At 46.9% G+C, this 144,179-nt stretch overlaps 2 protein-coding genes across 2 annotated transcripts in view; both read right to left on the bottom strand.

The window, feature by feature from the left end:
* MMP23B (matrix metallopeptidase 23B) overlaps positions 1 to 8,069 on the bottom strand; it is an 18,919-nt gene extending 10,850 nt beyond the window's left edge. Inside the window, exons 1-3 of the mRNA XM_065421425.1 lie at positions 7,890 to 8,069; positions 5,101 to 5,231; positions 2,140 to 2,279 (exon numbers count right to left, since the gene is read on the bottom strand). Coding sequence (XP_065277497.1) covers positions 2,140 to 2,279; positions 5,101 to 5,231; positions 7,890 to 8,069 — 451 coding nt within the window. The remainder of the gene's footprint in view (positions 1 to 2,139; positions 2,280 to 5,100; positions 5,232 to 7,889) is intronic.
* A 15,835-nt stretch (positions 8,070 to 23,904) lies between these two features.
* On the bottom strand, positions 23,905 to 136,533 carry MIB2 (MIB E3 ubiquitin protein ligase 2). The gene is made up of 19 exons (XM_065421211.1): positions 136,508 to 136,533; positions 99,181 to 99,499; positions 94,445 to 94,616; positions 67,474 to 67,580; positions 58,149 to 58,343; positions 56,744 to 56,886; positions 53,718 to 53,825; positions 50,360 to 50,464; positions 49,412 to 49,574; positions 48,114 to 48,247; positions 43,183 to 43,331; positions 42,417 to 42,573; positions 40,584 to 40,738; positions 35,960 to 36,086; positions 34,618 to 34,848; positions 30,329 to 30,507; positions 27,195 to 27,379; positions 26,360 to 26,425; positions 23,905 to 24,260 (listed from the first exon to the last, which is right to left on the bottom strand). Exons 2-19 carry the CDS (start codon positions 99,425 to 99,427, stop codon positions 24,019 to 24,021), a joined length of 2,865 nt encoding a protein of 954 aa, XP_065277283.1. The 5' UTR covers positions 99,428 to 99,499; positions 136,508 to 136,533; the 3' UTR covers positions 23,905 to 24,018.
* Between the last annotated feature and the right edge of the window lie 7,646 nt (positions 136,534 to 144,179).

The following is a 144,179-nucleotide window of genomic DNA, read 5'->3' as shown; positions in this document are numbered from 1 at the left end:
TCAGAATCTCTCCATGTTTTCCCTGGAGTGAGCCCTCCCATGTCTACAATGGGCTCGCTAGCTACCTCCTAGAGGTCTGGGAGGAGACTATCAATTCTGCTACTACTGACAGGTAGTGGAGACTCTGCTATAAGGGTGGCCTAGTGTTTAGGGCACTGGACTGAGACTCAGGAAATCTGGGTTCTACTCCCGGCTCGCTGGGTGGAACATCAACTCGCCTCACTGCACCTCAGTTTCCCCATCTGTAAACTGGGGAACTTTGTGAAGTATAGATGAAATACGCAATAGAAGGGCGAGGTATTATCGTCTAAAGTGATACAAAGATCCTCAGGCTGGGACCAAGTTTTTACAGTAGTGCCCAGGCCATAAAAACTCCTTTGCTGAGCTGCTACTTCTTATAAAAGTTTATTTAGTTATAACCACTTGCCTGCAACAAATGTCCATCCAAAGCTCTTTACAAATGCCTCTGGGAGGCAGATAAGTGTTATCCCCTTTTAAATCTGGATTTAACAGAGACAGAGAGAGGTTAAGTGACTTGCTTCAGGCCACCATGCAGAACCTGGCTCTCAGGCCTGCGCTCTAGTTACATGTCATGCAGTCCTTAATAGGTGCCTGCTGGAATGGGGCTCTGTGGAGCTCCTACATGGCAGCATTTCACTCTCTGTTAGGCAAGGCCCCCAGGGAGGTGGATCATCTCCTTTCAGGTGGTGTCACGCAATAGCAGAGCAAGAAATATGTTGCGAAACAATGGAAACTTTGCTGGAAATCCTGAAGACACCGCAGTCTGCACAGGAAAGAATGATCATGTCTTTCATAGGCCATAAATCCTGAAAGGAATTTACATCTAGAATGTGAAACTAACCAGATGATCCAGGATTGAAAACTGCATTATGATTGCCCAGGGCTGAGAGCTTCAGAAAGGCACCCAGTGAACCTGCATAGCAGCTGAGAAGGGACAAAGGGAAATGGCTCAGTAAGATCTGTGGAGATAAACAAGGAAGGGGGAGCTGAAGCAACCCACCAATGTGCAGCCGAATCCTTGAGCTTGAAGCTGAGGCCTGGTCTTGCAAGGGATTATAACATGGATGGTGAGAAAGGAACCAGAATTAAGGAATAACTAATAGGATTTAAAGAATGGTCTGGAGTACATGGAGAGCTAGCAGGGTGGGGAGAGAGAATAAGAATATTAATAGTTAGCTCGTGTACATTACTTTTCATCTGGAGATCTCAAGGCACTTTACAAAGGAGGCATCATTATCCCCGTTTTACAGATGGCAAATTTGAGGCACAGAGAAGTGAAGTGACTTGCCCCAGGGCACCAGCAGGCCAATGGGAAAGCTGGGAATAGAGTCCAGGTCACCTGAGTCCCAGTCTGGTGTTCTATCCACTAGGCACCACTGCTAGCCCAGACAAGGAGAAACTGTATTGAACTTCCTCTTCAGTTAGTGTGTTTGTACCTGTAAGAGCAGCTCAGATACTATAGGGACAAGGGTGATCTAAATATACAGGTAGACCTTGCTCTGCAGGAGGAAGAGGAAGCAGGCTGAACTGTAGGGAGAGTACTGCTGAGGTGTTCTTCCTTCTGGGGCATGTGGAGTGCCACTAGGATTTCTCTATATATAAAATACCAGGAGGCATCATGGCTACCAGTCAGCGCACCAGACTAGGATCCAGGAGAACTATGCTCTATTCTGGGCTCCACCACAGACTCACTGTGACTTTGGGTGAGTAACTTTACTTCTCTGCACTTCAGTTTCCCCATCTGTGAAATGGGGATAATCCTGCTTCACAGGGGTGTGGGGAGATTTCACTCTCTGAGCTCCCTGGATAGCAGGCACTAGGGTAGTGATAAATACTATAGCCCCTTCCCTTGCTGAATATGCTGAATTAGATTCCTCCCAGAGGGAAGGCAGGTGCATCAAAGGTCTGGGGCTGCATCACCAAGACCAGCCAGAGGGTGTGGCCCAGCCTGTGCTGTGGGGAGGAGCATTCCAGTTGCAGGACTCCTGGGTCTCACCCAAAAAGTTCTGCAACCAAATGCTCCGAGGAACACAGACCCCGTTTTGGAGACGGAACATCCCTTAGGGCCAGAGCCCACTCTCTCTTTAGCGCAGGACCCCAGGGTCTTTGCAGACCTACCTATTTTCAGGTCACTAGCTGAGTTGGGTGGCACCTCCTTGAAGTTGAATGGTGAAACGTTGCTCCACATTCGGAAAGCAGCTGCCAACCCCTTCCGTGTGACACTCTCATTAATGAGATTTCTCGGGAAGGACACGATTCTGCAGGGAGACACAGATTGGCTTTAGACAGATCCCAGACTATCCTCCTGCATCAACTGAAGGTTCCAGTACTGCTCACCTGGAAAGGTTCCCATCTTAAAGAGTTTCACTGAACTAGACTATGGGTCTAGTCCAAAGCCCATTGCAATCAGTGAGAACCTTTCCATTGACTTTATGGGTTCAGAGCAGGCCCTATTTGCAGAATAGCAGATAGTTTAATTAGGGTGATAAACTCTTTAATCTGGGCAATGAGGAGATACCACAATGCTTGGTGGGCAACGTGGAGGCAACAAGTTAATGGCTCTTAATGCTTGCCTATGCTATAGCAGACTCTGGTCAGGGGCTGAAGGGAGCCGGAGCGTTTGTGCTGTTCTGCAGCATCCCTGGTTATTTGTCTGGGCTAGTAGGCAGGCACTGACCTCTGCTGTCCATTTGGAAGGACTGTTCCACTGGCCAGCAGCTCACCACCACTGACTGGACAAGGTGACAATGACAATGTGCACCTAGGACAGTCTACGGCCCCAAGAGCCAGGCTGTGAGGAAAAGGACCCCACAATGGCTGCTGGGGGGATTTGACCTAGTGCTGACCGGGATGGTTCAGTGGCTGCTGGGGAGAAGGGGAACACGGGACAAGTTGCAATGAGACATCTATGTGGCTGAAGGAGTGTGAGATGGAACTGCTACCCAGGGAATCCAGGCAGTGGCACTGCTAGACTGAGCAGGGAGTGCCAGTCTGTGCCTGCTGCTCACACTGAAATGCCCACTCGATCCCTTTCTAAGTGCCTCAGGAACTCTCATTCCTGTGTAGGTGAAAGGGGCTGGTTGAGAGCCACAGGCAGCTAGAACCCTCCTCAATGCAAATATAACTGGATCCTCCTTCCTTTCTGGTTTGTTGGTTTAGAGACTTTCCCATCCATTTCAGTCCTTGTCTGGGAAGCCTCCCAGCTGGAGCAAGACCCTCCCTGCCCCCAAACAACCCTCTTCCTAATGCAGAGCGGAGGCTGCAACAGGCATTCCCTGCTGCCAGAGGCCACTTTCAGGTCTCTGAGACTAATCTGGTTAGACTTGGGTCTGCTTAGCAGCTGCTGCCTTGGAAAATCACTTCAGAGAGGGCTTGCTGTAAAGGACTGGCCAGATGGGGGGTGTATTATAAAGGGGTGGTTGTCGCCACATATTACACTGAATACACTTTTAACTGCCTCAGGAGTTCCCAGAAGGGTGCCTTCCCCTCTCAGGAAGGATTTTAACAAGGGGCCTTTCTTCAGCAAGACCTGAGGACTCCTGCCAAGGCTGAGGTACAAACCACATCCGGACCCCTGGCCTGCTGCCTGAGGTTCACCAGAACGGCGTGGTCACACCTGCCAGGCCTCAGCTGGCTCCAGAGGGATTCCCCAGGCACACTCGCTGCACTGCGCTTGCTGTGTCTACATGCCTGTTAACGCACGTGAGAAACATTCAACAGGCCCCCGCCATCCAGCACGACTTTTTACTGCTCCTCAGCGTCCCAAAGAGGCAAAGCATCTGTCAGGACATGGAGGCTATCGTCCATCATGCTTGGCCTGCCTCAGTGATGGGCACAGCATTGGCAGGCCAGAAGCTATTCATCCATCGGTGATTTCAGGGGGCGTTTTGCTTAAGGGCTGAACTCTTCACCATTACAGTTATTGCAGTGTGGCCAGAAAGTAACAAGAAAGGGCTAGATCCTCGGGTGGTGTCATTCTGCACGACTTTGGAGCTATGCCAGCTCACACCGGCAGGAGCTGGCCTATAGATTTAGGATTGTGTCATTCCAGAGACCATTGTTTTGACTCAAGTTTGGGGTGTGCTCTCCTGTTGGAGATATCTGACACATATTGTGCAGCACGCACAAGGCCATTTTCTCCGCTGCAACATCACCAAGTCCAAGGACTTGCATTGGCTTATACCAGTGGTGAATTAGGTCCCTTATTATCTTTTGGTTCTGCAGATACTTGGTCTTTGAGCTATTGGCAGAGGCAGCCTGCTTATTTCACCATCATTGTACATGTATGTCGCTCCATCCCCTCCAAAACAGATCTTCACTCCCTTTACAGCTACAAAGTACCACCACTTCTGAAGCGGAGTGGAGCGGTGCAGCCAGCTGGCATGCAACATTCTGGGCGGTCATGTTTGTGGGTAGGAAATTTGGCCATAGATATTGAGGTGAACCTCCATTCTTATGAGAAGTGCCAGGTAATTCTCCCATCCTATGAAACCTTGGTTTTTAGGATCTAATCCAAAAGATAAAAGTTCCACTTCTGCCACAAGCACAGAGGATTTTCGTGCTGGACTAACTCTGCTCCCATTGAAGTCAATGAGAATTTTACGAACAACTTCACGGAGAGCAGTTCAGCCAGTGCTGAGCCCACCCAGAGTGAACTGGGACCAAATGTATTTACCTTGGAGGGGTGAATGGACGACAGGATTGAGTCAAAGGGAATTGTAGGTGTGTCAACCTGGAATTCATCTCAGATCAGCACCAAATCCAGTAGAAACCTGTAGGTTTCTGCAGGCGTTAGCAAGCATCATACCGTGAATGGCATACCATGCATTAGTTCCTTATATAATGAGTTCTGCTCGGCGCATGATCTGTACAACCTGTGGGAGAGACCTAGCAATATTTGTATGAATAGAGCCTATTCTAATGTGTGTCCGGACGACTAATTGTTCCCAGCTGTCCACTGCTCACAAGCAGTTCAATTAGCACAAGGATCCACAGCAGGAAAACATGAGTGTCAAAGGCAGGAAGGCACAAAGCAAACATTGCAGACCCAGCACGCGCAGAGTTAACACGTGTTCATACCTGTACGTCAGGTTGAAGTGGTCCCATTTCAGCTGCCCTGGTGTAAGTGTGTATCGTTTTCTCCGTGTATGGGGTAGGTGTGGGAGAGCTGGGGCAATCACTCCCCGAAGGCCAGGCGATATGGCGTCTTCCTTAAAAGACAAACAGGAGGTTAAAGGAATTGGAGCAGCTCAAGCAGCATGCCTAAACCTGCCCATTTAGGGGCACTTGCATATGTTGGTACCTACTTGTGGGCCCCTAGGTGTCCCTTCCAAAGCAGTAATGCTGCTGGTACTCCTGGCAGGAGATGAACTAGATGGGAGCTCATAAGCCATTTCTGTCTCCGACATCTACTGTTTGGATTCTCTAGTCTGCTAAGGCCACTATGAAGTAGAAAGTCAGTGGAGAATTTCTTCTTAACCAGGAAACTCCACTGGGAAAGGTGGCTCCCCCAACTATACCCCCAGTCCCTGGTGTAAGGGTGTGTGTTGGGGGGAGTTCTTGTGACAGGGGACAGGCAGGAAGCAGAGTTCCACTGCTCCGGATTCTGAGGGACCTTACATCAGTGGTATAAGTTACAGACCTGCCTCTGTACAGCCCTAACTTGTGCTGGGTGGCCCAGAGTGAGTCAAAGCCTGAGTCTATGGCCACAGGGATCGCAGCAGTTCCTGGAAAGTTCTCACTTCATTTTATTTTGCCAAATTTCTCTAGCATCATCCTACTGAGAGATGAAACACTGGGTGAATGAGTCAAACAGGCTCGCGTTTGGGCTGGGGGAGCTCTTTATGAAGTTGGATTGTGGACCTGAAACTCCCTTAAAGTAAACTGGGAGCACTGGAGACTTTAAAGACCTTTCGTTTGCTGCTGTCCCCGCCTTTATTGGATTAGGCAAAGGGCCCGCCTGGCTCTTTGAGTTCTGCCAACAGAGGGGGAAAGGATGCGGTGTGACAGGTCCCTGAAAGCTCCCTTCTACTAGCTCTGCCTCCTACGCTCAGGATTAATATACTGTGTATTTACTGCATCCAAGGATGTCAAAACAACAACAATACAATATATTAGCAATACGACTAATCATTCTCAGACATGGCTTAATTAATTAATGCCTGTGTAGAAGGCAAGAATTATCTTCACTTTACACATGAAGGAGCCGAGTCCCAGAGACGTGAAACAACAGCCCCAAGGTCACACAAGAAGTTAGTGGCAGTGGCAAGCTAGAACCCAAGCATGCTGACTACCAGCCCGTGCTCTAATTACCAGACAGCGCTGCCTCCCGCGTAGCTAACATTGCTTCTCAAAAGGCCAAGAGACTCCATCGTAGCTAGGAACCAGAGTCTCTTCTGTGTCCACCAGCCGGGTCCACCAACTATAGGTTATCTGGCTTCTCCCCTTGTCCCAACCTTAGGTTGAACCTAACCTGGAAGCACCTCTTGTCTTCACTGGGGAGTCAGGCCTCATGCCAGCTCAGCTGTGGGTCTGACCCAGCTTTGTGACATGGATTCCTGTTCTCAGGGGAGCAACTGTGTATATTAAAGCAACCCTGAAGCTGCTCTGACTTACGTCAGGGGCTGGGCACTGACCCAGGATAAAAGGAGTTTTAAAAGGTGGTTGAAAGCCATCTTGTCCTCCCCAGCTCTGACCTTGTAACAGAGTAAGGGAGAATCCGGCCCAGTAGAGGTAACTAAAACCTGTTGGGAATGTTCTGACCTGGGCTGCAGTTCAGCCCATTGTACAGATGGGGCCCATTCCCAGCTGGGTTAAGCCTTCAAATAACACTCTCAAAACCTATGGGTCAGATCCAGGCATTTGCTTCAGGACTATCTTGACTCATTATAATGGAGTCCCAGAGACACAAAGATAGCACAGAGGTGTATTGGCCTATACACTTATTTCATACTACCCACCCACCCTCTTACAATTATCAGAGACTATTTGTCCATATTTGTCTAAACTAATTTACTTCGAGTTGCACAGACTTTACTTCTTTCCAATTTATCTCTGTCCTAGTCATAGATTCCCATTAGTGACGCTCTAGTGCAGCTAGATAGCTTAGAACCAGTTTCACAGAGGCGAAGCACTGAGCATGTGCAGCAGCATCGGAGCACTACTGCCAGCTGATGATGCATACAAACAGGAGAGGAAGCAAGAGAGGCTTTTCATGATGTGACAAGCAGCAAAATGAAATCAGCGCCTGGGAGCCCCTCATCTTTGCCTTAGTTCCCCATGAATCCCAGTTTGCTTCGGAAGACCTTGCTAAATGGATGCCCCTAGAATCAGAATAATCTATCATGACAGCAGCTAATGGGTTCTGTGGGTCCAGCACGAACTCCTACTTTGGGGACTTTCTGATCTCACAATAGCCCTGTCTGCGGAGTTCCCGGTGAAGAGAGTTCTGCTGATTCAGCTGCTACAAGGCTGGGATATGCATGAGCCACATCACACTGGGCTGTGAGAGCTGGGTTCTCAGGGTACTTACTCTCTGACCCAAATTGAAGAGTTTTTCCACATGCCAGGTTGTGGGACTGAAACACCAAGTTTTAGACAATTTACTGGTTGGATATAGCAAAGAAAACATTTGTCATATCCTCAGAAGTCTGGAATCAGCCTCTGACCCTAATCTTTGGGTTGGTCATTTCCCTTTCAGATCCTTTTGCAAAAAGGGACTCACTAGATACAAACAGATACTGGAGTTGACAAGCCAGCTATAAAGGAGTTTCTAGCTGACTTAGGTCACCCCTTGAGTTTACACACACACACACACACCATATTCTGTATCCCATCCCAAGCATTTGAGAATTTGATCCCATCCCTACCTGAGGTTTCTGAGCTGCAGCTCCCACTGGATCTTTCAGAGTAGCCAGCAAAGCCACCAGAGGGAAAATGTACAAAATGCATAAAAATCCCACAATGGATTTATATCTCCCACACTTCTCCTCTTCAGATGAGAGAAAACCCTTGTTGCTGTCTGCAGAAAGTCCTTCCATTTGATCCATGTCTGCCTTTAATTAAAAAAAGGGGGAGGGGGAAAATAATCAATTTCTGGACTGTATTTGTAACCCTCCTGCTCGCAGTTGCATCTGGAGCATTTGCGAGGAGCCCTGCAGTCAAAATTTGTGAGGAACCACCACCAGCCTTTGAAAAAGCTTAAAAAAAAAAAAAAGCAGACTTTACATTAAGCCGCTTTCCAATGGGCCAGGGATTCTATCAGCCCCTGCCAAGCAGTATCATGTTACTTGAGCTGAAAGTTAGGGCTGGAGGAGGAACCAGCAAAGTGAAGCAAGCTGGGATGAACATGAACTCCTTCATTTGACTGGCTGAGTGTCAGCATAGGACAAATCTGCAGTTGTCAGCTTTATGTAATAAAAACGGGGAGGGGAAGAAAAAGGAATCCAGAAGCCAGCATCATGCCTTTGGAACGGTTCATGAGGGATGCTTAACGCTAGAAGAGCTGTCATTTGCCAGAGGCCATCGACAGGAGCAGAATGAAAAATGTGACTGTGGGCTGAAGGCAGCAAGAACCTTTTTGCTTTGAAGATTTTGGTCAGTTTACAAAAGCTCAGATGAAGTTAAACATCAACTCACTCCTTATTGGAAATTGGCAAGCGAGTCCTAAAGGACCATTGTGTTTTGGTTTGGGGAGTAAAAGTGCTCAGTGATCTGGGACTGAGACAGAGATCAAGTTTTCCAGAAGTGAGTGGCAGTTTTGGGTGCCCTAATTTATTTGAAGAGTCTCGACTGGGGACTCCAAAGGGCCTGGTTTTAAGAGGGAGGGTTCTTGGCATGCCCTGAACAATCAGGCCCCTTTAGAGCACCAAATCAAAATCACTAGTTGCTACTGAAATTCTTAGCTAGAAATTCTCTCATCTTGTGCTTGTGATTTGTTGGCCTTTCCGGCCAGCGCTTTTCAGGATTAGGTGTTTGATAACAAGTGGCTATGAACTGACATCACTTTGCTATCTGGTTACAGCCAGGCATATGAGATGCAGGACTTTGTGTAATTCTCCTGCTTTCCCAACAGGGTAAGCGCTCACTGCCAGCTAGTGTAAAAAAAAAAAAAAAAAAAAAAAAAAAAAAAATCCTAAGTGACATTTGAAAGCCTCAGAAAGTGGATGATTTCTGCACTTTGATGTGAGTGTCTTTAAAAATTATCTCATTTGAGACCAAAAAAATCCCTTCGTTCACAACCAAAACTACTACCGGCTGGAATTTCATGTGCTTCCAGTGCGGAATTGGTCATTTCCTGGGATTTAGTGAAAAATGAAGTTTCTGGGGTTTTGAAATGTCCTGGAACAAAAGTGACAAAAATGGTTGTGTGAAATTTTACAAACATTTTCCCCTCACTGTTATGCAAGGGTCTCTGAAGCAGCAGCACGTTTCACAAAGGGACTAGAACAGGAACCAGTGTGTGTGTGTGTGTGGGGGGGGGTGTCGTCGAATTGCATGGCACATAGGGAGGGTGTAGCCAGAGCAGGGAGCAGCATGGGAGAAGGTACAAAGAATAGGATAAGAAAGGGTGGTTAGAATTGGAAGGAGGAGGAAGAATAGCAGGAAGTGAGAGCAGAGACATAGCCGGGGCAAAGCCTTGACGGTAAGGAAAAGCTCGAACTGCAAACTTGCACTGGCACTTGGACTCTGGGCACGGACTAGTGGTTCTTGTCCAATGAGGGTATTTCTACATAGCAAATTCCCAGTGTGGGTCGTTGTACCTGCAGTAGTTCTGCTCGAGCGAGCAATGCTAACAATAGCAGTGTGGCTGCCTGAATACATACCTAGGGCGGGGGGCTAGCCCAAGCCCACCACCTGTGATGCAACGGCCACTCACACTATAGCTTGGACGGAGCTAGTTCAGGTACATCCACCCTTGCTGGGAATTGCACCTCTCAGCTGTAGCATAGACATGACCAGAGAAGTATTGACGCAAATGGAAAACACCGCTAGCAAACACTGCCAGAAGAACATTAACGTCACTAGCATGTGTGTAACAACAACACGGCCCAGTGTGTCAGCCCTTTGTCAGGCCACTAAGCACCAATAATGCATGAAGTGTCTCAACTTGATATTCATCTATCTAGGTACTTCTGTGGCTCCCACCAGAGTATTGAGTGCCTCACACTCTATTGTATTTATCCTCAACACCTCAGTGAGCGCGGGCATCCCCATTTTACTGATGGGAAACTGAGGCACACAGAGACTAACCTCTCTGACATGCCAAAGGTCACAGTCTGTGGCAGATCAGGGACATGAACCCAGGTCTTCTGAGTCCCAGGCTAGTCCCCTAACCACTGGGCCATCCATCCAAGGAAAAAGACCATATAGGTATAAAGTTTGCAAAAGGTGAATCCAGAACCCAAACACCCACATCTGGAAGAGTTGGAGGCTTGCTGCTTTGGCCCACTCTAGAAAATTACAGGGTTATCTGCAAAATATGGATTGGGCTCAGCTTCCAAACAGTAGCAAAGTTTGGATGGAGGGTTCTGATTCTGGACCTACTTCTCTTCTGAACAGACTATGAATTGGCTGATAAAGGAGCATGCAGGAGGCTTGAATTGCTGCAGTATATCGGTTATTCAAGAGGCTATTGCAGTTTAATACAGTGAAGGCCTTTGACCTGAGTTGACAGAGATCATCTGACACATTCTGGATATGAGCAGAAATCTTGTTACCTTTTAGCCCTGCCCAGTCTGACCCCAAGTGGGTCACTGTGGCTGCTGAGAAGATACAGGAGCTCAGGGCTGTTTAGTGTCACACGCTTCTGCCTGAAGGGGACAGGGAAGGGTATGGTTCTCCTGGATGGGAAGTGGGCGACCAACTCATCAAACCAGAGAGTGGTTCTTGGAAAGCAGACGTCTCTCCTTTCTCACTCTGTGGAGTAGGCACTGCAACAGTCAGCACGGACTCGCCTCCCTGCGTGCAGCTCCGACCAGCTGCTGGCTGCAGGATCCTTTAGAACTTTTTCTATTTAAGCCAAATACTTGCTCAGAAAATCAGCTCAACAACGTGGCCAAGACAAACCTCAGCTACTTTGGCAGTGAGCGCTGGGCCTAAAGGGTCAGCTGAGGAAAGTTCTTATGCTGGGCTATTCACAGGTTTTATTTGGATGCTCACAGAACTGTAAAGGATACATAATCTTAACCCAGTGAGCACCTAGTATCCCTGAGAAAGTCACAGTCACTTCTGTGTCCTTCAGTGGACCTCTCAAAGTTGCAGCTCTTAGTAAAGGTGTAGGTGTCTCAATGTCTTCTTACACGCAGCCCTCAAGGGACTCAGACCTTCCCCACAGCCTGCCACTGGCTCTTTGCTCTCACATCCTGCTGCCCAGCTCTCAAGATTCCCTTCTGGGAGGCAGTGAGACTTCAAGACTCCTGAGTTTTATCCCTGGCTCTTCCAAAGGCTCCCTGCAACACCTCGGATAAGACACTTAGCCCCTCTGATTTTGCACCCCCACTTGCAGAGCAGGGATGAAAATACTTTCCTAGCTTTTTCAGGTGCTTTGAAATCCTGAGATGAAAGAGGTTAGACAAGGGTAGAGTGCTGCTATTAATCCACCACTCTGTCCAATATAGATTTTAAATTTTCCTGTCTGGATACTTGGTTTGGATTATATGCCGGAATCGACAGTCCAGCTACATTTGGACAGAAAATATTCCTAGCAACACTGACTTGCGTCTCAGCACACAGTTGTAACTGAAGTGGAACATGTTACAGTTGTGGGAAGCCATATGGGATGATGGGGGGATATAACCAACTTAAATGTATCTGCTAACTATGCAGTGTTCTCCTCCCGGCAGTTAGGAGTGCTGACTGGGAACCGGATCTCATTTAAGGAGGCTGGTTCTCCCCAACAAACAATCAGGGAGGCATTTCATAAGACACTTTGTGTGATAAATATCACATGGGGAAAGCTGCCTCCAAGTGGCTTTGACATGCCCTTAGAGACTGACCTGTTCCAAAGAACTAAAATTATCACTTAGAGACCTCAAAATGTCAGGAACTGGTTACTTTTGCATTTCCTTTGTTAAAGGAGCAAGGTTTCTATATTTGCTCTATTTTTTTCATCCCCAGCTGCTGGTGTATTTGGCTTGGAGCATTGCATGGTTGTTCCATGTATAATGCACAGTACGTGGCCGCATTCCCAAGTCCAGCTTTTAGCTCATAAAATAAACACTTGCATTCACATGGATTATTGTTTGCATTTCCCTCTTCCCCTTCATTTAGAATTGTTACATCACCATATCATGGCCTCCTTCTGGAGTGTTCCCAAACAGATCTGGCTTTGCTACACGGGTCAAACTTTTAAGGGTAAAATTCACCCCAGTACAACAGGCTAGCACAAGGGTTATGCACCACTCCTGTTCCATCAACTGAGGGCTTAGGAATGATCTCGTGTACATACAGCACCTCGCACAGTGGCAACCTGATCACGGTGGGGGCCTATAAGCGCTACTGGCCCTCTGCACAGGAGTGAATTTCACCCTAAATTGAACAGTGCCATGTGACAGACCAGGAGCCTGGAACTCCTTTTATGTATCTACAGAACAAGTAGAGCATGTGCAGTTGCAGGGCACGCTTCCTCCATGTCACCCCACCGCTGGTCCTCAGCTCTGTTCTGGAAGGCCCACCTTAGAAGTCAGAGGATAGGTCCGTCTCCATCCATGTCATCTTCGATGTCTCAGGGGATCAGCAGTGACCTTTCGCCTCCAGGACACCAGTCCAAATCCAGCTCAGGGTGGTGGCAGCTGAATGGTATTTTCCATGCTTTGGCTGCTTGGTGGCCCATCTGAAAAGAGTTCGTGGCTCTCAATGCAGCTCTTGGTCCACAGAGCAAAAGCCACCCTTGCATTTGGGTAGCCCTGGAGGCATTCCTGCCTGGCTACTTCACTGCTGCCTATGGCAAAGGCAGGAAAAGCTTCTGCCTTGTAAAAGGACTATGCAGTATAAAGGGTTATTAATCTGCTGCAGCACTGGGGAACATTCCAGTCCAACATGAGACAAAGAATATCTGCCACCCCAGAGCTCCATCTCTCTCAACAGCACACATTACTCCTTGACATCAGCTTCTGCTGAAGCCTTGCAGTTATTCCTAGAGAGAGAGAGATCTGCTGTTTAGAAAATGAGCTGAAAACAAGGTCTTCCTCTAGCTGGCAAAGGAGATGGAATATTTTGCTAAAGGGTTGATTTGGAGTGGCAGCTCAGAAGCGTCCACCATAGCCTGGCCCTACAAGGGCTTCACCCACACCAGAAGCTCAGTCGTCGGTCAGCGACCGGCGCTATGGGACTGAGAGGTGGCAGCAACATTCACCAATGCATGAGGGAACTGAGTGTTGAAAAGGGGGCAGAAAACTTCTCACCAGACACCCTGTAGCAGATATTATTGCTGCTGCACTTTAGTATGCTACATTAGTACTTGACCTGTAATTCTACATGTGTACCAATCCAGGGTTACATTCACATTGAGGGAAGCAGCATGGTCCAGTGAGCACAGAACTGGTAATAAAGGAGACCTGGGTTTTGTTCTGAGCTCTGCCTCTCGTGATTTGGGGCAAGTCATTTCACCGCACTGGGCCTCAGCTTTGCTCATCTGTAAAATAGGGAGAATGGGCCAGATTTCCAAGGGGGAATTGCTGGCTATTGAGCACTTTGGAAATGCTGGCCCAATGACACACTGCCACATTTGGGATAGGAACAGGACATGAGTGGAAGGGAGGGAAGGGAGAAAGGAAAATGCCCAACACCTCTAGAACCGCCAGGGAATCTTTGATGCTGGGAGGAAATGCCGTTGAAAGCCCAAAGATCTCAATGGGAAAGTAAACTACAGACAACAGGCATGAAAATCACAGTCAGCAACAAATTCTTAGGATTTTCTTGGGTTGTTTCTTTTTGAGGGGGGCAGAAGGGGAGGGAGGGAAGAGTAGTGTAGGACAATTTGTACCAGAATAAAAACAAACAACATTCTTTCCCAGATAGTGGACGATTCTGAAAAGGCAGAAGAACAAACATTGCTAATTAGCGCTGAGAAGTCGGAAATTCAGATGGAGAAGAAAAAACGTAATGAAGCAGCTGCCCTCGAAAGAGCTACTCAATGATTTCATCCTTTTGTTCAGAGCATAAAAGCAATGGACAGCTAAGCCATCTGGCTAAGGGGATATATAATAGGATAGGTAGTGACTTTCAACTTCTGGTCACTGGAGAGGGTCATCATAATAGCTGTGTATCATATTTACTTGTTGTATATTATTCAGTCACTAAGCATCTCTGTGTGCCATACAGACTTCTAGATAGGGTGCTGTCCCTGGTAAACAAGAGAGACAAAATTGGAACTCAAGCTCTGTGGTGGACCTGTTTGTGCGTTGAAGCCATTTTCTTTAACAAATGCTCCCTGTTTAAGGATGACTGATATTCCATACATCATGCTAGCCACCAAGAATCATTTGCCCTCTTATGCCTGGCTTATAGCCTGGAATGAGTTTGATGTTTCTTAATTTCAGTTTTTACTGGACAAGTGTCCTCGTTGTATCGGGGAAGTGGGATCCAGTGGTTACAGCATGAGACTAGCTTGCAAGCCTTTCCCCAACTGAGAAGTGAAATGTACCTGCTTCATTCACACTGGTGTTCTGGGTCTGATTTTTAAGGCACAAAGTGTTTTGAGATCAGGGCTACCGTACCTCTCTGATGGATGAAGGGGCGGAGCAAATCAGTGAAGCCAACGGAAAGCCTCCCATTAACCGATTTCCATGAGCTTTGGATCTGGCCCTTGAGAGGCCGCCAGTTTCCAGAGCTGCTTCCCCCCCCCCTCCCACCAGCACTACCATTCACGTATTAAAAGCAAAGGCAGGGCTGAGCGTGGTGGGGAAATTCCAAGAAGGGCACTCTCGGAGGAAAGCTTAAAGAACGCCTGCCTGTCACGATATCAGCATCTTCTGATGAGGCTGAGAAATAAAGCAGGCTTTGTACTCCACTGGAAATAATGAAAGCCGTTTACAGAGCTCTTCCAGACATTTGTAAACCAGCTGTTAGCCCAGGAGCTAGCTCAATGCAAAGGCACCGGTGGCTGTTCTCATTTAGAGAGTCCATCCAGTCCTGCTTTATACTGGTGCTTGGGGTCTATGTCAGGGAATCGCACCGATGTAATTGTAGTCATGCTGGTGTGAGTTCTCTTAGTCTACTCTAGACAAGCCCCAAGGATCAGGTATTCTAAGCATCAATATAATAAAGCCAACCCTATTCAACACATGCTCCTGCAGGTTTTAATGGTGTTTCCAGGGCAGGAATCTCTTGACCATGCAGCGAATTTTTCCATTCTATAAACCTGGAATTTCTTACAGTCATTTGACAATGCCATGACCACTGCGAGGCACCTCCACTGCCTTTAAATTAACATTATTGCTTGTCTGCATTAGGGATTTGCAGCAACACTGAAATGGGGGCAAATCCTCGGAGTGGACAAGGCCTAAGCAGAGGCAGGAGGCATCGGAATGAGATTGTGTCCTCTTGCTGCCCAGCATGGAGGCAGGTTTGCAGAAATGACTTTCCGTGCAAGACCAGCTGCACAAAAACTGCTAACAAAATCAGTTGCCAATTCAAATACCAGGCTCCCAGCTGGATGAGAATAGGATTTGCCAAGAAAAATAGAAGAGCACGCACAAAAAATACTAACTCAGCCACTTTCCTCCTGCAGAGTTTCTTGAGGCACTTACCCTCAAAGCGAGAGTTGGGGATGCTAGAGAAATGATGGGTTGTTCTGAGGACTCTTCTGTGGTTTTGTCACTGGGTGCTCTACTCACCGCACAGTGGTGCCCCCTTCTGGCAATTAGCTCCACCTGGTTCAGCGCCCCCTTTCTTCTCTTCCACCATTGCAGCTCTCCCTCTAGCTCACAGAGTTGCAGTACTACTGCTTCGTGACTTGGGTCCACCAGCCAGGTCACAGTGTGATTTCCCCTTCGAACTGGTGGGGAGCAGAGGAGGGCAGGACTTACTGGTGGTGCAGAGGACTTTGAGTCAGGCAATCCTCGGCCCGCTGCCCTGATTACATCACTCAAGAAGTGAGTCAGGCAGTTGCCCCATTCACTGCCCCAAGCAATGCCTCTCTGCAGGAGATGGCAGGGGAATCCAGGCCCGCCGTCTACTCTGGATTCCAGTCCAGGGCCCCATTGGGACTTCACCACCCTTACTGCTCTCTTCCCTGGGGACTGCTTCCTACCGTGCTTTTCCCAGCCTTCCTAGTCAGCCCTTTCTCCCTCAGGCCTACGAGATAAACCCATCCTCATGGGTTCCTTCCTATCCCTTTTCTCAGGGGTTCCTACCTCCCCTTCCTCAGGTACGGAGACTGCAGGCTTCCTCCCTGCCATGCCCCTCACACTGTCTCCAGCCTCCTGGCTTTACAGAATCACTTCCTGTCCCCTCACAGGTGAGCTTCCTTCTAATTAGTGCCTTCCACACAGCCTAAATCTCCCCTGTTTGCAGCTTAATTGACTGATTGGGCCCACCTGGCTTAATTCAACTCTTTCAGTACACCCCATCAGTACAACCCTCCTGATTTCGCCAGGAGTCTCCCAGAGTCACGCCCTGTCTCCCGGAGGCTACTGAAGCCAAACCAGGAGATTTTAGGTGCTGAACGTCCGGCAGCACAGCGGACTCCCTACCTGGCCTGGCCCCACACTGCTCCCGGAAGCGGCTGGCATGTCCCTGGGGCAGGGTGTCCCAGGGGTTACCCATGCCCTGACTCCACAGCTCCCATTGGCCGGGAACTGTGGCCAATGGGAGCTGCAGGGGTGGTGCTTGCGGGTACGGGCAGCATGTGGAGCCTCCTATGCCAGCTGCTTGGAGCAGTGCGGGGCCAGGGCAGGCAGCCTGCACCCCCTCCTGCACCCCAACCCTCTACCCCAGCCCAGAGCCCCCTCCTGCACCCAAACTCCCTCCCAGAGCCTGCACCCCTTGCCCCCTCCCACACCCCAACCCACTGCCCCAATCCCAAGCCCCCTCCTGCACCCAAACTCCCTCCCAGAGCCCGCACCCCATCCCCACCCCCCCTGCCCCAGCCCTGAGCCCCCCCAAACTCCCTCCCAGAGCTTACACCCTGCACCCCCTCCTGCACCCCAACCCCCTGCCCCAGGCTCAGCACGGAGCCCCCTCCCACACTCCGAACCCTTGGGCCCCACACCCCCCTCCCGCACCCCAGCCCCCTTCCCCAGCCCAGTGAAAGTGAATGAGAATGGGGGAGAGCAAGCAATGGAGGGAGGGGGGAATGGAGTGAGCGGGGGGGGGGGCACGGAGAAGAGGGGGAGGGCAAGGGTGTTTGGGTTTGTGTGATTAGACAGTTGGCAACTTTACCATCACAAGCCTTAACAAAGATTCCTAAAAACCAAGGAGAGAAAACGGACCAGCTCTTCTTCCCGCTAAGCCAAACTGACAACAAAGAGAGGCCTGCGCCTCGTTCAGCGATTAGTTGGAAGAATCAACAGGCAAAACCAGTGTCAACTTATAAATTGTGGCCAAGATTTTCAAGTGACTAGCCGTATTTGGGTGTCCAACTTGGGACACCTTAAGAGGGCCCAGCTCTCAGAGGCAGAGCGCTCTGCACTGTCTGAAAAAGATGTCTCAGACTGAGCATCTGGCAACTGAGGCATCCAAAACCACTAGTCTTGTCTGAATCTTGGCCTGGATTTTGTAAGCCAACATGCCCCTTTAGCTGTGGTAGAGAAAAACACCTTAAGAGCATTACAATGGTCTATTTTAAAAATTCCGTTATTTACGCTGTTAGTCTACAGTGTGTATTTGTCTCAGCTGGGCAAATGAAACTAAAAAATATCCAAGAAGTTAGTTTCATTCTTGTTTATAATCGTTTTCATGCCCACAATTTCAGAGCCATCCTATTTGGGTGGCAATTACTGCAGAGGAACGCGTATTCCTTTAGGCTGTGATCCTACCAACAGTTAAGAAGGATGGCACTCAGGAGCTCTTGGTTCAGTTCCGTGTTCTGCCACAAACCCTCTGAGACACCTTGGGCATGTTGTTTAGTCTCTCTGTGCCTTAGTTCCCAGTCTTTAAAAAGGGGATACTAGCATTTCCCCACTGAAGACGAAAAGATTAAAAATCATGAGATGCTCAGATACTACCATGATGGGGGCCATGTAAGTACCTAAGTCAAGCATGTTCGTAACTTTATGCATGTGAGAAGAACCACTGATTTCACTGCATAACTGCTACAGGATCAAAGGCTTCTACAGCATAATTTAAATTCCAGTAAAGAGAGAACAGCCATGGGAGCATTTTTACTGGGTTTAGCTTTGATAGGAGCTTGCTTTCGCAAACTCTAAATGTGGCAATAAATTTGAATCAGGAGGGCCGCTGTGACGCAACAAAAACATTTGTTTTCTGGAAGAGACTGGAACCCTGACCTGAACTGTTGGTTAAAAGGGATTATATATAAAGCTCATTGATCTGTCTCACCTGCTGTCTCGTATTTAAAGTCTTACACCTTAAAGATCCCAGTCTGGGATCTAATCTTTGCTGCCATTGCTGGAAGATACAAAAGAGCATTTCCAGGGAAGACCGGCACTTGCAGAAGCCTCAGAGAACAAGCAGGCAACCCCTTAACCGGTTCATCAGAGTGCCTGCAGGGCTTGTCTTGAGGCAGATAGATGGTAACAAACCACGTCTAGCAAAGAGTTCATCAGGATCTGGACCCTTTGACTGAATAAAAGGCCACCGTGTGTTTTTTGTGTTTAAATGAGTGCAGGCCCACTGGCTAAAGCGATCTAATTGGCCCTTCTCAGCCGGTTACCAGCAGCAAAGTGGAATATACTCCTCTGGGCCTGAACTGGCTCCTCCCATCAAACCCACCTGAATTTCGTGGGTGCGTGCACGTGTGTGTTGTGGGTGTGTGTGAGTGTTGAATTCCAATTCCCATCCCCAGTCAAACCAGCCAGGCCTTTCCAGTTTGGGTGGAACAACTTCTTCAGACATGGCTCAAGTTGTCAGAAGGCTCGTGTGATTGATTTCGGTACTCTTGAGCCCCTGACCACACCCTGGGTTTCAGCCTTGGACCTGCACCCTGGTGATCTCTAGCTAAACTGAATGCAGATCCCAATCTCAGCATCACTTCTTGGCCCATCTCTGCCTAGCGGGAGGAGTCCTCTTGTCATACGTTAGAGCCCGATTCAGCCCCCACTGTCTCTATCCCGAGCTGTCTTGGGCCCCTAGAAAGGGAATAGCCTGGCAGGCAGGCACATAACTACAGCTGCCAGGCAGCAGGTGTACATGGCAGCCCTTGCTCCAGCCCAGCAGGTACTGGGGCTCATCAAACCAACACTGTCTCTGCATCATGCAGGCCGGCCAGCCAGCCAGCCTGGCCTACCCAGCAACAAGACAGAATAAGTCAACCCATGGCCCAGTCTCCCTGACTCCGCAGGGTCACCAGCGGAGGCAAATCAGCGCTGGATTCCCCCTCCCCCCCTGGAATCTGGGGCCTCAGAAACCCTCAGGGCAGCCCTGGCAAGGGGGCAGAGAGACCATAGCCCTTACCTAGTCCATCTCGGTCTTTCTTCTCCCAGAAACACCTCAATCCTCCAGCTCCAATGGTCACTTCCTCTCCCTGCTGTGAAGGAGCCTCACGTGCAGAACGTCCCCTGTCCCTGCTTCTCATCAGGATGACAACTTGCATTGCTGCAGGGCAGGGATTCAACAGCTGCACTGTTCCACAGACAGAGCCCACCGTGGATGTGGCTGGCCGATGCCACGGTGCAGAGGTCGAAGGAGCCATCCCCACTTTAGCAGGGACCGTTTGATGCTCTTTTATGCTGGGCAGTATCTGCCTCAGTGCACTATAGTCCTGGCTCTTCCATACACTTCTGCACGTGCTCGTCAACCATCTCACCACTGCAACCTCCAAGCTATGGCAAGGAGCTCTGCAGACATGCATGATGGCCTTTAAAATGGGTCCTGTGCTCAGGAAATTGATTCTGGGGATGGACAGCTCAGACTTAGAGCTGATAAAAAAAACAGGACAGCAATTCCAGAAAGCAAACCTGCATTTCACAAGCAGCCTGGAACAGTATTTGTGAGGCGAAGTTTGCACTGGGGAATTAACCCCCTGCTTGCCAGCGCAGCTGAATATGAAAAGTATCATCTACCAACCCTGTGCAGGTGAACCTGCGGGGGTCTGGTATTAATGGGCCAATGCAATGATGTTCGTGCTACAGAGGGAGGACAGAGGTTCTATGAGTTAGAGTCAGGAATCGAGAACACTCACCTTTTATGTAGCGCTTCAAAGCTTCTGGAGTGCTTTATAAACCTTAATCAATTCTCACAACCCCATCATGCATTTTAGAGATGGAGAAATGGAGGCAGAGAGATTAAGGGACTTGCCCAAGGTCCTGGAAGGAATCAGCATCAGAGTTAGGAATAGAAGACTCAAGGATTCCTCGGTTCCGGTCCTGTGCTGAGGTTACTAGGCCCAAACCCTCTTGTCTATCTGAATCCTTCCTGTGCCATCAAACGTAGGGAATCTGCCTTTTCTGGCCTTTGATAATCAGTCTTAGTTCTTCCTAATGGAAAAACAATCTTGATTTCTGGCAAACTGTAAATAACTTGATTATTTTTCCTAAATGGCAGGAAAGGCTGGATAAACTGATTTCCTCAAACCACTCTAAAAGCCACTTAGAAGATCTTATCTTAAAGCACCACCAAAAGAGGGGAAGGAGTGAAAATTGTACTGACTGCAGTCTGGTTCAAACTTACAGTATAAGCCTACCAAATATAATAGACTGGAAAGTGGTAAAGATCTCTGCTCAAATTTCTTATTGAAGACTGAACCCAATGGCAGGAAATTAATTTTATTGCTCCCTGGAATCCACCTATAAAAAGATATCCATAGTTCTAAAGCGGGGAACATACCAAATTCCACCTCCAGTCTGGCAACACAAAGGGTTTCAGAGCTATGCACAAGATCTCAAGAGCTTGGAAGGAAATTTTCATTAAGAAACAATTAAGGTTGAAGAAAAATAAAAAAATTAAAAAAAGAGGAAAACAGAAAGAAATTTTTTACTTGCTGCAAAGTGGAAAGACATTTTCTGCACCAGCTGTGCACCTTGAAGGTTGAAGACTGTGTATTCTCACTACAAACAGTTCCCCATTTTCACAGGCCTAGAAGTGATCCAAGATACCTTCATCTAGCGCACAAAAAACTATTTTTTAAAAAACCAAGAAGTCAGAGATCCGCTGTATCCTTCTCTGTGTACACTGACAAAGTCCAGTGTCAAAGTCTTCGAGATGAGCGTGACAGAAGTTGCAGGATATGCAGTCCCCAAAAGAGCACAAACATACGTCTGAGATACAGAACAGTGCATTGGTTTGTTTTTCCTTTTATCAAATGCATTTGTTGCTGCAGCAGAGGCATACTTCTGAAAATGTCCTTTTAATGCTTAGTACGATATTGGATTTAAGTACAGCCTGTAAAATCATTAATTTACAGCAGAAAGCAGTAAGTGCAGCGGTCACAGATTGGAAAGACACCGACAGTATTGTACTTTGGGGACTGTAAAGCTTATTTTAATTACAAAGGAGATGCCCAGCACTCTTGATGTTATATTTCCAGTAGCTCTTCAGACCGATTTGGGACCAGCATTTTGATTTAGGGCCTGATTCAAAGTCCATTAAAATTAATGGAAAGATTCCTCTTGGCGTTAATTGGCTTTGGATCAGGCCCCGATAGGGACAGCGTTCAGTTCAAAGAAACCAGATTATTATTTTTTTTTAAAGAAAAGTTTTCTGGCCCATCTTAATCACACCTTAGATTATTAAAGAATTTTGGAAAGTCCATCGTGGCGTTTTCAGATGATCTTAGCACTGGGCTAACCATTCCCACTGAACTCCATAGCAGATCTTCTACTGCATTCAGTGGGAGCAGAGTCAGGCCAACAGGACGCCCTTCTGAAAATCCAACTGTAAATGTACTTTATGCTGTTACATGTGAATTGTTTGCTTTCGGCATTTGTCCAAGCCTGGACAATAAAAATAAGGCTCGTCAATGTCACTTCTCTTTACAGAGGAGTCCCATTTGGCCATATTCTGCCACTCTTACGGTGAGTGGCAACTTACTTCATAAGCAGCCCCATTGCACTGAATGGGATTATTTGAGGCATCAAGTACCACTCAGAGGCAACGCGTGGGGGTGGGCCATGTGCCCTGCCCATATTTCCTGCTTGACTTGTTCTGAGCATGCTCACATGGACTGAGCAATTCCATGCTCAGTTACACTGCTGAAGCCAGCTGCCCTCACATTATCGGCAGGCACTGGTGGTCTCTGGTACCACTTCCTATGAGAAAGGGTAGTAGAAGATGGCCATTCATCGTCATTTTCACTTAGAACGATACAGCGAACAGGAAGGGGGAGTGTTTGTTTATTAGAAAATCTGTTTTCCTGGGAATAAAATATAATTCTTGAAACCGAGTCTTAGTTTTGTCAAAACTTATTTCAACAAATAATCTACATTTGGGGGTTAAATGTGACCCAAGATTGTACCTTTGCCTGGAAAAAAATCACAGACATTGTAATAAACTCAACTGAGAAAGCATTCTGAGATATTATCCGTAGCAAGTGGGGACTGTGAATTTCCTGGGACACTACGGAGTTACTACTAGACAATACATATTCCTGTAACCACTACACACACACAAGGATTCAAAACTAATTTGAATCCTTTGCCACCTCTTTGCTAATGAACAAATTTAAGAAAGAAACCCTGTGTTTCGGTTGATTTTATACACGGCTTTCTAGGTGCAAGAAAAGATTATACTGGTCTGCAGCATAACTGCGTAGAACAAAGCTACATACAACCCACCCAGGGGAGCTCCTCAGGGTGCCACCACTAGAACCGTCACAGGTACGGGTGAATTCACTGCATGGTGCTTTTTCCCAAATCAACTGTTTGGGAAACATGAGCCAGTTGGAATCAAGTTGAACCCAGGATTTACACTATTCCTATTCACGTTCAATGGAATATAAATGTCCTATTTTAATCAATTTTTCTGCCAAACAAAGAGAAAAACGAATTTCCTCTCCTCCGCCTTATTAGTCGTATTTTATTTTATTTTTTTACATTTCGGTTGGAATATTTGACACCTGCCTTTGGCATTATGGGTAAAAAGCTCAAGAGTCTCTGGAATTATGGCTGCAAAAAAAAGGTAGATTGCTGGCAGAAGAGTGTCACTTAGAGGTCAAAAATACGTGCTGCAACAGTATTTTCTTCAGTAAATGTTCACTACTTTATCTCTAAGGCACACGCTCTGTCTCTCTCTGGGAACACGTCAGTTCCAGACTCCTCCCCGCTGCCCAAATCCAAGTACCTCATCACGCCCAAAAGGCTTGGTTCTGAGAGCACATTGTCTAACGAGAGTCCCCCACAACTGACAAGCCTGCAGGAGAGCCAAGGGCAGTGCCCGATCCCACTGGATACCTCCTTGTGTAAAGTGCGAGAGTATTGCTTTGCCACAGCCTGCCGGGGAACGAGAAGGACTGTGCCGCAGCCTGTCCTGCCAGAGCTGTGTAAGGCTGCGAATCAGACGCTGCAGGGAACTAGACAGGAGCGGGATGTCTTTTGAAATGTCTGCACATGAAAGCACTCTGTCCCGGCGCTGGTTTCGTAGCCCCTCCCGTCGTCAGCACAAAGAACGGGGACGTCCTGTCAGCATTCCGCCTGGCGCCATCCATGCTGGGAAAGGAGCACAGGGCGGGAGGGCCGTTTCCCCACAAGCTTGGCGGCTCGCTGTCATTATGGGGAGAGCGTTTCCCCCACGAGTGACTCTTGTGATTCACTTTTCCCCTTTCAGGATGGCTTCAGAGTCAGACAAACACAGGGGATGGGTCATGAGTCTCAACTAAATGAACACACAAAGGGAGGGAGGAAGGTAGGAGGGGGAGCGAAGGGGAGGGGAGAGCGCACATCCTCAGACGAAGATCTGAATCCTGTCCCGGATAGCCTGCCTGCAGATGGGGCATACAGTCAGGGCCTCGCTGCACTCAAGGCAGGAGCCATGTCCGCACTGGAAGACCAGTTTGATTTGGTTGTCGATGCAGATAGGGCAGGTGATGCGCTCCTCCATCTGGCGGTAGCGGCTCTGCAGCTCCTCCATCAGCTTCCTCTGGTCCGTGGGCTCGGTGCTGGGGCTGCATTCCACCTCTGTGCTGTCTGTGGGGAACAGGAAGCAAGTTAGTGGCTGGGGACTCTACCTATTTCCTCTGCACGCACCTTCCAATGCACTCCCTCTCCCTGGGAGCACTAATTAGCTCTGTCTAGACAGTTGGAGCAGTAAGAGATAAGTATTTTGTGAAAGGGTGGCCAGTGCTGCTCTCTCCTTTGGTTTGTTGCTGAGCTGTTAAGGGGCAGCGGCCTCAAGGGGCGTATAACTCGTATTCTCTGAGATGTGCATCCTCCCTCATCATTCCAGAAGCTGCCGCCACTGCCTGGAAGTAGAGAAAAGTGCAGTGCTAGCAAAGAACTGCGCACTGCTCCTCAGTAACTGGTCTGCGATGTGTTATAGCGCTGCATGCCCGCGCCTCACTGAGTTTAAATTCCTGTCTGCAGTACTGCTTCAGCTCTCCGCTCTAGCTTTTCAGGCTACAGATTCAGAGCTGTGAAAGTTGGTAGAGAGCATTATGATCTCCTGCATAACACAAGCCATAGAATTCAAGAGGGTAATTTAATCCTCCTCTGTTGAACTTTGCAAGTAAGGAGAACTTGTAGAGACACTTGGTTCTAATTCAGATGAGATGAAAGAGCTCCATATACTGGGCAAATTCCAGCTAGGATAAATAAATTCCACCTGGTTTCAGCTAGACAATACTATTCACATTCTGTTCCTAAACAACTAGGTCATGTTGCTGTGTGCTTTTAAACAGATGCCCTGATTCACCCCAGAGGTGGCTGCATTCCAGTGGTAGGTGAAGTGACCACATCAATTAAGTTTACATAAGAACGGCCATACTGGGTCAGACCAAAGGTCCATCCAGTCCAGTATCCTGTCTACCGACAGTGGCCAATGCCAGGTGTCCCAGAGGGAGTGAACCTAACAGGTAATGATCAAGTGATCTCTCTCCTGCCATCCATCTCTACCCTCTGACAAACAGAGGCTAGGGACACCATTCCTTTTAAGTTTGTAAGGAATTTTGAGATGAAGTTAGGGATAAATGGTGAGGATGGTGTGGCCCAAGCCAGCTGACTTCCTGCTGATATGCTCAAAAGCCTGACTGCTTCCATCAATCTCTTTGCTGCAATGGACTGGAATCTTCGCAGAGATTCCAACTCGGGGGGCGGAGCCATTATATTTTCCTGCATTCTAGATGGCTGAAGAATGCTGCAATAACAGGGCACTCCTGCCTACGGATGCTCCTAGGGAGGATTTCTGCCCTGGCCAGCAGCGTACGTCTAGATCATGTGACAAATTCTTGGCTCCTCTATACTTCTGTCAAGGCAGCCAGTTGGCATTAGGCCCATTTGCAAGATCACAGCCTAGTGCCACCCAAGTCAGCAGCAGCGTGTTTGTCCTCAGTGACCTCTGCCAGAGGGGTGCAGATACACCCACTCCCACGTGTCCTGTTTGCCAGCGCTGCAGCAGGCGACATGGGTGAACTCCATGGCTAGCAGGAGCCTGCTGCCCCATGGCATGGCACCAGCATGCGGCCTTCATTACAGTATTCCCTGTGCGGGAGATTGAACTATGGGAATGGAAGGCACTCCCTGTATAAAACTGCAGAGATCCAGGCTAAGGTAGGAGAGGAATTCCATCAAAACAGTCAAACCTAACTGCCCTGGGACTAACCCCAACCCCACTTACTTGGCTCCCATAAGGTGACTTAGGTTAAAATGCCTTTAAAGCACAAGGGCAAAGCTAGGCTCTTGCATGTTACAAGCTTTCCTTGATCACAAATTTTCACTGTGAAGTCACTGCTGGTGCAAGGGGCTGGACGGACGGACCTGGAGACAGACGTCTGCTATCGATTCACAGCACAGGCAGTGGCAAGGCAAACACACACTGCCCTGCCAGCGAGGGCACACACACTGCCGGGCCTGTAACAGCTGCCTCTAAAGAGGAAAGACAATTCACCAGTGGCGTCTCCGCTGAGACTAGCTGTGGGGTGATTGCTGTGAGAGCACTGCAAGACAGGCTGAGAATGCCCTCCTTAAGCTAATTTCACCGAGATCAAGCAGCCATCTGTCTGCTGTAGCCTAAACAAACATTCAGAGGGGCCTTTTCTATTCAAAGCCGTGGACAACATGAGCAAACCTACCTTGTTTGAGTTTTTTGGTTATTGTCACTTGACATTTGATGCACTTCTTCATCCTCCTGGAGCATTCTACCGGGGGCGGGAGAAGAAGAGAGATTTCAGCTAAACCCAGTGGTGCTTGAATGAGCCCAAAAGCAAAGAGGACACACGAGGGCATCACATTTTTAAACGATCCAAGAATCACCTGGACTGTAAGAGACGGGCTTTGTCTGCATGGAGCGGAGAATGCTGGCTTCTCCCTGAACTACATGCTGGTCCTGTCGCTTCAGCTGCCCCTTCCCTAGAGCTTCAATGCAACAGCCCAACTCTTTAGCAACTGCATTACCACAATGGCCATTATAAACCCCGCCCCCCCGGACTCAAATCCCCCCATAACAGCTGCAAAACGGTCCTGTATTCTGACAGGAAAGGATGGGGCTCTCACACTTGTTCCTAACCAAACTCTGCAGCCAGACGGAGGGACCCAGCTGAGATCACACACTTGCTGATCTGTTGTTAATATAATTCAAAGGGAAACAGAAGACAAAAGCCAGAGGGGGTGAGGGTGGGGGAATCCCTTGGAAGTGGTTTTGTTGGAGAAAACATTGCTGGCTGGAACTGGACCGTCTGCCACTTCCTTCTAAACCATCCAGTGCAGCTGCCTCGGGTCCCAATCCAGCAGGACAGCGGGAGCTTCCATGACCAGGCCCTAGGGTGTCACATCTAAAAGGCCATTGCAGGAATAGCCCTGGGGTTGCTCTGGTGAGAACCCAACAGTCCCGTCCCAAGATGCTCCCCAGACAAGCGGAATGGGGAGGTGGAGTGAGCAGCGGCAAAGGAACCAACGGGAGCGACCTACCTTCACACACGATGCTGTGCTGACACGGGATGAAGTGAATGAGCAAAGCCAGCTCAGAACAGACCAGGCACTCGGAAGGGGCTGCCATGCTGGCCACGCTGAGGTTGGTCATTGTGTTGGGGGTGGTGTGCACTCTGCGCAGGCTGCAGGTCACCACAGAGCTGTCTGAAGAAATCTGCTCATCCCTGCAACCACCACATAGAATTAGTGTCCTCGCTGGCTGGAGCAACATCCCGCACACAGAAGGCCGCTCAGCAGCTCTCCCCAATGGCCTTATCATGGCAGGGACGGGTACGGGCAAATGCTTCAGAGCCAGACAACGGGCCAAATCCACAGCCAGCACAAGTCTATGAAGCTCCATTGACTTTGACAGAGCTCCCTTTGTTTACGCCAGCTGAGGATCTAGCCCAAATGCATGAGGGTGAGGGGAGAGAGAGCAAGTGGAAGGTATCTGTGCAGGGCGTAACACTTCTTATGGATGAGAACAGTGGGCTCCTGCCAGTACAGCCATCAGCAGTGCAAAGTCAGCGAGCTGGGATATTTAGAAAAGGCAGCCCTTTGATTACACTGCTCTCGTATGCACACGGGACAGGCCTGACCTCAGTGCCTACATCTGAACCCCAGAGAGTCTGGATTCTGAACCAGATCCTGACCTCAATGGCGTGACTCCTGAATCCACAACATTCCCTGTAACTTTGGGGAAGTTTGGATTCAACTCCACAGTCAAACTGCCCAGACCCCCCTATAGCTTTGGATTCTTGTCCGGCGTCTCATCGCAACTTTGTGGAGCCTAGATCAAGACACCCTTGAGCTTTGGGGAAGATCTTGAGGCAAGTATCACCAATACAGCCCACCTCCGCTCTGTGTCGGCAGAGAAAAAAAAACAGACAGGCTGGTTTTGGTATAGATGAAGCCTGCCCTTAATTAAATCTGCCCCTCCATCATTCTGGAGCAGCTGCCTGAGTACAAAAGACAATGTAAATCAGAGGATTTACTGAACTGGTAAACACCATCTATCTTTTTGGCATGGCATTATTTAAACTTGACAGGTCTAAGATGGCATCTGTCACATGACAAGCCACTGCCAAGCTAAATCCTATTCAAGTCCCCATGCAGAGGACGCAGAATGATTCTGTTAACCCTTGGGCGTCTGATTCTTTCTGTGCTTTTCCAATAGCCAGCTACCATTCTAGCAGACACTAATGGCATGGGTGCTCTTTCCTAGTTACCCTGTAGATATCAGCGGTGTGCGAATGGAAGGGGCCAGGGGAGGAACAATCACGTTGTTGATGGAATCTACCTGTCTTGGGCTACTCCTAAGTCATCCCCTCTAAAGAGGATTCTCCTCCTCCCCAATTTTGAATGCACCAAATTCAAAACATTTTCATGGGGTGAAATGTTCCCTAACTGTTTACTGGGTTTTATTACACACAAACATGCCTCCCCTGTTCTCCACTGAGCCAAGCTAATCCAGCAGAGGGAAGAAAGTGGATACATGCTAAAATCAAAAAACCAAGGAACTTCACAGATTATACTAAGATGATCCCAAACATTTACTCAACCCTTGCTCCTCTCCAGAGGTTCGGGATGCAAATAAGTAGGGCCCTACTAAATTCACGGCCATGAAAAACGTGTCATGGACCCTGAAATCGGGTCTCCCCCCATGAAATCTGGTCTTTTGTGTGCTTTTACCCTATACTATACAGATTTCACAGGGGAGACCAGTGTTTCTCAAATTGGGGGTCCTGACCCAAAAAGGAGTTGCAGAGGAGTCAAAGTTATTTTAGGGGGAGGTCGCAGTATTGTCACCCTTACTTCTGCACTGACTTTACAGCTGGGCGGCGAGAGAGCGGTGGCTGTTGGCCGGGTGCCCAGGTCTGAAGGCAGCACCCCGCCAGCAGCAGCGCAGAAGTAAGGGTAGCAGTATCGCAACCCCCTACAATAACCGTGCGACTCTCCCACAACTCCTTTTTGGGTCAGGACAACACAACACCACCAAGTTTCAGATTTAAATAGCTGAAATCATGAAATTTACGATTTTTAAAATCCTATGACCGTGAAACTGACCAAAATGGACCGTGAATTTGGTAGGGCCCTACAAATAAGAAAGAATTCTGATGACAACCACCAGTAGTTTCAGGTCTGATGCGCCAAAACCCAAACGATGAGGTTTTGCAGAACTGGAACCAAAGGCCAAGCCATTTTTGATGCTGTTCTCCCTATGGGGTTATCAGACAGATTTGCTCATCTGTTTCATGTATCAATTTAAAGATGGACATTGTCCAGCTACAGGGGCTTCCAGGACCCACCCTTTACATGGCATTTAGGGTTCATTGCCTTCTGTATTTCGCTTGGATCCTGCAATGAGTAGATTAAGAGTGAAACAAAACCCAGAACTGCACTGCAAGATAGAGGTCAGCTCCAATGATTCAATGTTCAGAGACCAACAGGGTGAAATTCACCCCTGTGCAGAGAGCCCATGTACGCGGTGCACAGGCCCTGTTACAGGGCCAAATGACACCCCATCCTGCAGTAAGAGGCTGGGTGGCTAAAATGCAGTTGTCTCTTTATTCAAAGTCAGGCTGCTGAGTTTATCCAAGTATCACTAGTCTGCTACATCCTCCTCCTCTGCGAGCTGCAGAGGACATCCTGGAACCCAACAAGAAGCCAGAAACACATTGCCAGCAGTGTCCAAACAGGAGAGTCTCAGACCTCGTATACATGGTACCAGAGTTCTTTTGCTGGTCCTAAGCTTATACCAGTTCCCCAAATGAAACAAACTCCACCAACAAAAGGTTTTTTTTGCCAGCATAAATGTGTCTACACTAGGGCTTTTGGCAGCATAGCTACATGGGTTAGGGAAGTGACATAGCTATACCAGCAAAACTTTTAAGCATAGGCCAGGCCCCAGACTGGCATCCGGGAGATATCAAAGGCTGACAGGTCCTGAGGGAGACCACCAGCCAGCTCTTCCAGAAGACACCGATTCTGCAAGGCAGTCACATAAGATCAGTTCCCACTGAAGTCAATGGCAGCTGAAGGTGCCCCACACCCTGCAGAGCAGACTAAGAGGGTCTGGCATGGCTAGCACCTACAGGTTTGGGGTTAGGAAGTGGTCCCACTGTGTAGCCTACCTGAATTTCTGGGAGAAGTTCTTGATGATCTGGACTATCCTTCCATCTGCAATGAGATCCAGGGGAGACTTTCCCCTGTGGTTGGCATAATTAATATCTGCTCCTTCCTGTGCTAGGAAACACGCAATCGCAGCACCAACATTCAGCTCTACATTTCCAAGGAAGCCTGAAGCCTGGAGCTAAGAGAGGGGGAGAAAGTCTCTGTTAAGGCACTCAGAAACCTGGCTATGGGTCAGACCCCAGAAAACCAGCCTCAGTTCTCGTGCTTACAATTTGCAGGTGCAAAGAGCTGCAGGTGTAATTTTGCACCCCTTATTTGTGAACACAATCAGATACTTAGACATCTAAGTTGCATACTTATTTTTACTACAGTAGTGCCTAGAGGCATCAGCCAAGATCGGGCCCCATTGTGCCAGGTGCTGCACATTCTCGTAGTAAGAGAGAGTCCCTGATCCAGAGAGAGTGATCTAAATAGATGAGACAGACAGAAGGTGCAAGAAGGGAAGGATTATCGATCCTCACGTTACAGGTGGGGTCCTGAGGCACAGAGAGATTAAGTGACTCAACCAAGGTCACACAAGGAGTCTGGGAACTGAACCCTGATCTCCTTAGTCCCAGTCCAGTGTGTTAACCACAAGGCCTTCCATTCCTCTCATACTTACCCTGCCAACAACTTACATGTACAATTTTTCAGACATAAAACTAGTGACTCATTTAGTGCCAGGCTGAAGAGCAGGGTCTAACTGTTGGTATTTGCAATTTCCATCACAGTAAAGGAGGAGGAGGAGGTGGAGAGTATGCGCGTTACAGGGAGAAAACCACAACAGATGGCTCATTAGTTTGGCAATAGCTTATAAAAACTGACACACAGCAAGGCACCTAAACTCTGCACTACTCTAATGAGACATGAGGGTAAGGGGAGGAAGCAGCCTGGTCAAATCCATCCATGTCAAAATGAGGGTAAAGTATAGGGAGGACAGTGTTGTGGTTAAGGCATGGGTTGAGACTCAGGACACCGGGATTGTATTCCCGACTCTGCTACCAGGTCACTTTTCATCTTGGGAAAACCCCTTCCCCCACTAGGCCTCAGTTTCCCCACCTGTGAAATGGGGATAATAGCGGATGCAGAGAAGGCTCCGTTTGTTAGATTTGTGAAGATGCTGGCTGTTTTTTTAAGAAATGAAACATGAAGTGCCAATTTCACACACACTCCCGACAGCCACTCTATTTTACAACTCTGCCAACACGACCCAACTTTGCTTTGCCTTTCTACGTTGCGCTGAAGTCGGAGTGCTAAATTCAGAGCATGTCTGAGTGGCACCAGATTAGGCTGGCAGGCTATCTATTAGCTTGTTGAGCTTGAAGGTTTGCTGCAGACAAGTCCAATGATGCAAGTCTGATCTGCTACACCGAGAGGCTTAAAACCTGGAAATGTAATTCAGCTCTGGGGATTCCCTGGGGGCTTGGCCTGGAGACTTCTCAGAGCAGCCTGCTAACAGAGAAAGTGTGTGCTGTATCCCATCTCTCCGACTCTTGTTCTGTCACCAATTCCCTTTGTGTTTTGGGTTGAAAGCTCTTGGCAGAGCTAGTCACAGCGCAGGCAAGCAGGATTTCCCCCTCCCACCTGCTGCTCCGATGGCCAAGCTCTCAGTCGCAGGCCTCCTGAGATTAGACTCCTGGGCCTCCTGGGATCCGAGACAGGCGATGAAGCTACATTGCACAGAGGCACCGCAAACACATTTCCATTACAAGGTACGTTAAGGACACTACATTAAAGCTTCAGGGATGACTAGTTAGTGGATGGAGTCCCAAGTGGCAGCTATTTAGGGGGAGGGGGACAGGGAAGGTCCCAGCCTTCTTAGATTATTGGATGCAACATTGCATCCCAGGGGAATATCCACTGGCTGGCCTATTAGGTCATGTGCATGCTGCAGAACAGAATGGACTATCTGAATCTCAGCACGCTCCCGCCTCCAGTTAGCAGCTGGTAACGCCATCCGCTGGCCCACCTGAAATGAGTGCAGGGGTCTCAGCCCAGGCCTCAGCAGAAAGGCGTCCACACCACAGAAACCACCACTGCTATTTGCACCCTACTTGCCAGTCACAGCACAGAGGCCAGGACTGACCGGGTCACGGAGACTAAACTGCCCCCCATGCCTGGGCGATGGTGCCCCCTCCATGCTGAGCACGTTAATAGCTGTGGGGCGGTGCATATGGGAGGCTGGTCTGGGCTTCTGGGAGTGTACCTGTTCTGCAAATGAAGAGGATGTTATTTGACAAGGCTGTATAGTGGCAGTTCCCTGCAGAACGGAGGGGCGGGGGGGGAAAAGTAATAGCCGGCTTTAAAAAGGAGTGTTTATAGGCCTAATCCAGAGCCTGGAAAAGTCAATGGAAAAACTCCCATTTCCTTTCCAGGGCTTTACATCAGGCCCTATAAAATTCGAGTGGAAGGAGTTGTACATTTAGGCTGAGACTGTCAAAGCCCCCGGAGGAATCTGAGGACACAATCCGATCATCCAAAACCAGCTTTGAAAAATCTCTGCCGGCAGTATTAGCTACTAGGGCCTGCCGCGTGGCAGTCCCAAAAGCTAGTCAGCCCCTGTAAAAAGAGCTCAGTGAGTTACTAGAAACCTGCCCCCTTCGCTCATGTTCCCAGACTGGTAGAATAAAGAGTGAAGAATGACTGACAGACTGTCTGCGTCTAGCGAACAGCGGGGAAGCTGGCACGGGGCTCTGATTACCACATCAGCAATCAGCCTCTGCCCTGCTGGGGGGACATATTTGTGCATTCTGTACCACCCACTGGAGTCATCAGTTCTTGCAATCAAAGCTGGTGCCATGGGATACAGCAAGCAAACGAACGGAAGAGGTGGAATTTTCAGAGCAGATCTGGGTAGGATCGGGGGAGGGGAGAAACAGGCAGTCTGGCGCAGTGTGCAGAACTGCATTATGCTGATTTGTTGGTTTTCTAATCATTTTAAATTACATTTGAACTTGAGGTCAGATTTTTAATTTGTCAAATTACCTTTGCACTGGAATAATTCTCATCTCACCCAGATTGCGCACACAGCTTCTGCTGTAAATTGGCACACAAGTGCAGATGTACGTAAACAGGTGATGGAGCAGTTTGAAGGGCTAATTTTACGCCAAAACCTTTGCAGGAGAGCTGGGCTAAGCTTCCAATGGCTGACATGCCCCGTCCTCTCTATTTGAGGCCTAAGGATCGAGTTTTCCCGAGTTCAGATCACGCATTAAATTCAGCCCTGGAGCAATTACAACTGAAGTCAGCCATGTGACACCAGGGACAAGTTTGGCCCAGAGAGACAGCAGGCATGCTGAAAGCAGCTTTTCCGCTGCACTTGTCGCCTTGCAGGACAACAGTTCCTGAGGTCTGGTTGGTGGTGCCCCGCGACGTTCCCCCCTCGTAGCGTGTGTTGGTTTTGCAAGCGGGAACTGTAAGAGGGAAGCCTCCAGGCCTTCAGAGCATGCGCCTACAAGATCTATAGCAAGAGGTGGAATGCTGGGAAGCAATTACTTCAGTCTCCAGCTCCTCCTCACCGAGGGGAAGGGGAGATGAGGGAAAGATGCGAAACAGCCACACTCCTCTGCTCAAATTCCACTGCCTCTCACACCTTTTGCCCCAAACGGAGTGAAATCAATGATTGGAGGAGACGGGGGGCGATTCTGGCTCCATTGACAGTAATGAGTGTGTTGCCATTGACTTCAACGGGGCCAGGATTTTCAACATGGAGTGTGAGATACCCTCTCTCATGCCCCTGGATGGAGCTAAGGTGACAGAGATGAAAACTACCCCTTTGGCTTGGATACGATGTAGGCCACATGCACACGGTGTCTTGTTCCCTACCCAGCTACTGTCACACCATGTGGGTGTTATATTCTTAGTACCATCCAACAGGAAAAGTGAGTCAGTGCGGCACGGTCTATGAACTAAGGCCAGGACTCCTGGCTCTGTTACTGGGGCCGAGCCACTTCCCCTCTCTCTGCCCCATCTGTAAAATGGAGAGTGTGATACGGATGCAGTTCTATGAGAGCCAAGTATCATAGGACTCAGAGATGGAAAAAGAACCCTTCGGTCCCATCCAGCCCTTCTCCCCTTGATCAAGGCTGGGTCATTTCCTACAAACACATTCCCAAGTGCTTAGTAGTCTAGTTTTAAAGGACTCCACCATTTCCCTCGGGAGACTGCCACCCACCCTAACTGACTGTCCATGACCTTCCGACGCCGGAAGGCACTCCCCTGGAGCAGCGCTATTCTCTCTCTCTCTCACCTTGGAAAAGAGGGACAGTCCCTCGCCCCCTTCCTGTTCCTCCGCCATGATTGACATCAGCTGCTGCCGTTCCAAGACAATGTGCATGGCCGTGTCTCCATCCTCGTCCTCTGTGTTGACATCGCTGCCTTCGCGTACCAGCAGCTGCACCAAGTCCATGTGCCCCTGGGTGACTGCCAGGTGCAGGGGAGTCTGGTTCCGGCTGTTCCTGAGGTTGACATCACAGCGACCCTTAAAGGGGAGAAAAACACTCAGCGGAGAAATAGCGGCAGAGTCCCAGGAACGCCCCTGTTGAACACTAGTTGCATGGCACAGGGAGAAGACCAGGATTATCAATTCCATCCCCATGCAAGTGCAGCGTAGGGGGGACCCCAAAGGGGGCAGCAAATGGATCCTACTCTTCATCCTGGCCATAAGGTGCAGAAAGCCTCGACAGTCAGGTGATGCAGTGGTTATTGCAAGGGAACAAGTGCATGGGACTCTCCTCCTGGCTGGTAATGATCTGGAGGTGACAGCTAGTAAATTACTTGACACATGCAAACTGAAGGCCTGGAACAAGTCCAGACAGTCACGGACCAGCTCCTAAACTCTATAAATCAAGACTGATTCCTTTTGTCTTTTGCTTCAGTTTCCCTCAACCACCCAGACCGCTGAGGGAGTAATAGGAAAATCTCTCTAATGCCAGGAGACAGGATGCAGCAAACACTCAGCTAGCCTCTCCTGTTAGAAGGCTCAACAGTGCTGGTGAGGAATCAGAATGCACTTTAAATTGAAACTGGGTTAGCAGTGGGGACTACACCAGACATAATAAAATCACCCTAATACTTTGCATTACACAGTGCCCCCTAGGGATCTCTGTGGCAACAAATATTGATTCATAAAGTCACTGAATCCCTATGAGGCAGAGGTACCCACCCTTGTAGAGGTGGGGGAATGGAGGCACAAGCACAACAAATCAGAGTCTGAAACAAAACCCAGGAGTCCTGAACTCCCGCCACCACTTTCTCCAAAGCTAGAACTAGATCCCAGGGTTGAATCCCTGGCCCCACCAAAGTCAACGGCAAAACTCCAATTGACTTCCCAACTTCCGGTCCCCTACTTTCACCACGGGAGAATACTGTCCCGAGGGGGAGGAATAGCACTTTGGAGTCAGGGCTCCTAGTCCCCTTTGATCCAAGCTGCAATACTTCACTCCTAGCCAGAACCTGCAGCAGTTGCCTTAGTGATTCCTAGTCCCTCTGCTCTATGCCCTGGACACTGCTCCCTTCCTTTTAGACTCACACCCAGAGAACTGGCGAGGACCCGAAACATGAACTTGCCACGTCTCATGCAAGTTATTTACCTCTCTGATTAAAATTTCTGCTACTTCCATGTGGTTATTGAGGGCAGCAAGATGCAGGGCGGTGAAGCCATCTTCCTTTTTAGCATCAACCAACTGCCGGGCTCTTGCCAGAATCTTCTTTATGGCTCTGGGAGGTTAAAGAGATTAAAGGAGAGACCAGAGAGTTACTTGTCAGCAGGAGACTGATGCACAAGAGACAGGCCTGCCTCCTCTGTTGAGCAGCGATTAATGTTCCTAATGTTATAACGGGCAGCGTCACGAGCCGGGACAGCGATCCAGAGAGCTCCATCCATCTTGCAGATTGAATTAGGAAAGTCAAACAAAAGCCCCCAGTTTTCTTTTAATAAAGCAGGATAAACTCACAATGCCAATAATGAGCTGGATGTATCCCCAGACCAGTCTGACGGAGGACGCACACAGGGCGGATTTGACCCAGTTTTTTTCAGTTGTTGTCTGCAATGTCCCACCCCAACAGCGGAATGGTCCAGGCACAGGATTGGGGCAGACAGTCAAAGGAGATCAGTGATCGGAAGCCATGGGAGAAGGGGGGAAGGCCTGAGACATGGAAAGAAGGAAGCTGCTCCAAGTGAAGGCATAATGAGAGGAGAGGGACAAAGGAAGCATCGGGGGCTGCTTGACAATTTTCCATCAAGACTCTCCCCCTCCAAAAGGAAAACTGGGTTTTTGACAAGAGGAATTTTCTCGGGAAGTGTGCGCGTCCCTCCACAATTGTTAATGGCTCCTCAGAAAACCCAAAACTCAGAAAATTTTATCTGAACAAACAAACAAAAAGTCTCAATTTTCCAATGAAAAGTAAAAAAAATTCCACTGAAAAATTTCTTCATGTTTGTCAAAACTGTCCATGGGGGACACCCCCCCCCCCATTTTCTGATTGGTTCTAGGAGCTTCACTGAAAGAGAGCGAATATGGCAAAGCTCTCGAGATATTAGGAAGCAACAGGGGCAGAGATGCAGGCAGGGTAGAGGGGAGCAGGATCACAGACAAGGGAGCCGGAGGCGGTGGGCAATCAGGTTGGAGTGAAGGATGATTTTCAGCTGTGGATTTTTGGATGGGCTGGAGAGGGAAGGGGCAGGGGGCTCTAGTCAGGCTGGGCAGGAGCTTCTCGAACTCAGCTGGAAACACATTTGCATCTAAATCTGATGGCTTGTCTACATGGGAAACTGACCCCAAGAACTCAGTGGAATAAACTCCCCACTGGGACACTATTCTGGAATAAAAATCAATTTTATCCAGAGTAACTAGTGCGCTTCCAAAGTGGAATCATTATTCTGGAATAAACTGATTTTTATTCCAGATTAGTGTCTCCACACCGGGCGCTATTCCAGTCAGTGTCCCCATGCAGACCGGCCCTTAGCAAGCTCAGTGCTTCAACCATTCAGCCCCCTTCCTTTATTGTGGGGTTTGTCTAAACAAGATTTAAGGGCGGGTGGGCGGGCAGCTAACATTGTTTGGCTACATTAAAAAAGTAAAATGGAGTTAAAAAAAAAAAATGGTACCCCTTTCCTGACAAAGCTCTCAAATGACCTGGATTGGAAACCTGATGCATCCCAGGCACATAGCCTGGAGCTGCAGAGCATTTAATAGAAGTGGTTTCTGTGCACTGGCACACACTGTTTGCTTACAAGGGGACTGGGTGTTATGAAACGCAGGTTTTCTGTGCAAACTCCTACTGACTCTCTGTGGCTGTTGGGCTGTTGGGACGCATGTGCAAAATTGCACAACAAGCTTCTGAAGTGAAACGAGCCTGAGGGGCTCAAGCGGCTCACGAAGAGAAGATGGTCTGTTCAGAGACGCTGGTGTTTCCAGATCAGGGGAGCGCTACATACAAATGGGGCTGTGGGGCTGGGACAGAGGAATTGCCTGTCACTGCAACATTGGAACTTCTCTTACAGTCAGGGCAGAAGTCTCCAAGCAGACACGGTGTCTCTGTATTTTGTATAGAAAGCTCCTAGAGTGCCTTGCCCAACAGCTCCTGCATCCATAGCATTCAGTGCAAGCCAGTTCATCTCAGTCCAGTGGTGGTAGCAGTTGGGCTATGTGCTCTTTATCAGATGCACGCTGGACATCTCAACGTCAGGAAGCAGTGTAGTAACCAACACTCCCCAGCCAGATGATAAAAGGCACAGGGGAAGAATGCACCAGCAATCCAAACCCTCATGGTCTGACCCAATAGACAAGATGAATAACGGACGTTTTCCTTGGTGGCTTGGTTGGAAGCAAACCTGCTGCCTTTCGGAGCAAGGGGACGAGAGGCAGAGAGTGGAAGAGAAGATTAGCTTCTGTTAATCGAAATGGTGGAAATTCACACAGCACCAATGTGCCCAGTGGTTTGGGCAGGTGTTGCAGATCCTGGCCATTTGGGTGACCTCCACCACCCCTTCCACTGAAGAGGACACCAAGAGCCAAATTTTTTGCTGATGTACATTCAGCCCAGCTCCATGGACCGTAACAGAGCTGCTGCTATTGACACCAGCAGAGAATTTAGCCCCAAGTTTTTACCCACTTTTGGATACTTAAAATCAGTGCAGAATAATCCACCTGACAAATAGGTTGGGAGCCAGGGGCATCTGAGGAGTTGTTTGCATCAGAGAGCCTTATAGTGACAAATAAGTTGGCTCACGTAATAAACCTTCCCACAATGAAATTCAGAGCAATGCAAATATTTCATCCATCTTATTTTTAAGGGGTTGTGTGCACAGGCGCCGGCTTCCAATTTTCCCAGGTTGCTCAACCCCCACTCAGCCCCAGGCCCTGCCTCACTCCACGCCTTCCACCCCGCCCCTTCCCACTCCCTCCCCCGAGCACATCCCATCCCCGCTCCTCCCTCTCCCTCCGCGGAAGGCGCTGGGAGGGTGGGGAGAGCTTGGCTTCCGGTGGTTGCTAAGCACCCGCTAATTTTTTCCGTGGGTGCTCCAACCCTGGAGTATCCACGGAGTCGGTGCCTATGGTTGTGTGTTCTATATTTATTTTTGGTGTCAGCAATTGTACACATTTCCCTCTGGTTCTTTTGCCTCCTGGCTATCTGGCTATCTCCAATAGCAACTGATCTTTGAGTGCTAGCCATTTGACTTGAGGCTTCAAAAAATTATTCCCCTCTTCTCTAACCAATGCAGCAAGGTTCATCGGAATCTCTCAGTCCTTTGAGAAGTCAGAAAACGTGTAGCCTTGTCTACACTAGAGAAGGTTTGCTAGGATAACTCCCCTAGTGGAGATGAGGGTTATATCAGTTCCCCCAATGAAATAAGCTGCAACAGGACTTTTTTTGCATCTATACTAGGGCTTTTTCCTGGTATAAAAATGTTGTAAAGAATCCCACCCCTCACACTGACACTATTACACACTGGCAAAAGTTTCTAGTGTAGACATGGCCTTAGTTTTTATAGATACCCAGAACCATGAGTTATAATGGATCCATGGTGGCAGCTTTACCTAGGCAATCACAACCACACACACACACACACACACACACACCATAGACTTCTCCAACGGCTTTAAATTCAGGTCTCAGACATGTAGCTGGGAAGTTTGCGTGGGGTACAGCCTGTCTGCAGGTATAGGTCAGGAAACCAAGCTATTCGTACTTTCACAGATCTCATAATCCTTGAAGAGGCTTCAGACCTCTGCCAGAAATCGCATTTGTATGTGGGTCGCCTTCCAGGGCTCAGAAACAGAGGCTGTTCAGCGCTCACAAGGCAGCAAGAGAAGAAATGAACAAATGAATGAAGCGTTTCGCTGCCACTTCTCCTGAAAGGAGATTAGATTTTAGGAATGTTCATTGCTCTCTGGGAGCAGAGGGACGGGGCTATTCTCAGCTAATGCTTAGGAAATTGCTTTTTGGAACATTAAGCACCTATTTCTGGTTCCACCTGAAAAGACAACTCTGCGGTGCTCCGCAAGGCTAAATGCACGGGCGTATTGTAGGAGAGAAGGTGGGGAGGAACAGAAAGGCGACTGCTTAAGACACTGCTCTGTGCTTGCACTGCTGATAATCACTGATCCTTGGTGTAATGATTGTGGTGATCACAACCTCGTCCTCCATGACTGAGGAGCCATTTCTGCAGAGAATTAACACATTGATACAGGACAGTGGGGGTTAGAGATGGGAAAAGGATCTGAGAGGCCAAGTCCACCACCAAGATCTGTCCCCTAACAAGACAATATCAGATACTACAAACTGGTTATGGAGAAGCACCTAGTTCACCTGCAAGGAGAGGGGATTTCCTCTGGGAATTGGCAGAGGGGTGACGCAAGCAAAGGCAGCCAGGGAATCAAGTTCTGCTGGGAGGGGCATTTCTGCTCTGTACATTACCATGTCCTCAGCCTCTCCCCTTTCCTCAAAAGGCTTTTCATCCCCTTTCCTCTGCCTCGTAGAGAGGCTGCTGCTCTCCCTTGCCCCTTTCACCAACCGCGGTCACTGTGTCCGATTCATCGCCAACAGAGCAGGGAATTCACAGCTCAGATCCAGGCTCCGCTCCCTGTCAGGATTACATAGTATCTCCTCAGCCCATCCCAGGGGGCCTCCCATCCCCTGTGGGTTTCCCAGCAATGCACACCACAGCCTGATCAACAGAGTGACATGCCAAGAGCTCCCCCTTTCACTTACAGCTTGTTGCCCTTCAGTGCAGCATGGTGCAGCAGGTTGAAGCCTTGGCGATTCTGGACCGTGAAATCGATGTTCGGTACCTCGGTGAGGATCTCGATGATGCTTTTCAAATCAGCAGTGATGGCATAGTGCAGGGGGGTGTCATCAAACGAATCCTGCAGGGAGCCACAGCAGAGCACAGGTGACATCAGAGAGACTCCCTCCAACAAACCATCCCCGAGGGGCTGGCTGAGACAAGCATACAGGGCCTCTGGTTTGAATCCAGCGCAGGCCAAACAACCATGAATCACCACCACCTGATGGCGGTTCGATGGCCTACATGAAATGAATTTGCTGGGCCTCAGCCCAGCTCCTAGTAGACAAGCATCCACATTACCGAAAGAGCCACCCCTGGCACTGGCCAGCCTTGAGGCTGGCAACCTTGATGATAGCCTCAGCAGGAAAGCCAAGGTCTGAATGGGCCTGCTGGAGAGTGGGGGGTCTCTCCTTTCACTCCTCGGAGGACTCCTTATGAGTCAAGGCTGAGGCACACTGACGGGAGAGATGGGCACGCTTGTGTAGCCAGAGCCTAGACCATGGGGGACAGACAGAGGCCTTTGGTTTCCTGGGCTACCAATCTCCTAATTTCACACACCACAGAAGAAAAACTACTTCATCGGTCTCTAAAGGCTAGTTACAGACCAGTCCAGTAGCCCTAGAAATGGGACAGGCCCAGTGACTTCACTGCTGCTCTCCCAAGTTCCTTTATACCAGATTGAAAAATAAAATCTCACCAGCCCCTGATACCGGGAACAGGAAGAGGCATCGGTGGAGCCTTTGAATATAATGCAGTTACCGGGTCACCCCTTGCTGGAATAGCAGAAGGTGCTACTGGACTGGGTTAAAGGCAGTGATACAAGTACGTTGGTCCGGTCCGATCCGCCGTACCAGTCAGGTATTTATAGCCGGTATGCCACACCGGAAAAACACAGGAGGAGCAGAACATGGGGCCGCCCTCCTCCAGCGTGGCTGTACCGCCCCCAGCCCTTCCATGCAGCTGCGTCTCCTGTCTGGGGTCTGTAGGCAGCCCCGCCGGAGGACAGGGCTGGGGGCGGTACTGGTACAGCCGTGCCGGAAGAGCTGCTGGTGTGGAGCCGCCCGGCAGCCCCTCGTTCTGCTTCTTTCGCTGCTGCGGTTCCCAGGAGAGCGCCGCGGTTCAGGGCTCTCCTGGGAACAGCAGCAAAAGGAGCAGAACCCCACACCAGCAGCTCCTCCAGCACGACTGTACCTCTGCAGCCCCACCCACCCCCAGCCCTGTCCTCTGACGGGGCTGCTGTACAGAACCCGGACAGGACTCCGGAGACGCTACTGCATGCAGGGGCTGGGGGCGGTATAGCTGCGCTCGAAGAGCTGCATGCTCTGCTCCTTTCGCCACTGCAGTTCCTGGGAGAGCCCTGCAGCTCAGAAGTCTCCGGCACAGCGGGAGGAGGACAGAGCCCCCTGCCCCCAAGGATGGATCAGGGGGAGGGGAAGGGGGGAGCACAGGGCCCCGGGCGGAGGTCACATGTCCCCCTCCTCCCCCCCGCCCTTTAGCTAGTGTAGTGTACTGTTAAGAAATGAATTCTACTTGCACCACTAGTTAAAGGGGCATGGGGGGTGGGGGAAGGAGAGAGTGAGTGTGTGTGTGGGGGTCTGTGTGTGGACCCAGAACTAGAATATCAGGGTGGCTGTGAGTTCTAGGCAGAAGCCAGCTCAGCACCAGAGGACACTGCCAAGCTTTCAGGATCGACTTTCACCCCAAACAGTTAAGCAGCAAAAATATCTTCAGTGATACGAGGCGTGAAAATAACCTACCGGGAGGTTGACATCACAGTTGTGCTCACAAAGGATCCGCACGATCTCCGTGAATCCTTTGTTGACTGCGACATACAAGGCTGTGCACTTGGCATTGTTCAACAGGTCTGCATTGGCTCCGTGACTGACAAGCACACGGACAACCTCAGCTTGATTTCTGGTTTAAAAAAAAAAAAAAAAAAAAAAGATTGGATGCCATGATCAAAAGATGTAGATTCTCTCTCCGTCTACAACTATTAGACATGCAACATCATGAGCATCTTGATTCCTGCATCCTTTTCTCGTCACATAAAAATAAACCCTAACTGAAGCACCAGGTTTTGCTCTCTGTTGGCGTAATGTAAATCTGGAATAACCCCTGTTGACTTTGATGGAGTTCCTCTGGATTTACACCAGGGTAATAGTGAACAGAATTCAGCCTCCTGTCTCTCTAGACTATACACAGCCATTCAAAAAAGGGACTCAAAATTCAGTCACCTTCTCTTCCTTGCACATACCCAAACCCCGGTAACCCCCCTTTTCTCCCAAGGTGTTCGTACCATCGAGAATTCACCTTCCCGTGGAGATTGGGGCTGCGTGAAAACCAACCCCTGGAGTTTGAGGGCCACATCCTCAGCTAGCGTACATCAGTGCAGCTCCATGGTTGGAGGCCTTTCCCCTCTCTGCGGGGCTGGTGCAAATCAGCAGAGCTAGATTTGCACCATCTGGCCCTTGGCACAGAGCATCAGTGAGGTTACACTTGTACGCAGGGAGAAAGAGTTCCTACCCGAAAGCTGCATAATGGAGAGCGGCGTCCCCCTCTTCATCCTTCAGGTCGATGTTGGCATTAGCCTGCAGTAAGATCTTCACAACCTCCACCCGGCCCAGGTGGGCAGCTACTTGCAGTGCGGTTCTGCCCTGATTCTTTATATCAACCTGCAATAATGGAAGGATCCAGGCAGATAATTGTTTAGGAAAGGTCTCAATGTGCACTCAGGCACTGTCCCTGCTCCGAGACTCTGTATAACTTGATGGGAAAGAGAAATGATTACTTGTATTCCACAGCACCCAGAAGCTCCAAGCAGGATCTGGGCCCCATTGTGCTGGGCATAGGCCATGGAGCTGAAGGGGTGCGGGGAGGCACCTGGCCCATAGCCTGACCACTTTTAAGCACCCCTTGGGCTGCTTAACTATAGGCAAGCTAGGCAGCTGTCTAAGACGGCAGGGCCAAATATATGCGAGTGGCACTGCGACCTGGTGCTTGGCCCTAGCACTTCTTTTATAACGACCGAACTATCATATATAATAATAATAATATAACAAATGGAAGAAAGGGGAAGTTCATAGTAATGAATATAAATCAGAAATTAGGAATTGCAGAAAATTGATAAAGGAAGCAAAGGGACACAAGGAGAAGACTTTTTATTTTTTTAAATATATTAGGAACAAAAAGTATCCTGACAATGGTATTGAATCATTACTAAATGGAAATGGTAGAATCATCAATAATAATGCACAAAAGACAGAAGTGTTCAATAAAGATCTCTGTTCTGTATCTGTGGGGGGAAAAACAGATGATAGAGTCTCATCATATGATAACACTCTTTCCATTCCACTAGTATATCTGGAGGATGTTAAACTGAAGCTACTAAAGTTAGACATGTTTAAATCAGCAGGTCCAGATAGCTTGCATTCAAGAGTTTTAAAAGAGCTGCCTGAGGAGCTTACTGGATCATTAATGTTGATTTTCAATACGTTTTAGAGCACTGGGTAAGTTCCAGAAGATTGGAAGAAAGCTAATGTGCCAATTTTTAAAACGGGTAAACGGGATGACCTGGGTAATTATAGGCCTGACAGCTTGACATTGATTCTGGGCTGATATGGGACTTAATTAATGTGAATTAAATAAGGATAATGTAATTAAAGCAAATCAACATGGATTTATGGAAAACTGACCCTGTCAAACAAACTTGATATTTTTTTTATGAGAGTCTGAGTTTGGTTGATAAAGTTAATAGTGTTGACGTAATATACTTGGACTTCTGTAAAGCATTTGACTTGGTACTGCATGACATTTTGATGAAAAAATTAGAACAATATAAAATTAACATGGCACACATTAAATGGATTAAAACCTGGCTAACGGATAGGTCTCAAATGTAACTGTAAACAGGAAATTGTCATCAAGTGGGTGCGTTTCCAATGGGGTCCCACAGGGAACGGTTCTTGGCCCTATGCTATTTAACATTTTTATCAATGACCAGGAAGAAAACATAAATCATTAAAAGTTTTCAGATGACAAAAATTGGGAGTGTGGTAAATAACGAAGAAGGTAGGTTGCTGTTCCAGAGTGATTTGGAATGGTTACACTGCAAGCAAGCAAACAATACACATTTTAATATGGCTAAATGTAAACGAATACATCTACGAACAAAGAATGTGGGACATACTTACAGGATGAGGGACTCTACCCTGGGAAGCAGGGACTCTGAAAAAGATTTGGGGGTCATGGTGGATAATCAGTGGAACATGAGCTCCCAATGTGATGCTAAAGTCAAAAGAGCAAATGTGATCCCGGGATGCATAAATGAGGGAATCCCAAGTAGAAGCAGAGCGGTTATTTCACCTCTGTAGTTGGCACTGGAGCAAATGCTACTGGAATCCTGGGACCAGTTCTGATGCCCACAATTCAAGACGGATATTGAAAAATTGGAGAGAGTTCAGAGAAGAGCCACAAGAATGATTAAAGGATTAGAAAACAGGCCTTATAGTGAGTGTCAAAGAGCTCAATCTATTTATTTTAACAAAGAGAAGATTAAGGGGGTGATTGGATTACAGTCTAAGTATCTACATGGGTAACAAATACTTAATAATGGGCTCTTCGATCTAGCAGAGAAAGGTCTAACACGCGCCAAGGGCTGGAAGTTGAATCGAGACAAATTTAGACGGAAAATAAAGACAATTTTTTGACAGTGAGGGTAATTAACCATTGGAACAATTTCCCATGGGTTGTGTGGATTCTCCATCACTGACCGTTTTTAAATCGAGATGGGTGATTTTCTAAAAGTTCTGCTCCAGGAATTATTTTAGGAAGTTCTATGGCTTGTGTGATACAGGAGATCAGACTAGATAAATCACAATGATCCCTTCTATCCTTGGAATTATGAATCAGAACCCTTGCTGTGTCCCCCAAAAGTCTGATGCCCCCCCCATTGAGAACCTCTGTTCTAGGATTTAGAAGAGGGGTGGCACACTGAACTTTACTGTATGCAGCAAATCTATGCCTCCCAACACCACTTTAAATGGCACTGCACAGCCCCGGGTATTGTACCAAGCTAAAATAAAAGGCAGTTCCTACCCCAAGTAACATATTAACTTCCTGCCAAAAAGGGAGTGGTGCGAGCACAGACCTGGATGCTATGTCAGGAACTCCTGGGTGTCTAATCCCACATCTCGAGCCAAATCCCACAGGCACCAGGGGTGATTCTTAACTTCTCTGCCAAAAGCTACAGTAGCCAGCAATGCCTCCCTGCCTGACAGGGGGGGCGGGAGATAAGTTGATGTTCGCACTGGGCTTTGAAGGAGGCGAACATGATATAAGCACCAAGTATTCTCAGTCAATCAAACTTACATACTGGGCAGGCTAAATCGCATTGCTGACCTGCTGCTGTGAGATTTAAGGATCAAGGAGTTGAAGACCAAAGATCCTGTAGAAGGCCAAGACAGGAGGGCAGGGACGCAAATGAAATCAATGAATGGCTAAGGGGAAAGAGCGAGGGATCTGGCAAAGACTTCATGGCTTGGCAAGTAACACAGAGTTTTTCTGCAGCTGACCCTATGCAAAGCAGCAGTTTGTGCAGGTTTCCTTCTTGGGCTTAGACAGGACCGTGATACTGGTAATGACACACTGGATCCCAATGCATCCCCCTTACGTAAAGGGCGTAACATTGGTATCTGCCCCATTGGTAGTCCCTTGGCAGGCAATTCATCTCACCCTGCCGAGCGAGCCCTTGGATCCGCCTGCCTCTCGCTATTTATAACTGTCTAGTAGAAAGAACAAATTCCTCTCTGAGGTCAGGATGCAGCGGGACTATTCCTGACACTTGGCACTTTCCCATTTCAGATTAGACCCAGGCACCAGTGCCTGGCTATTTCTTTTACACCGGTGCCTGGCTATATTCCTTCCCTCCCCACATCTACTAACTTTGCATGTAATTAACTGGAACCATTATCTGGCAGCAAACCATTAAGTCAGACCTTAGTTCTCAGCTTCGTTATAGTCCTCTCAGAACGGATCCCGGTGTTTGCTAACGTCCCATCAATCTGCTCCCACTTGCCACATGGTCATGGCCTCCACCGGATTTATGTTCCTTTTCCAGCTGCTTCCAAGGACACCGTGCGAAGGCATTCTGCTCTCTAGTTCTCTGGCTTGTGACAGATGCATTTACTCATGCACAAACCTGCAGCTTTTAAGGCGATAGCTAGGATCTTGGGCAATCTGCCAGTGTTTGAATAGGTGGCTACCTACACCAACCAGACCCCAAACTCTACTGGGGAGGCATCTGTATACAAACTCTCTTCTTTATCGGCAATGCATTAGGATGAGGGCCACATCATCACACGTGCCTAGTACGTGTGCACTGAGAATGCAAACAACTGGTACATAGTAATATGGGTTAGCTCTTGTATAGCACCCTTCATCAACAGATCTCACTATCCCCATTCTACAGAGATGGGGGTACTGAGAAGCTAAATGACTTGCCCAAGGTCACAGAGGAAGGTGATGGTGGAGGTGGGAATAGAACCCAAGGATGATGAGTCCCAGTCCAGTGCCCTGACCACTAGACCATGCACCCTCAGTAGAATGGTTTCTGTGTTCACGTAATTTATTCTGCGATTGGCTCCACTGGTCTGATCCTACCAGACGTCCCTACTCAGTCCCGATGCAGCAGAACATAGCAGGTAGCCAGGGGCTGCACCTCCAGCCATGCTGCCTGGCTCCTGGGAAGATTCAAGCAAAGCAGGCCTGTCACTGAAATACACGGTTTTTGAGTTGGTTACCGTTAGAAACCGGGCATGTCAGGCTGCCCATGTGAATTCTAAAGAGTGGATATAGGAAAGGAGAGGGCAGTGTTCAAGCTGGTGGGTCTGTTAGGATAGATAGAGCCTGCATGTACTTCAGTGCGTAAGGGAGACTTCCCAAGCTAGATCAGTGGGATTTCCTGCCCATTCCTAACCCAGGCAAAAAGTGCCCTGCTATGACATGGCTAATTCCTAGGATAATGCCTCAATGCCCTCCACTGGATCTCAAAGCAACTTACACACACCAGGGAATTCAGCCTCCCACCCCCTGCTGAGAAGCAGAGAGCTTTGGGATCTCCTGTTTGGCAGGGGAGGAAATTTAGGCACACAAAAGGTGTCTAAGACACCACAGCAACTCAGCTCTCGACGTCTAATCCCCTGCTCTAAACACTGGACAACACTTTCTCTAAAGCAATAATGGCACAGGGAAATTCTGCATGCTGGAGTCCCACAGCCCTGCCAGGGGGAGCAGAGGACCTCTTGAAGCAGAGGCAAGCTCTAGGACTATCAGTTAAAGCAAAAAAAAACAGTCACCAGCTGTTAATTCCTTACAGTAGGTGTAAGCAGCCCCCTCATTCGCTTTCCACATTGACGACAAAAGACACATCGACCTTGGAGGGTTTCTTGGAGACTTGCCTTGTCTGGGTACTTTTGAACCAGGTCCTGGACTTTAACAGCATTGTCATGCGCTGCCTCAATGACCAAGCGCCCTGGATGATCCGACTCCATCTTCTGGCACAGCAGCTTCTCTAGGATGGAGATCAAAGTGCCTGTGTGGGGATGAGAAACAGCCCAGGTTACATGGTGGTAACGAGCACCTGTGTGTGTAACCACATGGACCCAGTATGGACCTTTGTCCCTCTATAGTGACCAGTCCATATAAAGAGCTTTATGAACTTGTTACTTTACTCCCTCCAGCTAACAGGCATAGTCCTTTAGCTCAAGCAACAGAGGCTGATACTTCTAAATCCACAGATCCCATGTTCAGTGCCTGCAGAAGACCTCTCCCTAAGGGTCATTACATATGGGCAAGCAATAACGAATTCCCAGCTGTAGGGAAGGAGGGAGCTGGAGGACAATAAAAGGCTCATATCCTGCAGGAGAAAGGAAAATCCTGACCACGGGATTTCAGATTTGGTTTCCACTCACTGCACTTCCCTGGTGTCTGATGGGAGTTCCACTTGTTATTTTCCATCAGAGAAAGTGCTAAGTGACAGAGTTTGGCTCTAGATCTGAAGTTCCTCCAAAGTTCAACAGGATTTAAACCACATTCCTTAATGGAGCCACAAACTTTGTTCCCCAGCAATTTCTCAAAGGTCTTTTTTTATGCTAACTTTTCTTGGGTAAGTGATGTAGGGTCAATCTATACTGCAAGACAAATCAACAAGCCTTCCCCTTTCTCAAACATATGGCCAGGCTACAGAACTTTTATGAACAGATTTGCAAAACAGAAACCACTACCAAACCCCCGTTTCGCTGCCAGCGCAGACTGGGCATAGTAATTCTCTGTACCCCCACAGCACCTTGCATGGAAGGATCTGATGGCACATACAAACATTAATGAATTCAATCTCCCCCCCCCCCCCCCCGCAAAGTAGGGAAGCATCATTATACTCATGCTATGGACTGGGAAACTGAGGCACAAGGTTATGCCATTTACCCACTGCCAAAATAGCGAGCCTAAGAAACAGTCAGGAAAAGAACCCAGGAGTCCTAAATCCTAGTCCTGTGGCTTAACCTTGCGGCCATGGGTGTTCCCCTGATTTGGTTAAAATGGATTTTTGGGACTCTGCTTGGAGAAGGGTGATGTAGTCATTAGTCAGTTAACATCTGACACGTTCTGAAGAGAAATACTATTGTTACCCTAGGAAGAGACAGTGGTTATTTTTCAGCCCTGGCCAGAACTGGACCACATCTCCCCCCCCCGCTCTCACTTTTGGATTCCTTGGTGTTCTCCATTGTCATGAGGTTTGCATCCTCGTCTCTCTGGTAGGCCGTGAGACAAGCTGGGTTAAAGGTCCAGGATTGCCCTCCGACAGACACTCTCAAGTCTCCATCCCCAAACACCTTGATCACCTTGCCAATGTGCCCTAGCGTCTGCAATGGGAAGAGATTTTTTTTGTTTTTCAAAAGGAAAGCAATGTATTTCCTGCTTTTCAAAACCAAGATAACGCTTCTAAGGGTGGATTCCCAGGCAGCATTCCTAGCGTGTGAAGAGAAGCATTCAATGAGACACAACAGATGACAACTCCCACTTGAAGAATACACAAGTGTTCTCAACAGCTTCTTATTTGGTTGTATACAAAACGGATGTCTTTTCACATACAAGGGGAAGAGGGTCTCCAAGATACAATACAAACGTCTGGAGAGGAAGCCAGTGAAACAACAAAGCATGGTTTACAGAACCCTAAGAGTCAGACACAGTCTCTGCTGTGCATTTTGCTACTTATGGAGCACCCTGTATTCTGCTCTTTAGCCCCATGAGTCTGAGCAGAGGAGAGTTTTCCATTTGCAATGGTTTGTCCCTCACCCTTGAGAATTAGAGAAGAAATAGAGGGAGACATTAAATTTGTTTGCTTAAAATTTCAGCAGAATTTCATTTTAAACTCACTGGTAGCCCTCTCCTTTGGCAGGTGTCTCTCCCTCCCCTCCCCCCCTTTGCCCTCATTTTCTGAATGCTGCTGCGGGGCCACATTGCTGAGGACCAGACACATTAAGCAACATTCTTTCCGAAAGCCATTAGCATGCCCACGTGTCTCCATGCACTGACCAATAGGGGGTGCTAAAGAGCAAGGAGGCTAGCATATCCAGCCGCTAACGTTTTTCTTAATGGATTAGAAATTGCAAGTTACTGGACTGTCTTGGAACTGGAGCACACTCACAGGTGCCATTTCATCTGTCCACTCCCCATGACCAGCTTGGAATCGCTTCACTGTTTCCATATCATCTATCACACGGACAACATCATCAACCCAAAAGGTGTTGAGCTAAAAGAAAAAGAAAGTCATATGCTTTTAGGGGATGAAACAAACAAAAAACAAGGCATTAAAAAAAGAAAGGGAAAAAAAAGATAACCCATAACAAAACAATTCCATAAAGCACTAACCTTTGCAAAAACATCAGTCATGTTATTTAAAAAAAGCCATGTGCAGGATTAGGCAGGGCAAATGGTTTGAGGGCAGCACAATTTTCTTTTGCACCCACTCACATGATTTTATGCGCATGAATATCAGCTGGGATTGCACAGGGATTTCCCCAGGTCTGCCCCCTTTCCATGCCAGATGCAGCACTCAGAGTTCAATGATATAGTTAACTCTGTTACTGGTATTAACTGTGTTTGCTATTTCCACCAGAAATGGGAAGTCGGAGATCATCCATTTACTTCCTTTGCCAGATGCTCCTGCTCTATGGAGAGGGAGCAATTTGTTCATCTATGCCCATCACCCACATAACCAATTGTATGTTTAAACCCATCCACGTTCCAAGACCCAGATCACGTTAGGGAAGGCTGGCAACCTCAACTTTATAAAGCAGGGTCCCAAGATGGGAGGAGTTGGACAAAAAAAGACTTGTATCTGTCAGAGCATTCAGGCAGAGATGGGAAGGGAAGCCAGAAGTGACCGAAGAATGCAGCAAGAAAGCGTGTGAAGCCAAGAGAGCAAGAGGAAAGAAAAGGTTAGTTCCAGTTTGTCAGGTGCTTTGGCGATGACAGGTGCTTGCTAAGGGTTAGGTGTTATTGCCGGAAGCCAGGAAGAGCTAAAGATCAGCAGCCTAGACAAGACACACAGGCACAGCAAACGTGTGGGGAAAAGAGAAGCACCTGAAGGAGACAACCAGAAGGAATTGCCAAAGATGAGCGAGAGGTTAACATGCCTGCGTGGCATTCAGACAGGTGCAAGGAAGCAGGAGCCCCCCATTGTGGCTGCACTGTTCATACAGGTCCTCCCTTGGAGGGTGAGGCTCATCAGCTTCTCCTGGGCTGTGTGTGTCCAGCAGGGGATTCATTTTAATTAAAAAGAAAACCCCCAGTAGCTTCCCTAACGGTGATCACTGGGACTTGTCCGCTTAGAGCCACCTCTCCACTTCTCAGGCCCACAAAGGGCCCTCGGATTCCTGACAAGCAGAGTGCTGCATGGGACGAACACAGAGTTAAATAACTGCCCCCAGGCAGCACCCCTGGGAATGGAGATGCAATTTAGACGGCTACTGCCCCTTTCCTATGAGTAAAGCTGCTGTGTCCTGACTCATTCACACCAGGGGAAAAATTGTGAACAAGGAGAGGCCAGGCATGCCACAACAGCAGCGTAGGCAATGGTATGGCCCAGGAAGGTTGACAAGGGGGTACTATCCCTAGAAACCAGGGGACACGCAAGCATTTCATACCAGATAGAGTCACTGATTAGGTGCAACTGGTCAGATAAACCACATGGTGTTGCTCTTGTTCCCTGATTGGACGAGCAGCACTAGCGCAAGCACGCATGCAAATATAAAATGTGATTAGTGCGAATTCTCAGGCACATGACTCAAACTCGCTTCTGGCAGACATCATCTATGCCAGTAAAACACAGAGCCTCAGAGAAAGCGACGCAGAAAGCGGCATCACTGCTGCAGAAGCAAGTCAGTTTTAAATCCAGAACTAACGTCAGCAGGGAATTTTTTTTGCACTGCTCACTCAGACCTTGATTCAGGAAAGCATTTCAGCATGTGATTAATTACCTTCCTGAATCAGGGCCTCCGATCTCATTATTAGAAATCAATAATAAACACAGATAGTCCCATATGTCTACACTTTACATATGTTGATAAAGAATATCTGCTGGTCCCAAAATCGACAGCCTAATGAGCAGATTCCGATTACCCTGACGAGCACTGGCTAGACCCTTTCTTGACCAACAGCCCCACTGAAGTCAATGGGGCCACTCGAAGAGTAGGGAGTTATCCAACAGGATTAAATCCATCAGCCACTGGCCCCAAACAACAGACACGCACAAAAACCCAAGGCAGAGGTTAACAGGGGAGGGGGAAATTACTGATGAGAAAATGGATGGATCATGGGAAGAGGTGGGATTTAAAGGTGAGCTACAAAGGATTTCTTAAAAATTGGGCTAATTTCTTTCCTGCTTGATTTTTTTAACCTGACAAGTATCAGGCATGTCACATCTGGTCTTCCCTGGTGTCTCAGGGAAGGTGTATTCACAATAAACCATAAACTGAAAGGGTCAGGAGGAGAGACATCCTCTCTCTAAAACGTTAACTGGGCACTGGAGTTAAATATTAACTAACTACAAACCAACAACTGCACCCCACACCCAGGGCTTGAAATAGTCTAGCTACAAATTCCCTTCCTCCCCCCACTTGCTCAGCTTTCACTCTTCCACATTATTTCACTAATTGTCCAGTTCCAGAGTCATCCAAGGGCAAACAAGGCTTGAAATGCTCATGCTGACACAAGCAAGAACAAAACCAGACCTTCTAGGCCTTTAAAAAAAAGAAAACAAAACCGAACAAAAAACACTCCACCATGCTCAGACCCAATTCCCCACCCAGTTTTTGCAGATCAGCTTTAAGGACAAATCTGAAGGAGAAAGAGAAGGTGCTCGCTAGATGTGACAGGGAGACCATTTCACCTCCATGTTGCACTCCAACTTTTAATCCATTAAAGACCTGATCACGACCACTGACATCAAAAGAAGTTTGGCTCCCATTAGCTCTTATAGGAGCAGGCTCAAGCCCTAGTTGTTACGAGATTTTGTCTGTCAACAACTTTCAGCTTAGTTATTGACAGAGTCCAAATTATTTAGGTAAATACAAACCCTACGTTATTTTTGCCTTTTACCCACAACCTTTTTGTTGGAGAAATCTGTGCAAGTGGTTCGAAGAGCCGCACTGTAAAAGAAGGGAAACCAACCCCACACTACCTATGCCTCTCTCATCCACGTTAGCATCCTTCTGTAGGAGATGGGCATTAAAAATCACATCCTTCCGATTACCAGTTTTCCCTCCTTTTGAACTCCAACTTCTTTTTCGCAGACTCTCTCAAGAGCTTATAGAGCTAGAAATCAAGGATTTTCTTAGCTTTGATGGCTGGAAAGAAATTAAGCCTGTCCCCTCTCTCTCTAGTCTAGCAGCGTTTTCTTTGGCACTTGTCCAAGACTAATTATGTCACATCCTAGGGGGCCACAGTCATTGTCATTCTGCGCACAGCTGTTGTTCTGCCCAGTTTCCCACATCAGCACTTACCTTAGTCAGAGCTCCTGGGTGGAAAGTCCAGCGGGTTTCGCTGTTGAACTGGACTCTGACATCCCCTCTGTCCGTGATTCTGTGCACGGTCCCGGTCTGGCCAATGAACTTTAAATATGGAAAGAGGAGAAAGAAATATTGATGAGTTAGGATAATTTACACCAGCCAAGGATCTGCCGCTCACTGGTTAGCCTAACTATTAATAATGATTTGTATTACCACAGCACCCAGGAGCTCTAGTCAGGGACCAGGACCCCAATGGGCAGGCGCTGAACCAGCCAAGATACTGTTTGCTAAACAGACCTTGTCGAGCTGCATAGCACTGGCTGATGCAGAGGCATGATTTGAGTTGCCATCGGATGGTATTCATTGGGGAAAAATTGTTCGCCCGGACTTCTGATTTCAAGGTTGCTACTTTTATTTATGTCCTCTTTTTAAGCAAACAAGCAAAGTATTGTTTCAGACTCAAACTGGAATGGAATTGTATCTGTTCTCACCAGGCTTGCATTGAATGCATCTCACGGACTCAGACTGAGCAGATCTTAGCGCTGTGAGTGTGTACGCATGCATCCTCTTTCATGCTGATTCTCGCCCCTCCCCTATGGAGTCATCTTTAGGTGCCTGGATGCAGTGTCCCCACAGTCAGGGCTCCAAGTGCTTTTCATTTATGCAGTAGAGGTCACCAAAAGGTGTTATGGCCCCACAGCAAATGTCCGATGGGACAGTGACATTGCTCAGACACCTGCATTATCTTCTCTGTGGTCTGATGGTAAATTTACTGAAGGATGACTACCTATTTTTGGCGACCTCAGCAACGTATTAAATCCCAAATGAATAGATTTGTGGGGGCAGGGAAAAGATGGATCTCTCCATTAATCAATCAATTAATTTAGCATTCAGCATTAAAATGTCCATCTTCGGAGTTTTTTAAGAGCAGGTTAGACAGACACCTGTCAGGGATGGTCTAGCAACCTTTCTGAAGTGGTGTGCCGAGACTTCATTTATTCACTCTGATTTAAAGCTTCACGTGCCAGTAATGCATTTTAACGTTTTTAGAAGGACTCTCTCTTTAACTCTATATTATATAACTAAACTATTGTCGTATGTAAAGTAAACAAGATTTTTAAAATGTTTAAGAAGCTTCATTTAAAATTAAATTAAAATGCAGATCTTATCAGTTTAGTGCAGTGGTTCTTAACCTGGGGTGCACGCACCTCCTGGGGGTGCGAGATGCCCTTTCTAGGGGTGCGAGACATGCGAGATTTTTTTTTAGAAGCTGGGGGCAGCTGCAGAGTGCTGGGCCCCGGCCAGGAGCAGAGCCCTGGGCTGGTTGCCGGTACCCCAGGCCGGCAGTGGACTGAGCAGGACCGGAGGCCCGGACCCCGGCTGCCAGAACCCCAGACCAGCAGCGAGGTGAGTGGGGCCAGCGGCTGGTATCCCAGGCCGGCAGCAGGCTGAGCAGGGCCGATGGCTGGGACCCCGGCTGGCAAGGGGCCGGCGGCCGGAACCCCAGACCGTCAGCGGGCTGAGCGGGGTGGCAGACAGAACCCCAGACCAGCAGCTGCCAGTCTGGGGTTCCGTCTGCCGGCTCCTGCCAGCCGGGGTCCCGGCAACCAGCCCCGCTCAGCCTGCTGCTGGCCTAGGGTTCCGTTCACCCAGGCCGGCAGTGGGCTGAGCGGGGCCGGTGGACAGAACCCCGGTTGGCAGCATCGTGCCAGTAAAAATCTGCTCGCGTGCCACAGGTTGCCGACCCCTGGTCTAGGTAATACTTAGTCCTGCCATGAATGCAGGGGACTGGACTAGATGACCTCTCGAGGTCCCTCCCAGTCCTACAATTCTATGATTTGTGTTAGGGCCTTAGAGTTGAATATTAAAGCTTATAGCTGAATGATCTTTCAGCTCTGTGACTTGCGAATCAGGGGACCTTATATTGGGCTCCCAAACCCACATTTAGACTCTGAACGGCTCTATCCAACCTTCACTGAACTCAGCAAAAAGACTGTCATTGACTTTAACGTCTGCAGTGTTGTAGCCATGTTGGTCCCAGGTTATGAGTCCCCCAGAACTTTTTCAGAAGTGCTCACCAACTCCGGAGCCCGTTAAAGTCAATGGGAAATACAGGTACTCCGCACCTTTCAAGAACATGACAGTTCAATTCAGGTAGGTAGCTTTAAGCATGCGGGTTTTAAAATTTTGGCCAGTGATCCAGTCCTGTAAACCCTTTACACAGTTAATCCCAGTGACTTTGAGTCTACTCAGGTGTGAAAGGAATTACTAATAAGAGTTAAGGGTTTGCAAGATCAGGCATCTACATTTTATTTATTTATTTATTTATTTATTATTAAATGACTGCCCCATTCTCCTGCAATTACAACATTTCCCACAGCATTTGCTATTTTCTGCAGCTTTCTTGTTCCTTCCACTATGGAGAAATGGTCCCTTGAATTACTCTAATTATTCCACTAACAGGCCTTATTTATATTTACTTTTCATCTACAGCAATGGATCTACTGTCTGAACTTCTTTAGAACACAACTGATGACAGCACATGGGTTGCTGCTTCAAAACAAAGATTTAAAGAACCAGCTAAGCGCCAACAGGAACATACGGACAGGGAAATCTTAGCCACAAATAGGGATAATTCTTCCAGTGGGGGACCTCGTGTAACTGCCATTAGCATTAACACACATTACAGCAGAGCTGAGAAGGGAATGGAACCCAACCCTCAAGGACCTGACCCAATGCTCACTGAAAATCAACAGGAGTTTTTGCATGGACTTCCAGGCTTTGGATCAAGCTCTTAGAATCTGCAAGACTAGGTATGGCAAATATCTTGCAATACAGATTTATATGCACCTAGAAATAATCATCTCACTCCAGTGTTCTAGCACTAAAGAATACAACTGCGCTATACTATATATTTAGAACAGAAGGTAATAGGTTATACACACGCAGTTTCTGGTCATTTCTTAGCCTAAGCAACCAGTAATTTCTCTAAGGGCAGCAGTGAGCGGAAATAACTGTACCTCAGCCATTTTAGGGTTCCAGCCACCATGCCCCTCTTGCATCTCTCGTAAGATGTCAATGTCCAGCAGGCATTTCACTTTGTCCCCATGCTGGAAGGGGTGCCTCTCTGTGCTTGCTTTCCTCTGCAGCTCAGCAGGCTTTCCTGAACAGAAGAATGACCCCACACATACACAAAGTAAAGCATCTGTATTTGTAGCTCCTTTCTAACATCCCAATGAATGGGAAATAGGACAGCATTAAGGCCAAAAATCCTTCTCGCTTTCCTCAAGCAGGCGTGGACATGCACACTGTGGGACAGCAAAGTAGTCTATGGGATTACTTTTGTGAGCAGGATTTGGCCCTAACTGGATAATACTAGAAGTCAAGAAGGGGGCATTTCTTGCCAAGGCATTTTGGTCCCTTATGGAAAGGAATCTATTTGAAAAGCTGCCCCCCTGGTGACACCAAACTCCCACATCTGCTTCCACCAATTAACATCTCCCCAACATTGCTGAGGACTAGCTCCCTCCATAGGCAAGTACAGATCTTGCTTTATGGAGGGTCTCACTCGTGTTCTCTGCCCAGATGTACTCCCTGCCCAACCCTTCCATTCCCTGATGCTTGGACCACAGCCTGTGTGGGCCTGATCCTACCCCCAGCAAAGCCAGTGGCTATCCTTCCACTGACGTCAAGGGGAGCAGGATTGGGCCCTGAACGCCTGGATTATATATACCTCAGTGGGCTTTAAGGGGAAACCTTAAGGCTTCAGAACCAATTCTGTGTTGATTCCTTCATTCATTTCCCTAGAGCCTTGGAAGCGGAGATAGGCTGAGGCACAGTGTTGAACTAGACATCACCGTTACCACGGCTACATTCCTATCTTCCCAGTTAGGGGAGGTATTTGGGTGCTGGATTCTCAAAACCTCCCTCAAGCCACAGTCCCCCCAGCATGCCAGTGCAGCAGGACTACACAGCTCAGGCTCTCCAAACACAGGAGCACTGGCTGCCTCATTACAGCTTGAAAGGACGAGAAGCCTTGGATTAGCAAGGTTTCCATTACACTGAACTCTCTGCTCAGGTAACTGACACGCCCCAGAGAGTTTCCTACATTTACACAAGCAACTAATTGGCCTCTACGTACCTTTCCTGCCAATGGGACTTGGTATCCAAACCAAATGTCCACAGACAAGTACTCTCATATCACTGGAGGACCAGGCTACCCGACTAACCCATTTTTCGACTCCCGTTATTGTTTAAATGGCATGTGTTACATGTTTCAGAGTAGTTACATGGAAACTTTATGCATCTAGCTGTTCAATCTTCTCTGCCAAATCAGGATGGGCTTTAGTGAGAGATGCTCAGGCATGTTTGACAATGACCAAGTGTTACGACAGTCCCATATTCTAAAGTCAACATGCCGCATACCTAGTCTCGGGAGATGCTCTTTGTAGTAAAAGCCGCCAGATGCTTCCACAATGCATTTCAGGTCCACCTTTCCCTTGTGCCCGACTCTGTAAACGTTTGTGGTGCCGTCAGACCACGTGACGCTGGCCACGCTGCGGCCAGTCTCCACGTCCCAGCCACGAATATCCACCACTCTCCCGGTTTTACCTTCACCACCTGATTTAAAAAGAGAAATAAGAACCAGCTAACTTACACTCCCACAGAGCCTTAATACACAGATATTCGCCTGCCACTCAGGTGTTCACTGTCTGACATAACACCAGAGCCTTACTGACTAATAATGCTTAGCGTACCTACGGTCCTCCAGAGATGTTAATTAACTGATTCCCTGTGAAGGGAAATAGCTAGTATCATCTCTATTTTATGGATAAGGAAACAGGCAAAAAAGAGCTTCTATGATCTGCTCAAGGCTACAAAGGAAGTCAATTTCAAAGCAATAATTTGACATTTCTAGCTCCCAGTCCCATATTCAGACCACATCTTTCCCTATTCAGTAGTTTAGGTCAGGAAGGGACGATAAAATATCATCTAAATCTCCATCACCATGGTATGTGAGCACCTTCCTTGAGGAGTAATCACAAGAATCACTTGTTCTAGCCCAGCAAGAATGGACTGGAAGTTAGTGTTGGGTTGTTTTTTAAATTTCTATAAAGTGATGAGACTGAGATGGCTATTGTATGAATGCTCATCTTAAGAGTGAGTTTTGTATTTAGTTCTGAATCCGTGGAGAGATTTATATCAGCAGAATGTAATTAGCTAGACTAGAACTTAGCCTGGACATGGGGATCAAGACCTCTACATTATGCAAAAAGTGCACCAGGGGATGTTTTTCAATGATTCCAAATGACTAGGGCTTTGGTTTTTATCCTCATCTAAAAAAAAAAGTATGTTTTCTGTGGCATTTTAATTTTAAATAAATAAAATGAGAGAGAGAGAAAGAAAGAAAGTGGGGCCAAAACAAATGAATGCACTGGTCAGTTCTCCAATAAAATAATACCACAGAACAGTGGGCACAAAGCCACCAGCTAGGCATGGGGAAGGAGGGAGAGATTGTGGTAGTGAGATTTCTGCATGTGAGGGTTTGGGTAGGATTTCTGCAGGGCCCTTTCTGGGAGCCCACAGGCTGACTCCACAACACCAACGCAAACGCACGCTTTGCTAGCAGGCAGCATGCTGGTTGAATACAGCACAGAGCCCCACAACCATCTATCCCTTCTTTCGGGGGAGAGGAAGAGGGGAAAAAAATCAAGAGACTTTGCAATTATCCTGGCACCTTTATGTTTTTCCATCTTGAGCTTTGCAATTTCATTTCATGCTGCAAAGGGCATTGTGTGAGTGCACGGTTATTTTTAACTGGGGAAACTCCGCTATTACAGACCCCAATCTCTGCTGGTTCAGAGAGAGAATCATTACATAAGACTCTATGAATGCTGGACAACCTTTCCGCTTGCAAGCATGGATGGGCAAAAGCCACACTCTACAAGAGGATTCTTCAAAAAGCCACTTTCCCTGACCCGTAGAAATACTGTCTAGACAGACAACGCATGGTGCGAAGGCGACACACTGTGGCCAGGTAGAAACATGGCAGTTCTTTCAACTCCTACCCAGTTCTCTTGCTCTCTCCTATCATTCGTGAGTCAAGCAAACAAGGACAAGCTTTGTTTCACGGTCCTCTTCCCTACAGGTGTGGAGACTGTGAAGGGTATGAACAAGCTTCCCCAGATTAGGCGAGTATTTATGGCTCTGCTTACAGGAAAAACTCTCTCAAGAGGCAGTGTGGGCTATCAAGGGATAGGTAGTCGACTCAGGGGTTCTGTTCCCAGATCTGCCACTGCCTCACTGTGTGACCTTGAGCAAATCTCCTACCTCAGTTTACCACTTCCTAAAATGGGCGCAGTAGCACTTTCCTAACTCACTGGGTCGATTCTGAGGCTATGATTGTTTACGAGGCTCTTGGAAATCCTCAGATGAGCAGTGCTGCCCTCTGCGTTTATGACACACCCGTAACAAGAGCCAACTGTGCAATGTAAAAGAGGACCAGCTGGCCCAGGGGACGTTCCCAGTCCATTCCATCACTGATTAAGAGGGAGATTTTCAAGACAGAATTAAGAATTTGACTCCCAGCTCCTACCAACTTACAATGGGAATGGAGTGCCCAACTCCCCTGCATGGCCTCTGAAAAATCTTCCCCCAGGAATAGCAGACACAAGCAGCTCAGCATGTGATTCACACCTACAACCCCATTCTTAGGCAGTGAGCTGAACAACTGAACTGACAGCCAGGCAGTCCATATTCAGTAGTTGCAATTCATATCAGTTGCCGACAGTGTCTGCAGGATGCAACCTTCACAGTTAAGCCCAAAAGAGCCTTTAAGATTAGGAGGCGGCCCCTAGCCACAATCTTCATCTGCCAAAAGACTTTTCCAGTCGGTGCAAAAAGTCAGCCCAGAAGGGACAAGGCATCCAATCCACATTCCCCTCCACTGAGCAGGGCCAGCGTCTTGCAGAGCAAGCAGTCTGCACTAACCCAGTGGAGAGATGCCGCAGCACATCGGTGACAGCATTCTGAGCTGCCAATGAAGCACACGAGAGGCAATTAAACACACTAGTGGCAGGTTGAGGATAAAGGCCTCACTGAACAAGTGGATGCAGCACTTGATTAAACCTCAGGGGTTAATTCCCAGCTCTGCCACAGACTCCCTGGGTGAACTTGGGCAAGTCCGCTCACGTCTCTGTGCCTCAGCTCCTGCGCTGTACAATAGGGAAGGCAATTGTCCTGGGCTCGCCGGATTCGGCTCTCTGAGGAGCAAGGGCAGAAGAAAAGGAGGAGGGGAAGTCGAGAGCTCTCCAAGGGGCAGTGAAGGAGAATTCTGTCCAGGCAGTGGGATCCTTCCTGCTTTAAAGGTTTAAATAAAAAGCCAGCTGTTGGCTGGGCAAGTGAAACAGGAGCATTTGCTTCGCCATTGGAGTGGCTTAGAGCTTGTTACTGAGCAAACAAGAGAGAGAGAGACTTACCCTCCCCACACAACTTCTATTGTGCCCAGAGGGGAAAAGATATGGGCCGAAGAGGATGGTGGGGCATGAAGCCTGGTTAAAATAGTTGGGGGAGAGGTGAAGGCAGGGACACCGGGAGGAAAAATATGCAAGTTCCGCAGCTGGACCAAGACAACTATCAACAGGCGACCGAAAGGCTGGTAAAGGTAAATAACCTCCCCCTCCAACACCCCTCTGGTGGGGTGAGGGCTCCCCAGTGGTACTGTTTTTTGTTCATGAATACAGCGCCACAGGTGCGCTTGGCACTTACAGACACACAAAACCCAGCAGGTGCTCTGGACCCTGACCAATGTGAACGCAGCGACAAGTGACAAATAGCATTCAGCATTTCTTAAGGTCAGCCGGGATCTAGATAAACGTCACCCATCCTTCCTTCCCCCTAGTCCATCGGTTTTCAGATCCTTCACTATAAAGCAGGGAGATTGCCGTTATCCAGATTTCATTTCAGGGGCATTTAGGCTCAGATTGAGGTAGAAAGAAAAACAATCAATAAAAGGGTCAGAGGGTCAAACAGCCAACACAGCTGCCAAAGCCCATATCAGGTTGGAGGAGCTCAGTCCAGCATGAGGGGAGCATTTGGTTAACCAGCAAATTCTGCGGCAGTCAATGCTAATGTCCTTTAGAGGGTTTCAGGCAGCAGGGGATGGGATGGAAGCCACGAAGCAAAATTAAAAGTGAGATCATTACAGTAGAAAACTTCACACTTGGCTGCTAATGCCCTAATAAGACACATGGGGCTGTGAGATTAATTAACTCAGCTCACTAGTGTCCTCTGACAGGGTTTACAGGATTTATTACCTTTATTTACACTTTTAACCTGCCCCAAACAGCAAAATATGTAATTGTGGTGGTTCTAGGAAACTAAAACCCGAGGGCCAGAAGCTCATCTGATATAAATGTATGCAACTCCATTCAAGTCATATGGGGTGATGCGGAGTTACACCAGCTGAGAATCTGGCCCCCACCAAAAAAAGTTATTCTCAACCGGAAAGTTTTACAGCTAATTCATGCAGGGGAAACAAGCTGTAAATACTGCCACAGACAGGGCTTTGGAACATGCATGTACAGGAAAGATTCTTTAACTACTGCACATATGACATCAGTGGAAGGACTGACATCGGACTTCATTTCAGGCCCATAATAGATGATGATTATATTTAGGGCAGGACCAGAGACAGTCACAAATATGTTCTCTCACCTCACTCCTGCATTTTCAATTCTGCAGTTACAATTCATATAGAAGGCAGAGGCCATTCACCACTGACCATTGTTAACAGCGGTCTCCACTGATCTAGATGAAGGACCGTAGCACCATAAAGAAGAGAAAAGGATTAACAGAGAACCTGACGATCATCAGGGAGAAACGGTCACTTCCACTGAGACGGTAAGCTCCTTGGGGCAGAGTGTCGCTCTACATTCTGTGAAGTGTTGCGTAAATTTGCAGCCTGATATAAATGTGCAAGGGTACCACAGCATTCCTCTTCTGTAAAATAGGCACAGTATTATTGCCCTACCTCCCAGCGGGTTAACAGTATATATTCATAGAACCATAGGGATAGAAGGGACCATAAAGGTCAAGTCTAACCCCTTGCCAAGATGCAGGATTTGTGTCTAAACCATCCAAGACAGATGGCTCCAGCCTCCTTTAGAAAAGCTCCAGCGAAGGAGCTTCCACAACCTCGCTAGGCAGTCTGTTCCATTGTCATACTGTTCTTATGGTTAGAAAGTTTTTCCTGAGATTTAATCTAAATCTGCTATGCTGTAGTTTCAACCCATTGCCTCTTGTCCTGCCCTCAGTGGCAAAAGAGAATGAGTACCTGAGTGTCACTTAGGACATGTCTACACTACAAAGTTACGCTGAGTTTATGTAAGTCAACATAGAGCCTTCGACTTAAGCAAGTCAATCTTGCGTGTCCACACTATGCTCATCTGTCGGCAGAGTGCGTCCAAACTAGCAGGGCTTGCATCAACCCATGGAGCACTGCACTGCACGTAGCTATCCCACAATGCACGTAGCCGAGTGGAATTTCGGGTTGGGCTTACAATGCCTTATGGGACCAAAACATTGGCGCGGGTGGTTATGGGAACATGGCGTTAGCCTCCCATGGTGCACTTACCTCCCTCCCTGAAATCAACGGCAAACAAACCAAGCATTTTTCGCAAGCCTGGGTTACCCGCGCGGATGCCATAGCATGACAAGCATGGAACCTGCTCAGTTGTACACTGTTGTTGTGAGCATTACAAACACCTCGCACCTTATCCTGCAGTATTTACACAGCCGGTACAGGAGCCGCCGTGTGGAACAAAGTGATGCCACGCAAACAGCCTTGCTGGAAGACAGAGCGGAGCAATTCGCAGTCGCTGGTGACAGTCATGCATCATCTTGACATGGTTGAGCGCCGTTTCTGGGCCCGGGAAACAAGCACTGACCGGTGAGACCACACTGATATGCAGCTATGGGATGATGAGCAGTGGCTGCACAACTTGCTAACACATAAGGCCACTTTCCAGGAAATGTGCCAAGAGTTTTTCCCCAGCTCTGAAGCGCAGCAATACTAAATGAGAGCAGCTCTGACAGTGAAGAAGCGAGTGGTGATAGCTCTGTGGAAGCTTGCAACGCCAGACTGCTACCAGTCAGTGGGGCATCAATTTGGAGTGGGTAAGCCTACCATGGGATCTGTTGTGATTCAAGTTTGCAGGGCCATTAACAGACTTCTGCTCAGAAGGGTAGTGACTCTGGGCAGGACATAGTGGATGGTTTTGCCGCGATGGGATTCCATAACTGCAGTGGGGCAATAGATGGAATGCATAGCCCTATCTTGGCACCAGACCACCTAGCCAAAGAGTACATAAACCGAAAAGGGTACTTCTCAATGGTGTTGCAAGTGCTGGTGGATCACAAGGGCTGTTTCACCGACACAACATGGGATGGTCAGGAAAGGTGCATGATGCGTGCATCTTTAGGTCTGTTCAGAAAGTTGCAAGCAGGGACTTTCTTTCCAGATTGCAAAATAACTGTTGGTGATGTTGAAAGGTCAATCGTGATCCTGGGAGACCCAGCCTACTCCTTGCTCCCATGGCTCATGAAGCTGTACACCAGCAGCCTGGACAGCACTAAGGACCGGTTCAACCATAGGCTGAGCAAGTGCAGAATGGTGGTGGAATGTGCCTTTGGTCGTTTAAAAGGTTGCTGGCGTTGTTGGTTTACTAGATTAGACTTCAGTGAAAGCAATATCCCCATTGTTATTGCTGCCTTCTGTGTGCTCCATAATATCTGTGAAACAAAAGGGAGAAAAGTTTCTGCCGGAGTAGAGGGTTGAGGCAGATTGCCTGGCAGCCAATTTTGATCAGCCAGACACCAGGGCAATAAGAAGAGCAAATCGAAGGGCTCTATGTCTCCGTGAGGCTTTGAAAGCCAGTTTCAGCAATGAGCCAGAATAATGCGACTTATCTGTATTGTTCCTTAGCAAGCTGTCCCCTCCATTGCATTTTCTCCCCTGTAAATTCCAGCCCCATCAACCACCATGTGTTGAATGAATAAAGAGCCTTTTCTTCTCAATACGTTAAGTTTTATTATGCACACAAACACACAGAGACAGCAAAGAAAAGTAAGATAAAATAAGCAATGGGGCAAAAGGGCTGATGACCCTGTGCGGGGGAGAAACAAGGAAAGCTTGCTTACAGATGAACTGCAACAACAATCAAAGGTGTGGGAACGGGCGCCTTCTGGTCCTTGTACCCTCCCCTGGTGTTGAGTGCAAGAGATACTGAACTTCTCCCCTCCCCGCCTCATAGGCCATTTGGGGAAGGAGGATGTAGAACTCAGCAATGATGGCAGCAGGTTCAGCATTGGCTGCAGAGGGACTGTAGTATCCAGCTGCCTTTCTTGAACCTCAGACGCCTCAACATGTCTGACTGCTCCTTCATAATCTGCAGCATCTCTTCCTGCATGGCACGCTCTTGTTCCCTCCATGCTCTAAGTTCCGTCTTGTCACTCTCGGAGACGCGCATTAACTCATTGAACATGTCCTCCCGAGTCGTCTTTTTCCGCCTTCTACTCTGGGAAAGTCTCTGTCCCGGTGTGGAGGATGCGCCGATGGACAAGATTTCAGCTGCAAGGAATGCAAAGCACAAGGGTAGCATGGACCGTGCACACATGGTTTGTGGTGCAAGGTTAATTTTAAAAATTAAAAAAAACCCACCCCTTAATATACTTCCCTGCAAGCCACAACATAATCACAACCGCTGGCTATTGCAAGAGTCTGTTTGCTGCTCCAGCCACGAGGCATGGGCGAGAGGCCTTGTGCTGCTGCTTTTGTGAAGACATCCTTGGGATCCCAGGTTGGAACGTGAGGAAAAAAACCCTTTCCCCTAGCAACCTGGATGGTACTTGAGGACAGTCACCAGTGTAAAGCCCCCCAAATAGTTAGTATTTTTTACAAAAGCGGCACTGGGTTGGGGGGGAAGGGAGACAAACAGGAAGCCGCCCCCCTTTTTTTTTTCAAATGCTGCTTGCAATACCCGGTGATCCCGTCCAATCACAACTATGGCACATTTGGGGAAAATGTGGTTGTGACAGCCAGATTTCACCAAACGGGAGGCAGATTACTTGTTGAATTGTTTGCAGCTTAAGGGCTAGCATTGAAAACTTCCCGTTTCCCCTAGGTGACCCTATGCGATATCACTCGCCTGAGCGTAACAGAGGTGGCAAGGGAGCTGATGCTGCAAGCGTCTGGGTACAGACCTGGTCCTTATGCTGCAATGCTGCGTGCTACAACGATGCCAGAAGAGTTAATACTGGAGTGGCATGGGAAAGTGTCCTACCATGGTGGATGAAATAAGGCAGCCCTTCCCAGAAACTTTCTGCGAGGGATTGCAGAATACCTCCATGAAAGCTTCTTAGAGATCTCCATGGAGGATTCCCAGGCCATCCCTGTGCACATAAAACAGTCTTTTTCGGAGAGCACCCTCTGCGTAGCTGGAGTGGCCACCGATACCCAGTACATCTGCTTTTTTGTTCAGATTAAACATAAATAATAGCATGTAACCCCTACAGTTTGACTGGAAATGTGCACTCACCAGAGGTGCCTTCCCCAGCATCATGCTCTGCCACCAACTGGTCCTGTGAAGGGATGGGCTCCAGGGTTAAAAACAGTTCTTGGCTGTCGGGGGAAATGGATCCTCCACTTGCCTGCCTCACACTCGCCTCCTCCTCCTCCTCAACAATGTCCTCCTTGTTGTTGCCAGAGGTCACCCGAGGCTCCTGGGAGGTATCCACAGAGCGCGGTGAGGTCGCAGCAGAGAATCGCATGCAGTTCCTCATAAAAGCGGCATGTCTATGGGCCAGAACCAGAAAGACTGTTCGCCTCCCTTGTCTTCTGGTACGCTTGCTGAAGCTCATTTATTGTCATGTGGCACTCCTGCACGTGCCTGGTGTAGCCCTTGTCCCCCATGCCCTGTGCAATCTTGGCATAGATGTCAGCGTTTCTTCTGCTGGATCGGAGCTCTGCCTGCACAGACTCTTCTCCCCTCACAGCAGTAAGATCCAACACCTCCTGTGTACTCCATGCTGGAGAGCGTTTGCGGCCTTGAGTCTCCATGATCAGCTGTGCTGGCGAGCTCTCCAGTCTCCACACTGATCAAACAGGAAATGAACATTCAAAAGTTCCCGGACCTTTAACAGGGGAGCAGCTGTTTCCTGTACACCTGGCTGACATTCAGTAGAGTTGAAAGTGCTCTCCAGAGCGGTCACAGCGGAGCACTGTGGGACACTTCCTGGAGGCCAATTCATTCGAATTATACAACGCAGCGTCTACACTATCCCCAGGTCGACCCGTGGGTGTCGCATCAAGCGCTACGCCTCTTGCAGAGGTGGAGTACAGAAGTCAACTTTACAGGCCACTTAGGTTAGTGAAAGGGACTTGGTAGTGTAGACACATACATTATTAGATCGACTTAACATGGCTTATGTCGACCTAAGTTTGTAGTGTAGACCAGGCCTCAGATAGGAGAGAGATGCCACAGAAATGAATAAATACAAGCAAACACATACTAAATTAGAGCTATTAATAAAAAAAAAAATCAGTAGCATCTGAATAGCTTCAACACATTCCCTGCTGTAGTGTGCATTTGCAGTTAGCAGCTTGGTATCAAACTGTTTTTATAGTAGATTTTGTAAGGAGGGGGGTTGTGTGTGTAGGGGAGGGGAAGGGGAGTGGAACTACGATCCTTACCATCCTGATTACCCCACTCCCAGTCTGGGCCACGGACAACTTTGGCCCCCTGGAAAGTGCCTTTTAACGTGATACGAGGCAAGTTCTGTCGTGGACCCACTGCGACTCTGAAAGACAAAAGCCAGAGAAGATAGACCCATTTAATATTATTGGCATTGGGGTAGGACTCAGTTAAGATTAGGGCCCCAATGCTCTGGGTTTTGTACAACTACACAACCCCTGCTCTGGAGAGCTTACAATCTAAATAGGCAAAATGGACAAAGGGCTACGGGAAAGGATACAACATACAAGCAAAGGCCCCGGTCCTGCAGGTTGATCTCCATGGGAAGACCCTTACACTTGTGCAATGCTCAAATTACTGCAGAAGGATGGGTTTGATGCCACACACTGCCATAGACTGTGATCTTGGGTATGTCACTTAGCCTCTCTGTGCCTCAGTTTCCCATCTGTTAAATGGGGATAACAGGAGTGTTGTGAAGATAAACACATGAAGATTCCGAGGTGCATACTGTGGTAATGTGGACAATAGAAGTACGACTGATAGGCAGACATAGTCTTAGTGAGGTTCTATACTAGTGCACAGGTCTACCCACACTGATCAGACTGCAGGATCAGGGCCAAGAGCACACAGAACAAGGTGGGGATGAGTTAACAGAAGAGGAGTAAGACAAGGAAGGAAGGGGTTGTGGAGATGGACATTGAGGGAAAGGACAGGGAGGCTGGCAGCAGCAGGCACTCAAGATGGTCTATTTCACATAGCTCTGGACTTTAGAGCACCCTTTGATGACTGAGAAAGAGGAATTCATGTTGATCTAAAGTTTTAATGCAGTTTCACACACACCACTCAGCACATCCAGGACCAAGGACTAAAAACGGAGCGTCCCCCTTTTTGCAATACACTCAGTATTCTTGAGGTTGCTGTGTGGGGAAACCAGAGTTTTTAGAAAGTTTGGGTAAAAATGATTTCATGAGATTTGCAAACCAGAGATCACAGCAGGAAAACAAGCTTATTAAGGGGTCAGACTTGGATACTTTTAACTCATGTCTAGTAATACCTTACTCTAGGAGGACTCTACAAACTACCTATAAAATACGGTTCTATTCATGGTAAGACAGACTGGAACAATCAGGCCCTAAGTAACCTCATTGATCTAACTGTTCACACAGTGCTATGGAAGATCTAATGCTCAGAGCATTATTAAATGGTCTTACACCATATTATGAGGATATATTAGTCTCAGTACAACATATGTGAGGTTATTCATGTTTCAGAAGTGGAACACCAGAACTCAGCAATCCAAACTACCGTGCTCAGACACTGAGCAGAATCCTTCAAAACAGATCAATGAAGGAGAAAGGGGGGGGGGGGGGGAAATGATGTAATTGCTCCTCCCACAAACCTGACACCACCACTCAATCACACAAGGGCACAGAACTTCTGCGTAGCCCCACAGGCACCCCCTGCTCCCAAAGCCTTCTATACATGGCACAACTCTAGAAAGTACCTAGTAACAAAAATGCAACTCAGTTGCTCACTACACTGAGAAATTAAATGGCTAAAAACACAGCTTTCCAAGAAATCCAGCAACTCCAACACAGAAAGCCCACGTTTAAAAGCGATACCTACATGATGGTAAATATGGGTTCTGATGTCCTGTTAAAACAGCTTCCAATTCCCATAACGTTTAGGCAGTTTCTCCGCCCTTCCAGAGTTTGCTGCTTCTGTCTCTGCTTCCCCTACAGAAGGCTTCTATTCCACAAAAATCCTCAGCAGCCCAAGTTTTTAAGAATCTGTTTGTTCTACTCAGTCTAGGGACAGCTGACTTTTTTCCTTGGTTAGTACAAAAGTAGTGCAATCCATATCTGCACAGTGACTGAGTGTAGCTCTAAGGTTAGGAAAACAATAGTGAAACTGCACTGAACTCTGAATGCTTTATTTAATCCCCCTCTAATACCTAGAGACAGAAGGCTGGGACGCAGGAAGATAAACTCCTTACGCTGGTACTTGGAAATGGTGTTTATCAACTCACCAAAATCCTAAATCTTGTGCCTTCTTTAGCTTGCTAATGGATCTTCCATCATGTGCTGAACACCCTAATGTGTTTATAAAAAGGAGATATTTGCGCACACATCCTGCTAATTGTGGGCTTTTCATTATCTAGAGTGTAACCTGATGGAGGGAAGATACAAACATTTTTTTATACCATCAAGGACATGGCATACCGGACAGCTATCAGCTTCATAATCAGGAAGCAGTGTTGCACAGCTCAGGTAATTAGAAACACCAAGCAATGATCATTTTATTGCATCATATTATACCCGTGCCTTAAAAGATACACCTAATATTTGCCCTCAAAGCTAGTGTTTATCTGTGCACTACGTGGCTAAAACGCAAGGTAGCATTGTGCTGCTGTTCTACTGTATTATGTTGAATGCTTTTCTACTGTCATTGAAGCACCTTATAGTCAATCATGCACACAGAGCATTTGATAAAAGTTGTGTTTATTACACAACATCTCTAGCTTTAAAACAAGAATGAGGGAGGACAGAGTGGGTTACGGTTCAGACACTCAGCTGCAACGTGGGAGACCTGAGCTCTGCTACAGACTCCATAAGTCACTTCACCCCCGTGTCACTCTCCCCATTTGTGAAATTGGGATGATGATGATGATATTGAGATTTCCTTCTCCCACCCTTTGTCTGTCTTGTTTATTTAGACTGTAAACGTTTCACTGGAGGGATGGGTCTGTCTGTACAGCACTTTGCACAATAGGGTTCTGAATTCCGATTCTAGCGGTTACTGAAATACAGAAATGAACAGTAAATTGTCCTTTCTTGTTGAAAGCTAGATGCAGGCAAGATGATGCTTTTGTTCAAACAGCAAGATAGCTCAGCCCATGCATGGAGTTTCTCATTATGATTTTTCCCTTTAAGTTTGATCACATAACAACAGGCATTTTGCATCTGTAAGTACTGGAGGTGCTACTGTCATTTCCAATGGGATTTGTAGGCTGTTCACCAACAAAGAGGAAAAGACGAGCTGACAAACTCAGCAGGTTTGGTTTTTAAGACCCCCAGACTGTCTTCAGTTAGTCTTATTTATAAATACAAATCCCGTCACATTTTGCCTGCTCAAGTTTATTTTTAAATTCACCGCAAATACGGTCTCAGACACATCCTAAACTATCACTGTGCTGATCTCAGTGCTAGCAATTAAAGATTCATTTGACTCCAAAGTGCAATTTTCAAGGAGACAGAGACACTCTGCTCAAACCATTTGGAGACACAATGAGCAAGTGGAGAACAACCATAAGGAACGAAAGATGTATCATGCTGTCTCTCTTTATGGGTTTTTTTAATTTCTCCCTCTGCTCTATTTATGCAACCTAGAGTTACTTCTCTTAAGCAACCATTCAAGGGTCCAGCAAAAACAAAACCAAAACCTCCTTTCCTGATAGGAGGTGGCTCTTCAAAAGAAGGTAACAGAATTGTATGGGGAGCCATGGAGAAACTTTAAAATGATCATTTAAGACAAACAGTTGGACTATGGGAGGTAGGATCCTCAGCTGCTTCAGTCTTGAAACAAACGTTTAACCCTCCTCTTCCCTTGATGAATTGCTCTCACTGTCTCCAGTTAACTAATCAGTCACAAGGCCACTGTTTACTTGACCAAATTCGGACCTCAACAGAGCAGATTTTTTTCTTCAACTTTATGATGTAGGAGCTAAAGCTGGGCCGGGAGGGGGGGGGGGGCAAAGAGGAGGAGAGAGAATAGATTGTCTTTTTGTTTAGAAAAAAGTGGTCTCTTAACCCTTGCATCCTACAAACCCTATGGCTCAGATCTAGACAAGAACAATAGCCCTGGAGCTTGTAAACGGAATGGGTTTTGAAGGAAGCATCTTTCAGAGCAGGATTACAAGCTTGCTGTATCACAGGCACACACAAAACTCAGCTCAACTCCTAAATCCAGCTATTTAATGAAGTAACTTGAAAACCATTTTAATTTTTTGTCATTTGAGCAAGAACTAAAATAGGACAGAGGAAATAAGGAGACATATAAAGTGGTTCTTCAGTAGATGGGGCTGGATCCTCAGGCGATTTAAGTTGTCAAAGCTCCCCTGATAGAGCTATGACCATTTAGGCCAGCTGAGGATCTGGATTTATAACTTTTGAGGCTTGACGATCAACACTAGCAGGGAAATCAAAGATCCTAAATTAAGCTTTCATGGCACTCATAACTTTTCTGCAATTCTAGCATGGCAAACTGCATGTAGGGAACTATTATTCAGATCCTTTCCTTCCATTCACTACTTTTTTTTTTTTTTTTTTTTTTTTAAACTGAAGGTCAAAGTTCAGGTTACAAAAGATTATGGGGCAATATTTTCAAAGCTGGGTTTCCCAACGTTAAGCTCCTAAATCCAGATTTAGACACCTAAATAAAAGTGGCCTGATTTTCCAAAGGTGCTGAACACCTGTAGCTCCTTGAAGTCAGTGAGAGAGACATTTGCTCAGCACCTTTGATCTTTCACTGACTTCAAGGAGCTACAGTGTTCAGCACCTTTGAAAATCAGGCCACTTTTATTTAGGTGCCTAAATCCGGATTTAGGAGTTAAACGTTGGGTAACCTAAGCTTTGAAAATGTGTGTCCATAATCTATACATATATCATAATGCTATGATAAGGAAGCCTCATCTAGAATACTGTACACAGTTCTGGTCACCCCATCTCAAAAAGGGTATTGCAGAATTAGAATGGGTTCTGAGACGGAAAACGAGAATTATTAAGGACCTGGAAAACCTCTCACGAATAGAGATTGAGACTGTTTATCTTAGAAAGGAAATAAATAGGAGAGGACATGATAAAAGGGATATAAAGTAATGCATGGTTTAGACAGGGTAGACCAGGAACTTCTTTCTCTAAAACAAAAACAATAGGACATTCAACAAAATTAAAAAGGTGGTAAATTGAAAACTGATGTAAACGGGAATACTTTTTCACACAAAACATGAGACTGTGGAACTCCTTGCCACAGGATATCATTAAGACCAAGAACTTAGCAACATTCAGAAAAGGTTTTGACATTTATATGGATAACAAGATACTCAGAATTTTGGAAAGGATACAAAATCCCATGCTTCAGGGTTTAACACAATCTAACTACTAAAGATTAAAAGGACTACCTGGGGGGCAGATTATTTTATATCTGTCCACTGCAGGGTTTCTTGCACCTTCCTCTGAAGCCTCTGCAGTTGGCCACTGTCAGAGATAGGACACTGGACTAGCTGGCCTGGATCTGAAGCCATCTGGCAATGTGCATGTTCATAAGTTCCCAAAGTGATTGAAAACAATGTGAAAGGAAAGGACATTAATATTTATTCATGAAGAACAGACAGCAGAATGTTCATTTTATAACAAACACTCCCGACATGAGCAAACGGAAAAGCACCAAATGTTAGATTTTAAGTGACCTATTTGAGAAAAGATAAGAAGATTGACTGAAGTGGCATTGCACATAACAAATTACACAACTACTGCTTCTCTGTTGAAATGAACTAGTTTAGACAGTGTGTGAATTTCCTGCTTCAACTTTTATCTTCAGGTCGGTCACCAAGATGCGCTAAGGAAAAGCGGACTGCGAATTCCATCAGAACATTAACAGGTCAGGGCAGCCCAGAGCTTGCCAACACAGCTGCTGGAGACATTATGCCCCAACCAAAGATCCAACGTATGGTTCAGTTTCACCCTCTGCCGCCCTTTCTGTAGGCCAGAGTCAGTTCCTCTCCCTGCGATTGACAACACTATGCTCAGCATGTTGCCCATGAGTCTAAGTGATGATTTATGGGCAGCCCAAAAGACCTCACCCTCCCAGCAAACAGCAGAGAACATTGAAAGGAAAGTGACCCTGTCTCTCAGGAGGGATGGAGGAGAACAGCTTTTTGCTTTTTCACTTACGTTTAGGACTCAAATGGGCTTGTTTGAAGCCCAAAGGAGGTGAGATGAGAGTGGGGCCGATAGGCAGCATGAGGAAAACGGCTGCACAGCTAATTCCCATACAGGAGACACTGACCTTGTCTTTACTGCCAAAAAAGGTGCATTTTTTACCTCAGGGTAACTAATATCCCTGACCTATCCTGAGGTAAAAATAACTGTGAAAACCAGGCATTTTAGTTTTCCTGTGATGTGAACTTGCCAAGGTCACTCCATGGAGGGGGTATAGTGCTGCTTACCTCATGCTAAAAACTAACATGTCTTGCCTTCAGCGGCTTTTGAACCTCAGGATAAGCTTATGCAAGTTAGCTACCCTGAGGTAAAAATGCACATTTTTAGCAGTGAAGAGAAGGCCATTGGGAGGGAGGCACAGGCATCAAGAAGCGACGTACAAAGCGACAGACACTCCATTCATTGCATCCCTTTGGAGGAATGGGTCACTCTTACAAATCAATATTTGAGATATGGACATTAAAAGTTCGATGTGTCACGGTTTCCTCCAGTGCCCATCCCCCCGAGAGGGGTTAGTCTGGTAAGGTGCTGAGTGCCCTCAACTCCCACTGAAGTCCAAGTACTCAGCACACTGAAAAGTCACTCAGACCCTGAATCTTGGCCCCAAAGATCTAGAGGTTTGGTTCCCCCTTAGATTCTGGAATCAATATTTTGCACGGTCGCTTATCTCCTTACCCACGCCCACGTAGGGCAGAGACTGAGAGGGGATGGATGATTTTAGTGAGAAGGCACTGGACTGGGACTCAATTCCCAGCTCTGCCACAGACTTCCTTGGTGACCTTGGGCAACTCACTTCATCCCTGTGTGCCTCAGTGCCTCATCTCAGGAGTAATACGCCTTCCTTTTTCTCCACCCTCTAAGTAGGCTGTGAGGTCTTTGGGGCAGGGCCTGTTTTTTACTGTATAATTGCACAGGGCCTAACACAGCAGGGCCCCAATCTCAGGTAGGATCTTTAAGTGCTACCATAATACAAATAATACGGACGTTTCCCTTTTGGGGAAGAGGATGAAGATTTAGTTCTGTTCAGAATGGGTGACCTCCAAAAGTTTGAACGCTCCCTTCTCCTGGCCTCACACAAGTGGTGACCTTGCCTGGAACCCTGCTGCCTTCAGAGCAGGCTGCTGACCAGCCATACAGAACAACAATGCAAGGCCCAGCTGTCCTGAACCAATACAGCTTGGTTTGTAATCTAATTTGAGGTGTTCTGCTCCAAATACTGGATAGCAACCAAGGTTAGGAGTGTGTTGCAAAAATACCCTGGGGATAAATTTAATCATTTCAATATTGCCTTTAATAACTATTTTAATTAAGACAGCCATTTGCAGCTGGGCCCATTTCTGCCCTAGAAATTCCAGCAGTATTACATTTCTATAAGGTCCCCTTGGACAGCATTAGGAGCATATCACTGTACATAAACGAAGCTTTTCTTCTGCAACTAATACGCTGGGAACCAAAGTGCTGAGGGTATTCAGACTAAGCTTCTTCTATCTAGGTATTTATATGGCTCTCCCCATCCGTGCGCCACACTGACATTAATGGATTTACCCTGAACGCCCCTGAAAGAGAGGGAAGTAACACTGTGCACTTTACAGATGGGGAACTGAGGCACAAGACTATTATGATTCACCCAGGCTCAGACAGGTGCTGTTGTATTACAGTAGCAACCAGAGACCTCAACTGAGGGTCCATTGCTCCAGCATTGTACATACGCCTAGTGACAGATGGACCTGCCACAAACAGCTTGTAATTCTAAACTAAAAAACAACCACCAGAGGCCCAGAGAAGGGGAAGTGCCACAGCTGAGGTCACGCAGCAGATCGGGACAGAACCAAGCACCCGGGCTCCCAGTAGCATCCCACCCACTAGACCATGCTGCCTCTGCTGCAGAGTCGGGAACTGTACCCAGATCTCAAGTCACAACAACGCCTTAAGGGCCTTCCTCGAAGGATACTTACTGATCTAAAAGGTGATAAAATTTGCTTCTGACATACGAAGCCAGTGTGGAAAAAAAGACCCCGAAGAACAAGAATCCTGTAGGTAAAGCTCTGAGTGATCTGGACGTCAGAACACAACTACACAAGTTCTGGATTAAACTTTACTCTCACAGGAAAGCATTAAATGGGGCCACTCCCAGCTGGGGATAAAGGAAATTCTAACAGGTGTCAGCAGCTCAGACAGCAGCTCTCCAGCCAAATACAAGGCTTAGATGGACGACACTGGTGACCAAGGGATCAGGACTCACGTAAACCTATTTTGGGGACGATCCTACCAAGAATTTCAGTGAGTTAATCCGCCACTTCCTTACTGAGATGCAGCACGCATGCTTCCTCCCCATACCCAGACAAGGGCGGATGCTTTGGTTTTAGAGGTTACAAAAAATTCACGAAGCCACCCTGGGGCAAGTTTTCTAACTCAGGCCCCTAAATTGCAATCACAAAATCTACGTGCAGATGTGCCAATGCTGTACCAAATGTGCGCTAAGGAAAAACCTACAGAGAATTTCTAAAAATGTGCATTAAACTTCGGACCTGCCAATCTCACCTAGTCTCTTCTTTCAATGTCTGCATTGGTCTGAACCGTGGAATTTATAAATACCACTCTTCCTCTACCTGCAGATGACAAAGGCATTTTAATGAACCAAAGGGGAATTTGCTGGAAGGAGTGAGTTTAATACATGCACATATAAATGCAACTGGCATCACCAAAGACAGCAAATGGGTAAAAACTTGTCCACACAAATGTCATTTCTTTGGCTGTATTTAGATTTACAAGGGACTGTATTTTTTTAACAGCAATGGAGGAAGCCCAATGAATGAGGTGAGAAATATTTGGTTAGGAGCATGTGGCCTCTCCTTGGGGGCTGGAGAAAGTAAAAATCATGGCATGTTTACTCAAGAAGCCTTTGATAGATTTCTTCCAATGTTGGGTCCAGGGGGTTGTTTTGTTGCCTTTTCAATAGCCATATCCCAATACAAACACTAAACACAGAGGGTGAAATCCTGATCCCATTGCAGTCAATGCTAGTTTTCTCTTCTGTTCAGGCTACCAACAGGAGAGTAATTATATGGTTATATACAAGGTGGTGGGCTCTGTGATATGGACGTGAGTTTATTGGGAACTGAACTGGGAGCAACTCATTTCACGCAAGCCACCAAGACACCCTTCACTACCCAACTGACTGGGATGCAAACCAGCGACCTAGAAGCAACAGGATCTATATCCAATTACCGATCTCCTGAGCCATCCAAATCCCACACTTTAGTTATTAAATGTAGCCCTTTTGCATGACTCTTGCTAGTACTCGATAGTTCTGAATCATCTGTGCTCGGAAACATAATTAGTGATGGAAATCGCTGTGCATCAGAATCTGAGCAGGATTGCGGAGACAATGTCACCCAAAAAGGGTCACATGATTTGAAATCTGTTCCAACAGATTGTTGTCAGATGATACAAATGTTTCTGGGAGCTGCAGTCACAGATGGAAGAAAAGGCAAGCTGAGTGGTGGGGCCTGAGTGTACATATGCAAACCTGAGGTGTCAAAGATGCTGCCCTGTCTGTCAAGGATGCTCTATAATATTTTCAGCATCATAAATGAAAATAAAAAAGTGTTCCTGAAGAGTTGGATTGTTTTGGGCCAAAATGGAATTACCTTGAGCTCAGAAACTGCCTGAGCATTAGACTCTCAAACAACAGCCTGGCTGACACACAAACCCATTAAAGGAACACAAAGATTTTAGATACAGAGTATGAAAGACAAGGGAATGCTGAGAAAGAGGCTGCCACAGTACCATGGCCCTGGGCACTGCAGCACAAGGGAGGGGACAAAAGAGAATGTGAAACAAAAGATACAAGAAAATATATGGGATGGTATGCAAAGCCCTACAATTAGGTTGTAGAAGGAGCCTGACAGTCCCTCTTTCACTGAGGGCCACACGACAGCTCTGAGCAGATGCAGCTTTTACACTTAATTGCTCACATAGGAAACAATCACATTATAGTGCCTTAGGTCATTTAGTCTAGCCTGGTGCTAGGGTGACCAGATGTCCCGATTTTATAGGGACAGTCCCGATTTTGGGATCTTTTTCTTATATAGGCTCCTATTACCCCCCACCCCGTCCTGATTTTTCACACTTGTTGTCTGGTCACCCTACCTGGTGCATGCCAGTGAAAGACTGCTCCCTACGTGATGGCTTCCTAGTGCTTTGGCCATCATCTCCCTTGGCAAAGAAATTCCTCTGCCTAACAGCTCTCACTGTCAAGAGCTTATTGCTGACATTTAGCCTCAGTTTTCCATAGCTTATTTTCATGCGGTTATTCCTAGGAAAGAGAAATTCACACACCTGCTAATGGCTTCTCCAGTGCCTTGGATGCTGCCTTAGTGCAGAATCTATGGAACAGGTGTCTCAGAAAATGTCACAACATACAACGAAACTAAGTTCTATCAGAGGATTTGCACTGACAGGCGTTATTGGGGCTGAAAGCACTGAACTCCTGAGTTTTTCTGATGCAAGCCTTAGCAAAGAAGTCAGACTTTCAGCAGGGGGAATTTTGGTTTTTAATTTCCGTTACCCTTTGCTTAGGCTCCTCCTTTCTAGAATTGAGGATTTTTGAAAGTGACTGTCACATGAAATCAGGAAGCAGGAAGAAATCTCTTGGCTTATTTTAGAAAAAAAGGAAACAATTCAGGAGATGAGAAACGGAGACACCAAATGCAATCACACATGTATTAAAACCCAAAATACATTTTATTTTTTCCTCTCTCTCTCAAGGCAGATCACAATGTCAAAAGGTAAAATTAGGTCACAAGAGAAAAGGAGGATGAGGATTTTGCCCCACGTTAGCAACTGAGATATAGCCATATAAAAACTCACAGGTTCAACCGAATTCCAGTGGTATAAACCAAGATGAATGGAATGGAGCAGGAAGGAGGCAGGGGTACTGTAGTCAAAATGAAGATGTGATAGGGCTAAATGAAAGAAGGTTGCAAAGGATATGGCTCCAGGTACAGCTCTTGACCACTCGTCTCCTGGAATACCTAGTTCATGCTAAAAATAAACCAGACAACATTCCCTTGAAAAAAGTAATGATACTCTCAAGATAACTCCCAGGCATACGTTGATAGCACTCTCCATACAGTAAGGAAACAACATGGAAATAAAAGCAAGAATGGCATCAGACTTCTGGATTTTTTAGTACATCTCTATGTACATAATATTACTCTCAACCACACGCAGCCTTGTTTAAGGCTACAGAGACCTAGATGGCTTCCATTTATCTTTTTCTAAATGAGGGCTGCATAACATCCATTAACCTCAATAATTTAATCATGAAATCATGCAGCAAGAGACTAGATGGCGATTGCGATGAATCAGCCATAGGAAAAGCTATGACTTTGATAAACACATTTCATTCAGAGCTGCCAAGTTTCAGCCAGAGGGAGACTTGGAAGATTATCAACACGGTCAATTTTATAGCATGAAACAGCAATACAATAGCCATACACCACTGGTTTGCTAACAATCCCTAATGCTCCTTCCCTTCAACATGGCTGCAGTGTGTGAAAAGTGGCTTATCTGTTGGACTTTAGCTTCTTCATCAGGCACTTAACATCTCAGGAGATTCCCTTTCCCTTGCTACCGGGAATCTCCGGTAGCATGTAGGGTTGGGGATGGGATCCCCATTCCTGACTCATTCATAGAGCCCTGCACGGATCTGAATTTACCCAGAGTTCAGGGATTTTATCACCTCATAATAAATATGTTTATATATGCAAACTAAAGGAAACGTGTCTGTGGACTGCCCTGGCTAAATAAAGATCAGCTCTTGTAAAATGTTGCAGCAGTTGGCAAACACCTTTAAGAGTGTAATTTATGCCTTTTAGCTTCCATCAAATTAAATGTCTCTCTCAGACAGGAAACAGTTATTGATTGCTAGTGGAAAAATCATTTTACATTCACCAGTGACATGGAAAAAGCCTCTCAAAAACCACGCTGTCCACTGAATGAAAATTAAGTTCCATTTCTAGAAGGCCCAGGGACATTACCGAGTGCCAATATCAGATCTCTGTGTGATGTCTCTACCAGGGTATTTACAGCTTTAGATGCAATAAGTCAGACAGGCAAGCAAGGAAAGAGGAGACATATTGGAATATTTCAAAACTGTAAAAATGGTGGACTCATATAGTTTAGTTCTGAAAACAGGCAACTAGTCGGAGGATTATTTTATCGGAACTGGTTTTCTGAGCTAGAAAACACACCTCCCATTGTGTCTCCAAAAAAAAAAAAAATTTTTTTTTTTTTTTTTTAATAAATTAAAAATCCTAGACTGGAAGTGTTCTTGAATGTTCTACAGGCTCCCCCAATGATGTTCATAAGAAGCCTTTTTTTAAATGGCAGATTACTGTGCTGGGAATGAGGCAAAGGCCCTGGGGAGAATGCCAAGTGACATATTTTGTTACTCATCCTTCAACATAATTAGCTCAAAACAGGGGCTAAGAAGTGCTTTGAGTTCTTACTGGCAGTTTGCTCACACAGCACCAGAAAGACAAAGAAAGATCAATTACACAAATGAAAGAAAAACTCTATTATTTTCCTTAACAATTAAGAAACTTTCGGACAGACAATAGGAAACACAACAAAACCCAAATCCCAATTAATCTGATGGTGTAGGCGTCAAAGAATCAAGTATCTTAACAACTGAAAGATCTGATCAGAATTATTTGGAAAGTTAAAAAAAGCATAGCACAAACAATAGCCCATACACCTTCTTACTGGTCCCAGGCACTCATCGTTCCACTCCTGCATCACATTTCATCCTCTCTTCTTAGCCAACAAAAACTTGTCAGCTCAATGTAAAACCAAGAGATGGCAATAACTGAAAATAGAGGTATTTTGTTCAGACATACCCTATTGCTTCGCAATTTACATAGTTCTTAAACGGGCAGCACTGTTTGACAATTTAGGCCCCAAGTCCAAGGTGGTTTCATTTTATTATTTTTTACAAAGACAAAAAACATTCTGGCAGTAATTTTAGGGTATTTTTTGCAATACAAATATAGTTGTGTTGTGCTAATGCAAGAGAATCAGAAAAGCCTTAGCTACATTTGGATTTTTTTGGACAAGTAATTCTCAACAGGTCCTGCTGTATTACTGGTAACTCTGCTGGGAGCCGTAGCAAAGAGGGGCCTTGAGAGGGCCCAGGTATTTCACCTCCATGCTGTCTAATGCAAGACTAGACAACATGGAGATAAATAATATTCAAACCTTGTTTACACTGTAGCTTTCCATCACAGAGAATTTCACCTGTCGGCAATTACAGATCAGATATCTTATTGCAGCCAAGACCACAGTGTCACTGTCCGGTCTATTTTCACTTTCCAAGCTGAGAGGAAAGCAAAAAGGGCCCAAATCCTGCACCACCTTAAGTCAATGGGAGTTTTTCCATTGAGTTCAATGGGAGCAGAGCCAGACCCATGTGAACAAAAAAATCATGGTGAAAAGTACATTAGATTAAAAAAGCCTTTCCCTTTTATAAATCAGAAATGTTATTTGTGAAACAGGGAAGGAATGCATTTTTAAAACATATGGATCCAAGTTGAGCTCTAATGTAACCATGTACAATTCCATTAACTCCAGTGGGACAGGCCCAGAGTTGACTCTGCCCTGCTTTTTTTAAATTTATTTTTAATTTGACAGTGTTTTTAAAATATGTATTCGTTGTGCAATTCAGGGCTGAGTTCTCCATCAGTTTGCACAATCCCTTGCAGAAAGTCAGTAGAGAGCTAGTGAAAGCTGTGTGTTCCTAATGACAACATTGAAAAGGTTGAAAACAAAGATGTAAAGATGAGGAAGGGGAAAAAAAAGTCAGGATGTGAAACTGGGGAAATTCATGCAGTTCATCTAAACACATTACGCAGGGTCTGAGGTCAGCCTGAAATGCCACTTGCTGTTGTTTTTAGGCCACCGGCTCATACACTAGACTAGTGTAAGACGTGGAACAGAAGTTGCTATGGTAAATAAGTATGCCTCCCTCTTATTGAATAGCAAGTAATCAGATGTGCAAGCAGTCACTCAGCTTCTGTATTGAAGTTGGCCTATACTGTAACCACTCAGACTCTGGGCCTGATTATGAAAGTGGCCTCGAGTTGGCCTGTTACGTGCCAGCAAGAAATTATATGAGCAAATTCCATTATTCAGATGTCCAAGTACCTGGTTTGGAGACCCAATCAGCTACCTAGATGACTACGTGATGAGAGTTGTGCTTGCAGTTAACTACAGGCTAAAACTGCAGCCACAAAATTTGTTCCCAGTTAAAAGAGGGGCAGTAGCTAAATATATAAAGCAAATCTAGCATCAGAAATAATGTAATATAAGACATTTCTCAAGCACTCTGCTGTTACCTTTCCTCTATCATTCGCCAGTTGAGGCTATAAAATCTGTTGCTAAAAGTACGTAAATTGTAGGCAAATGAAGAATAGGAAATAGCCTGGATCAAATCCCACTTCATGTACTTGGGCTGTCTGTACTAGTTTCTATTGGTTACTGAAAGGCTGGCAGATACAGAACGTTGGCATTGCTTTGCCATTCAGTGATAACGTCTTCCTTCTTTCAATGAAAATTTCAGGATTATTCTAGACTAGGGTTGCCAACCTCCTAATCTCACAAAACCAAACATCCTTGCCCTGCCCCTTTTCTTGAGGCCCTGCCCCCACTCACTCCATCCCCTCCCCCCGACCCTCACTCACTCATTTTTACTGGGCAGGGGACTGGGGTACAGGAGGGGGTGAGGGCTCCAGCTGGGGGCGTGGGCTCTGGGGTGGGGCCAGAAATGAGGGATTCAGGGTCTGGGAGGTGGCTCTGGGTCGGGGAGCAGGCTCTGGGGCAGGCTTGGGGATGAGGGCCCCGGGGTGCAGGAGAGGACTCCAGGCTGGGGTTAAGCGGTTTGGGGTGCAGGAGAGGGCTCTGAACTGAGGCATGGGGTTGGGGTATGGGAGGGGCTATGGGCTCTGGGTTGGGGGTGCGGGTTCCGGGGTGGGACCAGAAATGAGGGGTTCAGGGTGCGGGAGCGGGCTTAGGGATGGTGTGTGGGAGGAGGTGTGGGGTGCAGGCTCCAGGAGGGAGTTTAGGTGTGAGAGGGGCTTCAGGGTGCGGGGTCCCAGCAGCACTTACCTCAGGGGGCTCCCCGGAAGTGGCGACACGTCCCTCGGCTCCTAGGCATAGGAGGGGCTAGGCACCTCTGCGCAGTGCATGCTGCCTCCGCCCATAGTGCCGCCCCTGCAGCTCTCACTGGCTGCGGTTCCAGCCAATTGGAGCTGCGTAGCTGGCACATAGGGTGGGGGCAGCACAGGGAACCCCCCGGCCACCCTTGTGCCTCGGAGCCAGAGGGACATGTCACCACTTCCCGGGAGCCACAGAGCCAGGTAGGGAGCCTGCCAGGCCCGCCAACCATGCTGACGGGAGCCGCCAGGGTCCCTTTTCAACTGGGCATTCTGGTCAAAAACCAGACACCAGGCAACCCTATAATCTAGACCTGACTATTTGAGAAAGTCATCAGGAAGTGCCACTTCCTTTCCAGCTGTAACCCACAGGGGAATTCGTTCCTGTTGCAAAGTCGAGAAGTACTTTGCCACTGGGAGGAAAGGAGGAGCTTGTGGTTAACCCACTAGACTGACTCAGGTTCAGTTCCCAGCTCAGCCACAGATTCACTGTGTGACTGAGAAAGTTGTTTCACCTCGTCGTCTCGTTTTCCCATATGTAACGGACTGTCTTTTCCCCCCACTTATTTAGGCTCTTTGGGGCATGGACTGTTTGCTATTTAGGTACGGTGCTTAGCATTATGAGGCACTTACCTCAGTGGGGGTCTCTAATCTACTGTAATACAAACAGATAATGTTATGCAAGTGTCACCACAGTTACAGGTGCTTTGGAAAATAGGATTAAAATTCAAAAAGATCTGGACAAACTGGAGAAATGTTCTGAAGTAAATAGGAAGAAATTCAATAAGGACAAATGCAAAGTACTCCACTTAGGAAGGAACAATCAGTTGCACTCATACAAAATGGGAAATGACTGCCTAGGAAGGAGTATCACGAAAAGGGATCTTGGGGTCATAATGGATCACAAGCTAAATGAGAGTCAACAGTGTAACACTGTTGCAAAAAAAGCAAACATTCTGGGATGTATTAGCAGGAGCGTTGCAAGCAAGACACGAGAAGTAATTCTTCCGCTCTACTCCGTGCTGATTAGGCCTCAGTTCTGGGGGGCACATTTCAGGAAAGATGTGGACAAATTGGAGAAAGTCCAGAGAAGAGCAACAAAAATGATTAAAGGTCTAGAAAAAAAAACCCATGAGGGAAGATTGAAAAAAATGGGTCTGTTTAGTCTGGAGAAGAGAAGACTGAGGGGGACATAACAGTTTTCAAGTATATAAAAGATGGTTCCAAGGAGGAGGGGAAAAAATTGTTCTCTTTAGCCTCTGAGGCTAGGACAAGAAGCAATGGGCTTAAATTGCAGCAAGGGGATTAGAAGCAAGAGGAAGACCAAAGACAGGGTAGGCCCACTGCTCAGTGAAGAGGGAGAAACAGTAAACAGGAAACTTGGAAATGGCAGAGATGCTTAATGACTTCTTTGTTTCGGTCTTCACCAAGAAGTCTGAAGGAATGCCTAACATAGTGAATGCTAATGGAAAGGGGGTGGGTTTAGCAGATAAAATAAAAAAAGAACAAGTTAAAAATCACTTAGAAAAGTTAGATGCCTGCAAGTCACCAGGGCCTGATGAAATGCATCCTAGAATACTCAAGGAGCTAATAGAGGAGTTAACTGAGCCTCTAGCTATTATCTTTGGAAAATCATGGGAGATGGGAGATTCCAGAAGACTGGAAAAGGGCAAATATAGTGCCCATCTATAAAAAGGGAAATAAAAACAACCCAAGAAACTACAGACCAGTTAGTTTAACTTCTGTGCCAGGGAAGATAATGGAGCAAGTAATTAAGGAAATCATCTGCAAACACTTGGAAGGTGGTAAGGTGATAGGGAATAGCCAGCATGGATTTGTAAAGAACAAATCGTGTCAAACCAATCTGATAGCTTTCTTTGATAGGATAACGAGTCTTGTGGATATGGGAGAGGCTGTGGATGTGGTATACCTAGACTTTAGTAAGGCATTTGATACGGTCTCGCATGATATTCTTATCGATAAACTAGGCAAATACAATTTAGATGGGGCTACTATAAGGTGGGTGCATAACTGGCTGGATAACCGTACTCAGAGAGTTGTTATTAATGGTTCCCAATCCTGCTGGAAAGGCATAACTAGTGGGGTTCCGCAGGGGTCTGTTTTGGGACCGGCTCTGTTCAATATCTTCATTAACGACTTAGATATTGGTATAGAAAGTACGCTTATTAAGTTTGCAGATGATACCAAACTGGGAGGGATTGCAACGGCTTTGGAGGACAGGGTCATAATTCAAAATGATCTGGACAAATTGGAGAAATGGTCTGAGGTAAACAGGATGAAGTTTAACAAAGACAAATGCAAAGTGCTCCACTTAGGAAGGAACAATCAGTTTCACACATACAGAATGGGAAGAGACTGTCTAGGAAGGAGTACGGCAGAAAGGGATCTAGGAATTATAGTGGACCACAAGCTAAATGAGTCAACAGTGTGATGCTGTTGCAAAAAAAGCAAACGTGATTCTGGGATGTATTAACAGGTATGTTGTGAGCAAGACACGAGAAGTCATTCTTCCGCTCTACTCTGCGCTGGTTAGGCCTCAACTGGAGTATTGTGTCCAGTTCTGGGCACCACATTTCAAGAAAGATGTGGAGAAATTAGAGAGGGTCCAGAGAAGAGCAACAAGAATGATTAAAGGTCTTGAGAACATGACCTATGAAGGAAGGCTGAAAGAATTGGGTTTGTTTAGTTTGGAAAAGAGAAGACCGAGAGGGGACATGATAGCAGTTTTCAGGTATCTAGAAGGGTGTCATAAGGAGGAGGGAGAAAACTTGTTCACCTTAGCCTCTAAGGATAGAGCAAGAAGCAATGGGCTTAAACTGCAGCAAGGGAGGTTTAGGGTGGATATTAGGAAAAAGTTCCTAACTGTCAGGGTGGTTAAACACTGGAATAAATTGCCTAGGGAGGTTGTGGAATCTCCATCTCTGGAGATATTTAAGAGTAGGTTAGATAAATGTCTATCAGGGATGGTCTAGACAGTATTTAGTCCTGCCATGCGGGCAGGGGACTGGACTTGATGACCTCTCGAGGTCCCTTCCAGTCCTAGAATCTATGAATAAGGGTTGGGCATTAGGAAAAACTTCCTGTCAGGATAGTTAAACACTGGAATAAATTGCCTAGGGAGGTTGTGGAATCTGAGTCATTGGGGATTTTTAAGAGCAGGTTAGACAAACACCTGTCAGGCTTAGATAATACTTAGTCCTGCCTTGAGTGCAGAGGACTGGACTAGATGACCTCTCGAGGTCCCTACCAATTCTACGATTCTATGATTCTATTTACAAACCTTAAAAAAAAGTTTTAGCCACTGTCTTCAGACAGGTTTCAGAGTGGTAGCCATGTTAGTCTGTATCAGCAAAAAGAACGAGGAGTACTTGTAGCACCTTAGAGACTAACAAATTTATTTGGGCATAAGCTTTCGTGGGCTAAAACCCACTTCATCGGATGCATGCAGTGGAAAATACAGTAGGAAGATATAGATATATAGATAGATAGATAAATAGATATACACACACACACACACACACACACACACACACACAGAGAACATGAAAAAAAATGGGTGTTGCCATACCAGCTATAACAAGACTTATCAATTAAGGTGGGCTATTATCAGCAGGAGAAAAAAAATTTGTAGTGATAATCAGGATGGCCCATTTCCAACAGTTGACAAGAAGGTGTGAGGAACAGTCTGTCTTCAGACAGGAAACATCAAGCGGACAAGGGTTCCTCAGGACAATGCTGACTGTTATCAATTCCGCACTGCTTATGAAAGATAAGGAAGATGTTACCATCTCACAAAACCACCAATTTTCTTATCGATAAACCATATTAGGGTAGCTGAAGGTTTTTAGCGCTACAATTCAACTCCCAGATAAGCCGTGAACAGAAAGCGCTGATGGTTACACTGCTATTATTGACAGCCTGTAGGCTAGACTTTACCCCCAGTTAGTTTTGAATTCAGCAAAATCTCCAGAGTTCGCTCAGTCAAACCCAGGAGGAAGAGATTTCAGTGGATTTTTGAACAGAAGCATATCTGCAGAAATATGCAGCTCGCTGTGCACATGCCTCTAATGTGAGGATCACTAAGGTCAGGAGCACCGCCAGCTTTTTTGCCCCCCTAGGCGGCGGAAGGTCCCGCCCCTGAATTGCCGCCCTCAACAGAGGCGGCGGAAGATCCCGCCCCCGAAATGCCACCCCCCGACAGAGGCGGCGGAAGGTCCCGCCCCCGAAATGACGACGACGACAGGGGCGGCCGAAGCCTGGCTGGAAGCACAGGAGCCAGCAAACTCTAGCTTCATTTTTAAATGGACCTGTTGTGCCTCCCTGGAGCAGCTAGGAACTTGCTGATCAGTCCCAGCACATACAATATCCAGGCAATACCAGAGCCAGATTACAAGAGTAACAATCAGAATTGCCCGCAGCCAGTGAGTTGAACTAAGATCCGCTGGGGGCTTTAAAGGACCTTCAGGTGAATATGTATTTTTGGGGCTATTTCCAAAGCTGATTTGGGACTCCCCGGTGTGCTCGCCAGTGCTTAGGGCCTCTTAAATCCTGGGATTACCGAGCCATCGCACACACTCACGTGCCTGTCTCGTCTCGGCTTAGCCACGGAGTTCATCCACGTGGGCTCCAGCAAGGGAGGGAAAGCGGATGGCCATTCGTTGCACAAGCACATCCCACTGGCTATTTATGGAGCATTCTGTCTGCCAAGTCACAGGGGAGAAGTAACGATGGCGACATACTGGGGCAAAACAGCTCATAGGACACAGCCATGTCTCTGGGCCAAGCATACAGAGCTAACGGAGTCAGGATGGGAAGAGACATGGACAACTGACTACTGGTCCGTGGGAAGAGGGGATGTCCCATGTCAAATTAACCACCTCCTCCCCTAGAAGGCCAATGCAGTTCCATAAAGACGACTGTGTTCTGTTGTCATGAAAAACGCCAACATTCAAATCCACCCCATGGGGCCACGAATACTGTGGAAGGGAGGTGGAAGTGGTGGAGATGCTGTAACAGAGCTAGCGGTTTCTGGAAACAATTCCACTGAACCAAGATCATGGGATGCTGCAAACTCTGGTGGGCTCTCCCCCGAGCAGCTTCCTTGCTCTAAGCGTTCATGCTAATTAATACCCAAGTGGGCTCAGCGCAATACGTTGCCCGAGGCTTGAAAACAAAGCGCTGCTACGCTAGGGGCTGTTCATTTCCTAATCCTAAATAATCAAAAGATCCCCACATCCAGAAGGAGAAAGGAGATCAGAGCCTCTAAATATTAAGTCTATCGTAGCCTATTTAAAAAAAAAAAAACCCACAAAGCAGTTACAATCTCCTTTTAACATGCAGGCTTGGCAGGTCTCTGGAGAGCTGCCAAGGGTTCCCTCTTCTACTTTACAGGGGGAAAAAAAAAAATGAATGATACAAGCAGCATTCTCTTTGCAGCTTTCCCATCGGCACTGCTCAGGGTTCACGGATTCATAAGTAGGAAAGGCTGCCCCCTCGCCTAGGGCACATGCTTTTGCAGCCCAAATATCAGATGTTCAAGAGAGGCACTTAAAAAAAAACAACACACCAAACCACCACTACCAGGAAGCATCTATGTGGGATCTCTTCATTCCATTTTTAAAATTTTTTTACATCAGGGCTTTTGCTCCATTCTTAACCTGGAACAAGACTACAGCAGTTAAGACATAAAAGTCATGGAATTCTCTTTGCACAAAACAAAGCTATACCCAGTCTCTCCTACTCCCAAACTGCAAAGCATCTCTTTGTAAAATTGCTTCATGTAGTTCAGCAATTCCCTGCGTGAAGGTTGTTGCATAAAAATGTGTACCTCGCAGTTATATTACAATATCCTGCAGGGTAACGCAATCAAAATAAATAAAGCAACAAACAAAAAAGGACTCTGATAGTCTGCCTCCCTTTTGAGCCCAGTGGTTTGAAGAGGCACTGTGTGTATTTCTGATTCATTTTTAAAATTGCAGCCTTCCACAGCGGGAAGCTCCCACCCTGTGTTTTTGGAGCTATAATTTCTCTGACCCACGCAGACCTCACATAGTAAATTACAGAGACACCGAACGTAGCAAACAGCATGAAAAACCAAGTGTGCAACCTAGTTACAACCACTGTGCTACCTTTCTCCGCTCTCCCCCCTCCCCCGTTTAGACTCAAGAAAGCTTTCTCACATCGCTGACAGCTTCGTGCTGGTCCCTTTTTGTCATCCATTCCATACCTGGAGGGACATGGCTCATGCTAACGTGTGCTCAATTTATTTGGGATTACTGTGGGTTTAAACACAATGTGAGGCACAGCTCATGAGCCATGCCCACACACCTCCCACTACCGTTAAAAATCCATCGTTCGATCTGTGCCGTGATCCCCACCCCACAGCTGAACAATCCACCGTGGAAAGGAAATGGATGGAAATACGAGCCCTTTCCTACTGGACTGAGCAAAAACTCATGAACTCAAAACAAGCAAGATGAACAGCAGGTACCACAAACCCTTACGCTCTGCCTGGCGGTGGCTACTGGATTCTCTTCCCTGCATCTTCAGACAACAGGACCATGGTGAGGGGCCCAATGGGGACTTTTCCTCCAACAAAAACCCACTACACCAAGCTGTATGTGGGACCCAAGTGGTGCACAGGCCTTGTGCAAACCCAATGCCCAGGGTGAACGTCACCCACATTGAGCCAATAAGGGCTGCATGAATGTGCCATTCATCTGATTATGCCGAGCCTCCATCCTTCCTAGTGCCCATCTCCATCTTTCCTCGTGCCCAACCTCCATCCTTCCTCGTGCTGGCCACACTCATCTGTTGAGTCATGTTCAATTCGGTCTAGACCCTGCAGTAAGGCCTGCCCACATGGAGTTCATTGCAGGATTGGTGCAGCCAACTGTAGGCTCTTTGAGGCAGGGACTGGGCTGTCGTATGTGTTCGTACAGCTCCTAGCATGATGGAGGTCTCCGTCCAGGTTGGGTTTTTGGGAGTGACCAGAATAGAAATAAAATAAAATGAAATAACAGGCCCAGAGCTGCAGCCTAGGATTTCAGGGGCTTTCCTCCCCTCTATCACTTGTGAAGCTAGAGACTGGAATTTCTGCCCTTGCAACAGCACATAGGGCTGGCGTGAGAGGATGGTGCCAATTTTAAAAAGCAAAAACAAAAACAAAAAAATTGAAGAATTTTTGTTGCAAAAAAGTGAAAAACCAACAGCCCAACCATAGGACTCTGGGGTCTTTGCAAACTAACACGTGCAAAAAGAACCATGTCCAAATTCGGGGCTAACCCACCTTGGCTGCATCCCTTAGATGCTTGCAAATGGCACCAACCCACTGAAATCAATGGGAGTTTTGTCTTTGGTTTCAATAGGAGCAGGATTAACACCCTTGTCCCCTGAGATATCAATGTAAAAAGTGCCTCATAATCCTGATATCCCACCGAACACGCATCCTAACCCCGATACCATAACAAATATCCCCCTGAATGCATTTGCCTCCTGCAAAAGCATTGCAAGCGCCTGACAGACTATTGGGAGGGGGCAGATAGGATTAATTGAGTGCATTACGGAAAGCTGGACTGCAGAGCGAACAGGTTTTATGGAGGTGGCAATCAAAACAGATAGTGCCCTGCAATTCACGTACAAGTCCCAAGCAGACTGAGTTCAGAGGACAAGGCAAGTCCTTAATGCTGTAGTTAGGGCTTGTCTACACATGGAGTTGTTCCTGATTAACTCCGTGTGGATACTCCGGTTCTGGAAGAAGAGTGACTTGTTCCTGTTCAGTTTAATGCACTTTCAAAGTGAGTTAAGATGAACAGGAAGGAATCAGTCTGGGTGTGTCTACGCTGCACAGTATACCCAGGGTCTGACATATGTTTATGCCCAAACACAAAGCTCTTTAACATGCACCTACCCCTCTCCCCCGTCCAAATCTGGGCTCGATGGCTCACTTAAGGGGAATAGGTACAAGCCAGCGTTCTGGTATAGTGTTTGACCAAGCCTGGTTCCCTTTGCATTGAGGACACAGCTGAAGCTCATGTTGCCAGTTCATGTTTGGATAGTCCATCAATACTATCCCACAATCCCCTGGGTCTATCTGTTCTGGCCGTTCTATCTCCCAGCTTCCCACTCGCCTCCCATGTACCGGAAGCAATCCCCTACTTTACATTCACTCAGTGTTTAACCCTCCATTTCCACACGAGCTGCTGGATTTTCAAGACAGCTAAGCCAGCTTGCTGAAGAACTGAGAAGGTGGCCACAACCCAGCGTGCCAGAGGAACGCACCAGGAGTTTGGTTAACATGTGGTGTGAGGGCTGCAAGAGTCATGAATTTATTAGGACTACAAGCAACATGCATTTATATTAAGTCTGGGAACTCCCCGGCTGGCTGCCTGAAATGCCCCCTGCATTGGCTGGCTGTGAGCGTTTCCGACCAACAGTCAGGGGATGGACAGGCAAGTTGGGAGAAAAAAAACTGAATTCTGGGGACTGTTTGCTGGTGAACATCATCTCATGGTAATCTTACATGTTCATGAGTTAGCGGAAGCTGCTGGCAGAATTAAAATGCAATGGGCCTCTCTCATTCCATGGCAGGACTCCTGTGAAAAAACAGGAAATTACACTAACTCCATTCCCTGCTGCAAAGCTGGGGGCGGGGGAGTGAACAAACTGTACGTATGAAAGACAATTGCAGGAAAAGGGTAAAAAACAAAAAAAAAAACCCTCTCGTCTGAAGTCGGAGAAAGTTCTAAGACTTCTTGGGGAGGGAGATTGTCTCAGTACAGTACAAAAAAGGATCCATGTGCCCAGTCCAAAGTGATGGTTAGAGTTGGCTCAGGCAATTCTCTATGCACTAGACTGTAAAACTGACCCCCCTCCCTGTGCTGTCTTGGTAAATCCAAGCAGACCAGGCAGGAACAGGTCCAACAGCTTTATTGGCACAGCTCCCAGCAGTTTGCTTCATTTTGACACCATGTGCCCCACTGCCCAATTCCAGCAGCTCAGGAGTTCACGTTGTATGGTGGCCTTAAGAGGACAAGTTGATCCATCTGGCTCCTTCCCCATATAGCATCCTCAGAAAAGGCCACACGTTCTGTATACTGGAGAGACAGGGAGAAAGCTGCCCAGCAGACACCTTGATTAAAAAAAAAATACGTTATTCTTGGGTGTTCCCAATCAGGGTCAGAAAGGATGGCAGAGCAGGCATTGCAAGGTATGCACGGTATATACAGCAGTGTCCTATGCAATCATTGCAAGTGCATGGGAATTGGAGCACTGAAGTTGACATGTGTCAGCACAGCCATTTACAATAATTGTTTTTGGACTTGGGATCATGCAACTTAACGGCTAAGCTCTAAACCGCTCTGCTGAATGGGATGAATGATTACTTCACTGTAGTGTTGCAAGAGACTAATTATTATAATGTTGAGAGAGAAAGCATTGCAGGAACCCCAAAGCTCATTTCACAACGTTATCTGGTTGGATTGTCATATTAATGCAACCGCGAGAAATGTTCTAATCTTAATGGGTAACACAAGCCTCCAGGCTCAGAGACAGTCTCCTTCGACAGAATACCAAATGGATTTGGAACATTTTGCTAGAGCTCTGAACAGTGCCCTTGCTGATTCAATCCCACAAACAGAACTTCCATTAACTCCAGTGGGAGTCACTCTCACGCAAGGGATGGGGGTACAGTAAGTCATCTATGTATCGATTGCGTAACATACCAGGAGGCCTTAATCTTTAAGAAACACCCAATATAATAATACAAACATTTGCACTGACGTGAAGGAGGAAAGATTTTGTAAATGTGTCTTTCAAGGGTGGAGGAGAGGGTAACTGGCTCACCAGAGCAAATCTCATCCAAAAAGGATTATGGAATTCAACTACAGGTCAGACTGCTAGCACCCCATCCGCTATGCTACTGCCAGCCTCAGGGTCTTGTGCCCCTCAAAGCTTTGCAGTCAGAGAGGAAGGATGGCCTAATGGTTGGGGCACTAGCTGATGGTCTGGGTTCACGTCCTTGCTCCACCTCAGGCTTTCCTTGACACCACGGGTAAGTCGCGTCATCGCTCAGCTCCCCATCTGTACAACGGGGACACCAACCCCGCCCCACAGGACTGTTGCGAGAATAACTATGTTGACGTTTGTGAGGAACTCGGATACTAGTGTAAATGAAGGCCATGGAAACGCCTTCGGCGGCACTGATGCACTAGGGATGGGATGAGGAGGATTTACTATTTGTATTATCTTAACGGCTACAGAAGGACATGCCCTGCACTCTTCCTCTCTGCAGCGCACCCATGATCAGGCCCTCTGCATTCCTTCGACATTACTTCCCTCACTAAACAAACACGATTCACACACCAGAGGCCAGATTCTCCATTGCCCTGCAAACTGTGTAACCATTTACACCACTGCAAAGTCTGGGTAAAAGCCTATCAACTCAGGACAGTAATGGCTTACTCCAATTTAGCACTGGTGTAGACAGACCTACCAGGTAGTGTCTGCGACAAACTGGCAGGATCCATGTACATACACTCAGAGTTATGCCTCAAACTCCATGCTTAGCTACTGCAAGCTCAGCAGACCTATCCCAAGTGCTGGGTGGCTCATGGACCACAAGACAGGAAGGAGGAGAGGTTGAAGTTTGGAGAGAAAGCTACTGGGTGGTGGGGGGTGAAGGACTGTTGGGAACGACTGCTTTTCCTCCTACCCCAGAATCCCTAAAGGAACAGTTTTTATAAACACTGCGTGCCGTGTTATAGACAATAAGGACCTGCATTACACTACATAAGTGAAGACGAATTGCATAGGCAATGAGATCTAGTGGTTAGAAAGAAGGGATGCTGGGGAGAGAGGGGGAAGGAGAGAGAGAGCCAGGACTCTAGGTTCTTCTCCCTAATCTGGCACTGGGTACCCATACATCCATGGGCAAGTCATCCAAGGCTCTGCAAACATTAAGGCTCAAAACATCCTCTGTACAGCAGCAGGTCAGTATTTCACAGCTGGATAATAGAGATGCAGAGAGGTTAAGTGACACTTCCAAGGCGGCACAGAGAGGCTGTGACAGAGCTGGGAGTCTGCTCCCCATGACAGCATATACCAAGCAGTTGGGCCCTTGCATTGTCCGCCTTTTACAGGTTACAGCAACAGTCCGGGACATCAATGAGAACAGCCTGGTATACCTTTGGATGCTCGATAACAAATAACATAATTGTGAACATTTCTCTAGAGACACTAGACGTCTTTGTAAATGCTAAAAAGATGGCTCCTGCACCCAGTACAGAGTTAATCCAGGGACCCTTTGCTGTTAAAGAGGCAGTACAAAGTGTGGGCCTGATTCTGGAACTCTTGCAGGCAACGGAACTACCCATGGACACTCAGCTGTTAGACAAGAGTACAGTGCAAGAACCCGAATAGCAGAGCTGATCGAAATCTTACCTATTTCAAGTTTGTTTTGGTCTAAAATGTCAATCAAACCTTTGGCAGAAACACTGAACATTTAACGTGATTTTTTCATGAAAATTCAGTTTTTTTCTTTCCCAAAATCCAGAAATGTTTTCAATAAATTACATGAATTAAAAAAAATAAAAAAATAAATTTCCCCCAACCAGCCCTATTGACAAGAGTACAGGCACAAGCCTCACACTCTTCTGCACAGCTCCCCAAATGGCTCTGTGACTTACACAACTCAACACGGTTCACTTTCATCATCTGGCGAGCAGCCAAGGACTTACGGTCGCGAGTGGGCAGTCTCGTAGCGCTCAAAGGCGTGCAAGGTGTCGTGCTTGTTGTTCATGTAACACTGCGTGCACAAGTCGTAATCAAAGCACACCTTGCACTTCCACCGCATGCCTCGGATCCCGTGCTTCTTGCAACAATCACAGATGATGTTGGGATGGCGCACACCTAAAAAACCCAAACACAAACACAACCCATCAGAGAAGCTGTTTCAAGGCTGAATGCATTAGACAGAGCTCAGCTGGCATTACTTAGAGCAGCGGTTCTCAAACTGTGGGTTGGGACCCTGGTTTAGTGCGGTCGCCAGGGCTGGCATTAGATTTGCTGGGGCCTGAAGCCAGAAGTCCAAGCCCCACTGACCAGAGCTGAAGCCGAAGCCTGAAGGCTTCAGCCCTGGGCAGTGGGGCTCAGCTTACAGCCTCCACCTGCCCAGGGCTGAAGCCCTCAAGCTTTGGCTTTGCCCTCCCCAAGGTGGTGGTGGGGGGGGGAGGTGTGGGCTTTGGCCCCCCTGCCCGGCATGGAGGGGCTGTCTTCAGTCCTCCTTCCCAGGGTTGTGTAGTAATTTTTGTTGTCAGAACAGGGTCGTAGTGGAATGAAGTTTGAGAACCCCTGACTTCGAGGGTACTCCGAGTGCTGTACTGTTGTGAACCACTTTCAGTAGGTTCCTGTACAAGAGGTTCTGAAGTTCCCATTTCACCTTCCTACACACACGCCGCACAGAGAATAAGTTGGACTGTTGTTTTATTGTTTTAAATTGTTTTAAACGAAATGCTTTAAGAGGAGGAGGAGAGCCCAGGAGCAGAAACTGGGTTATTTAAAATGCTGATAAAGATGCCAACTGCAGTGTGTCTTTAGGAAACGTTAGACTCCAATCACAAAAGGTGATCGGCTTAACACACTAGTCCTGCTGGAGGGGCTGCAGCTCTACTTGTTTTAACTACTGCCAAAGCCTTTAAACACTGCTTTTATATATCTCCGGTACTTCTATGCCCCACTCCGATAGTATCTGAGCACTTCAGTTTTCCATGCATTCATCCTCACTCCTGAAAAGTTTACTATACTATTCTAGCACAGAGGCCCTCTTCTGGCTCCATCTATAGGAAGCCCAAGGGGATGCCTTCTTATCCTCAGACAATTTGCTATCAGTCGCTAGACGAGGGCAGGCAGGCTTTAGGTATCCTGGTACCCCAGGCAAAGAATCCTTCGGTTCCCTCCCTCCGCCTTTTATCTGAGGCACAACAGCAGGTCTCAGTCTCTTCCTTTTCCCAGGTCAGGTCTCCTCCATCTTTCTTTCTCCCGGCTTTCTTCTCGGTCTTTCCTCCTCTCCCCACTAGCAGTCATGATAAGTTTATGGAGGGGATGGTATGATGGGATAGCCTAATTTTGGCAATTAATTGATCCTTGATTATTAGCAGGTAAATATGTCCAATGGCCTGTGATGGGATGTTAGATGGGGTGGGATCTGAGTTACTACAGAGAATTCTTTCCTGGGTGCTGGCTAGTGAGTCTTGCCCACATGCTCAGGGTTTAACTGATCACCATATTAGGGGTCGGGAAGGAATTTTCCTCCAGGGCAGATTGGCAGAGGCCCTGGTGGTTTTTTGCCTTCCTCTGCAGCGTGGGGCCCGGGTCACTTGCTGGGGGATTCTCTGCACCTTGAGGTCTTTAAACCATGATTTGAGGACTTCAATAACTCAGGCATAGGTTAGGGGTTTGTTACAGGAGTGGGTGGGTTTAGATTCTGTGGCCTGCCTTGTGCAGGAGGTCAGACTAGATGATCATAATGGCCCCTTCTGACCTTAAAATCTATGAGTCTATGACTGACTCCTGGCCAGCTGGCTTCTTCCTCCAGCCTTTAGGGGTGGCTTGTGAAGTGGAAAGCGTTTCTGCAGCAGTGCTTCAGCAGCATGGTGCACCCCACCCTTGAAAGCTGAGCTGGGATTTTCAGACACACTCAGTGGGCTTTGGGAATCTCACCTTTTTGCAAGCCGTAGCCATAAATGCCCTAGGTGGCTTTACCCAGCTTATGCTTAGAGCTGCTCCCAAGACCAGCAGCAACAAAATAAAGCGGCTCATTCTTACTGCTTCCTCCACATAGGCTTGCCTCTCCAGCCCCTGCAGGAAGAGGATTAGGCCAAAAGCTCCCCCTGCGGCATGAAGCAGAACAGTTTTCATATCAGAGGGCTCCCCAAGAGAACGCCTCATCTTTCACGCAGCAATTGGCAACCCCGGTGCTCACGCCAGAGACCAAGCACCGCTCCAGTGAGATTGCTTGGGAAGCTTTCCTATTGAACGGTTTTTGCTTTTTAGCCCTTCTGATGTGGAACACGTGTCTCAGAGAATTTGAAACGTAACTAAAAAGCAGCAGCGCACACAGTACTTGGGAGCTTGTTCTGCATGAATGGGGATGATTCCTTTGAAAATGAAGTTTTAATAATGGTTTAAGATACAAAGTCTCAACAAGAAAAGGGGCCTGGGAAGCTCAGTGAGCATCTGTATGTGAGCTCATGTCATTTATTCTGGATTAGTGGTTAATGGCGGCTTTCAGTGCCTTTTTCATGCTCTTGTGATGGAAGAATAAAGCAAACGAACTCAAATGCTTCATTAAAATGATGTTACATGGGAGCAACTTTTGATTTTCTTCAGAGCCGCTTTTTCTGCTTGCCAATGAAAATCTTTAATAAATACATCAATGGCTTTGTCAAAATGTATTTCCCTTTATTCTCCTATCACAGACGCACACAAAAACCAGGAGTAATACATTAAAACAGGAATTCTCCAGCTCCCCACACCAATCTCCTCTCAGATTTCATTAAGAACAATTTAAAGTCAGGGACACAAAACAGCCACAAGTGGATCCCTCCCCTACATCTTTCTGATCACTGGCCCAAGAATATTGGAAAACATTCACATGACCCAGAAACATTTGTAGAACTATGCCAAAAAGTTCAACTCTGGCTGCCCAGAGCGAGTCTCCTAAACGAGAGGCTTGATTTTCATAGCTACCAGGGGATCTGGGGTTACATAGCAACTTTGAAAATCAGGGCATTTTTATTTTGGTGCCTATATACCTCAGGCATCCAAATCTGAAAAATTTGTTCCCACAATCCTTTGCAATCGTTTCCTATACATGTTCAGCATCTCTAATTCCTTGCATCTGAGATCAGGGGGTCAACTTCTCCCCTCAGCTCTCCTGGTGCAAGTCCGGAGCAACTCCAACTTTGATTAAAACGTTCTAGATTTACACTGCAGGCAGAATTTGACCCAAATAGTTTATATTACATCTGAAGGCGGCCTCGAGTCTCTGCTTCCCAATAGTATAAAGCATCGGTTTCTGGCTTCAGGGTTCTCGGGACAATAGCTGCTAAAAGTCGCATCAAAATTCAACTGCAAAATCAGAATAATCAGCATACTTTTGGGCTGATACCTGGCATTCAAATGATATAAAGCATCCACATCTAGGCCCAGAAACTTACAAGGTATCTTTCAAACCATGTAACGGTACCTCAGATCTAGCAGTAAGTTTTGTCGGCATTTTGCCAGTCCTAGACTTTGGGCTAGTGCAATTTTCAAGCTGTTGGAGTCCAACAGGAAGGTGATGGGAATTAAACTGCTTTTCTTTAGAGTTGGTTCTGAGCTGCAAAGTTCGAGTCTGTCAGGAAAGGGCAGCTTTAGCGTGGCTTCAACAGTACCCACAGAAAGCAAAAAACAAGGGTGCAAAAACAATGGATTTTTTGTGTACTTCATTGATAGGTACGTACAGGTTCATATTCATGATATTTGTGTGGGTAAAGTCCACTGGTGCTGCAGCCCCTTGTGCAAGGTTGCAATACCCGGAGCTGGCCCCAGCCCGGTGGGACAGGAGCCACTGCTGCTGGGTGAGTGTGGGGCAGGCTCACTCTCCAGCTCCCCTCCACACCAGGCCAGGATTAGGGTTGCTGGGATGGAGGGTGGTCAGCGCCCCCCCTTAGTGGGGCGAGGAGGTGAAGGGGGATGCCGCTGGCCTATGGATTTTAAGCTGCCCCCCATGAATTTACAATAGACTTTAGTAATGAACCCACCGAATCCAGAAGCTACATCTGCCCTGGGGTCAGACCTTTCCCAAAGTCCTAGGGCTGCTTGGGCCTGGGGTTTGGCTTCACACCAGTCTCTGCTTTTTAAGTAGATGAGATTTATCTCTCCCCTCCCCCCCCCCGCAAAAAAATAACGAATTTTGTTGTTTAGGTGAAAGCGCTGGGCAGTTGTGCTCTGTCATTCTAAATGTGAGAATATTTAAAGGAGTGGAAAGAGAATGAGTCAAGAGCAGGGGAGAGAATGTTTGACGAAGACCCAGGTGACCTGTTGGGCACAGTATGGCTACCACCATGGCAGTCTAGTTCACAGGCTATCTGACGATATTTAACCTCCCGTGATACTGGTACCTTGCCCAGCACTCTGAAAATGGAAAGTGCGAACACTAACAAATACACACTGAAGTATTATCTTCATTTTACAAATGAATCAGACACAGATTTAGTGATTTTTCCCCCCTGGTGTCACAGAGCAGGGCTTCGTATGCAGGAATTCCTGGCTCCCAATCTACACCCACACTGAGTCTCCCTAGCAGCTGCGAGACCTGGAGATGTAGAGGATGGCTGTCATTTGAGCCAGACATATGCGAAGACAGAAGGCTTTACTGAATTACATGGCTGCACCTCTTGTCAATGTCCAACTAATATTTCACTGGCCTTACCTATTTGTGCATTATCGTACAGAAGAAGGTCATAGGCTCCTTGGAATCCAGTCCGATAATTGGTTCTGGTCCCTTGATCCCACTGGACCACCACAGTCCTATCCGGTGTCGTTGGGCTGCCTTGCCGGCCAATCTCAACCACGGTCCCAACGTTCCCTTCGCCGTTGTCCTGGTTGCCCCATTTCCAGTCAATTCCACGGACCACCCGCATCCCGACCTGCATGCTTGCATATGGGTCCAAGTCCATCACACGGTACAGCGGCCCTCACTGGCAGGGAAACTCAAAGGCAAGACGGAGGGAGCCGTGTGCCCAGCACACCTAGTAAGAAAGCACACAGTTAAGACACATTGTAGAGCAAGGCACAAATGTGACTTTCACAGCAAGGTGAGTGTGTAAATAATTTTGGCTAATTAAACTAGGCCTACAAGAGCCCACTGAATTAATGTTTTTGTAGATTCTGCATTTTCTGAACAAGTAACTCAAATCCAACAGGTCATCTTTGGTCAATTCAGATTCCCCCTTCCTCTCCCTCGCCTGCACCAAAATGGTTGAGAGCTACTTTGTGTAGCACGGTGTTATACTACAGAAGAACATCCTGGGACTTCAAATAAAATTCTCTCCCTTGCAGACAGGGCGTGAAATCCTGGCTCCATTGAAGCTAATGGGAAAATCTCCCAGACGTCAACGGGTCCAGGATTTCACCCAGGCTGACAACAAATTTCAGCATTTAAATTGGTATGAATCCTCTTTCCTCAGGCCCTCAAACAAAACTACATCTACTCACGTACTGCTCTATTACGAACAACGTCTGTCCCATCCATAATTTTCCACCTGCGTGAGAAGCTGGATGAAATGAAAGGAAGGAAAAAGGCTTCTCTTCCCCACCCACCAGGGTCCTGCTATCAATGCTGGCTCCCACCACATCGTTAGACCAGCTACAGAGGTCTAATCACATGGATGTGTTCAGACAATTCTGTTTGAGGAACTCTGCTCCCTGCCACTACGCCTCAGCCTGAGGTTAAACCAAAAAGTCATTTGAAACAGCCAACCTGCTTTCACAGAAAACCGTCTCCTTCCCCACCTCTCCTGGAAACTAGGCCCACAACAGTGACCACAAGCCCAATTTAGAGTGTATAATAAAACCCAGAAATTCAGAAGAGTTCCCCTTTTGGGAGCACGTTGCACAGCTCTGCTCGCTACAGGGTTATGAACAATGCCAGCTCCAAGTTTGTGCTTGGCTCCTCCGTTCCACACACCACGATCTGATGCAGCATCTGCGCAGCAGCTTGTGTTTTGTTACAGGAGCTGCAGGATAATTTTCATCTTTCCTTATTGCACCGATATTCCAGATCTGGTCGGTATCGTAACCAATTTGCAGCCAGCTAAGATTTCATGGTTATAAGTATGCTGCGTGCCAGGCCAAACTTGCAACTTCCTGCTTTTCATCATGAACGAAGCACAGATCATCTTCCTCCAAAAGCACAGGCACCTGCCATGGTCCAACATTTTCAGTGCTGTGGGTTGGAAGCTAGTCGTGGGGCACCTCCACAGTCTACCTACAGAAATAGGTGCTCTACAAAATGGTGTCCTCTGCATAGTGTGACCGCACACACAAGGTCACGCCACATGGAGGATGCCTTTTTGTAGAGCAGGTCTGCTGGAGGGAGGAAGGGAGCGGATGCATTTGGGGGTTGGAAGGAGTTGTCCAGTGGGCTGGATCCAGCCTGTGAGCTGCCAGTTGGACCACCAAGCTTCCTTTAGTTGCTATCAGTATAGGATCTATGACACACTGGAGTCAGTCCTGATTCCAACACTAGAGGGCAGCAGTACCCATACATTACCCAGTTCATTTCAGTATTATAGTGGTTTAAAATACATCGCTACCCCTATATAACGCGACCCGATGTGACACGAATTTGGATAGAACGCGGTAAAGCAGTGCTCCGGAGGGGCGGGGCTGCGCGCTCAGGCGGATCAAAGCAAGTTCGATATAACGCGGCTTCACCTATAACGTGGTAAGATTTTTTGGCTCCCAAGGACAGCGTTATATCGGGGTAGAGGTGTACCACCAAAAGATGTTCAAACTATTTTGTAACCATAGTGAAGATAACTAATAATGGCCTTTCAAAGTCTATCCTCCATTCCTCCATTGTTTGAGAATTCAGCCATTCAAGCATTTACATTTAGGTCATCTTCAGAAGACCTGAAAGCAAACTGTAGTTCTGTAGACTATTGAAGCACTAAAGGAGACTGTAGCAAAAGTTTCTAGGAAATAATAGAGAGTGTCAGAACACTGCAAAAATGTACTGAGAAGGAAGACTAGAACGCACTGCAAGGATTCATGTGGCTTTTGTTCCTACTTATGTATAAGATCAATCCCAAGACAAAACGACTATAAATCTTCCCTGCGCTCTATTATAGGGAGGTGTGTCAATATCCACAGCAAGCCTTAAACAGTCCAATTCACAGGGCTCAACTCTCAACATGCTCAGAGAATCATGTTCAAATGAGAAGCCAGGCACAGAAGCATCACCCCTACTGGTAACATTTTAAAGAGAGAATGTGCACAGAAACTGTACTGCTTTCACCCTTGAAATCGGGGTCCCTGTCTTGGTTAACAGGTCTAAGATTAGACCCACACACCTAGAAATAGTTTTCATTTTAAAACATGGTGTGGGGGGGTGGAGGGGGAAGACAACCCAAAGCATTAGCCATTGAAAAGCCACACTCAGCAACATTTAAAAAGTAAGCTTCGTCTTTGATGGATGAGCCATCAGCAAGTCAGGGCGGCCTGGAGGGAAAGTATGTCACAGCTAGGGCTGGCTGCTTGTCATGGCAGAAAAGAATGCTGAGGTCACAATTTATTTATTTTTTAAAATGCAGCAAGTTATAAGGGAGGGAAGTCATGCTGTCTGGAGCCAAGTTCTTTTCAGGCTGCCACAAAGGTCATCAATTAGTTTCAACTGCCACGGTTGATTTTGCAAGGATACCTATCCATTGGGAACAGAATTGAGATTAACAAAACCCATTTCATGCAGGTCAAATAACCATCAGAGAGTAACAACCTCCTGCCGCTACTGATGCCGGCTAGATTTGAATGGGTGATCCAGAGATGAAGGAATCTCTATCCTACCCCCAAATCCCTAAGTCAATCCAATTCCTGGTCTCCCCCAGCTATTCAGTACCCCAGCGCTCATTCCCTCCCAAATACTATGTTAATATTATTCACCAATCTTTTGCACATCCAGGACCCATGAAGCCTCTCATTTTCTTTAAGACATTTGTGGTGTTTCTCCAGCAAGACAGATTTGTCCTGTGCTGGAGATGGATGAAAATGAGAAATAAATAATATTCACCGAGAGAGAGAGAGAGATGTTGCTGGGATTTTAAGTTTTAACAGCAATTTATTAACGCTAACATGGCTATTTTGGTTTCCAACTAGAGGACAATGAGGGATTATAGTTTGCGATTACATCCCTGTCCCATTCAGTTACTTCCAACTTGAGTCAGTTCAGTAGCTTGATTAAGCAATAACCTTTCTTCTGAAACAAGAGTAAAAATCCTGCTCTTAAAAGGGATTACATGAATCAGTCTTGGTTAGATGATTAGCGAACAGTCTTTCATCAGACAAGTCAGGGAACCCCCTCCCCCCCATTTCTGTGTTTTGAAGAAATACTTTTATTTAAAATGTAGGGTAAAGTTTTCCAAAAAAGACCTCAATGACTTAGGAGCCTAAGTCCCATAGAAAGTCAATGAAAGACTCCCAAGTGCTTAAATCTCCTTTTAAAAAATGACGTAGGAGTTGAGTCATTGAGGTGAAAATTGTATCCTTTGGCTTTTAGCCTATTTTTTTTTTTTTTATCCTAATAGGTCATTCGGTCTCTTCCTAAAGATCTTTGTATTTCTGAATGAAGTTCTAAAGAGAGCTAAATTCTGCTTTCAGATGCCGTTGAAATAGCTCCCATTTGGCACTAAATGTTCATAAATGACATTTGCCATGAATCGTCACTTGAAACTAAGCCCCTTTTTAGTGGCAGGTGATTAGAGATGCACTGCAGAATGATGGGGCCAAAATAAAAATGGCTTCAAGGATAGGAAATGTTTTTGCATTGCAATTTATGTGAACTAAAAATAGAGATTAAAATGGATTCTGTATTATTTCTGATATTAAAGAGGCATTCCCGTGATGAGTAACATGTTACAATACTGCATATCACATAAACATTCATCCATTCAACCATCTTGTTCCTTGTAATTTCTGCTAGTTAGTATTTATTGAGGGTGATACTTAGTCCAGACTAAACACAAGATAAAGTCTTCAGCACCAGTCTCAAGATGAACACACCCCCTTCTTCTGGTCTGTCTTCTCAAGATACTCTATCCACCCTCTGCTCTCATGCCATAGCCCCTCCTGGGCTCCTTGAAGTCTCTCTTCAGCAAGCTGAGACTCCCCAGTGCTTCCTACTGCAGTCCCCCTCTTATCCAGCTGGCTTCTGTCCTATCTCCACCCCATGACATAGCCCCATGACCTGCCTTTATTCATTTTCTCCACCTTGGCAGACAAGCTAAGTGTGTCACAGCTGGGGCTGGACCCATCTCCCCATGACAGCCCTCCATCTAAATGTCCAATCCTGCAAGGTGCTGAGCATCTTCCAGTGATTTCAGTGGGAAGTGAGGGCGCTTTACATCTTGTGAAATCGTGCCCCAAACCGGACAGCGAAAGTGCAGCACCAGACTTTGAAGGCAACACACACTGCCACTGCTATAGCCACCCCTCAGCATTCAAGTTTATTTTTCTTTTTTGTCCGACATGGTGGAAGTGAAAAGATGTGGTGGGAATAAAGAGTCATACACTAAGCCAGACAAACAAACCGAGGATCTTAACTGCATTTCAGGATTCAAGACAGCTTCTCTGCATACTGTTCTTGGCACACTAGATCAAAATGTTTCCTGCTCATTTCTTTCACAAATGTCTGAGGAAGGAAGTTCACGTGTCAAATACGAAAACAAACTACTTCTGAAGCTGCTAGGCTGAACCTAAAGGGCCACTGTTGATTAAGCTCCGAGAAGAGGGAACCGCCATGACCCAGCAATACAGACTCATCCCTGAGCATCTGCACTCCCTGTCTAACCCTCCCCACGGAGATTACCAACCTACCTGTTTATATAGCTCTGTCCTGGCCTCTCTGCACTGTCAACATCATCTCCAGTATTTTGTCAATAAAAGTCTGGTAAGGAAATATCCAGATCCTCTACAGGGCTATTAAAGGTGGATGCGGCAACATCAGCGTTCAGTCACACACACTCCAGCTGCCCGCTGGTTTCGTACACTTGCACGGAGATGGTTTATTAGGGCTTTGCTGCTCTATAGCGCTTTCAAAGCCTGGATCTCGATGGGCTTTACAAACGTTAATGAATTAAGCCCCTGGGGAGCTAGCTCAATATTATCACCCCCTTCCCATACTACAGACGGATAACCAGAGGAGATAAATGACTTGTCCATAATTACACACAATCAGTTTCAGAACTGAGTGTGGACCTCTGCGGTAACTACTGGATCGCACTCCATCCCATGCAGGGATTTACTGCTGGATTTTTGAAACATTTCTTCGCTCTGTACTACCTGTCTGCTGGTTCTGTTCAGCCACTCAAGATTATTCCATAACTGGGTAGGAAGCATAAACTCTGCTAACTCATTACGCATGAACACACCATCCCAGCATTAAATGACAAGCTATTTGTTATTTACAAGAGGGGCCCCACTGGCCAGGGCACATCTTAATTTCAGTTTAGAATTTAACCTTTGGGACGAGGAAGTATTTTCTCCCCTTCCCTAAATACAGTATTGTGCAAACACAGTACCTAGCGGGCCAGGAGGGCAATGCAAACACGTTTCCCATGCACACCACTGAGCCTTTTGCTCATATTTGCTTTGATCGGGGAGAAATCGGGAAGGTAAAGGACCTTAGTTGTTCTTGCTTCCTCGTGTTTAAGAAGACATAAGAACATGTGTGCGTGGCCGGGACAGGGAAGCTGCGTGTGCATGACTTTTGAGAGAGAGAGAGAGAGAGAACGAACTTGAGATTTAAGTTTTAATTTTTGCCAAACTCCCTTCTCAGGGACCAGTGTCGATGATTCAATGATTTCACACACACACACACACACACACACACACACAGGTGTATCCTGCACCAGCTTTGATTTTTCTGCCCAGCCACTGAACTGTGAAGGAACTCTGCTAAAGACACACTTGGACTCTCAAGCTTGCAATGCTATTTGCAAGACAATTAGCTGAATCAACTGTGAAATCAAGCCGGCTTTTTAAATTCTGAAGAGAGAGGATTTGGTTTAAGAATTAAAATAGATAGGATACAAGTCTTATTCGAGCTCTACGCATGGACCAAGCCCATAACCCATCAGCATTAGTGTCCAAACTCACCCCTCAATGGGGTTTGAGATTTACCAGTAACTGAAAAATAGGAACAGTCTAAGCTTCTTCCCTCAGACTGGCCTTTTCTAGGGTTTCCCTCCAAGACCTTCTCCGGCCCAGAGACATCCCACACCCTTTATACACTGGTTGGAGCCAGTTAAACCCACAGACCTGCATAGCTCAGCAGTAATGACCCCAAATCGTAATGCAGGGTTTCAGCCCCTGAAAATGGAGGGTGACTCCGTATTAGAGGCATGCCTGACAACAAGAAGGGAGGGAGAAAACCATTTCATGGAGAGCCCTTATTAGGTCATCTAGGCCAGTCCCTCCTCCTAAGAGCCATTTCTGGATTTGTTCCCTCTGGTATAGTTTACTAAGATCCCAAAAGCATGGTCCAGCTAGAAGTCTGGGACATGTCAGACAGGATCAGCGCCTAGTAGCTAGATATAGTTATAGCATCCATCCATCTTGTGGCTCAGAAGTTTATAGATGGAAGAAACTGCTAAATCATGGACTCTTACAGTTCCATTTGACAGAGTTTAAACATCTGGCTACCTAATCTAACCCACAGCTTAATCCAGACCTCTATTACTAGCCTTTAAAATGAAATCTGAACTGGAGGAGGTTTGGGGGTGGGGGGGGAGGAATCTAGGGCTGTCGAGCGATTAATTGCAATTAATCGCGCTGTTAAACAATAACAGAATACCATTTATTTAAATATTTTTGGATGTTTTCTAAATTTTCAAATATATTGATTTCAATTACAACACAGAATACAAGGTGTACAGTGCTCACTTTATATTTATTTTTGATTAAAAATATTTGCACTGTACAAAACAAAAGAAATAGTATTTGTCAATTCACCTAATACAAGTACTGTAGTGCAATCTCTATCATGAAAGTTGAACTTACAAATTTAGAATTCTGTACAAAAAACCCTGCATTCAAAAATAAAACAAATGTAAAACTTTAGAGCCTACAAATCCACTCAGTCCTACTTCTTGTTCAGCCAATCACACAGACAAACAAGTTTGTTTACATTTACGGGAGATAATGCTGCCCACTTAATTACGTCACCTGAAACTGAGAACAGGTGTTCGCATGGCACTGTTGTAGCCGGCATTGCAAGATATTTATGTGCCAGATGCGCTAAAGATTCATATGCCTCTTCATGCTTTGGCCATCGTTCCAGAGGCCATGCTTCCATGCTGACAACGCTTGTTAAAAAAATAATGCGTTAATTAAATTTGTGACTGAACTCCTTGGGGGAGAATTGTATGTCGCCTGCTCTGTTTTACCCGCATTCTGCCATACATATTTCATGTTATAGCAGTCTCAGATGATGACCCCGCACATGTTGTTCATTTTAAGAACACTTTCACTGCAGATTTGACAAAATGCAAAGAAGGTACCAATGTGAGATTTCTAAAGATAGCTACAGCACTCGGCCCAAGGTTTAAAAACCTTAAGTGCCTTTCAAAATCTGAGAGGTACAAGGTGTGGAGCATGCTTTCAGAAGTCTTAAAAGAGCAACACTGATGCGGAAACTACAGAACCCAAACCACCAAAAAAGAAAATCAACCTTCTACTGGTGGCATCTGACTCAGATGATGAAAACGAACATGCGTCGGTCCGCACTGCTTTGGATCATTATCGAGCAGAACCCATCATCAGCATGGACATCTGTCCTCTGCAATGGTGGTTGAAGCATCAAGGGACATATGAATCTTTAGCTCATTTGGCATGTAAATGTGCGACACCGGCTACAACAGTGCCATGCAAATGCCTGTTCTCACTTTCAGGTGACATTGTAAACAAGAAGCAGACAGCATTATCTCCTGCAAATGTAAACAAACTTGTTTGTCTGTGCGATTGGCTGAACAAGAAGTAGGACTGATTGGACTTGTAGGCTCTAAAGTTTTACATTGTTTTATTTTTGAATGCAGGGTTTTTTGTACAGAATTCTAAATTTGTACGTTCAACTTTCACTACAAAGATTGCACTACAGTACTTGTATTAGGTGAATTGACAAATACTATTTCTTTTGTTGATCATTTTTACAGTGCAAATATTTGTAATAAAAATAATATAAAGTGAGCGCTGTACACTTTGCATTCTATGCTGAAATTGAAATTGATATGTTTGAAAATGTAGAAAACATCCACAAATATTTAATAAATTTCAGTTGGTATTCGATTGTGTAACAGTGTGATTAATCGTGATTATGTTTTTTGAGTTAATCACGTGAGTTAACCGCGATTAATCAACAGCCCTAAAAATAACTTATTCTCAGCGGCCTGGCTCTGGTGGGAGACAGACTTTTGGGAGGAGGCAGGAATAGCCGCTTTCCCTTAAGAGGATGGACAAATGAGATGCACAATCCACCATCCGCATTAGCAGCGGCCTCCCAACTCCAGTGCTGCAAGGGAGGGAGATGGAGACCACACGAGGGAATTCAGGTGATGACTCCGTGGCTTTTCAGTTGTCTTTGACATCGGGGTGGCGGGGTTCCCAGGCATGCCAAAAATCTACATTGCTGTGCTGCTTGCTAATCACCACTGCAATTCCCCATGTTACCAAACACACAGTACCAGCAGAACAAACACCTTGGGGCTCTCTGGACTATTGACAGCTGCTGTAGGCGTCTATATGCTACAGCATGATGAGTCCTCTCCCTCCACCCCGACGCTCATCCTTTAGGTCAAATCCTTTGCAAACCAAAAAAGAGCCTTCTGCTTTTTCCATCAAGTTACATAAATTGTCTGCACACTGTCCTAATTATAACTGCCCCAAACCGGACTATTTCAAAAACCATGTTTAATGATCCAGTCACGGCTCTGTTTAAACATGCAGAGCTAATTCAGCTAACATCTGGCACAATCGTAAAAATAGAAGTGAGCTTTGAAAATAAATTAAACGGGAACCATACAAACAAGCAGCTCAAACCGCTGCAGCATCACTTCATGGTTTCAAACACACCACAGCCTTTCCATGGTGTTCTCATTTTAGCTATTCCATTCCACTTGATTTGTTACTATAACCAATTTTTCCCCTCCATCCTCCCCCCATTTAGACACAAACACGCTTCACAGCCACTTGACAAGTCCTGTGGAATGATCGCCCCTCTTCTGGCCAATAGGCTCTAAGGCCAGCAGGGACCACTACGGTCATTGAATCTGACCTTCTGCAAAAACACAGGCTGTAGAATTTCACCAAAATAATTCCTGGAAGCAAAGGCCTCGATCCTGTGATGAGTGCCATACGGGTGCTCACAAGGAACTCACTGCAGGGTGGGGATAGACAGCAGCAGGGAAGGGGACATAATCGTTTCACATGGAACCAACTGTCCATCACATTTCAATGGGTTTATCCACACTGCAAAAAAGACCCGAGGCAGCGAGCCTCAGAGCCTAGGTCAACTGACTTGGGCTCCTGGGGCTTACGCTTGGGGCTAAAAATACCTGTGTAGACATCCAGGCTCAGGCTAAAACCCAACAATGGGGGAGGTGCTCAGAGCCCAGGTTCCAGCCAACGCCCGAATGTCTATACTGCTATTTGTAGCCCAGGAGCCTGAGCCCCACAAGTCAGTCAGCGGACCTGGGGTTGGAGACTTGTTCTTGGGGGTTTTGTGTTTGCACTGTACACATACCCAACCTTTACAAGGCCCCACAAAACACCACTCCAGCCTCCCTCTCATCTCTTATGTCTCTCTCTCACACACACCCTCCTCCGTCACCCTGTTAGTCTCCTTCCCCCATTCCAATCGGTCTCTCCCCCCACTCCAGATGCTATCACCTACCCATAGAACATCTTCCCATCCATTTGCCATGCCCTCACCTTTCCTGCATTCAAGACCCTTGTACAGACTTCTGCCATGCCCAAACTAGATACACACGAGAGAGAAAGGCCTTGACCGATGATTAGCTCCGCACTAAGGAACTGTGGCCTTTGCGAGGACAATCTTTGCAACCAGAGTCCCACACAATCCATCACAGCATGACATGCAGAAGAGGATGCGTTCCAATTACAGACTGCAGGCAGTGGAACTTTCATGCCCTATCAGCCATGACCCACTCCCACACTGATCCCCAGACAGGCGATTTAGGGGTGGTTTATTATTCCACTCCCTGCTACCCCCACAAAAGTATGACAAGTGCTTGTCTTATTAACCCAGCAGGAGTGCAAACCCAAGAGGAAAGGAAATGCTGGTACTATGGCAGCCCCCGGTGCTCCAGAATGCCCTTTGTATTATTGGTCAAATGGATGGCGAGCTGGGAAAGAGACCATGAAAAACCCTTTTTATGCAGACAAAATTAAAGGAACAAAAATGTCTCCATTTACAGATCCATTCCAATGCTTTGAAATCCTTCTCATTCAGAAAAACAATGGCTGGTAAACCTGCTACAGAGCCCTATAAGCAAGGAGAAACATTTTAATAGTCAGGCCTTTAAACACAACATCATCAGTGTTGTCATTGGTTCCTGCATGTGCGATGTCATCAGAGTGTGCAGCTGGAAAAATTTATATATATATATATATATATATATATATATATATATATATATATATATATATATATATATATATATTTGTTTATTTTGCAAGGCTCCTCTCTCTTATTTAGATTAAATCTTAATTACAGCCCAGCTGTTGCATTTAAAGTGACAGCTGCCTTTACCAAGCAAATTGAAAGCCTCTTTTCTGCACAGAGACAGAGGCAATTCCAAATCCACCCTTAACAATAAATAAAGCAGGCCTGGATTTTTTTTGTGCGTTGTTGCTTCCATTCTGACAGACCCTGGCTATGAAATCGGCCTGGCAAATTGAACAGGTTAAGCTGTTTTTTATTCAATGCAATGACCCTCACACCCTGTGCTTTAAAACAGATGGGCAGGACATGCAAGCTAGCCAGAACATTTCCAATGCAGTTACAGCTGCATAAAAACCCTGACGTCTTCTCTGGGGTAAGATTTCAGAGGGGCAGACAGGAAATTAGGTGCATAACTCCCATTATCTCCTCTTGATGTCAAACCAGGGGATATTTGGAACTGCCGCCAAAGAGAGGTGATGGCAACGTTTTTTGTTTTTTTGCACTTGATTAAGTTGGAAGACTGGACTGTGGGAAAAATGCAGCCACCTTGGCTTTTGTGCTTTAACCAACGGCTTTACAAAGCCCCTGTGTACATTTTTAAAGACTCTCCACACTAGTTGCGGGGGGAGGGGGAAAAGAATCATTTATGGTGGGGGTGGGGAATCACTGATATTAGTAACAAAGCAAGCCAGATATTGCTGTATTGGAGGGTGCCCATTAAGAGGACCCCTGCATTCCGAAGCCACGTCACCTGGAGCTGCCCGTTTCACTTATCTAGGGGAGTCAGTTTGGGACTGATGCTGGGGGAGACAGAATTTCAAATGTGCTTGGAAAGGAAAAGCTGATTATTGGCAGACAGCCACCCCTTACACTGGTATGTTTTATTACTATCTCCCTCTGGTACAGCTCAGGTGATGTTAGCAGGAGTGCCAGCGTGGGCCACCCTGCTGTCTAGGGTAGGCCCAGTGGATGGGCTAGGTGTCTGCTCCTGATAGGAGATAATACTGGAGTAGATGCAGCCCATTCATGACCTTTGAATCAGAAAGTCACAAACCTGTCGACATCTGTATACCCAGGTTTGCTTACATAGGCACTAGGGTAGGTTGCCAAAGGCACAAGTGGCAATTAGGTTCTCCCAGGGGCTTTCAATGAGAGTTAAGACCTAATTGCTATTTGTGTTTTTGAAAATCTGCCCCAGCATCCTTTCATGCTAGTGCACCCCCTGGCTCCCCCGATCCCACTGCAGCCGTCTTTAGCCCCTGAAGAAGAGCTCTGCGTAGCTCAAGAGCTTGTCTCACTCACCAACAGAAGTTGGTCCGATAAAAGAGATCATCTCAGCCACCTTGTCTCTGTAATATCCCGGGACCAAATACAGCTACAACACCACTGCACTCAGCCCCTAACACATGCTGTACTGTACTGCTTACTTGTAGAAAGATGAAAATATTGACAAGAAACTACGAACACAACACCCCTTTGCAAATGATGGAGTCAGGGCCAGTTCCAGCCAGGCCGGGCACCTTGCTACCAGGGGAAAACTGAAAGGCAAGTGTGATGCCTACTGTTCATGGAGCTGCTTGGTACCCTGTGTGGCACTGTGATGTTTAAAAATACCATCCAACAATGACAGTAGAATTAGCAAGGCCTAAGAATAAACTCCTCCCCTGGCCATGTACCACCTTCAATATCCACTGAGGAATATAATACAACATTTTGGGCAAATAAAAATGGTGAGATTTCTGTTAAGTCTTTGCAGGGTTAAAAAGGAACTTCTAATAACCTTGTCTCCTCTTATGCTGTTTTCCAGTTCTCTCTTTTTTGGGGAACAGGGGACAAAGGGAAATGAGCATATGCAATCATATTTCCATCCAACAACAATTTATAATGCAGCACTCATACTTTTATTGTGGCACCCAATGGACTTGAGGCATAACTGGAACATCACATGGTATTTCAAATGACCAGAACAGAGAAGTGTGGCCTGAAAACACAATTAGCGGCAAGAACTCCCACTGATTCACTGCATGAATTTGGCCAACTCACTCAACCCCTCTGCCTCAACTTGCCCCTCCATAAAATGGGGGTATTGAGTACTTCCTTCCTTATGAAGGGCAGAGAAAGGATCCCCTTTTGTAACACTGCTTTAGAGTGGCACTATTAATAGACCACCTGTTGGTCTCAGTTTCTTGGGCAGCAGGAGAAAACTCTATCCCCTTAGTATCCAAGCACTTTCCACCTAAAAATCAATAACAGCGATGTCCCTGTTGGGCTTGACAGGATCTCTGGAACCTCGCGTAGTTAACTCTGATTCAGGCTGTGGGGTTAATTTTTTTTTTTTAAATGCTAGAGAGGAAACGAATCAATTTGTGGTGGTAGGGGATTCAGTGTTGAGTGTGCCATTCTATGCCATTTTTCTGGTGGAAAGGCTTTTTTGAAGTAGAAGGTTTTGCAGCATTTCCTGAACATGATCAGATTGTGGATTCGCCTGCTCGCCTCTTGTTCCAGATCACAGTTCCATAATCGGGCTCCTCTTCTATTGTTTTGAGCCCAGGGCAAAGCTACTTCCCTAGGGGCCCCCCAAATCAGCTATTCTGATGGGGAAAGCCAGGGGAGGAGAGCAAGCTGGGGAAGCAAGTGTGGCTAATATGGAGCTTCCCACCCAGCTCCCCCTGGGCAAAGTCTTGCTGGCACACCTGAGTAGGTTGAGGCATGACGTACAAGAGGCAGAGGAATCTGTGACTGACAAAGTGCGTGAGAGGCCTGGAATTAGAGCAGTATGTGGCCCAAGGAAGTGTGAAGAATTGTGTCCCCCCCCATTCAAAGGAGCTGAAGGCTACTCGCCTTCCCCCAGGACTAGAGTGAGCTATGCAGCCAGGGCTCCAGAGAGTTTGGTCTTTAAAGGGAATTAATTACTGCTTTTAAAGTAACCACACCAGGATGCCTCTCAAACCCGCAAAAGGAAAAAAAGTTACTGTGATCTGAGGACACTCCTTTGCTACCTAAACAGCAGAGCCAGCTAGCCAGTGGCTACTCAAGCCACAGGTGGATTGACACACGCTGTGTGCTGTGAAAGGTGCATGGCAGGGTGGGCTGATAGCCGAGCACCAGCCTCAGTTCAGCAGGACCCGGGTTACGTCACTCGTCACCCTGAGCACAGCTGAAGCATCGTTTTCTCTAGGCATCCAGAGACCCCTTCCCCCTTCGCAGCATTCCTCCTTGCATTATGGTTTCGTAACAGGCCTTACTTGCACTGTGGCCACTGGGACGCCCACACCTGCATAGGGGCACTTTGGGAAAGAGACTCAACCACCCCACTGCTCGGCTGGTCATTGCTGGTGTTCGACCAGACCTCGCTTTACGAGTCGGTACTGGCCATCGCACGGCAGAGCTGCCAGAGGTCTGTGTTGATACCAGAGGAACCTGACGTGATGCTGAGCTAGTACTCTTAACAAGCTACAAGGAATCCAAACAGCCGCTGTAATGGATACAGATCTGAAAGTCAACTACCACCAGACTGACTTACTGCCCCCCTGCCCCCCTGGTACCGAGCCTCAGTCTGGCCTTGCAGGTCTCCAGCCCCTGTGAATAAGGCTCATAAGAGGAGACGAAAGGGTCCAGCCCAACCCTCTCCACAGCTCTGCTCTGACAATCTGATGTTCCAATAGACCAGTCTGTACGAAAGTGGTTTCCCGGGCAGCTTCATATTCCATTGTACCCTTGACATGCTAATGAAGGTATCTGTGCAGCAGCCACCTTCAGGCAGTCCCTTGACTGCTGACCCAGAAGGCTGCCTTTTTGCCGTGCGCCTTCCACGCGCATGCAAGCGAGTACTGAGCATGTTGCCTTCACGCCTAATCCGCGGGAGAGCTGTACGTGTTCAGCACAGCAAGACAAGGACCAGGATCAAAACCTTCTTTGTTTGCCACCCAGATGACTAGAGCAGTTACAACATACACAGTCTGACAAGTCAGCAGCCGACGGGATCCTGAGTTTTACTGGCGATGAAGCGGGAGCACTCCTCTACTAAAGCACGGCTCATTAAAACAAAGAGCCCCCCCTTCCTCTCCTCCCAAAGATGTCTGAGTCGTATAGTTCTGGGGAGCAAGGGGCAGGGATGCCAGGATGGCCAAGGGAAAAATGCCACCTTCCATTGCCACAAGCCTGGGGTTTAAAATAACCTACCGAGAGACATGACAGTATCCATGAATCCTGACCTTAACGGGGCTTCACGTAAATCAAGAGCATCCAGGTTATGCTCCAGAGCTTCAGACTACTGTGATGCAGACGAGAAAGTGCTAGGTGTGACCTTTCCATCCCGTTTTAGAGAGGGAAGAAAATATTCCGGCTACAGGAATAGAGCAACGCTGCCCACTGACTCTGTGTGCACAACTCCTCGGTCAAGCTAGCCTTAGAACATCAGCCTGAAATGTTGCAACTACTCTGCTGTTTGCTCACCTCTGTAGCACCTTCTAACGTCTGGCCCATGTGATGCAGATGTTCCTATGGCACTGGAAACAAAGCCAGCTGTACTAAACAGGAAGGCATAACCAATGGGCTAACTTGGTGGTGCTCAAGGTACTTCTGAGCTGTGGAGGGGGGTAGCGGGAGGTAGGGTGACCAGATAGCAAGTGTGAAAAATCCAGACGGGGGTGGGAGGGGTAATAGGAGCCTATATAAGAAAAAGACCCGAAAATCGGACCTGTCCCTATAAAATTGGGACATCTGGTCACCCTACGGGGAGGAGCCAGGAAGGACCAACTGGGGCAGTTTTAACATAGCAACCAACGGCTTTTTTAAAAGCAATGCTGTATTTTCCAGATGAGGTTGTCTCCTCAGACTAAGTTTACTTGCCCTTGGGGCATATTACCTGCCTTAAAGAAATGGGGTGGGGACAAGTCTCACACGGCCTGAGAATTGTCAATGGAGCTACACTGGCGCGGATCAGATTGAGGCCCGAGTTATCTGAGCCACAAGTTTCAAGTGCCAACACTTCCCCACTCTAAAGTTATAGAGTTAAAAATAAAACCTACCTGGAATCCAAGAGGGAGAATCTGTAGTAGTGTCCCTAGAAGTCAATGCAAAACTGAGGCAAGCATTCAATAAATAACCCTGCAAAGAAGCACGGCCACAACTTCTGTTTAAAATATGTGCCGCAGCAATTGCCAAACATGTGCACCTGACACACTGAGGCGCATTCCTTACGAACAACACTGCAGCTGGAGGACGGGGTGTAATAAATCAGACCCTCCCAAGCTATTCAAACAGACAGTCTGTCTCGGCACAGAGAGCACTGAAAGCAACTCAATTTGGGAAAAGCCATTACCTGTTAGCGGAAAAGCAGGTGCATCTCCACGAACGTGCTAGGCATAAACAATTTCTCTGGAGCAGAGCATCCCAAAGGTCTGCAAGGAAAATCCAAAGGCTTCCTTGCCACCCTGTAACGTGCGTCCAAACAGGCAGCTGGGAGGTTAAGATTCATGCTACATCCTTCCACTCCCCTCCCCAAGATATATTCCCACCCCCTCCAAAGAATACAGCTGGCACATCTAAAAAGGCGGCTGTTAAAATAGATCTGGCTTCTCAAGAGCTGCCACAGGAGAAACTGACAGTATCTGGAGAGTCCAGGCTGGGGGGTAGGGGTGGGAAGGCATGAAAAAGGGGTTTGAATTCCCAGAAAGATTCAACATGAAGTCTCCATGTTTGGCTCAACAGGAAGAGGGTGAACTAAGCACGGAGGATCCCAGGGTCTTCTGTTTGCTGCTATTTTAGTGCACTGGAAGCCTGCAGTCTGCCTCCCGCTCTGTACCAGCAGAGTCAAGAAGCTGAATGGTGTGGAGGCGGGGAGGAAGGGGGAGAAAGGTTCCCACAGAGAGAAACAGCTGCTGCAGTTTTGTTTCAGTTCTCAGAATGGCATTGTTCTGGGCACACGTTGGTGCTGAACTGGAAACCAGCAGCACCCCCAGCCCCACACGTCAGTACAAAAAAGCCCCTTCCCTGTCTCCAAGAAAAGAGAAACTGACCCACTTTGTTAAATGAAACCAGGTGGCAAGCTTCCCCAAATGGTCCAGCTCCGCACAGAAAGGAATGCAGGCGACTTAACACCAGTCCAGGCTCCCCACGGCTGGAGCAGCAAACTCCTTTGGGGTTTCTCCTTACAAAAAAAATTTGCTGCCTGAGCTGCTTAGCCTGGAGATCGGGTGCGGTGGGAAGAAAAATCCGAGCTGTGATTGCAGAGAAATCCCTGCTCTTCATTCACCCACAACGAGGCTTAAAATACAGCACAAAGCCTCCCTCTTCCCTGGCTGTCATCTGGCACAGCCCCCGAGAGCTGTGACTTGCACTTAAAGGGACAGCTCTTACTAGCCCAGACTGAAGGCACATGTCATCCATCTACTGTTATCTTCGCTGGGTGCAGCACTCAGCCAGCCAAGTGCAAGGCATTAGATTAGGGACCAAATCCTGTTGGGTACGCTCACGCAGGTATTATAGACATCACCCAACAGCGTGCTAGAAACTCCACTGGTGCATAACAACAGATAGGACTCCGGAGCCTTAGGTTCTACTCCTACTTCTGCCACTGACTTGCTAGACATCCGGAACAAGTCACTTAACTCTTCTATGCCTCAGTTTCTCTGCATAAGGAGGTTAATGATCCTCCCCCACCTTTGTGAAGTGCTTCTAAGTCTACGGGTGACAAGTACTAAGTGTCAAATTTTATTCTAGGAACACAAAAGAAGATCCCTGCCACAAAGAGCTTACAATCTAAAGAGATGATGTAGAAACAAAAGGTTGGAGAACGGGATGCAGCAAGCAGCAGAGTGACAGAGCAGGGAAGTTTAACACACATCTTCCTAGCACTGGTTTTTGCTCAGAGGTTTGCTTGGGTTTTATTTTTTTAGGAAATTTCTAACAATTTTGTTCACATATCATTGCAGGGCCGAAGATTGAAATGGGATTAAAATGAGCAGGATTGGGCCCAAAGATTCCCACCACAGGGTGAATCCTGGCCCCATTGAAGTCAGTGAGAATTTAGACACTGTCTACATTGAAATCAGGATTTCACCCATGATCTATAAATGTCCTACCAGGGGAATTAAAATATCAAGGCTACAAGAGAGGGAAAACATTTACGGGAAGAAATTTAATACTTGTAGTACAGTACTGCCTAGAGGCTCCAGCTTTTGTGCTAGGCACTGTACAAACACCTGTCAAGGGAAGAGCTCAGAGACAGAGGGAGTACTGTTATCTCCACTTTACAGATGGGAAACTGAGGCAGTGAGATTAAGCAACGTGCCCAAGTCGCACAGGGAGTCTGTGGCAGAGAAAAACCCAGAACTCCTGAGTCCCAGTCCGGTGCCATAAGCACAAGAGCATCCTTCCTCTATTCAATGTCCTCGAGTTACCAAAACATGCGAAAGACTGAGCAACCACACTCCTGCTGAAAGGAGGAAGTGCCGTGTCATGGATAGGACAAGAGAAGGAAGCCAGAACTCACTTCTATTCTTGATTCTGCTTCGGAGAGAGTGAGACAGTCACACTTGGCCACTTCAACTTTGTGCCTCAGTTTCCCCACCTGAAACATAAAGGTAAGACAGACCTGCCTCACAAGGTTGTTTTGAGACTTAAAAGCACTAGACTCTTTACAAATATCAAGTGCCTGTGACATGACAGGGTAGGACCCCTTCTGACTCCCCCCCACGTGATTTTCTCTTCTGGTGTAACTATTCTTAGCAACAACACAATTAAGATAAACAACCACCACCACTTCCTCATAGAGTGTGTTCACTCTGCAGCTGGGAGCATGCGTCCCAGTGCAGGCAGACAGACATGCGCTAGCTCTCCTTGAGCTAGCACACTGCAAAATCGCCATGTTGCTGGGGGTACCCTGGACAGCAGCTTGGGCTAGTCACCCAAGCATAAACCTGCCTGGACTCACTGAATACTGACTCCGGCAACTAGCCCAAGCCACCACCCATGCTACTCCCAGCTGCACGGCTATTTTTAGAACACAAGCACATGTCTGTCTACCCAGACTGGGATGCGAGCTCCCAGCTGCAGTACCCACATATCATACCCACATATCGCTAGGAAGTGACAAAGCTGAGTTTTGCTCAGTAAAAATGAAACTTTTGGTCCAAAGCATCTAAAACTTCAACAATGCTTTAACCGGGAGCGGCTAATGACATTCTCACAGTAACGTCCTGTGTTGCTGCAGCGCCTGCTGTCGGAGCACCTTGAGGAATGCATACGCAGGAAAGAAAATTGAACGTCAACATCCTCAGCATTGCCGCAAAGCGGGTAAAAAATTATTATTCAAGTTTATTACAGATGTGTCCTTGAGGCCCCCCACTGGATCTGCACCCCCATTTTGCTAGGCCCCATACAAATATAGCAAGAGAGTCACCCGCACTACATAAACAGGGAAACTGAGGCACACAGCAGTTAGACAATTGGCTGAGCTCACAAAGCAAATCAGTGGCAGAACTGGGACGTAAACCCCGATCTTACCACCGTCAGTCCTGTACCATAGACTGTGCTCCCTCCCAGTTACACATTAGGAAGGTAGAAGGGTGGCAGTCACAGAATTCAAGCCAATGCAGCTGTGATGCTTTCATTGATGAGGAGCAGAAAGCTTTGCAAGGATTTTGAGAATGAGGTGTGAATAATGGTCCTATTTAAAAAAAAATAAAAAATAAAAATCAATATTTGCAAGTAGCTGTAATCTCATTAACTGAATGCAGATATCCAAAGGGATCACTGGAATGGACCATGGTCCCTTTGGATCAGAGATAAGTGCTTAACAGGCAGAACAGAAAGGTGGTTACTCAAGCTGAGCATTTTGGTAGCAGATAAGAAAAGAGTATTTGTGCTTCACATTGGTCCTCAGCATCTCTCTGTTCATGCAACAATCACATAAACACTACCCAAGCCTTGGGGTCAGAGAGACGCTGACAGAAAATGACTGCAGGCCAATTAGCTCCCTCAAAACAAACGCCACTCGCTTTGTTCTTTCCTGTTCCTGCCGTAGCTCAGCCAAATTCACAAGTGGTTACTAATTTTCAGTACACAAACATGCAGCGCTGAGAACCAGGGAATACAGCACGTGGCTGCTCAGACGTACAGGCCTGAGGCACAATTCTGCTCTCACGTCGGTCAGCATAAATTCAGAGCAACTTAACTCCAGTGCCTCCAGTGGGGTTACTCTTGATTCACACCAGTGCCAGTGATGGCTGAATCAAGCCCCACTCATCCTCTAGGTACTGCAGTAGAGTAGCAAGGTGCCAACCCACTAACTACTACAGCAGGTTTACTTGCGAAGAGGAGGACAAAGGGCTCGTGCTGAGCCTGGTGGTGTCCCATTGACTTCAGTGGGATTCTGCACAGGAACAAGGACACACAAGAGTGGTTCCCAATCACTGGCACAGCGGCAAATACAGGCATCTCAGGCATTTAGGATCAGTTCCTTGAGTTTCCCTGCCACTCCCTCACCGATAAGGCTCGGATGGATCCCACTCACCTTTAAATATATTTAACCTTTGCCAAAAAACCCTCAAAACAAAACCACCATTTTAAAAGCTACCTTCTGTTTGTTTGGGGGGCTCAGCACCTTTTAAAAAAAAATCAGGCCCTTAAACGGATAATAGAATCATTATGTTGAAGTGACACCCATTGGCCTACTAGCTGGTTCTCTTGCTGTGGGTGCAAGCAGAAGGCGGAGATCTTTACGGCTGACAGCTATCTTCCACTGGTCACATCTGATTTCTTTAAGAGCTTTCTCTGCAGCTGTGTGGGTGGCCTCCAGATATCATGCTGCTAAGAGCCTACGCTGACCCTTCACTGTGCTACTCACTACTTTCTAGTTATCTGCTTTGGACAGTTCACAGGGTTTATCCCTCTTCTGACAAGCAGGGTCTACCCCAGCCCTGCACTGTAGCACTAGCCTGGTCATGGGACTTTAAAAGAATGGCTCTGTATTTTCATACCAGTGCGTCACGGGAGCTTCAGAGCTGCCCATCTCTTCAAGCATGTCCAAACTGGGGCCAGAGTTTTCTTTAAACTAGAGCGGGTCTAGAACCTTTAGGTCACCAGCTCGATTCCAGCTCACAACCCAGAGAACAAATGCAGCATCGTCAACCCTGCAGTATTTAAAACACCCACCCACCACACACCAACTAGTCGGGTGCCCCCAGAATTGACACTTTTGAAAAATAATACACTTTGGGCTCTTTTCTGACCCTTTAGGGGACATTCAGGTCACATTTTCAAGCCTCTCTCCACAAACATGAGGGCTAAAACCTTCTGCATCTGAATCTTTCCCATGCTGTCAAACATTGCTATGGGCATGAACAAGGCTCGACCCTTCCTGTCTACCATCAGCAGCTCTTTGCATCTCCTCTATGTTGTTAAGTCTCATCGGCTTTTCCTTTTCTGAGTGGTACTCAATGGAGAGATGCTTTCGGTTGGCTCCTTTGGGCGTTCCTCCTGCTGCCTGATGACACACCTGCCATGGAAGATGATGTGGTTTCATTTTTAAACACAAATGCAGATATTTCCATTTTCTTTTCTGGACTTCACAGATAGGGAGTTGGTGAACTCTGATGAATCTCAGCATTTGTTATAAAGCCCTTCCATTTGATACCTTGTACCTTCCTGAGGCCCTTGCTTCAGAAGGTGATGAGATGTCAAATGGTACTTTTGGGGGATTTCCAGCTTTTATATCCATACATTAAAGGTGGAAATAACACTTGAGTTGAAGATTTGTAGTTTGGTCTTTAAGTTGTAGATTTTTGATGACCAAAGCTTGTGTAAGCTGGTAAATGCAGCTGCTGCCTTGCCGATTTGTGACATTATTGAGGAGATAAAAAGCAGGGCACCTTTCCTCCAGGTTGGGGGTTGAACTATAGGGTAACCATGTAGCCTCAATAAGACAAGCTATAGAAACACAAGCTAGTCATCCCTGCAGATCACCGGGGGGGGGGGGGGGAAGGAACCCTAACTTACTTATAGAAGATGAACGCTAAGATTCTCACATAATTGCTTGGCAGCAGGAGCTGGTGCTTATGAAAAACCAAATATCACGAGATTCATGCTGAAATCATGAAACTGACAACACTACAATGCGTTCGCACTGCAACTGGCACTAATTAGTTCTCTTGTTGGCAGTTTCAGCAGAGATCTACTGACTGTACAGGGTGTGGAGTCTGAAATCCTTTCCGATCCCCCAGAGGCTGTCCTTCCAGAGAATGGGGAGTTTCACACCATCTTATATCTGTCCCGAGGATGTCCCCAAAGTTGACAAAATGGCACCTTTCCCCCAATGCTAAACCTCAGAGACCATGAGAGCTGCACTCTGTGTGCCAAGTCCCTACATGGCACTTTTAAAATGAGGAAGGACACAAGCTCTGGGAAGCCTTTAAAATAGATCCCCAAGCTCCAATAAAGGACTGAGCATGCATCCCCTCCTCAACAAGCATGGAAACTAATTGGATTCCTATGCTACCGTGGCACCCTCTTGTCAAAAATGCTACTCCACAGCCCAGTTACATTTGGGTTGAGGTGAGACATGAAAAAAAAAAAATGCAGAGACAGAGGGAAGGAAATGATGCAACTTCGCCTCCTGAAGAAACATCTCTGCAGAGCAGGAAGGAGGGAAGCAGTGGGGTCTAGCAGACAGAGCGGGAAGCAGGAGACTGGGGTTCTCTTTCTGGTGAGTGGATGTGCACAGTCCAGGGGGTGAGCCAGAGATGCACACTGTGCGACAGAGAGAGAAAGGCAGAGACACTGTTTTCCCTATTCTCATAAAGTTCTTTGTTCCATGTTAGAAGAAAATGTCTCTTCTGTAATTCTTTAGCACTGTCCTATGACATTCCCCCGCAATCACCATGAAATCTTGAGCGGGTCATTTAGCTTCTCTCAGGCTAATCCTGCTCACACGAGCAGGTCTCTCTAGATCTCAGCTTCTCCATCTGTAAAATGGGGACAACACTCCCATAGCTCAGCTGCCTGGGGATCCTCTGGTGAAAGGTGCTAAAAGTTATCATCTGCCTCTGGCAAAGGCCTAAGTTATTTGACCCAAGCAGGCTGTTGAGCCGTTAACAAGTCTCAGCATTAACTTCTAGATTAAGCTCAGGTCATACGTTTACACACCGGTTTCCTTGCCTTCGGTAAGGACTTAGGCCCTGAGGCAGCAAAGCGCTAAGCACGTGCTTACGTCCCATTGACAATTCCTCAACTGCAAGGCCAGAAGGGCCCAATGTGATCATCTCATCAGACCTCCTGCATCACAAGGCCATAGAACTTCCCCAAAATAATTCCCAAAGCAGATCTGTTCGGAAAACATCCAGCCTTGATGGAAATTGGTCGTCGATGGAAAAGCCACCATGACCCTTGGGAAGTTCTTCCAATGGTTAATAGGTCTGAACATTCAAGATTTACTCTTCCTTTCCCATGGCGCCTAATGCTCCCTCTCTACGCTACACGAACACATGTGTCGCTCTAACAGTGAGTGCATGGTGGACGTGCACTAAGGATCCATACAGTGAATGGACTTGACATTCTAGGCTATCAGCATGATGCATGGGGCAGGAGCTCCCCTTGAAGGGCCATCTCCTCTGGCTTTTACCCACTTCCTGTATCCTCGAGCTGGCTCCCCATTTTGGGCTTACTGTCTGGTCTTCTCATCACCTCCAAAGCTTTACACCAGGGGTCGGCAACCTTTCAGAAGTGATGTGCCGAGTCTTCATTTATCACTCTGATTTAAAGTTTCGCGTGCCAGTAATAGATTTTAATGTTTTTAGAAGGTCTCTTTCTGTAAGTATAATATATAACTAAACTATTGTTGTATGTAAAGTAAATAAGGTTTTTAAAATGTTTAAGAAGCTTCATTTAAAATTAAATTAAAATGCAGAGCCCCCCGGACCAGTGGCCAGGACCCGGGCAGTGTGAGTGCCACTGAAAATCAGCTCGCGTGCTGCCTTTGGCACACGTGCCAGAGGTTGCCTACCCCTGCTCTACACCATCCCTCTTGACTCATCTCTGCCCTTCTCCCCACCCCAGGCTTCCTGCTTTTCACCCAAACTTCTGCTCTTAAGATTTCACACCTACTCCCATTGAAAAGTGGCCAGAACTCCCATGGACTTAAATGGGTCCAGGATTGGAGCCTTTATCATCTCCCCCACTCCTGACCTCACACCCCCACTTGCTTTCGAAGTCAAAGCCAACCTCCCTCCCTCTCCTGCCACATCTTCAGGGAACAAATGTTTTCACGCTGCTCCATTATTGGGGCTTAGCGTCGCCTGTTGTAAAACCACTTTGCACATCTACAGTGCCAAAAAATAATAATTATACCTACACGTAACAGAATCATTCATTGTGATTTAAATGTGTTTACTGTGGGTGGGAGGGGGGAGCCTGTGATTAACATGCCAATCGTTTGCCACACAATAATTAGCAAATTACACTCAGAATTATCTAAAAATCCTCAAGCACACAACTGATTTTGAAAGGACTTCTCTCGCTCTCTCTCTCATATCCAAATGCAGGCGTGGCACAGCCTCCAGACTCACTGTCTATTTTACACAGGGGACACAAGAGGCACCCATGAAAAATATGAACTGGCATCTGAACGAGAACCATTTATGGGCAAAAGCTGGTGTTATAGTCATGACTATATTTGGGATTCAGCAGCGAGAATCTGCAAGAGTCCAAACCTCATCCATGAATCAAATCCACAAGCGTTGCACTTCACTAAACTAAACCCAGGTGGAGATACAACACTCGACTGAATACAATTTCTCCACAGCCTTGGTTTGGACTAGACCAAATCTACTGAGCTTCAGGATATACTGCAAGCCCTATTTATTTGTTCAGGGGGAAGGGCAGGGCAGGAAGAGACTTGGGGTGCGTGAAAGGTGGTGACACTATATTCCAGGGTAGATAAAAATCAATGATTTGAAAATAAAAATAAAAAAAATCAGATTTTTTTTTTATTTAAATTGGATTTTTTTGATAAAATGCTTTCTGAGGAAAAATCCTATCTAAAAATAGTTTTAATTAAGATACCTTATAGCTCAAGGATATCTCATCATGGAATAGGGATTATAAATTATAATTCTATAGTATGAGAATATATTCATGTAATGTTTAAGAAAAGTTTTGTAAATGAGTTCCAATAGGGCATGGATTAGGGACCCAATCTTATGGGCTTCCAGGGGCTTCTGTTAGATTATTTAGGTTAATCTTTCTCTCTACCCAAGATACCATCAGAGATGTTTAGTTTTGCAGTTCTCAAACTGTGGATATATGTCTCCAGAGATAACATGGTTGTTAACAGCAAAAATGGTGTGTGTTTTTTTTTTTTTTATATATTTCATTTAACTATTTTAGTTAAAAAACAAACAAAAACAAACTTGATTTTAAAAAACTTGAACATTTAACTAAATTCAAAAATTCATATGCTTGTTTTGTTAAAATATTATGTTTGCTGTTGAAGAAAAAATCCAGAATACATAACGTTGTTTTAGTTAAATAAAACAATTTAAATGTTTGTCTGGTGACGTTCTCCTCCTATTACAGCATAACAAGAAAATCCTCCAAATACTAATGATTAGCCTGTTGAATTGGAGATACTTCACCTCCCAGTGACTTCATATTATCTTTGGTAAATGAAATAACCAAACAATCATTCATTTTCTGATATAGCTGTAAAACTAATCTGAAAAGTTTTCAAAATCAATCACTTTAAAAATGTATAGTGTGTACCTTCTAAAAATGAAACCTATATCTCTGAGTTGTGAAGAATATGTATTAAAGGTTATAACAACCAACAAGAATGCACTTTTATGTAGAAATCCATGATTAAATCGAGTTTTCCTGACTAGTGATTTAAATCAAATCCACCCTGCTATATTCTTTTTGCTTCAACATGGGGTGAGATCTGCTGTTTTTTGAATGAATTGTATTTTTAAATCATCAAAGTGCCTCATGCCCAAGGTAGGCGCTTTAATAGCTACATAAAAATCAAAGCAGTTACCATGCAAAGTGCTAACACAATGGGCCTGCAGAGGAGGTCGGCTCATCGCAAACACCGCTAACCGAGAAGTGAAAGGTTCCATGTCTCATTGCCAAGCCATCAACCCCCACACCACCTACCTCCGGTCTGAAGCAGACCATTCGTTTATGCTTTGTACCTCATCAATGACAGGGATGTTTTTCCTACACCATTAGAATTTCTGTTTGGCTTAAATTTTGCAAATTGGTATCCACAAGAAAACTGCAGAAGCTCAAGCCTGGCACAGAACAAACGAGAGAGAGAGGGGATGATGTTTCTGTAGGTTAAATAGCAGAGTCAGCTTGGAACAAAGCCAAGTCTCAGATGACAGACTAGACCCAGTAGCAAGCTTTTAAAAATGCTACAGCTGCCTCCCTTAAAAAAGAACAAGGACAGAGCTTTTCCATGTCACTTGTAAGCACTTTGGCTTGTTCGCATGCCCTATACCTTGTCTGCTCTTAGACCACATTTAACTATAAGTAACAAAGAGGGCATTATTAATATGCCTTTGCTCAAGGATCAGTGTCTCCTCATTTCATTATGCATACTTGTTTTGTATAGAGTAGCAACATCCTGAAATACTGGAATGTTCAGAGAGAAGAGGCTAAAATTAACTCAGCCAGCGCTGTGCGTAAAGGCAGCACACGCTGAATGCATCTCACTGTTGTGATCAACACCTGTCCTTGACAAATGCCATCCCATTGATCCTTTCTGTCTAAATTGAATTTCACATCCTTCTTTCGCTAGCTTTATTCTAGTCCAAAGCGGCTACGCAGGGAAGGAGACCTTGCCTGCCCCTTCAAATGTATGGAAGAGGAGCTGCAGTGACGAGATAATGACTTAACATCCCTCCCTTCACCTTGATAAAGACATTGCTCTGGCATTATCTAAGTGCTATCAGGTTTGCTACTATTCAGTAACCTTACCAAGTAAGCCTCTCTCAGAAATTTGACCCCTGCTTTGACATTTCCCCCCAAACCAGCAAATAGTCTCTGAGCAGGTCCCAAATGTGGGAGAAGTTGGCAAAGTTAAGACACCAACTTTAAAAAGTTGGTATGTGTGTGTTATGGTAGCACCTAGAAGTTCCAACTGAGTTCAGAGCCCATTGTGCCAGGTGCTGTACAAACACAAAGTAAGAGACAGTCCGTGTCCCAAAGGAACTTCAATCTTATCAGACAAAAGGGTACGTCTACACTGCAATCAGGGTGTGTGATTGCAACACATGTAGCGGAGCTGGCTTTAATTTAGCTAGCTTGTGGACTGATAGCAGTGAAGCTGTGAGAGCAAACCACAGCTTCACTGCTATCGGCCCACAAGATAGCTAGATTAAAGCTAACTCAGGTATGTCTACACATGCTGCAATTACACACACACACACACACACGCAGAGACTGCAGCATAGAAATACCCAAAGAGTGAGCAAAAGGAAGCTTTTTTTTAAATCTCCATTTTACAGATGGGAACTAAGACACAAGGAAGATCAAGTAACTGCCCTAAGGAGTTGGTGGCTGTGCCAGGAATTGAACCAGGACTCCCAAGTCACAGTCCAGTGCCTTCAATGCCAGGGCATCCTACCATCTGATTTCTGAGCCAAGATAATGAAGAGGGAGAGAATGAACTCAAGTGAACAGAAAGAAGAGTGCAGTGGCGAATGATGATACATCAGAAACAGCTGGTGTACAACTTGCTCCGTGGTCCACCAAAACCAGCCATTCTGTGCTGAATGGAATCTCCCATTTCAGTGACAAGGGATTCAGGGCTCTCCTCATAATACACACGAGAGCCATCCAGACCCATCTTCTAACCTCCCTGCATCCCTAGAACAGCTGGTTGTAGAGGTGTTAAGCAAGCACCCCTTTCAGCAGGTGTTAAGCGAGCACGTTTTATCCTTTTACTGCTATGAAGCGCTGTGTAAACAGATGAAGAAGATGCACCAGAACTGGAACCTCAGATACCAACCCCTGCAAATTTCAGGGTTGTCACATTTGAATCTCTAGGTCTGAACCACCTCCCCTTCACAGCTGTGCTTAGAGATCAGAAGTTCCATTTCCCAGAGTGGAGGTGGCTAAAATCTCAAGTGCAATTAGTTGCTCCCCGGAGATGTTTTCCCCCCATTTTGGAGGTGAAGTCACATGAAGACAGCTTGTGACATTTCAGGGTTCTGATTTCACAGCTCTGATTCAGCCTCAAACCCGAGCCTTCACCTAATCGGATCCTAGCTGCAGCCGCCTGATGATTGGCGGGGGAGGGGCGTGTTTCCGGAGTGAGAGCTCCACCGGCTCACTCCAGACCAGTTTGATGGACAAGCTCTACAGCCTCTGAAAATGAACCTTTATCATGGAAATGTTGCCAAAGCATTAAGGGGAGCAGCAGGTGCCATGATGTTACATTGTCTGTCCGGACCAAAGAGGGAGCACAGTACTTTTACAAGTCAGCTCAATACTGAACTGATTTAAAAAAAAAAAAAAAGTTGCATAATAGTTCATCACATCAAGCCTCTAATTACTCCAGCGAACGCTCATGCTGCCCTCCAGTTACACACACACACACCAAGAAACTCCCTCTCTTTTACCCAGGTCAACCAAAAATAAGCAGCTCTGGTTTCCCATTATAGAAACGCCCTTCCCTGCCCGGATTAGAGGCTAATGCAGCCCCAGTCAACGTCTGCTTGAAATTGAGGTTTACAAGACATCGACAGCCTAATCCTGTAGAACAATTAATCCTCCCTACTGGCTTCTGCAGGATACAGGAACCTTCTGGCTGCGAACTGGTGGAGGTCAGTATTCAGCTGCTCTCTGAAGAATTAAGAAGTATTAGAAGCAAAAGTCCAGATGGGGCATTTGATGGACCTCCCCTTTATTACACCTCCCCTCTCCCCCAAGACAGTTACTCATAAGCATTGTGAATTTCCTTCTGGCCTTTGGTGGACCGTCTTCCCTCCAAGCACAAGGAAACCATATGGTCTGTTCCAGCAATTGGTTTTAATCACAGAACTGGAAGGGATCTCAAGAGGTCATCGAATCTAGTCCCCTGCACTCGTGGCAGGACTAATTATCTAGATCTAATACATCTAATAATTCGCATGTTGCAGCCTAGAACCTTAAAAGGCTCCGTCACTGAAGCTGATCAAACCCAGCTCTGTCAGTACAAGACTTCAGAGCCTGGTCTCTATCAGATTTCAGTGCCACAAAAAACAAATCTCCAGGACCGGTTGCTTTAGAGGCAACTCATTATCTGGCAGGACCTGAAATGATTAGGAGGATTTCTCATTTGGTATACAGTGGTCTCATGCTGGGAAGATGAGGTTTAGCTTCTCCCACATGGCATAAAGACAACACCTGACAGTTTACCAGGAGAGTGGAAGGGAATAGATTAAGCACGAAGAGACCCATGACCGGATTCTTCATTACGCTGCCCTTTGCGTAGCAATTTACCCTGGTACAAAGTGGGTGCAGAATGCTACCAAATCTGAACAATTGTCAGGTACCTGCTTTTTATCAGTGTGAATGGCCGGGGGAGGTATAAGGGAGACTCCAAGTTTTCTGCAGATATTTGACATGCAGGTACTCTGTAGGGGCTGGATTGTGCAGACAGCAGGCTGTTGGTGTCTTAGTTTCAGGGTTCTTTTAATTATCCAGTAGTGTACCCACAGCATTGGATAGCAGGTCTTTTCATGTCTATATGGCATGCTAAAAACAAAGTAAATACACAAAATATTCCAGCTTCGAAAAGAAGCCATGAATATGACCTGGAAGACACTGAACCATACAGAGATGAGCAGAGGATTCCAACATCTAAAGGTGTGTCCTTGCTGAACAGTTAACTCAAGCTTTCACCTGCGTGTTGCCCCTAACTCGCCCCCCACCCACACACAAGTGGTGCTTTCGCTCCAGGCTTGCTGGCCCGGTGGGCGTTATAGGCTAAAGCCCAAGTGCTGCTTCCACTTGAGCTAGCAACTAGCCCACTTTGCAGTGAGGATGCAGGCTTAATATATATAACTACTCAAATGCTGATAGCCCTCCAATGCCTTCCTGCAATTCCCACAGTGTGCCAAGGACAACCAAGTTCTCCCACAATTCATTGGGAAAGAATCACAGTGCCCCCGCTTCCTGCAGAACAAAGAGCTCTGGGATGTGCCCCCACAAGTCCTAGCAACACAGAGTGGCAAGCGCAGTACCAGTGAGGACACAGTAACTCGAGCATGGATTTTCAGCGTGGCTGCTCAGACCTGGGTGCAGATCCCCTGGGTTAACTCTGCACCCAGAAGACATACCCTAACAGAGCCATGATAGGAATAATGGACAGTAATATCAGCACCTTGGGCTAGCAGCGCTACTGCTCTTGGATGTCAAAATGAGAAGCTGATCCCATAGGGTCCGTGGCACAGAGCAAGGCAGGAGTAAGCTTTCAGATGAGCCTTCGTTGCCTGCCCCGCCAGGTTCCAGATTCCCCTTCAAACAGGCTGAAGGGTCAGCATTGAATTTCTGTCCATTTTCAACATGGGCCTTGCCATTTCTCTGCTGGGAGAGCAAATCAAGACATTTAAGTCTAATGTGTCCTGACGTGCCTGCGGCCAGAGAGGCACCAGATGCTCAAGAGCAGAATGAATTGAGGAGCTAGCTGTTGCTTTCTCTTTTGACAGTCAAAATAGGTTTTAGGGATCAGGTTTGTTAGCATCAGCTGATTTACTAGCTACACAGCGTACTTCAAACTAATACTTACTGTCTTCCCTCCAGTGATCTACGTGCTTTAAGAAGAGTGGGACAGCACTTTGCATATAGGGAGACAGAGAAGTGAACAACTTGCCCAAGATTCCACAGTGAACGGGTGGCAGAACTGTAGCCTGGCCGCCAGACCATGCCTGCCATAACCTGTAACCCATCTCTCCATCTTCATGCACAACTCCTGAGGACAAAGACAGTTCCATGGGTGGACTGAGGGAAAGATGTAACCTGTTGTCCAAGCCCCCTTTCAGCATTCAGTGGGCACATGGAAAGCCCCACTGATGCTGGGGCAGAGTAGAACAGACACCTAAAATGGGTCCAAACAGCAGGTTAACCCAAAAGTTTGATTTTGCCATCAGGCTGGCATTCCAGTATATGTAACCCTTCCAAACCCTCTCTTTGCTACCACTTACAAGATGCTGTATGCCCGAAATCCTGTGGGTAGCTGGGCCTGATTCTGAGAGGTGCTGAGCACCTACAGCTCTCAGACTGGGGGCTGGAGCCTCAAAACCCCTCTGCCCCACAGGGAAGTGAGGGCATTTTCTCTCCCCCTGTCCCATCCCCCCCCTTTTTTTTTTAAAAAAAAACAAAAAAACAAAAAAAAAAGGAACTCCGTGTTATTCAATGGCACATACTCTGCAGGGCAAGAATTCTAAGGTGTCAGGACTGTATCCAAAGTGCTTATTGCTAACCGAGCAGCTGGGATTTTAAGACTGTTCCAAGTCCCTTGTTTGCACAATAGCAGTAATCTGCTTTGGAGATGCATAAATGTCTCTCACTCGCCCAGATCTTATCCTCCCCACGCTTAATAAAGACTCAACTCTCCTCGCTTATCAGATGCGCAAGACTCTGCTTGATGAGATTTCCCCCTCCTCCCGCCTGGGTGCTATAGTTCTACGAAGAGCCTAAAGCAACAAGACAGAGAACAATAGAGGGTTTTTACAGTATTTAGCAGCAGCCACAACAGGAAAGGCATTAGAAGTCCCAAAATAAAAGACAGGCTAGCAGAGGCTGGGCAGGCAGGGTGGCCTCTCTTGAGCACCCAGGCAAGGTCGACAGGTTAGAGACGTGGTTCTCTCCCTCCCCAAAAAGTGTTGAGCACCTAATAGCCATAGTGATGTCAATGGGAACTGTGGGTGCCCAGCACCTCTGGGAACGAGGCCAGCCTATCTACCTGGCATGTTTGTTTGCAAGGCCTGCCCACCTGGCAAATGAGTCTACTTGTTTAAGCCCTGCTAGGGCTGGATAAGCCTGTGCAGGAGAAACCGGGTAATGAGGTTTTCCATCTTGGGGAGGATGCTGTTGGCCAAGAAAGGTTCCTCGCCTGAATCCTGAAGGGACAGCACAACCCACCAAGAACCTAGGAAAACAGAGGCCTGGAAAGATGTTCTTCGTTGCGAACAGCAACCTCCATTCATCTGACCTCTTTAGAGGAGTATGACAATTGGTGCTTTCCTGAGGTAGAAGCGAATCAACAGGAGCAGATGACGAGATTCTGTCTGATCGCATCTTGACTGCGACAGGGAGCACGGAGAAAAAAAAAAAACTAGAATCAACCAAGTCCTCCAGGTCTTTCAATCAGAGCTTACAAAAGGACTGAGGCAAGTCACACAGCAGGCTCCTTCCCCGCCCCATGTTATGACACCAGTCTAGCTCCCCGATAAGCACCCCTGGTGAGCTACAAATCAGAATGCATATTGGGGGTGGGGGGGAATTCCGCTCACCGAACCTTGCATTCCACGCCATCAACCCCCACACCCCCGAAAACAAAATCTCAAACAAAAAGGCATGATCAGAGCTGTCACAAGTTGCACGGCTCTGTTCAGCACGACCCTGAAGTCTACAAGGCCTGGGGAATAGTCACATCTGAGAAGAGGAGAAAAACAAAACAGATGAAATAGGAACAGGCAGGCAAGGGCAACATGACCCAGTAGTTGCGGACGTATCAAGTTGGAGAATGTCTTTAAATTACCACCACAGCAAGCCACTTCAACCGCACCGTGGGCAAGCGTGGCTAGTTCCTGCATGCAACAAACGGAGATCAGAGAGGAAAGGAAACGGGCGCATTTCAATAACCATCAGAAGAGCGCTGCCATCTCAGAACAGGCTACGGTGGTCAGTTACTCCCAGAATCACTGATCGAGATGGTTCAGGTTCCCATGAATATAGCCCTCTCCAAAACAAAGCGAACGGAGATGGTTGCAGCCACTGCGACTGCATACACGCCACTCCCGCAGACTTTGAAACTTCTGGGGCATCAGCTGAAGCTCAGACAGAGACATGACATTGCCAATACTACCTCTGCTGCTGCCGCTGCCATATGCGGAGTGTCAGCAAGGAACACTCAGTGAACATCACAGCTCCCGGGGAATTAGGAGTGAATGCTGATCTGAAAAAAGCCACTGTGCTACCAAGCGCCACAAAAGGTCACAAACTTAACTGAGCATAAAAAGCCATTGCAGACTGAACAAGGACAGTAGGACATAGCAGGGGGTTAGACTAGATGACCCTTGCAGTCCCTTCTAACCCTATGCTTTTATGATTATATGCTGTGGGCTCTCCATGTGGGAGAAGCGGCAAGAAGTGGGTACCATACCTTGGAGGTACAAAGAACCCAATGCTCCCTGTACAGACTATGCAAATAAGCTATAGAAACCCACCAGGTTATAGAAAATTCTCCAAAGTTTGATTCCCCCCCATCCCCTCAAAAATCATGTGAAAACACAAACACTGACTGCCCCAAATCAAATGTAAACAGCTCTATAAAGTATTCCCCAGACCATGAGTCTGAGGTGGATGCACAGGGGAGGAGGTGCAGAAAGGGAAATGTATTGGGGTTCTGCATAAAAACGGAAACAAAATTATTACCCCAAGAAACAAAGGTGATGGTACCAAATGACAACTAGGAAAGTTATTACCTATTTGTATTGCAGCAGCACCTACAGGCCCCTAACTGAGATCAGGGCTCCAAATACATGAGACAGTCCCTGCTACAACAGAAATAGACAAGCCAGAAAGAGTAGGATGACAAAGAGCAGTGACATGACTCACCCAAGGTAACGCAGCAGGTCAGCAGCAGAGCTTGGAATAGAATCAGGTCACATGACCCCCAGCCCCTGTCCTATCCACAAGACCATGCTGCCTCAAGAAAGAGAGCTTTGGCGGTGAAGAGACATGAATCCTCAACCTCATGATTCAAAGTAACTGCCACAGAAACACAAGGACATTAGTGATGTAGAGCAGAAGGCAACGGACTGGAACAAGGGGACAGCGATTCTGCTAGCTCATTGTCAAGGTTACTCAAACATGCTCTTTTTGACTCCAATCAACATGTGATGTGTGGAAGCACTCCAACCATAACAATGCAGAATATTTACAGTAAAAAAAAAAAAAAAAAAGCCTCAGTAAAATCAGGGATTCCCCTCCCAATTGCTTATTCACCCACCAACAACCTGAAGCCACAGACAAGTGATTTAGCTACCACAGTAATTGGTTGCTTGGTATCTGGGGGTGAGGATTATACTGATTAAACTCTCTTCCCTCATGCTTTCTTCATTGTCCTTCATGAGAGTTTCAGAGTAGCAGCCGTGTTAGTCTGTATCCGCAACAAGAACAGGAGTACTCGTGGCACCTTAGAGACTAACAAATTTATTTGAGCATAAGCTTTCGTGGGCTACAGCCCACTTCATCGGATGCATAGACTGGAACATATAGTGAGGAGATATATATGTATGTATGTATATATATGTTCCAGTCTATGCATCCGATGAAGTGGGCTGTAGCCCACGAAAGCTTATGCTCAAATAAATTTGTTAGTCTCTAAGGTGCCACAAGTACTCCTGTTCTTCATCTGAGTAGGTGTTATCTAATTACCAGCTCTTCGGTCTTCTAAGTAACAAAGGTGCCCAGTCTGAGTCAAGTAAATCCCTTCTCTAGGGATGGAGAGGCACAGACGACCTGATGATAGCTCTTAGCCGGAAGGGGGAGCGTTGAGTTGCTGGAGGGTCAAATCCAGCTCAGGCTCAGCTCCACTCAAGTCACTGGAATTGAATCTGCTTGTATCAAGACTGAGCTTGGCCTTAGAATCATATACATTAAAGATAGGAAGCATCCATTGCTTCAGCTACTCTGTCCCTTGCTGGGCAGGTCCTACGTGCCCACAGTGTATTTTGGCTTTGTCTGGCCTAAAGCATCTCCAGGGAGAATGCTACCAGCACTCCGCTGTGTCAGGCACCCAATGACATTCACAGCAGGGTAAGTGCAAGTGGGCTACTCTTATTAGGCCAAATGCAGACCTGGTGCTGGGCCTTTGATGGAGTTGCAGCTGCTCACTCCAGGTCTGAATTTGGCCCTCTCCCTACCACCACCGACAGGCTATATTCCCCCCATCCTGTCCCAGTTCTGGACAGTGTGTAAGTACTGTACAAACATAAGAGCCCTGGTGCGCCAGACATAGAAAGCAGCATGTGTTTCACTTGTGAGCCATTTCCAGGACGGAGCAGCAGGTGCTTTACTGAGTGAGGAATCTATTGGGAAGCTCTTAAAGTTTTTCAGAGCACTCGCCCATCTGCAATATACATTTAATTAACAGTGAAGTACATAAATTCACTCCCTGGGGGACAACTGAAAGCCACCCACCAAGAATAAAGCCAGAGAGAAGAGAAACAAAAACCAAACAGCACCTGACTCCAGCAATCCTGGACTCTGGGGAAACGGCCACGGGGAGCCAATGCCACAGATGGGAGCTCATCCGTTGGGCAAGACCTGCCAAGGAGCCATTCCACCCCAGGGAAGGCGAGTGAAATTTACACACCTTGCCCTGGCTGTATTCATACCCTCTCTCCTTCACCCTATGGAACTGGGACTGAGAGGTAGTGAGATTGGACTGGGTGCAACCCCTAGTCAATCATTTGGGGGATCACAACATTAACCACAAATCTTGATTTGTTTCTTCCCCTTCTGGCTGAGGTGTCTCTGAGTGGGAATATCATGGGCGGGTCTACAGACCCAGCAAAGGGCCTCGGAAGAAGCTCAGATACACATTCCCATCTAGCTTCTAGCCAGTCATTCATTTCTTACGCAGATTGTGTGTAGTACAGCCAGGAGGATTACGATCAGCAGATTAATATGCTGTACAAGTCCATTCATTCCCCCTGAAGTCACTGAAACATCAGGGTCTGTTGGAAACAAATCCAAGGAGCAACCTCATCAGCCCTGGGAACACCATGAGTGCCACTAGGGGACCAACGGGACTCAGCCCCTTCCCACAACACTGAGCAGCAGCAAGACACCGAGCATTTTGCTGGTCCTAATTCTGCTCTTGCACTGAGTCAGGCAGCGGTTTCATTCCAACGGAGTTGCTCTGGATCTACATCAGTGCAAGATCAGAACCGGTCCCACCACCGCTGAAGTGGGACTGTGCTCTGTGTACTGTACCCATCCGGACTCCTCTAGGCACCTTGCTACACCTCGTCCCACCATCTAACCCTGCCCGTCAGTCAACGATAACCAGCATCAAGCCTTTCTAGTTCCTGAGGATCAGTTTTCAGGTCTCCCCTGCTGGTTATCATAGGGTGACGGTTTTAACAGCCTCTCCTCTTCCCCTCACTTCTAAAGTTTCTTCATTGGCTCTGGCCAGGGCCAGGCCCAGCAAGCTTTGATAAGCTCAGAACACGCTTGATGGCCCACCCTGGGCTATCTCCCACAAGCGCATGGCTCAGAATTAACACCATGTACCCGGTCGCACCCAGAAGATACCTTGCCGGCAGGGGTTCTACAGGAACCAGCCCAGCGGATGCAGAGAACGCACACAGGAGTCAGGATCTTTGGGGCAGAACAAGCAAGCTGGGATTTCCAGGACAGCCGAGGATTGACTCTTACCCGTACTCCCACCCCACAAACTCTTCTTTTAACAGCCAGACACTCCCCCCAGCTCCCTCCCCGAAGGGGGAGTCTGAAGAGTCAACCACGCAATTATTCCTTCTCCCCCAGATTGCACCTGTCCTTAACCCAACCCACACTCCCCCACAAGCCACAAGTTTCCACGGGGCCCCTCAGCCAGCGTGATGCAATGGCACCATCTGTAGAAACACTGACACAGACCCCCAGCCCCACATGCAACAGAGAGGCAGGAGCAGAACACAGCTCTGCTGCCCTGATGGAGGAAGGGACCAGGACCGAATAAAGAGCCAGCAAGGGAGACGCTGCCATGAACGAGCTGCCCCCCCTCCCGCCCCCCCGGCCTTCCCATCCCCTCCTCCTCCTCCTCCTGCCCCCCCCCCGGCCTTCCCACCCCCATCTTCTCCCGCCCCCCGGCCTTGCCCTTCCCATCCCCTCCCCTCCTCCTGCCCCCCCGGCCTTCCCACCCCCATCCTCTTCCCCCCCCCCCCGGCCTTCCCCTTCCCATCCCCTCCCCTCCTCCTGCCCCCCCGGCCTTCCCACCCCCATCCTCTCCCCTCCTCCTGCCCCCCCGGCCTTCCCATCCCCTCCTGCCCGCCCCTTGCGGGAGCTCTGCCAACCCCCGCCCGCTGACCTGGCCAAACTTGTTACAAAGTTTCTGCGGCGAGGAAGCGCCTTACGCAGGGAGCCGCTGGAGAGCCTCGACCTCCAGCCGCCGCCGCCGCGCCTCCTCCCCGCCGAGGCGCTAGTCTCCTTAGCAGGGCTTTCAGTTTCTACTGACTGGCAGCCTGGGGCACAAAGGATTGTGGGAGTCGTAGTTCTCTCCCCTCCCCCTTGCACGGGGCCTGCAGCCAGGCCGGGACTACAGCGCCCAAGCTGCCTTCTGCCCCTGAGGCTTGGCCGGGGTGCGGGGGGCTGCTGGCTTGCTTCCAGCCCCGCACCTCCAGCTGCCGCTTGATTGGGTGCAAAGGAGCCAAAGCGCCACCTCCTGACTCTTCCCCAGGGAAATACAGGCAATGCTCACGAGAGGCGGGCACCCCGAGCTGGAGTTTCCTGAACTTCGGGGCTACTATGGTGTGGGGTTTTGATTTCCCGCTGCTGCAAAGCGAAGAGGTCTCGGCTACAAAGTTTGGATCTAGGAGCTGGTGCAGCCCCGCCAGGGGAGGGGATGAGATGCACGTGTGCTGCATTAACCTTTTTTTTTTTAAACCAGATTTTGCTTGCTGTGATTTTCATTATGTCTCCTCTTCCTTGTGGAGGGTTTTTGCAACACCCCCAGCAGCACAGAGATTTTGCACGTTGAGAAATATGAGTCCCTCACTTTCTGGGAACATTACACAACATCACAGCTCCAAGGCTGAGTTGTTTGCTCTGTTCCATTAGCTAGTGTGACGGGGGCTGCTGATTAGTAATCCCGGCTTCTATTGCCGGGTCTCATACTGACCTTTCTACGAGTAATGTTACCGCACTGTGCCTGTTTCTTCCTCTTAAACAGAGGATAATATGGCCCGAGTTTTCAGATCTGGATACATAAAGTTAGGTCTTCTAACTCCATATTTAGACATCTAAATAAAGGATTAAAGAGGTGCTGAGCATGCCCAAATGCCACTGAAATTCACAGAAATTTTTCATTTTGTTTGAAATTTGGTTCTTTCAACCAAAAAACCCTCGTTTGAGGGTTTTTTTTTTTAAAATTGTGTTTCACTTTTTTATTAAACAAAACAATTTCAGAGGAAATTAAAAAAAAAATTCCCCTAAATCTGCTACAAACCAACTGGTATTTTTCAACCAACTCCAATTAATTTGTAAAGCACATTGGGATTTTTGACTGAAAGGTGCTATAGAGGTTAGAACAGTTATAGTTGTAGCATAGACATAGAGGTGGTGACTGCAGCAAAAAAAAAAAAAAAAAATCAATGTATTGTTAATCAATACTCACATTTTGATATGAATTAGCTTCTTTTATGTTCCCTTACAGTGAATATCCCTAGGACTGGGTTTTACAATCACTAGTGCTTATAAAAAAAAGCCCTCATTCTACACACCTATATTCATACCCAGCCATCTAGAGTAAGTCCTGCTTTTGCCTTCTGGTATTGCTTTTTAAATAAATTACACTAGGATCAAGTATCCTGTGGCTCTATCAACTCCTTTTCTCTGCCAATGAGGAAATCAGCCACAGGTGGAACCCATATGCTCCTGCCCCCTCAGAAGTTGTGATATGATGATTCTTGTGCAGGATTCAGCTTTATGTGCATAGAGCAGCTTTGAGAAGGTGATCTTATTGCCTGGTTTAACAGTGAAATTACTAGCCATGATGCCAAGCCTCAAAGGTAGGAAGAAATGTTACCCTTGCTTTGATCTATTTTCTTTACCTTTTATGAAGTGTGCAGTGCATCTTTGCTCTGTTTTCTGCTAACAGGGCTGCAGTTTTGGAAAAATATAGAGCAAAGATTATTAAATGTTTGAAGAAACTGATTGGCCCAAGCTGTCCATCCGTCACAGGTGAGATAGCAAAAAGCCAGGAGGAAGGTTGCAACCAATTATCAGAGCACACATCCTAAGTGGGCACCCTAACCACTAGGCTACATCTGGCTCAGTGCCTACTGAAGTGCAAGTGTGATAGTCATTGGGGGAGGAGGAGAGAAACAAGCACCATACAGAGTCTGTAGCCTAGTGGTGAGAATACCCAGTGGGGAGATGGAAGACCCGGGATCCAGTCCCCCTGCTCCAATCATGATTTCATTATTTATCCACAGTGGAACAGCTTAAATAGGATAGATGGAGGGTGCGCTTCCCTCCCATCAGAATTTCCTGTACTCCAGTGGTTAGAGCGCTCTCCTAGAGGGGGAGTAGACACCCTCCCCCATTCAAATAGTTTCTCCTACTCTGGCAGAAGGGGGGGGCGGGCATTGAACCAGGGTGTCCCACTTGGAAGGTAAGCCCTCTAACACTGGGCTAAAAGTTATAAGGTCCGTTGCACTTTCCCCTCCTTTGGCCAGCCTTTGAATGGGACCCAGTCTGGTAGGTGACCTCTGAGCACACCTGTCTTTCCCTGGTTTGTGACTCGTCAGGGGCTTAGGCAGGAACCGGGCATCCGGACACCTAGAGGGAGGGAGCAACATGAGCACCCAGAGGCAGAAACATAAGCGCTGAGGAAACTTTTACCTTAAAACTTAGGTGCCAAGAGAGTTTAGACACCGACTGGGCTCGGCAGGAGTTTTGTAGATTGCAGTGGAGCCTAAAGCTGGGACTTAGGTTCCTCACCACCTTTGTGGATCTGGACACTACCCTGTCTGTGCTTCAGCTCCCCATCTGTAAAAACAGGGATAACAGCACAGCTCTGCCTCACAGGGGTGTTGTGAGGATAAATACTTTAAAGACTGAAGTGCTTTGAGAGATCTACTGATGAAAGTGAAGGGAGGAAGGTATTCTTATTTAAATATATTGGCAAGATGCTGCTCCCATTGAAACTGATGGCAAATCTCCCATTGCTTTCAGTGGTGGCGGTGTTGTACCCTTCCTAATTCCCCCCCCCCCCCATCCAAAGAAGAATGAGCATGGTAGAAATGACTGCTTGTTTGCCCTGGAAGATAAAATGTTAGTAAAGAAGCATGAACTGTTACAATATTTACATTCCAGAGAAAGTCAAACCATCATTTCAAGTCAATTCACTCTGTGCGTGCGAGGCCGTTTGCCAGCTCCCTCTCTGTGGTAGATGGTAGTGAGCCTAAAGCAACGCTGGAGGGCCTGAGATAATGAGTTAAACCATTATAATGTTTGGGGAGTTTGTAGTATGAGGGAAATGAATGGGAAAAGCCAGAGTTTTTGCTGGGTCACGTGGTAAAATTAAAAGCATCGTTTTTCAAGCTGAAGTGTGAAAAATTGCCGAACCATAATTGTGTTTATTGGGTCATATTTTACTGCTCAGGCTAAAAGGAGAAATTAATTATGGTTGACACTACCTAGTTGCCTCTACATGAAATGCCCTAGTATTTAAGTTGCAGAGGAGGAATTACACAGAGACAGGGCTAAGTGATGATTCAGGCTTGTGGTAGGTCTGTTTGGCCTGGGACAGACTCGTGATACACGTCTCCCATTCAGAAGGGCCCTGGATAACAGCAGGCTTCCTCTGTTACTGGAGGACAGGGCTGTAACTAGCCATGTGAAATTTGGATGAGTCACCGATTTCCCCTCCCCACTCACTGCACAGTGGTTGAAGCTCATCCGTGGATAAGGAGCCAGTACAAGGCCTGAGCACTGCTTAACTCCATAAAATGGGGCTATATTGGGACTTCCGTAGTGCTTAGAATCATGTGCTGGCTCCCCTGCAGGGAGTTACTTTCCTCCATTAGATATATTCTCCCAGAAGACACATGTGGTTCTGATCTTTTACACAATGGGTGAAGTAAATAGCATGGTCTGAGAAGCATGGGACTGGAAGTCAGGACATCCTGAGTTCTAAGTATGACAAGAGATGTCTGTGTGTATGCAAATAGTTCACAAATAAGGTGCCAGGAGATGCGTCTCAAAAATATGAAGCAGGGCTCCTGGGTTATGTAGGCCCAATCAAGAAGAAGAACTTTGCGCACTGCAAATGGCTTTTTGTGTGTGTGCGCTGTTTGTTACATAAACTGTCTATTCTGTTCTCTCTAGGTTTTTATCCTGCCTTCATCACCATAGTACCTTCCAGTCATGCATTCAGGGATGTGATTGACATCTGTCACGTGTCATTCATTCTCCCGTTTCTCCCCAGGGAGAGAATTGTGCATGCAGTGGAGTGTGGTTTTGGTGGTGGTGAGTTTTGTTTTTTTACACGTCCACGCTGCTCTATGTTTAGGTTAGCAAAGGCAAGTTGGACAGTTGTGCCTGACACTTGGAGTAGAAGGTGATGTGGTTTGTGATGGCCCTTAGTTCCTGGTGGAATTCATTCCACAGTCTCAGACCAGCCCCTGAGCAAGCTGTCTTTTCTATACAGACGAGCTTTACCCTTATGGCAGAAAGTTCCACTGGGCCTAAGGAGTGGAGCTGTCGACCGCAATCTTTATCCCAGCATTTTAGGTACCCTAGGCCCAGGGCAGTGAGCTCCTTGAAGATAAGGCCTGAGACCTTGAACTTGACTCTCTATTCTGTGGCAGGCCAATGCAGATAGTGAAGGGCAGGCCTGATGTGCTCACAGTAGCCTGTATTGTTGAGGAGACGTGCTGCAGTGTTCTGCAATAGCTGGAGTTTCCCAAGCGGTGAAGCCTTCCTGGCCAGGTATATTGCATTGCTGTGGTCCAGATGAGAGGTGGAGAAGGTGTGTATAACTGACGCCGGTCATCGCCCACCAGGATGGGATGGAGTCCCCTAGCCAAGCGGAGATAGTAGAAAATGTTACTCTTGGGTGCTGCTATGTGCGAGCTTAGTGTTGGCAAGGACTCCAAGAGAGACTGTTGTGGGTTTGCCCCTTCAGCCAAAGGAGAACGCAATACTCGGGTCAACTCTGGTTTGCAGCATGCCCTTGAGGAAAGCCAACATGTGCAAGAGTAGCCACTGATTGTTGGTGCCTCAATTTTGTGAGCCCAGCTTGAGAGACCTTAGGCTCAAGTGTTGGACATATGATTATTATCTGTACTGCAGTAGACCTAATCCTCCACTAGGGGAGCAGGGTATATTGTGCGAGGCACTGTACGTACACTAAAAGCACCGAGCGCACACAGCTCCCTTTGACTTCCACCGGACTTGCAAATATCTGAAAATCAGGGCTCTGTGATGTTTCAAATCGGGGCATCCAAAATTTGGGCCAGTCAAAATCAGCAACTGCTACTGGAAAATGTTGGCCCTAACCTTTTTGTGGCGCAATTTCCCCTTCTCTAAAATACAGTTTAGAGGATATGACTAGGATGGTAGGATTCATTGGTAAAAATTTGTAAAGCAGTTTGAAAATGTAGGGCTGGCTAGCTGTAAGAGAGAAGGGATGGAGAACGCCCAGCTGAGGACGAAAATACTCTTTGGTTTCCAATCAAGCAGGTGCCAAGCCACATTAGGCTGTGAAACCTCTATGGTTAGCACCCACAGATGCTCCGTATGGTGACCAGAATCACAGTGGTGAAATCCCGGCCACATTGACATCGCTGGCAAAATTCCCATTTTCTTCAGTGGGGCCAGGATTTCATCCCCATTGTTTATAGCCAAGTCATGGGCTTCTTCTTTCTTGCTTTTTTGACAGTTCATTCTATCCAATAATTATCTTTTTAACAAGGGGGACAAAGATCAGCAGAATTGAATTGTGATCAACCTTTTGTATTGTACCTTCATTCCTGAAAATGACCCAGTGTCTTAAGTGTTACAATGCTTCCCCTTCCCACCTCCAAGGCCTAACTCCTCTTCACACGGATGCCAAGAGATGTACAATCAGATCATTAATTCTGCTTATAGGTGCTTGTTTTGCATGCCTCTTTGTGCATCTTAGGTGTGCAGGAGATCTTCTGACAAATACAGCCATGGGATTGTCTTGCGCAGAAAAAAAGACCTGCCGCCTAATTCCCCCTTGCCCGGCACCTCGTGTAGTCAGTTACCCCAGTGACAAGTGGATGTAGTAGTACTTGACTCCCACGATGCACTGGGGTAAATGACTGCACAAGGGCAAGAGAAAATCAGGCTAGAGATTTGCATCTAGCTATTATTTAAAATATTAGATTCATATGTTAAGGATGCATTCGCTCACCTCTCCTGTTTTGCTGCAGTCAGGGCCGGCTCCAGGCACCAGCCCACCAAGCTTGTGCTTGGGGCGGCACCTGGAGGGGGGCGGCGCGGCGCTCCGGCCGCCGGGGAGAGCGGGGCCACGGCTGGGCTCCCCGCCCTCCCCCCGGCGCTCTGGCCGCCCTCCCCCCCGGCGCCCTCCCCCCAGCCACCGGGGGGCTCGCCGCCCTCTCGCCGCCCTGCCCCCTGCGCTCTGGCCGCCGGGGGGAGAGCGGAGCCCCCGCCGGGGCTCGCCGCCCTCCTCCCAGGGCTCCGGCCGGAGGCTTTTTTGCCTGGGGCGGCAAAAAAGCCAGAGCCGGCCCTGGCTGCAGTCAGATACAACACAGGCATTGCTGCATAGTGGATTCCTCCAGCTAGATTTTGCAGCTGACGAAGCTCTTCTAAGTGACAGCTCAATTAACACACATGCAAAGACCGAAAGACTGTCCAGCTATGTAAAAAACAAATCTAATGATAATCCCAGCAACCCCCAACTCAAGCATTATGTTAGGAGGCAAAGGAATACAAGAGGTGAGTCAATTTACATACCTGGGCTGTAACATGCCAATAGGGACATCCAGAAGGAAGTAATGTCATGAACTGGCAAGGCGCAGCTGCATTCTCCAGCTTACACAAGATTTGGCCATTGAAAATCTACAGCTTAAAGACCAAACTGTGAATCTTTAACTCAAATGTTATTTCCACCTTGACATATGGATGTGAATGCTGGAAATCCCCCAAAGGTCCAGCCAGACATCTCCATGCCTTAAGAACATAAGAAAGGCCGTACTGGGTCAGACCAAAGGTCCATCTAGCCCAGTATCTGTCTACCGACAGTGGCCAATGCCAGGTGCCCCAGAGGGAGTGAACCTAACAGGCAATGATCAAGTGATCTCTCTCCTGCCATCCATCTCCATCCTCTGACGAACAGAGGCTAGGGACACCATTCTTACCCATCCTGGCTAATAGCCATTTATGGACTTAGCCACCATGAATTTATCCAGTCCCCTTTTAAACATTGTTATAGTCCTAGCCTTCACAACCTCCTCAGGTAAGGAGTTCCACAAGTTGACTGTGCGCTGCGTGAAGAAGAACTTCCTTTTATTTGTTTTAAACCTGCTGCCTATTAATTTCATTTGGTGACCCCTAGTTCTTGTATTATGGGAATAAGTAAATAACTTTTCCTTATCCACTTTCTCAACATCACTCATGATTTTATATACCTCTATCATGTCCCCCCTTAGTCTTCTCTTTTCCAAACTGAAGAGTCCTAGCCTCTTTAATCTTTCCTAATATGGGACCCTCTCTAAACCCTTAATCATTTTAGTTGCTCTTTTCTGAACCTTTTCTAGTGCTAGAATATCTTTTTTGAGGTGAGGAGACCACATCTGTACACAGTATTCGAGATGTGGGCGTACCATGGATTTATATAAGGGCAATAATATATTCTCAGTCTTATTCTCTATCCCCTTTTTAATGATTCCTAACATCCTGTTTGCTTTTTTGACCGCCTCTGCACACTGCGTGGACATCTTTAGAGAACTATCCACGAAAGTTCATCTTTAGAGAACTATCCACGAAAG

The sequence above is a fragment of the Emys orbicularis genome, chromosome 22, assembly GCF_028017835.1.
Source record: "Emys orbicularis isolate rEmyOrb1 chromosome 22, rEmyOrb1.hap1, whole genome shotgun sequence".
Lineage (NCBI taxonomy): Eukaryota > Metazoa > Chordata > Testudines > Emydidae > Emys > Emys orbicularis.
Note: the sequence above shows the minus strand (reverse complement) of the source record. Positions and strands in the feature narration are given on the sequence as shown.

What these genes read in the sequence shown, in the direction of transcription:
- MIB2 (XM_065421211.1), bottom strand. Translation starts at nt 99,427, where the DNA reads ATGGACTTGGACCCATATGCAAGCATGCAGGTCGGGATGCGGGTGGTC. An exon ending in GGACAGATGAAATGGCACCT is followed by an intron (nt 49,575 to 50,359) that starts GTGAGTGTGCTC and finishes TTCCCATTGCAG; the next exon opens with ACGCTAGGGCACATTGGCAA. An exon ending in GCACAGCATCGTGTGTGAAG is followed by an intron (nt 26,426 to 27,194) that starts GTAGGTCGCTCC and finishes CGCCCCCGGTAG; the next exon opens with AATGCTCCAGGAGGATGAAG.